The sequence below is a fragment of the Onthophagus taurus genome, chromosome 7, assembly GCF_036711975.1.
Source record: "Onthophagus taurus isolate NC chromosome 7, IU_Otau_3.0, whole genome shotgun sequence".
Lineage (NCBI taxonomy): Eukaryota > Metazoa > Arthropoda > Insecta > Coleoptera > Scarabaeidae > Onthophagus > Onthophagus taurus.
Genome location: NC_091972.1, coordinates 37,062,307 through 37,186,144, shown reverse-complemented (window position 1 = coordinate 37,186,144; position 123,838 = coordinate 37,062,307). Strand labels below are relative to the sequence as shown.

General features: G+C 30.8%; 7 protein-coding genes and 1 long non-coding RNA gene across 10 annotated transcripts; 6 read left to right on the top strand and 2 right to left on the bottom strand.

The window, feature by feature from the left end:
• The first annotated feature begins 4,617 nt into the window (after positions 1–4,617).
• Positions 4,618–25,861, top strand: LOC111424274 (cullin 1). Of its 2 annotated transcripts, none has more exons than XM_023057787.2 (13): positions 4,618–4,710; positions 4,859–4,922; positions 5,236–5,601; positions 5,657–5,875; positions 11,617–11,871; positions 11,922–12,215; positions 12,269–12,532; positions 17,619–17,798; positions 17,857–18,006; positions 18,063–18,181; positions 18,755–18,976; positions 19,033–19,252; positions 25,466–25,861. In XM_023057787.2, exons 3-13 carry the CDS (start codon positions 5,287–5,289, stop codon positions 25,544–25,546), a joined length of 2,319 nt encoding a protein of 772 aa, XP_022913555.1. In that variant the 5' UTR covers positions 4,618–4,710; positions 4,859–4,922; positions 5,236–5,286; the 3' UTR covers positions 25,547–25,861. The 2 variants fall into 2 exon arrangements, with proteins under 2 accessions (XP_022913555.1, XP_022913538.1); XM_023057770.2 differs by having other exon boundaries at positions 4,781–4,922.
• A 736-nt stretch (positions 25,862–26,597) lies between these two features.
• On the top strand, positions 26,598–28,229 carry LOC111424294 (leucine-rich repeat-containing protein 71-like). The gene is made up of 2 exons (XM_023057796.2): positions 26,598–26,882; positions 26,932–28,229. The coding sequence occupies exons 1-2, from the start codon at positions 26,667–26,669 to the stop codon at positions 28,174–28,176; spliced, it is 1,461 nt and encodes a 486-aa protein (XP_022913564.2). The 5' UTR covers positions 26,598–26,666; the 3' UTR covers positions 28,177–28,229.
• A 5,234-nt stretch (positions 28,230–33,463) lies between these two features.
• Positions 33,464–34,577, bottom strand: LOC111424403 (derlin 1). The gene is made up of 2 exons (XM_023057921.2): positions 34,013–34,577; positions 33,464–33,961 (listed from the first exon to the last, which is right to left on the bottom strand). Exons 1-2 carry the CDS (start codon positions 34,364–34,366, stop codon positions 33,563–33,565), a joined length of 753 nt encoding a protein of 250 aa, XP_022913689.1. The 5' UTR covers positions 34,367–34,577; the 3' UTR covers positions 33,464–33,562.
• Positions 34,578–34,939: 362 nt separating this feature from the next.
• Positions 34,940–36,223, top strand: LOC139430516 (uncharacterized). Its single transcript, XR_011640938.1, has 3 exons — positions 34,940–35,050; positions 35,366–35,674; positions 35,734–36,223. It is a non-coding gene; the product is annotated as an uncharacterized lncRNA (long non-coding RNA).
• An 8,713-nt stretch (positions 36,224–44,936) lies between these two features.
• Positions 44,937–82,040, top strand: LOC111424455 (trafficking protein particle complex subunit 12). 2 transcript variants are annotated; one of them, XM_071197351.1, is made up of 9 exons: positions 44,937–45,382; positions 50,397–50,489; positions 54,993–55,169; positions 68,758–68,891; positions 68,945–69,149; positions 69,198–69,341; positions 69,394–69,584; positions 69,644–69,875; positions 81,074–82,040. In XM_071197351.1, the coding sequence occupies exons 1-9, from the start codon at positions 45,101–45,103 to the stop codon at positions 81,317–81,319; spliced, it is 1,704 nt and encodes a 567-aa protein (XP_071053452.1). In that variant the 5' UTR covers positions 44,937–45,100; the 3' UTR covers positions 81,320–82,040. The 2 variants fall into 2 exon arrangements, with proteins under 2 accessions (XP_071053452.1, XP_022913760.2); XM_023057992.2 differs by lacking the exon at positions 50,397–50,489 and having other exon boundaries at positions 44,939–45,382.
• A 5,205-nt stretch (positions 82,041–87,245) lies between these two features.
• Positions 87,246–87,954, bottom strand: LOC111424435 (NADH dehydrogenase (ubiquinone) B22 subunit). The gene is made up of 3 exons (XM_023057967.2): positions 87,769–87,954; positions 87,551–87,693; positions 87,246–87,495 (listed from the first exon to the last, which is right to left on the bottom strand). The coding sequence occupies exons 1-3, from the start codon at positions 87,864–87,866 to the stop codon at positions 87,305–87,307; spliced, it is 432 nt and encodes a 143-aa protein (XP_022913735.1). The 5' UTR covers positions 87,867–87,954; the 3' UTR covers positions 87,246–87,304.
• Positions 87,955–88,301: 347 nt separating this feature from the next.
• On the top strand, positions 88,302–95,033 carry LOC111424497 (acyl-CoA-binding domain-containing protein 5). Its single transcript, XM_023058052.2, has 5 exons — positions 88,302–88,528; positions 88,590–88,782; positions 88,847–88,980; positions 94,180–94,298; positions 94,361–95,033. The coding sequence occupies exons 1-5, from the start codon at positions 88,468–88,470 to the stop codon at positions 94,700–94,702; spliced, it is 849 nt and encodes a 282-aa protein (XP_022913820.1). The 5' UTR covers positions 88,302–88,467; the 3' UTR covers positions 94,703–95,033.
• Positions 95,034–110,437: 15,404 nt separating this feature from the next.
• LOC111424429 (Ornithine decarboxylase antizyme) lies at positions 110,438–122,121 on the top strand. Its single transcript, XM_023057954.2, is given in 3 exon segments — positions 110,438–111,118; positions 120,680–120,785; positions 120,787–122,121. Coding segments are annotated over 3 exon segments (534 nt in total). The 5' UTR covers positions 110,438–111,041; the 3' UTR covers positions 121,138–122,121.
• The last annotated feature ends 1,717 nt before the right edge of the window (positions 122,122–123,838 follow it).

The following is a 123,838-nucleotide window of genomic DNA, read 5'->3' as shown; positions in this document are numbered from 1 at the left end:
GCTTACGGAAAGTTCATTAGTGATCACGTCAATAAGGGCTTCCTCTGTCTATACATTGTGGCAAACACGTGGACCTCTTTAAAACTGCTTAACATCACAATTTTCAATGAGTACTTGGGCAGTATAATATCACAAGATGGAAGGATAGATTTAGACATAAATGCAAGAAGAAGAAAAACAAACAACGTATATCTTACTCTAAACAAAACAATTTGTAGGAAGAATTAGATAAAAAGATAAAATTGAAAGTGGCAGTCCCAATATTAACAAATACCAGTGAATGATGGATACTTCAAGATAAACAAGAAGGAAAGATCACAGCAATGGAATTGAAATTTTTACAGAAAATATAGGGGGGAAGACGAAGTGAGATAAAATAAGGAATGATGAAATAAGACTGGGAGTAGATCAAGAGGAGATAATTAGCAAAATAGAGAGAAAGCAACTAAACTGATACGCCCACATAATTAGAATGGAACATAACACAAATAGTAAAAAAGGTATTTGAAGCAAAGAATAATGATAAGAAAAAAGGAAGAAGACCTAGGAAGAAGTGGGAAGAAAGAATAGCAGAAGTTGGGAAGAAAAGAGGAAAAACTTTATCAGATATAAAGGAATTAGCCAGGAACTGTAGGGAGTGGAAGAAGTGGATGGAGGAATACGATGCCATCAGGTTTAAGGATCAGATTGAGAAGAAGAAGAACCTCACTATTAGGACTTAGTGTTTATGTGTGCTAAAGGTTTTTCATGCAAGATTTGTTTAAAAATAAATCGTGCTGAACGATATTTGATAAAATATATTCTATAAAATAAGTGCTGCTGATTTCGCTGCAAATTATAACGGCCGCGAAAGTTTTATAGTTGTTAATAATGGTTGTTATAGAATATAGCAAAAAGAACAGTCAGGATTGCCGCAATGCTACAGATGCCAAAGATATGGACATACAAAAAAAAATATTTTACATTGTCTAACACGCAAAATAGAAAGTGCCTCATAGACGAAAGACCAGAACCATACGATTGCGATCATATGGTTTTATGGGATATACAGGGTGATTCAAAAAACCGCTGACAGACTTCTAGAGCACATCAAAAATTAAGATGAAAAGTCCATAAATCAACTCTTCGACATTCCAACCAAAATCTTCTACCCACAGGTTCACGGCGAACAAAGATAAAGCTTGCGGTACTTTTTTTCTGACTACATGGCCAATTCATCTCAACGTTCACACTTTGATAAATTGCAAATGTTCTGGTATGTTTCCACCGTTAGCCTTTACTTGGTCTTTGTAAAATTTATCTTAAAGTCAACTTTGTAAAGTTGGCTGTTTTGCCAAGATCCTATTCCAGGGTAGTGTTAACAAGCAGACATGATAGCCCATCTCTTTGTCGTTGACCTTCATGACTTTCAAATGTTCTTGATAGATCTCCTTGTGTTCTGACCTATCATTGACGAAAATTTCTCTCCATTTTTTAATCATATACTATATGCGGATTAAGTGAGTACCACAGGACCAGAACCGCACGAACACACATAGCCGTTGGTTCAGGCCGCTGAGGTACGGCTATCTAATCCGGCTCGGTGCCGAAAGGGTTAAAGATTGCATGATAGGTAGCTCAGCAATGGTTAAACTTTTACCCGATTTCACAATGTGCCGTAACAACAGAAAACACTAAATTGCATCAGGACGTGTGGCAATACTGATTAAAAAAATCGCGTTTGAAACAATAGATAAAGCAATGTTTAAAAGCAAGATAACGTCTAAATAATATGGTTTTAGAAAGTGACATAGAAGAATTGTTCAAAATCAGAGATCCAACAATAATAATTGGCGACATGAACAGTAAACATCAAGCCTATGGTTGCAAGACTTTAAGTACTTCAAACGCTTCAGCTGAAAAACCACTGAATCTTGCTAGCACTCATAATTTCAAATTCCAGCTCCAACCGACTATACATATTACCCATATAGATGTAATATTATATTTTAGAGATTCAATTAAGCAAGCACTATCATAAGCATGCCCAACATATTCTTTTAGCTGAACTTAATACCAAATTAGTGCATTGAACAAATAAAAGCATAACGCTTGAAGGGAATGGTAACGATTCAGAAATTCTGAAACTAAAGCTCTATGCAATAAATTGTCTAATATACTGAAAAGAGAATTAGAAATCTATCGACTAGAATCATTCCTGTATTTATGCAATTTGAAAATAGGTGAACAAGAAATGAGGAGACCCACCAGAATCCTGATATCTCATCTTGAAATCTGAAAACAGCGATCATATAGTCGCCAGAAATTTCGAAATCGTCTTGCTTGATATGGAGCTCTTCCACTTTCTTCACCTTGCTCGTTTCTTTCTTACATCTCAGGTAAGAGTGAAAGATATTTCTTTTCGAAGTGCCAGCAACGTTAGGTTATCCAACAATGGGTACTTGCCGTAAACGCGACGAGTGATACAACGAACAAAAGTACTGAAGACTTACGAAGAAGGCGTTATGAGTTGAAATATTTAATGAAAGAAATCAGGTTGTTGCAGATAATGCAAGACATCAGAACTCAACTCTTAGGACGTACTGGCTCCGGAAACACAGTTGGGAAATTCTTGTCCAACCATGTCATAGTCCAGACTTGCTCCTTCTGATTTTCATTTGTTTGGGCCGCTGAAATTCATTCTTTGGGTAAAATGTTTGAAAACGACGATGAACTTTAAGATGAAGTAAGACTAAGCTTATGCTGCGTATTGGATGCGATTATTTTGAATAATAGCTAACAAACAGTTCACGCTTTTACTTAGTGTATGTTTGATTCAACAAATTACAGTGCCGGGCTTGACTTAAAATTAAAATCCTTACCACCATACAATGCTGCCTTATCATCTTACATTGTACAAAGATTAACCTACCCACCCTTTCCGCTAGAATTAGTCGATCATGATTGGAAAGTCTATATACCTTTGGAAAGATCTTTTTCTTTATACAGTCATTCAATTCTTTATACATATATACTCTTCTTCTTCACTTTTTTTCATGGCAATGGGTTTCACACCGTTTCTAAGATTCTACCTTATTTAGCATGTATTCTCTTTTATATGCAATCATCAAATTTTTTTCTCCAATCACCCACTTTTCTCTTCTCTCTAATGCACCTGTTGTTCTCGATGAATCTTTGAGACGTACCGGTGGAGGTAAATACAAAAGAATACGTTATTGCTCCACTATGGTGCACTTCTGTCAGTGACCTTATAAGAAGTTATACGTCTTGACTTGCACATAATGTACCTATTGCTTATTGCCATAAAAAACCTTTTCCCTTTTCATTAGTTTGTCATAGTTTTGCATCGCCTACCTTTCTGATCATTGTTTGGATAAAATGATTGAGTGTATCAATAAGTCCATTCCACTCCACCAAATCAATTCAATCAAACCGTACTCATTCACCGTCTCAACCATGGTTTCTCAATTATTCGTTCATAATTTCTCCTCTTTCATCCACCTATATCTACCTAATCACTAATCATATACAGCTAGTTCTGGCGACATTCCAACTTGCTAGATATACTGATAGTGGCGAGATATAGCGATATATGATGAAATTATTACAAATCGTGCGATGGTTATTGAAGATAGTAGGGTTAGGATGATTTTGGAGATGAGTTGCTTTGTACTTGAGTTGGTTGCAGGAAACATTACATCTTCTTCGAATAATTTGAACGATTTTTATATTGACATTTTTATAAGAACTGTTTTTCATCACCCAGTTACCAGATAATTATATCCGCCTTTCGTATTTCATAGAGACTCATCGCATTCGTTCATGTTTATGCTGACCCCCGTTGTATTACAACTTTATTGTAATATCTTCCCACTGGTGACAATTACAATGCTCGCTGCAGAAGGAGGAGAATCGTTCAACGTTCCAAGAGAGTACTCTTCTTGTCTATTAGGATGGATCAACTGGATGGACTCTGCTCACAGCAAATCTTGCTTTATAATCCGACCATGGAGCCATCACTATCCATTAACAAAAGGGAGGTAGATGTATGTAATAGCAGATTTGACCATAATCAACAGTCACACAGTAACTTTCCCCTTCGTTAAGTCTCCTGCGTCCTTGTAGAACAAGCGGTTCTTTGTAAACAATTATCATCAATGCAAATCTAGATCTGACATTTTTATCTATAAGATCTCTTGCAATTTCAGTATTAATCGTGGTTCTTATTCTAATACAAAGACACAAAATTAGACTTTTTAATAAAAATTAGTAAAACGTATAAATGTCCTTTAAAACTAGATTGTAATAATAATTTCTTAAAAATTACTTAAAGTTTAATTACTAATTTAAATGTCAACGAAGCCTATCTTCACACTATATAAATTTTTAATATCTGATTACAAAACTTTCTACTTTTCAAATTTAAGTATTTTAATTAAACAATTATTATTAATTTTATTTCGAATAAAAATAAAGTTAATATATTTAAATTAAAATTCTATAATTAAAATTTCTTTTATTAGCTAATTTCACTTGACACATAATTTTTTGACATATCTTCTTATTGAGAAGTGTAGCCAACCGATTTAGATTTTTAGTGACTAAACCATTTTCGTTTAATTTAATCACGCGTTAAAATAAACTTTAAATTCAAGATTTCGTTATAGCGCAAATCATAAAAGGCGATAACAATTAAAGTTTGTTTTAAATGTAAGTTTAATTAGTCGGATTTCGTATAAAATTCGCTTTTTCAATTTCTTTATTCTATTGTTGGCTGTAGCTGTCAATTCTTCTGATATCTCGGAAAATAAAACAACAAATTAGTACCTTATAGTAAATATTAATAACAAATTACAAGTTCCAGGTAGTAAATACGTTTTGCAAAGCTGTTGTTTTAAAATTGCTGTTATGTTTTAACCTTGGTGAGTACCATGCCGTTTTTAACCCAGACGTAACCATATATGCATTACATTTTCCTTAACAAAAGACGAGGAATCCACGCGATTTCGGACGTTATTTTTGGGATTTGTGATGGTAATCTTATCCTGATCATTTATCCCTGTTCATATACACCCAATTTATCGCCTAATTTTTTTTATTAATTACCCCTCATTCAACCTTATTGACAAATCAAATTTTAATTGTTTTTCCTATATTGTGAAATACAAAAGAGAAATTTAAATTTGGCCTTCATACAGATTTTAATACAATTAATTTTTATTAATATGTTTTCAGTATATAAATAAATCAAATCGAATCTGTATACTGTGCACTTAAATTGGAACCATGTCAAATCGAAGTACAGCAATGAGTGGGAGCTATGGAACCGGATTGAAACCCATTGATTTGGATCAGATCTGGGAAGAACTTAATCAAGGGATAGAATATGTGTATAGTTTTCAAAAGATTTCTTGTCCCCAATATATGCAATTATATTCATATGTTCATGACTATTGTACTTCTGTGCATAAAAGTAATGAAAGGAGTGCTTCTATTGCTAAAGGAAAGAAAAATTTAACCGGAGGTGCCCAATTGGTTGGGTGGGAATTATATCAAAGACTTAAACAGTTTCTTAAGAATTATGCCATATTGAAATTACAGGTACATTTTCTTTAATGATCTTGAGTATTAAAAAAATAAGTTTTTGTGTTATTAGGAAGGAGTAAATCTAATGGATGAAGATGTATTAAACTTTTATACTCAACAATGGGACAGATATCGTTTTAGTAGTAAAGCGATAAGTGGAATTTGTGCATACTTGAATAGACATTGGGTGAAAAGGGAGTGTGAGGAAGGTCGTAAAGGCATCTATGAAATTTATCAGTTAGCGTTAGTAACGTGGCGAGATAATCTCTTTAAACAATTACACAAACAAGTTAGTACTAAAATTTTTATTTAAATACTTTAAAATCTCAATATAACGGACGCCCTTAGAACTTACTTCAGATATAATAGACAAAATATTTTTAAATCATACAAAATACATTAATACATTAACACTAAACATACAGAGACTTAATATATACCTATTTGCAGTGCAACCAGTCAAATGACTGATTTTTAAAAAAAGACTATTAATATAAAATTAAATGATCTCTTCCTCAGTTTTCAATTAGATATAGTTAGTACCAGTTTCAATATACAAAAATCATCACCAGCTAAATAGTCAAATAATTAAGAACAGTCACAAAAGATAAAATAATTTAAAAACCTAAAACAGTAGAAGATAAAATTGTAAAGCAACGACATTAAACAACACTACAGGTTAAAAAAAATGGTTAAAATATTTTTTTTCAATGAAAAATGATCTGAAATCTCTTCTCCCCCTGTTAATCTACTGTCCAGATAAACGTCAACCTGAACCAGATACAACCGTTAGATAAGCACAAACTTGATATATCTGACAGAGAATTTGTTTCTTTTTTTCTTCTCCCTCACTTGGCGATAGAAGATGATGATAGATAATATCGTTAATTTGACTGTTTATCCTCACTTCGCCAAGGTTGATTGCTGGCGAGGCGCTGGATATGCTATTTAAATCAACACAAACCTTGTATAAAAATCGGTTCTGTCTTCAACAAGCAGTTTTAGTCTTCTGATCGCAGTATTTCGTCTTCTTCAAGCAATTTCTAGTATATTGAAAGCAGTACCTACCCTTGTACAAGCACTATCTATATTCTGCAAGTAGCTGTTGCTTCCTACCAACCATATCTAGTCTTCTACAAGCAATTTTTTGTATATTAGAAGCAGTAACTAATCTTCAATACATAATATCTGTCTTCAACAAGCAGTTTTAGTCTTCTGACCGCAGTATTTCGTCTTCTTCAAGCAATTTCTAGTATATTGAAAGCCGTACCTAGCCTTCTACAAGTACTATCTGTATTCTGCAAGTAGCTGTTGTTTCCTACCAACCATATCTAGTCTTCTACAAGCAATTTCTTGTATATTAGAAGCAGTAACTAGCCTCAATACATAATATCTGTCTTCAACATGCAGTTTTAGTCTTCTGACCGCAGTATTTCGTCTTCTTCAAGCAATTTCTAGTATATTGAAAGCAGTACCTACCCTTCTACAAGCACTATCTGTATTCTGCAAGTAGCTGTTGCTTCCTACCAACCATATCTATTCTTCTACAAGCAGTATCTGGTATATTAGAAGCAGTAACTAACCTTCAATGCATAATATCTGTCTTCAACATGCAGTTTTAGTCTTCTGACCGCAGTATTTCGTCTTCTTCAAGCAATTTCTAGTATATTGAAAGCAGTACCTACCCTTCTACAAGCACTATCTGTATTCTGCAAGTAGCTCTTGCTTTCTACTAACCATATCTAGTCTTCTACAAGCAATTTCTTGTATATTAGAAGCAGTAACTAGCCTTCAATACAAAATATCTGTCTTCAACATGCAGTTTTAGTCTTTTGCGAGCAATTTCTAGTATATTGAAAGCAGTACCTACCCTTCTATAAGCACTATCTGTATTCTGCAAGTAGCTATTGCTTCCTACTAACCATATCTAGTCTTCTACAAGCAATTTTTTGTACATTAGAAGCAGTAATTAACCTTCAATGCATAATATCTGTCTATAACATGCAGTTCTAGTCTTGTACAAGCAATTTCTAGTATATTGAAAGCAGTACCTACCCTTCTACAAGTACTATCTGTACTCTGCAAGTAGCTGTTACTTCCTACTAACCATATCTAGTCTTCTACAAACAATTTCTTGTATATTAGAAGCAGTAACTAACCTTCAATACATAATATCTGTCTTCAACATGCAGTTTTAGTCAGTTCTGCAAGCAGTTTTCAGTATATCGTAAGCAGTATCTAGCGTTCATCATTCATTTTTTTTTAACCTGTAGTGTCGTTTAATGTCGTCTGCTTTACAATTTTATTTTCCGCTGTTTTAGTTTTTTAAATTATTTTATCTTTCGTCACTTTTCTTAAGTATTTGACTATTTAGCTGATGATGATATAACAATAACTGAGGAAGAGATCATTTAATTTTTACCTTACTTTAACATATACACCTCAGTAATTATGGATTTATTACAAGGAAATATTAAACAAAGTAACTTTAAGGTAATAATTAAACAAAACTGTATTTTTCCCACCATTATAAACAACAAAAACTTTTTAATAGCTAATTCATTGAGCTCTGCAGTTTTTACAGAGGCAAGGAGGTTCCAATGTACATTTTCCACAAACGTATTTCCCACATTTAGAACAGATTTTTGTGGTTTTATTGTCTTTACAATACTTTATTTGGCATGTTTTACGTTTATTAGAATCTGTTGTTGTATTAGTCGATGTTATTTCCGTATTTGTTATTGTTATTTCGTTTTCTCTGGCTTCTCAATAATCAGTGGCAAGTTCTACTGCTAACTGCAGTAAAAAATCTTGTCTAGATATATTTTGTCCCGTCGTTTCCTTATGTAATATCCGAGCATTTATGTCTGCTAAATTAAGGATATTGAAAAATATTTGGAGAGGGCATCTATGAGACTTTGAATTTAGTTCGGTTATAATATGAAATGGTCTCAGGTAAACTTTTATCCTTTTTTTTTTCAATTTTCACAGATCTATGTTTGGAGCTAAGTAAAAGTACTTTTTTCTTTGACTTACTTTTATAAATTGTAAGAGTACAATTATGTAACTTGAAAACTTTCGTTGAAAACCGTTTCATATTATCTTAATAATATGAAATGGTTATCATATTATCTTAATAATATGAAATGTAATATGTCTTTTGTATCCACTGTGCTTCCTTTGATGAGTTCGTTTGTAGTTACCTGTGTTTGTTCTTCCTTTTCTGTTACTTCAGAATTGGTTAATTTCCAGTTATGGACAAGAAAAGTAATTTTACCAGCCCTCTCTGTTTCCAGCCTATTCCTTTTCTTGCTATGTGTCCACAAAAATGTGCTGAATGTCCGTTCTGTGGTCGCTGAAGGTACTGGGGCTGATAAAATCCTAACAGCAACCTTATTCAGATTGGACCTGCTACATAGGATCTTCCACCATGCAACTGGTTCATGGTTCATTCATGTTTAGTACACTGGTCCACAAGAACCTTTTTGCCCACAATCTATGATTTGATTTATAATTTGCCAAATCTGCCATTGCGTCTATTTCCTCCGACGGTGATAAACTGCTTCGTTTAGAACAAGGATTCAGTAGATGATGAATCGGACTTGTAGCAAATTTCTTGCGATTAAATATCTTTTGAGTTATTGCATCTTCCTCTTCCTCAGATGTGCAAAAATTTGAAATGCTACGTATAATTTTTAGTTCTATTTCAGAGAGTGCACTTTGTGGATAATCGGGGTGTTTAATTCTAGGGTAGTTATTAGTAAAACAATAGGGTCCAGAATGTTACGAATTTGTTGTACTTGCCCCCAGAAAGTGTCATCTAGTAAACGAGTTTTTATATCATTATCCAATGACGTTGCCTTTTCGTGAACAACTAAAGTTTGATGACTGATTTTGTTGGATATTAAGCTTTCCATGCAGTAGAGATGGCTTCGCCATCGCGTTTGGCATGGTAGTTTCAAACTAACTTCACGCTCCTTCGTTTTGCTTATTTGCACAAGTAGAAAAAATAAGATTTGGGATCGTTTTATTACATTAATTATGTTGTGTAGCGTTTTTATTAAGTTCTGTATAGGTGGAAAATTTAAGATATTGATGCACAGAAGATGAAGAGTATGAGCTAAGCAACCCAGTGGTACGATATAAGTATAGTCGTCTTGTAGAAGCCTTCAATGCCTTTTTCATGTTAGCAGCAATGTCTCCGATTACCACAAGGAACTTTTCGGCGCTAAATTTATCAATCTTCTTTATTTCACTATTAAGATATTCTGCTGTGTGTTTGCTAGACCCTGTAGAAATAAAATCCGTAAACACTGGTTCGGGTTTTGATATCACAAAATTTACTATTCCCTCATTTCGTAATTTTCTCCATCCATCATATTGCAAATGAAGAATTTCAACCTGTTTCAGTTGCTGATCAATTATACTTTTCATATACGTATATTCTGTATCCAAAAAAGTTGTGGATAATTTCTTTCTGGTTGGCAAGGTATATATGATCTAAGCTTTTTAAAAAATTTCTCCCACAGTGGGTGTACAACAATAAATAAAGGAGAACCAGTTGCATATATGGCAAGAGCCAGCGTTTTATACATTTTATCTTGTTTATAAAATTGATATTACTAAAAAGCGCGTTTTCATTAACCAAGTTACTAAATCACGCTTTGGGATCTCTCTGCCAGCAAAATATTCCATGGTTCTGGATCTAGATGATACAAATGAACTGGCCGGCGGTGGAGAACACAGAGAGAGGTCGTCTGAGTCTGGTATTAATTGAGGTTCATAAAAGCTATCAGCTCTCGGTTCTCAGGCCAGTAACCAGTACAAGTAGCGCTATAAATTATTTTTACTCCAAGTAATAAGTAACAAGTATTTTTAAAAAGTACTTGGAGTAATAAGTAATTTTACTTGAAACTAAAATTTCAAGTACTCAGTACAAAGTAATTACAACCCTTGAAGAGTACATATATCTTGTATTTTAAATCTTACCTTTCAAATAATTCTCCTGTACTGAGTAATTACACGCGGTAGAACAGTGTTATTCACCTACACTAAGCATTATGAGCTGCACTTGAAATAACCGACTCTGGGCCGGCCAGTCGCCAATCCCTTACAAGAGTTAACATGTTTCTCCGACTGCAACTATCAAAACTTATTGAAACATCAAAAATACAAACTGATTTATTTTGCATAATTTAAATTTTAAAATAGTAAAGAGATGGGATGGGAATTAGGAATGAATTGAACACTATGTAGTGAATGGTTAATGATAAAGTATAAACTATCACTGTTAAGTATATAAGTAATATACGTATGATGATAAATGTTAGATATAAGAAAACTTTAAAAAATCGTTATTTTACTTACTATTGAACGTACTAGAAGTAGATAAACTACTTGGAGTAAACAAATAGTTCTTCAAGTACCTCTTATGTCAAACAAGTAACAAGTATCCAGTACATTTTAAGCTAAATACTGAAAGTACAAGTATTAAGTACCTAGAATTTGAAAGTACTGAGAGTAAACTACTTAAAGTAAAAAAGTACTGAATACTTTACTTGCAGTACATTTTTACTGCAAGTAGCTTAACTCTGGATGCAACATTATTTAAAGCGGTCGGTGTAGTGTTTGTTCTAGTTTGGCACTAGAACTAACACAAGACCTAGAACTAGAATCATTCGGGTTTAGCCGTCTTAAGAGACGTGCGGCTAAATCCGAATGTTTCTAGTTCTAGCTCTAGTGTTAGTTCTAATTTTAATTGTTATTTAGCGTTAGATTTTGGTATATTTTTATTGGTTTAAATATAAAGCCAGATAGACTGAACGCAATGATGTGGATAGCAATCCGAATTTGTGTACATTAAAATTATTCATTCAAACACATAAAAGTGCAAATTAAAAGTTTTTTATATAACGGACTTTTCTCTATAACGGTCACCCCAATCTTCGTATTAGTCCGTTATGTCGATATTTTACTGTATTAAATTATTAATTAAATATCTATATGTGTGATTATTTATTCTTTATTTAGGTGACCAACGCAGTATTAAAATTAATTGAAAAAGAACGCAATGGAGAACCAATTAATACCTGTTTAGTTTCTGGAGTTATAAATTGTTACGTTGAGTTGGGTTTAAATGAGGAAGAACCGGGCGCGAAAGGATCTAATTTATGTGTGTACAAAGAAAGTTTTGAAAATGTGTTCTTGGAAGATACCGAAAGGTATTATATTAGAGAGAGTACTAATTTTCTAGCGCAGAATCCGGTTACTGAGTATATGAAGAAGGTAAATAAAATGATTATTTTAAGCATAAATATTTATTTTTTTATCGCCAGGTTGAACAACGATTACTTGAAGAACAAAAGCGCGTTCAAGTTAATTTGCACGAAAGCACCAGCGAACGATTAGCAAAAACTTGCGAGAGAGTCCTCATTCAAAAACATTTGGAGCTATTCCAAGCCGAGTTTCAACAATTATTAGATGCGGAAAAAGATAGTGATTTAGAAAGGATGTTTAAGTTGGTTGCTCGCATTCCAGAAGGTTTGGGAGAGTTACGATCTTTATTAGAACAGCACATCACCAATCAAGGACTTGCTGCTATTGAGAAATGCGGTGAAAGCGCTCATAATGTAAAATAAATTTATTATTTTTGGCGAATACTATTTAAACATAATTATTTTAGGATCCAAAAATCTATGTTAACACAATTTTGGAAGTCCATAAAAAATACAACGCCCTTGTAATTGTATCTTTTGAAAATGATAGTGGTTTTGTAGCCGCTTTAGACAAAGCTTGTGGACGATTTATAAACGCTAACGCGGTTACAAAGTTCGCAAATTCGAGCACTAAATCACCTGAACTTCTCGCGAAATATTGTGATCTTTTATTGAAAAAATCTAGTAAAAATCCGGAAGAAGCTGAACTCGAAGATACTCTTAATCAAGTGGTATGTAAAAATTAATAATCTAATTATATAGGAGTATGTTATTTTTTTTTTAACTAAAACTATCATTAGAATTAACAGTAAACTTAGAGTTAGACTAGATAGAAAGGAATAATAGTCGTTACTTTAGAAAGGTTTTGATAAAATGGACTGCAAAGGGAATTAACTTCTTTTTTTAACCTTTTGGAAATAACTTTATTCGTTCTTTAGGGCAAACAATTCAATTTAAAAAACAAAGTTCAGAATTAAAATTACATAAAAAGAAATAAAATTAGTAAACACTTACACATTGGAGGCATATTAAAACGTGCTTGGTTTTAATAACAAATATTTAGGAAGCCTGGAGAGCAGATTAACATCTTAAAGTTATTTAAATTGAACGAATGAATAAAATTAACACCAAGGTTGCCAATGACCAAACCATTATCTTGGATTGGTACCCTATAGCTTCATATTCAGGTGGATTCATAAACTTTCACTCTAATTATCCTATTAATCAAAAGATTAACCGTATATTGTCGCCATGTGGGATAGAATTAAATTAATTTTCAACCCTGTTTTTTTCGGAAAGAAATAGGAAAATGTTGTTTAGTATTGTTCTCAATAATAGTTTTCCATCTCGTTTTCTGGGTGGTATTCTTAATCATAACAGTAATATGACCAATAATATTGACAGGACAGCTCCACAACATACAGTTAACCAAGGTTAGATCATTAAATATACAGTGTGTCCGTAAAGTAGCGGTTTAAGGCGATAAAATCATTAGCTTTGTTCCAACCAGCGGTTTGACTCGTCGTGGACTCGTCAAATGCAATCGCACAGTTAAATAATGCAATGAAATCCACTGAAATGTGACGACATTACTTAACATGTGCGATTGCATTTGACGAGTAACGGACGAGTCCGACCGCTTGTTGGAATACACCTATTTAAAGCTATTTATTTAAACCTATTTACCGATTTAAATTTTTTGTTGTAAATTTAAAAATTTTCGGCCATTTTTAAACGAATTATGACGTCATCGATGGAAATCTCCCATTTTTATTACGGAATATGAATGAGGATTTTTGCTGAATCTAATATAGTCAATATTATTGGTTACATAAGAAAATGGTCGAGAAAAATTACTTTAAGTTTAACTACTTCATATTTGCTTGACATGATAAAAATAGCAGTAGGCATGAGTAACTATGGCAACCAATTATTTTAAACAATTTCCTAAGTGTCAAAAACTGATTAGTAAGTAGTTGACCTCTTTAATACAATATATTCTGATCGGCAAGTCATTAGCCAAAATATGGTGAGCTTAGCTGTGACTAAATTTAAAAAGTATGGGCATCTTTCGAAGCATTTCTCAAAGTCTGGCCTAGTAAATATTTCAGGGGAGGTTCAACAAACTGGGTAAGAAATCCCTCATGTTATTGTAGGGGGTATTGGATCCAATTTAAACATCAACGGTTCACAAAATTTTAAAACCTGCAAAATATCATTCCTAATAGTAATTCGTAGTTTTTGCAATGACGACGAAAACTTTGTCAAAGGATAATTTTTTCCGACGAGGGAACAGTTACATTGAGTGGACAAGTAAATAGACTAGAATTGTCATTATTGGGCTACCCAAAATCCAAATTAATTGAGGATATCTTAACTGGAAAGAAATGTTTAAATTTTTTCAAAACGATGCCATTCCTTCCATCCATATAATGTTGACCCAACTCAATTCCAACAACATGGGGCGCCACCACTTTCAAGAAGCTTTACTAAATCAGTTTTTGACACTCAAGGGAATTGTTTAAAATAATTGGTTACCATAGTTGTTCATGGCTATTACTATTTTTATCATTTATATCAATTTGAAATAGTTAAACTTTAAAGTAATTTTTCTCGAAAATTGTCTTATGTAACCAATATTAATATTACCTGTACTAGATTCAGAAAAAAATCCTCTTTCGCCGTCATAAAAATGGGGGATTGTTATTTGACAAAAATATCGATCCCTTATCTGAGGTTTCCTAACACCAACAATTTAAATCTTTCCTGTTTATTTTCAAGAATTAAAGATCCTATACCGACGTTATTTAGGTCAAATATCACCTATAAAATTCCATGCAGCAATAGCGATATTTCGTATAACAGAGATATCTTATAATGAAAAATGAATGCTTCAGTTGCGCATCATGTTAAGGAAGGGCAAACATAAGATATTTGATTTTGACAGTACTTCTATCTTGTATTCTAAAAATGGTATATATTAATAAGGAGGTTGGATCTGTGAATTTTAGAATTAAGCTCAATATATGCTTTCTTGATTGCTAATGATTGATCTCACGGTAACAACACTTAAAAAAATGGAGGAATTTGCGATCTGAATTACTTGGCCAAACTTCACCAACATGATGTTAGGAACAAAACTGTAATAAAAGTTGCTATGAACATGTGTCGAAAAATGCTTCCTTAAAAAGTAACGCACAAATTCAAAAATTGTGATTAATTAGTAACAAATTTTACTTCATTTATTTTTGTATGGTTAGACTAATTAGCTTGTTATTCCTACCAAGTTTTATCCCAGTTAATTATTAATTGTCAGACAAAAACAATGTTACATTTTGAAAACTAGATATAAATTTCACTAGCTAATAAATGGCAGATCTACATTTCATGTATGAGCGCCCAAATTTTAACAGCAATTTAGCTCGAAGGTTTTATACCGAAACATTTCCGAATCGAAGATGTCCAGCTAAAGGGACTTGCGGCAATCCAATAACGTCTTCGTGAAACAAAATGTTTTAAACGGAATACTTCAGATTGTGGGGTTTCAAGGAGTTCTTCCAGAACACCTGCGTTTGAAGAAGATGTACTCGATTGAATTGCAGAGAATTTTAAAACCATTACCAGGAAATTATCTTTAAAAGTAAATGTACAGAATGGAGAGTTTTGCATAAACAGCTGCTTTACCCATACAATCTACATATAGTCTTAATGATGCTAATTTTCGACCACAAATGCTATTTTGATTTCTGGTTTCTTCAGCAGTGCATCATTCGGAACCTCCAATCCATTGTGCTTTTTAGAGATGAAACAAAATTTACTAGAGATGCAATTATGAATTTTCATAATGACATCAAATCGCGCTATTAGACAATCAAAACACCAACAAACTTATTCATGAAAAAAAGGGCAAAATTACAGACATTTTTTGAAAATGATCTACCTATCTTACTTGTTGGCGTTCCGTTTGAAACACGCTTAACTTATGGTTTATGCATGACGGTGCTTTCACGTTTTCATTTCAGTTACATATTTAGATATAACATTACAGTAATATGGGCTTAGTAATAAAGGCTTGAACCAAAATTAATGCTAACACAAAAAATACATCTATTCAACCGTATTTATTAAACTCTATGAAACAATAAATATTAATAAGCAACATATTATTTAACTGTTTTACAATGTATGTATGTCTTTTTCTTCAGAATTTCTTGATTACATTCCATCGATTGTAGTATATTCTTTTTAACTGTCATTACGCGCTCTTCATTGTAATCTATTTCCTCTAAAATTTCTATGTCATTCTATATGAAATTAAGTGCTTCTGTCAATTTTGCAATGGTTAGGACTTTTCCCGGTTGTGCTAGTTCAACATTATTTTCTAAATTTTCATTTATTTGCTGGATTTCAATCAGTTCGTAAAGGGTAAGCTCCTCATCATGTGACTCTGAGCGCAATGACATATTCGCTATCAAGCTCCAAATCGACTTGCTTTCTTAAAGTAACAATATTTGCTGCTATTTTGAGTATAGGATCGTTTTCTAGTACTGTTTCAGGTACTAGTACTAGTACTGAACAGTACTAGTACTAGTACTGTTCAATGTCCTTAGAGGAACAGTACTGTTCTACTTCCGGAATAAAATGATTTCCAAATTAATGGCAATTCTGATTTTGTTTTATTCTTTAGGGCTCTAAGGTTTTCAGAGCGATACACCAACAAAGGTTTTAGTTTACAATCGCCAGCAGCATTTCCACGAAGCATAACTATTAATTGATCTTTCGATGCTTTGAATCCTGGAAATATTTTTTCTTGACGTCCAATGAACGTTCATTGAGGCATTTTGTTCCAGATAAGCTCTGTCTCGTCTGCATTAAATATAGTCTGTGTGCTATAACCGCCTTCTTCTATTAACTTCTTTAATGCGATAGGAAAAGCAGATATTATCGGCACTTGCTGCTTCCCCACTCCCTGCAATAAAACCAACCACCTACAAAAATTTAATCTTTTCATTTGCCTGGCTTGATTACGTATTCTGGTTTACTACACATTTTTGACATTCACTTTATAATTTGTGTGCCAATTCACATGTTTTCATGCCTTCTTCAAAATCCTTCACAATACCGTGTTTTACTCCGAGCTAAAGCTCAAGTGTTACTGAGCGAAGTAGGGGAAGAACCGCCTAACTACGCATCTATGGGTTTACGTAAGTCGAGGTATTACTGTACTCTTCTTTTTATCTAATTTCATCTCATTTTCGATTAATACCAATCCATATAATGATATATTCTTCAAAGTCTTTTTCACTTCCAGCTAGAATTGCGATATCATCTGCAAAACCACATTCAGAAACACTAATTGTTTTAAACTCTTGTAGCCTAGAACATTGGTTTACTATTGTTAGGGTCTCTTTGATCAGTTTATCCATAAAGGTTATAAATAATAACCTTTATCTTGCTGCTTCTATAGTAACAAATTCTTTGGATAGTTTATTTTATACTTTTTTTCTTGACACTTTATCAAAGGCCTTTTCCATGTCTAAGAATGCTATATAAACTGCTATAAGAATGCTCTAACATGGAAAATGTTAGTTAACTTGACGAAGTCTTCTCCACCCAGATTTGACAAAAACAACTTAGTTGACAATTAGACACTAATTAGTTATTAATTATCTTTTCATATATATTATGTCAAACTCTTACTGATTTCGTCACTTCGTTTCAAAGTTTCTAGTTCTACTGTTAGTTCTAGTTTTAGATCAATTAATACCGTGAAAACCTACATACTTTTATATCTAATTATTTTTGTGTTTTTTTTAGATGGTTGTATTCAAATATATTGAAGACAAAGACGTTTTCCAAAAGTTTTATAGTAAGATGTTAGCTAAAAGACTCGTGCAACACATGTCGGCTAGTGATGACGCTGAAGCTTCTATGATATCGAAATTGAAACAAGCCTGTGGGTTTGAATATACTTCAAAATTACAACGAATGTTCCAAGTAAAATTAAAATAATTCTTTCTTTTTAATTTTTTATTAAAATTTGATTTTATTCTAGGATATTGGCGTTTCGAAAGATTTGAATGAACAGTTCCGCGCGCATCTTAAAAATTCAAACGAAGCTCTTGATATAGATTTTAGCATACAAGTGCTTTCATCGGGATCTTGGCCTTTTCAACAATCATTTTCATTTGGATTACCCTCAGAAGTAAATAAATACAATTTTATTTCTAATTATTTTATGACCATTCTTTTTTTATTTAGCTCGAACGCAGTGTACATAGATTTACTACATTTTACTCAGCTCAACATTCTGGTAGAAAATTAAATTGGTTATATAATATGTCCAAAGGAGAATTATTAACTAATTGTTTCAAAAATAGGTATTTTTTATTTTTCCATTAATCCTTTATTGTAATACATAATATACAACTTACACACTAAAACCCCCTCCTTTTCCCCCTAACCGACATGATCCCATTTCGTTTACCCACAGCATATGATCAATTGTCTCTCAATCATCCCCACACAATCTACACGTTCTTACCTCATCCTCCACCAAATATTTTGTACCCCTCTTCACATTTCTCCATCAAATACCCTGACATTTCCTCTGTCGTTGAAACCATATACTTATTATTGTATCTCCCCTCTACCACTTGAGCACGACGTTCTTGGAAGGTAGAGTTCCAACTCCTTCCACAACGTTGATCCTTCTCTCCTCTTCTAAATCTACTTTTAACCAACACTCTTTATCTAGTTTCCCTGCTCAACACCAAGACCCAGCTCCAATATCTTTCCTGGATCTCTTCCATCTTGTGTACCATCTAACTCCACATTTTCACTCCATAAATTATCACACTCCTCACCAATCCATCAAACTCATCAACTGGAATAATGTACTATTTAATTTTTCAGTTATAATTGCGAATAGTAAAGTTTGAAATAAATTTTAGGTATACACTTCAAGCTAGTACCTTCCAAATGGCTGTGCTCTTACAATTCAACGTTTCCGAAAGTTGGACGGTATCACAACTTAGCGATAATACCCAAATCAAGCCGGACTTTATGGTTCAGGTGCTTCAAATTTTGCTCAAGGCGAAACTTTTGTCATCGGACGACGATGATATGGATCTGAGACCGGAATCGATTGTGTCTTTATATTTAGGTTATAAAAAGTACGTCCGTATAATTTAAAAATTTTTTTTTATTGCATTATTTTTTGTCGTTTTAGTAAAAAACTTCGCGTAAATATAAATATCCCGATGAAAACGGAACTAAAACTTGAACAGGAAACGACGCATAAGCACATTGAGGAAGATCGAAAGTTGCTTATTCAGGCTGCTATTGTGCGCATTATGAAAATGAGGAAGGTGCTTAAGCACCAACAGCTCGTCGCCGAAGTTTTGAATCAACTTTCAACTAGATTCAAACCAAAGGTGCACATAATTAAGGTAAGTAAAAAGAATTTTGGAAGTTAGAAATCTATAAAATTGTTACTTTGCACAACAAGTATAAGTAACTGATTTAATTAAGTGGTCTAATAGTGGTTAGAAAATTGGAGAAATATAACCTCATACAAACAAAATCGCGTATGTTTGTCGATAATTCCTGTAATGCGTTTTGTTCGCATTTTAAATGAAATAGAGTAATCACATCAAGTAGTGTCAACCCCAAAACATAGGGAGAATGTTAACCTTAGTGTATCTAGCAGTGCTACTTATCACTTCTTCTGAGAATGACCTCTTTACATCACTGAGGTATGCGCTGAATGAACTTATTGAGGACACCTGTGTGGATGTTCTATGAGTTCACATCCTGAATTCGAACATGAATTTTTTATATGGGTTTTCCTACTTATTCAGATTATTACTCTGGGTGAGTAACTCCATGGCCATGATATGTTTCTTCTTTATTCATCAACAAGAGATAGTTAAAACCTTTAAACCAATCTTGGTGCCATCATGTTGGAAAAATATCTTGACCAACTCATGGACAGTGTTTCACAGTGGACCATGATGTTTATGATGCCAACAATGTACTTGCAACCCGTCCATAGCGATACATGGGAATCATTAATCCTCCACCCTTGATGGTTATGAGGTGGTTCTTATTCTTAGACTGTATTTTAATTATGGTCACCAATACAGCTCAACTTGGAACCGTTTATAAGTGGATCAAATAATGTGAATTCTCATTTGAAAAAGTCAAGTTAGGGATCATATCTCAGTTTTCGAATACTAGCCTGTACATTTCAATTATAACTAAAAAAATGCGCCTTAAAAAAATAACAGAACAGCTGAAATCAATATCCAATCTGACCCAAAGGTGTTTTGGGCTTTTACTAAGTCTAAAAAGCATGCGGAATTCCTTCTACGATATCATGGAGTGGAACTGTTGTCGGTGACGGTGTCGAGGTTTGCTCATTGTTAACTGATTTCTTTTCTTCGGTTTCTGTTGATCCTTCTCCAATGCAGCAGAGTGTAGATTGTGTGGAAACGGATACCCTTCCTTTGGGTCAGATGCAATTTGACAGGATTGAGGTTGAGGAGGGAGTAGGAATAATTATAACAGAGGAACTAAATAAAAGAGTAAATAAGTATGCACCATCCTGGAATTGGGAATTGACCTAAACGGAAAGGTGAATGTAATTCAAATCTATGCACCAACAGAAGGGACAGAAGAAGAACAAAAACGAGATTTTTACTCAAGTCTGCAGAAAACCTTCGATAAATCCAGAGAACAAGGAGAGGAAGTGATTATTATGGGAGACTGGAATGCGAGAATAGGTAATGATATATACAAGTGGGAGGTAGTATAGGAGAATATGGAGATCAAGGAGAGGCAGTGATGAATAGAAATGGGCAAAGAATGCTAGAATTTTGTCAAATAAACGACTTATTGATTGGGAACACTATGTGAAGTCAGATGAAGATAAATATACGTTTGTTGCGAAAGAAAAGAATGCTAAGAGTATTATTGATTACATCACATACACCCGGAATCTCCAAAACAGAGTCGCGGAGGTAAAGACTGAAGCAGAAACAGAAATGGGAACCAACCACAGACTAGTTATAGCAACTATTAATAATATAGACATCGAAAAAGAAGAGATGAAAACATACACGAAAATAAACATCCATAAACAAAGGCAGGAGGAAGAAAGACTAAAATACCAAGAAAAACAAACAACGAATTTCAAAAACTGGAACAAACAGAGAATTTAACACTGGATGAGAGGTGGAGAATTTTTAAAGAGATAATGCGAAATAAAGCTATGGAGGTGTAATATAATAATCAGACAAAGAGAACACAAGAGTGGAATGAAGAGGTTGGATAGACAATCAAGAAAAAGAAAAAGTCATGGACGAAATATATAAGAACGAATTCGGAAGAAGATAGAGCATATTATAGAACGAAGAGATGTAGCTAAGAATATGGTAAGGGAGGCGAAAAAGAAAAGTTGGGAAGATTTCGGAACAAACTTAAGTGAAACATACGGATCGAATGACATGAAATTCTGGAATCAAATAAGAAAACTGAAGGGAGACCAAAGGAAACAAATAAAAGCCGTCAAAGACAAATATATCGAGATAAAAACAACTACAAGGGAAATTCTAGACATATGGGCGGATTTTTATGCAGAAAAGTTCAAGGATAGAAAACGGACACAAATAATGCTAGAGCCATAGCAACTGAAGAGATAACAATGGAAGAATGAGGAGAGGCAATGATGAAGTCAAGGGCATAGTACAACTGAAAGGAGAAACATCAAAAACTTTTGAAAGGAACAAGGGAATAAAACATGGCGATCTCCTAACCCCCTTATTATTTATAATATTAATGCACAGAGTGATAAAAATACAAGAACGAGAACAAACAAATATTAAACAGTAACAGGTTATAAAAGTTTGGAATCAGTAAAAATAGATAATTTACTATATGCTGACGACATAGTGCTGATAGCAGATGGCAAGGAAGTTGCTTAAGATATGGACAGAGGAAATTGAAAAGATAGGTCTAGAATTGAACGCAAATAAATCTAAAATCGTGATAATACATAAAAAGGAAATAAAAAATAATCCGAAAGAAATATTTATTAAGGAACAAAAATAGAAGAAGTTTCATCATATGAGTAGTTAAATGCAAGAATAAGGAAAACAAACAACTTATATCAGAACCATTTTTCGGAAGAAGGAGATAGATAAAAAGATAAAATTGAAAGTGTACAACTCCGTGGCTGTTCCAATGTTAATATGCCAGTGAATCATGGACACTCCAAGATAAAAAAGAAGGAAAGATCATAGCAATGGAAATGAAATTTTTACGGAAAATAGTCGGGAAGACGAAGTGGGATAGGATAAGGACTGAGGAAATAAGACGGGAGTAGATCAAGAGGAGATAATCAGCAAAATAAAGAGAAAGCAACTAAACTGGTACGCCCACATAATAGGGCCGATTAAGAAGCCGATTAGAAAGACCGTCTTTCAAAAAATCGATAATCTAAATTAAATTAGACGGATTAATAACGTTTTTACGTTCGAAAATTGTTTAATTTTGCAATAATTAATGTACAAGTTTAAAATTCCCCGACTCCAGATGACGTTTTAAGTAAGAAGAAAGAAATTACAGACGTTGTATGTTTTGTAGTTAGTTACTGTTTTCTTCTAGCGCATAAGATTCGTAGCATTGTCTCTCTCCAGGAATTTTATTGATTTTTATACGATCCAATCGTACACTCAAATCTGAGTGACGTACTTTGGAGTTCGCGCCCTGTAGTTTCAAACTTTACTATTATTTTTTTTTGGAAAAACAGCCTCAGAATCAAAAATTAAAAAATATAGGGTCAATCAATGTTAAAAAAACATTCGAATAAGCCAATAAAAAAATACTTAACGGCCCTATTAAAATGGAATATAACACAATAGAAAAAAAGGTATTTGAAGCAAAGAATAAGGGTAAGAAAAAGAGGAGAAGACCTAGGAAGAGGTGGGAGGAAAGAATAGCAGAAGTTGGGAAGAAGAGAGGGAAGACTCTAGCAGATGTAAAGGAATTAGCCAGGAACTGGAGGGAGTGGAAGAAGTGGATGGTGGAATAAGAAAAGATTTATCCGACGCCATTAGGCATAAGGATCAGGAGAAGAAAATTGTTAATTCCTTATCATTGTGAACTATAATCATAATAATAACCACTTTATTGATGTCAAAAAAAAAAAAACAAATATCATTTTACAAGCGAAAGGCAATTTACACATTGTAACTAACTAGCATTTTGACATCAAAACGAGCAGCACAGACAAGTCTGATTTAAAGCCACCCCATAAGTAAAGAACAAAAACAAAAAAAAATTCATATATCAAAATAAAAAGAGAGAACGAGAGAAAAAAATACAAAACAAAATAAAATAAACTAAGATTAGAACTAAAACTCGAAGTCTCACTTCGAACCAGTTTCTGAAGAAGGTTGCAACATGGCATCCGAAACGTCAAACCTTTTATTAAAAGACGCACGGCAAAACCCGAAAGTTTCTAGTGTTAGTTCTAGTTTTAGTTCTAATCTTAGTTTAATTCGCACCGGCCGTGAAAGCCTTCGTACTTATAAAATAAAATAAGATAATAAACTCCAGAATGGCAATAGATCACCTGTAATTAACAATAAGAGAGCTCATTCAAGAGACAGGCGGGTGAAACTCAGAGATCACTGGTTCGCACAAAATCAAATTACTTTTGCAGAATAGACATATCTCTTTCTAAAACTAAACCGGCTAAGTAGTGTGTAATTAAATGGTATACTATTCAGAATTGTAGCTGCTAAATAAGAGAACGAACGTTTAAATAATTCGTGACGGTGAGTAGGAATAAAAATCACATTTTTGTGTCTTAAATTCAAATTATGCACATCAGTTCTACAGGTAATTTTTTCGTACAAGCAAGGAGGAGTCTTAGTAGTTACTATTTGATGTAGACGACACGCCAGATGAAGGGAACGTCTACGAGTCATATCTGAGGCAAGACTTCTGCACTCTCTGAACTCTTAATGAGTCAACAGCAGTAGGTCAAGACCCATACACCAAGTCACAGTGATGAAATAGAGAAAGAATCAGCGAATCACACAATAACAACTTAGTTTCCCTATTCAACATCTGCCTACTTGGGTATAACATTTTTAATTTGCCATACGACTGTCGTATCAAATTGTTGATATGATTATTAAACCGTAAATCTCTGTCAATTGTTAAACCCAAAACTTTGAGTTTATACACGATTGGTACAGGATTGTGAAGTATCTCAACATCCAAAAACAGCTTTCTGTAACTCTTCGCACCCAAAACAATCATAGAACACTTCAATGGATTCAATCTGAGTTGGTGTGCCTCAGACATAACAGCCACATGATCTAAATCAGAATTTATTAGATTCACTGCTTCCTTAATTTGATTGAGTGGAAAGGAGTAATAAACTACATTGTCATCTGCAAAGAAGTGATATTTGCAATATTTAAGGCAATCAGGAAGAAAAGATGTGTAAATAGAAAATAAATCTGGGGACAATATAGATCCCTGTGGTACGCCTGATTTCACCTCCAATACATCAGACAACTCATCATCCATTCTTACTCTTTGTGTTCTGTGACTCAGGTAATTCCTCAACGTTTCAACCGACCCATCACTCAAGTCAACATGGTAAAGAATAGTAATTAGTAATTAACTTGTATACAACCGGTTGTTTGTGGTACAGTAATATTGGGTTCGACTTGTTTCTGTACCCACTTGAAATAAATAGATAAAATATTTATAGAGCATGTCATATTTGTACCAAACATTAAAACGCTACGAAACTCGTTATTTCTATCCAGCCTTTTTTGCGTACAAAATAATATGCTGATTTTGGTTTTATATTCTCATCTTTTAGGCCATCTATTCACATGTACATACCACAAATTGCATGGTAGCTGTACAAATATGACAAGTAAACGAACCACGAATTATCTTATAGTTGACACCTAATGTTTTAGTAAAGCTTTTTCATATCATTTTGATTCTGGTTGTGTCAATGTTTGTTGTGACTACAACGTGTATAATCTTCTAAATTTACCCTGGTGATTGCCTTTAGCTCGATTGCTTATATATTTTTCAATAGAAACGTTTCTCTTAGATAATTTAATTTCGTTTTTATTTATATGTTAACCTCGATCTTTGTTTTTTGATTGTGATGCATTTTCTCTCAACTCCTTCATCATGTTATCTTATCACCATATCCAGCACTCTTGGCCATGAATTCAAAATATGGATTCACACGCCATGGTGATGAAACTTACATACTTTTTAATATAATTTCTGAAAATGTCGTACTCCAAGTTCATTTTTGAAAAGATTAATGAATTCTTTTAAACCCAAATAACTTATTTTGGGTACTTTTTGAGATACCTGAAGATACGGAATTGTAATACACAATTCTTAATTTAGCAATTTTGACAATTTTTAGTCAATATCAAACAATAGTAAAATCACTTAAAATTTTTTTGTTAAAATTATTGGTTTGAAACTAATCAAATAACGAACAAAGCTTAAATAAACCACTTTAGATAATCACTCTATATATGTAATATTATTAAAATAATTTATGACATTTCTTATAAATTTTAATTATATATATTTTTTCTTTTTAGAAATGCATAGATATATTAATTGAAAAAGAATACCTGGAAAGAACTGAAGGTCAAAAAGACACATACAGCTACCTGGCATGATTCCTCCTCAGAGCGCCTACGTTACTCGTTTAATTAACCTTTTCGAAACGATTAAAAAAAATGAAGCTTTTATTGTGACTGTTTTGTACACGTTACTACGTTTACTTGCCACGCGAAAAAAAAAATAATAACTAAAATAAATAAAATGTAAAAGAAAAACAAAACCACAAATACTATACATATTATACAATTTACATTCGTATACTAATCCCGTAAAAATATAAAAGCGTGCGTAAAATCGGGAGTTTTAAAACGGTTTAATTAATTTAATAAATTTTAACCGAATATATTACGCCAAAAAAAGGCACTGGAAATTAAGAGAAAGTTCCAAATCTCCCCCAAAACATATACACACGGTTGTAAACTAGTAAAGGCTGTATATCAATTGTATATATTGTAGCTTTTTAAAGTTTAGTGATTTCGAAACAAAAAATATAAATTTATTTATCTCTCTTGAGTGTGTTGTTATTTCGTTTTTCTTCTTGTTTTTTTTTTTTTATTAAATTGGATTTTGGGGCGGCTCGTGTGCAATTTGCCAAAAAAATAACATCAAAAGTATTAAAAATATACAATTAAAATTAAGAAACGTGGCGTAATGCGGAACTTAAAGTAACAAAAATTAAAAATGACTCTCTGTGGTGTATTCTCCTTTCTCTCATTGTAAATAGCTTCTAAAATCGATAATGATGTAGGTTTAAGTGAGTATTTTTGTTGTTGAAATGCGATTTAAATGAATTTTAGCACTGAAAATATATGATTTTAAATAAATCGAGATAAAAAAAATCATTTGAAGAAGAAGCTGCGTGAACTGAATGGAAATAACGGTTTTCTTCTTTTAGGAGACGAGTTTTATGTATGAAATAAAATAAACTATTTAAGTGTTCTTAGGTAAATTTCTTAATTATTATTCTTTTTATTTTATTGTTCTTTTTTTCTTCTTAAGTTAATATCAACGGTTTTGTATAATCTATCCTTATTTTTTTCGGTTGATTGTATTATTGTTAAATTGTGCTAATCTTGTTTCTCTTTTACTCCATCGTATGTTTTCATTGTATTATAAAACTTTGACACAATAAATTTTTTAAAAACATCTAGAAACTTATTTTATAATCAGTCAATTATGTCAAAATCAGGAATATCATCAATAACCGGATTATCTTCGTCGAAACTCCGAAGAAACTCGAAAAAACAATCTACGATTTCAACAAACGATGGTTTTAAAGAAATGTTTTATGATATGTGTCAAGAATTAAACATGGAATCTTTTCCAACGATAAAATGTTTATTATCAGAACCAACTCCGTTTATATTTCAAGAAGTCGGATCAGCCGTCGAGGTAAATAAATTAATTATTACAATAAAAATTAATTTGCTATTAATTATAGGTAGCTTCGAGACAAAGTTCAATCGCATCAAAACGCCAATCATCAAAACAACTTGATATGAATCCATCGCGAACTGAATCCGAAATAACCACTACAGATGAAGAAATTAGGCTGATTTATCCATTTCGAGATTCCGCAACAAGTTTAATTTGTAAACAATTTAAAATGAAAGATGCAATTATGGGTGCTCTACAAAAAACATTACCCAAATTCGACACAATACGAGTATTAAAATTAGAATTTTGCCAACTAACATTACCCCAAGTAAAAGCAATAAAATTCCTCCTTGTTGCAAACCCAAACATAATCGACGTCAGTTTAGATGGAAATTACATCCCAAAACATCCCCAATACATTCTTGGAAAAGGCACAAACATTCGACACCTTTCATTAAGATTCTGCAAACTCACAGATAAAGGAGTGTTTCGATTTAAAAGGCCGCTTCAATCTCCGTACGAAAGAACAATATTAACGTTAAATTTATCGAGTAATTTAATAACCGACGTTGGTGCTAAACATTTAGCCGATGAATTAAGAACAAATAGAACTCTAATGTATTTAAATTTATCGGATAATTTAATAACCGACGTGGGGTTAATACATTTAATGAAAACGTTAAGAAAATTTCCATTAAATCACGAAGAAATCGTTTTAAGACGACAAAAAAATTTGCATCGGCTTCAACTAAAAGAAGAAATCCGCTATGATATAACAAAATCAAGAAAAAGTGATAGCAATTTAAGCAGTGTAAGTTTAATTAAAAGTGATACTAGCTCGAAAAGATCTTGCAGCTCAGCAAGAATGAGAGTAGCTACTACTTCGAGTCAAAGACGACGGAGTTCCGCTGATAGTCATAAAAGCTTAGAGAGTCTCATATTATCAAAATTACCAAAAGATCCATATCCGTTCGTTTATGAATGTTCTACGGAGGATAAAAATATTTATTGCAGCGGAAATTCGCGATTACAATGTTTAAACTTGTCGTTTAATAAAATAACTGATGATGGGCTCGATTTTGTTAAGGATACGTTAAGGGAGTTGCAATTGCAAAGAGTTTTTGCTGAAGATGGGGAAAACCGATTATTAAAAATTATTCTATATGGAAATAGTAATATTAAATATCCGGAAATGATTAGTAATAAAAGTAGTAGTATTAGTAGCAAAAGTGCGAGTAGTGGATCGAAAGCATCATCAAGATCCAGTGTAAAAGAACGAAGAATGTTTGCTAGTAAAATAATTATTTAATTTATTATATTATTATTAAATTGTTTGAGCTAAAATTATGCTTATTTCGAGTATTTTGGGCGAAATATACTTTTACTTTTGTAATATTAACAGAACAGAAACAGATTTACTATACAAAAAAAATAGTGAGTCTTAGACACATACTACATAGAAGTGACAAATCAGCATCACTACATACAGTGCACGTTAAATGTAAGACCTCCATCTTTTCTCAACACCTGTATTGGTGCCAATAATAGTTATCCTCTGATACTCCGGCACCGTATTTACGAAAGGTCAGCCAAAAGCAAAATCCTTCTACGATAGCTGAAGAGCAACAACACGACGTTTCACACTTCCAAATATTTCCGCATAAGAGGGACATGTTTTCCTAAATATTTGATTTCTCCATCCTCAAAATCCTACCAGAAAAAATGGATCACATCCTAAACACACGTACGTTTTGGGATCACGTTAAAAACTCCTAATCGAATGTAAGTCAATGTAGTCTAACCCAAGGTAATTGTGTGGGGTCACCACATAATTCTTAGAAATCCAAATTCCTTATAAATTTATTGAATAATCTTGGAAATTATCTGGAGATGTTTTAGAATCCCCTGGAAGACGTTAGAAATTCCAGATATCTTTCAAATTCGTTCAAGTTTTTTTCGATATTCCATATAGTTTCGCAGAAAATAGCGATTTAGTAGGATGCAGTTATTTCGAAAACGACCTGGCGGATTTCAACGCTGTTTTTACCAAAATATGTCAAATAATGTCGGTTATCGGATTGCGTAATCAGTTTTTCAAAATTACGGCTCCCTAATTTTTGAAGAGCAATTTAATGGAATTACAAATTAAACAGAAATAAGATGTGCGGGGAGAGGAGGGTTCCGCCCAATCGGAACAGATGGTGTGTTCCAGACAGTACGGCGCGCCTTTATCTTACCTACATAAAGAAATAAAGCATATCGAAATAAGAATATCGAAAAAATAAAATATGTCACTCATTCTCATTAAGAACACATCAGACTACCACCTGTTCAAAATTCAAAATTTTTCGTACGATAGTTTTCGAGAAAAAAAATCGCAGTCGCCGGTACCGTAAAAATCGGGGCATTGATTTTTTGCACGGATAGTAGGTTTATCTGCAAATACTACGAGAAATTTTTAGAAATTTGCAAAAAAAATCGTATAAACTTTATGTCATTATCTGTAAATTTTTAGAAATACCCTAGCAAATCGTTCGTTACAAATCAAGGATAACTATAAATATCTTGAGAATATCTCGAACCGCATGAGCAATTTTGCCGATGTTTAACATTAACCTGGACATCCTCAGCTTCAATTCAATCAGCATCATTCTGAAAGTTCTCGAAATCATCGAATTCCTTAAGCGACTTAAAATCGCCATCAGCGAAGTAAAACCAATTTTATTCGACAAAATCTCCATTCCAAAGTACATCACATACAGAAAAACCACCTTCCAACGTTGAAGAAGTGCAGCCATAACAATCAAAAACGAGTCCTCGTATATTGAAATTTTGCTAGCCGACTTAAGTCACCTTGTTGATATCATCACCGTAAAACTCTACAACAACCTACGCCGGCGCCGCGCTCTTTAGCAGCTCCAACGAGCTAAAAAATATGTTAACTTGCTATAACAAATCTCGGAAATTGCAATGCGCGCCATTTGTCCTGGAGATGTCATATCTCTAACACAAAAGGCCATTCCATTCTCAATTGCACCCAAATCCACAACGTCTCCCACCCACTTTCCAACAAATGGAATGATCTCCACGACAATCGCCACAATAAAACAACGCGTCATGATCCTTAATTACCAATCAGTAAACTTGTCGCTCTTCCGTCAAACCATCAACAACTTGATCAATATTGTTGTAAACATTATTTCTTTCCATTTTATTTGAAATGAAGTAAAATACTTTTTACAGCAAAGTACAGACAGAAAAAAGTATTTTATTTCAACTTGATCAATATCACTCCCGTTATGGAAGCCATCCCCTACCTTGAAAAAGACTATACATCTTAATCTTACCGCAGCCATCCAATCCAACAAAACGTTCCGTCATCCTTATAATCACAAAATTATCCAATCTGCATGCTCCAACTCCACCCCACATTGCCACCCTAATCTAAACTCCTCAATTCCCACAACCATCTTTCCAATTCTACCTTACCCACAATCCAGACTCCAAATGTGAATTCCATAGCCTAAAAATCCGCGATGAAATCAAAAACACAAGAATGAAACCAATTCCCGAAAAAAAGAAATCCCTTAACTCAAGCCAACTTCATCTGGCATGAAAATTGAAAAATTAAATACAAATTCACCCTTATACACGCTCTGACATTCCAAAACACCTTCAAATTCACAAACCCTGAAAAAGCGAACGTCGAAATATTTAACTTGAGTTATATTATTTTTGAAGTTTTATGTTTTTAGACGTATTAATGTCTATCATATAACCTCTAAAAACACAGACAGTTTGCCACCAGGCGTGGCAAATAGGGTGACGTAGAGTGCGGGCAGCCAACCCGTAGTGGACTACAAAATACAATGGATGTAGCAGTCTTGTTAGATTCTACTGTGCTTGACTTGAGCCAATATTTCCTTAACTAACAACAAGATCATAAGATACCTCAAACCGTTCAAAGCCAACATGTATAGACTGCAACAACATACCAAACATCCTGCTTCAAAATTTCTCCAAAAAACCATAGTACAACTGTGCTATATCAAAACGTCTGGGAAAACGTCATCATCCTCATATCCAACAAAGACCAAACGATCTCATCTCAGCACTTCCTCCCATCTCTAAAATCGTAGAGATTATTCGCGAAGGACTAAACTCCTACTCTTTAACTAACATCATCCCCAATTATAAATTTGGCTTGCAACCCATGCAATTAATTTCACATCAAATGTTACAGATTAAAAACGACGCCACTAAACAACACAATACCCTAACTCAGGTTGCCCTCGTCTCCTTAAATTTGTAAAAAGCCTTCAGTACCGTCTGGATTGATGGCATCATCCATAAATTGAATCTATTCAAATATCTCCTATCAAACTAACCATAACTACCTCAGCAGGATTAAAGTAAATTCAACTCCGCCCTATCCCATCCTAAAATAATTGAATCTGGTGACCACAAGAAGCCGTAATTTCTCCAGACTTATTCCGTTGTAGATTCCTCGAAAAACAATATTGCCTGTGGAATATATCCGTCAATGCCAAAAAATTGTATTCACCAAAAATTATCGCTTCACCAGAATCCCAGTACATCTGATAATCTCCAATTCCATTCAATATAGAAATTAAATATCTAGACGTTTCCCTAAACCAAAGATCAACCTTTTCCTCTCATACCCAAATATCCAAGGCATTTTCCACCATAAAAACCATCTATCCCCTCATTTCACAAAATAGCGATCAAACGCCCCCGTCACTAACCTCAAAAAAACTTCAAATCACCCAAAACAAAACAGAATCACTTCCAATTCCAACAGATACACAAACATCCGTCACAACACTTGTGAAGCACTATGTTGTGCTTCACAATACAACCAAACCTCGTCTAATCAAACAGATTCTCCAGAAACTCTCCAGCAAATTTTACCAAAACACGACAACACATTCAAACCCACTACATAATCCAAAATATATTCAAAAAAACAACATATAACACCTATCACAAGTTCCCACACGAAGTTAACAACCTGCACCTCATGCTCAACAAACTTTAGAACCTTACATTGAACCCTTGCTCGCATATTCCAAACACAAAACAACTAGCTTACCACAATCCCATTCGATAAAATTATTATAACGCGGCTCATTTTACTACGCTCATAACTACTCTGGTGTACTTATATTTATAGTTTGTAGTATTATTATCAGTAGTCGTTGGATATCCCTCATCGTATAGCCGTTCTTCTGCAGTACATTTTCTAGGAATCTTTCTTCTTTCCTGAGGTTCTCTTTATCACATATCCTTTCTGTTCGCTGGAATAAGACTTGAATCACGGACCTCTTCTGTTGTGGGTGGTGGTGGGATGAAGCCTGCAGGCACCTATTTGTATGCGTCTTCTTTCGATATATTCCCAGTTCAATGCCCGCATCAATCTTCCTAGTGACTAACTTATCCAGGAATGAGATATGTTGGTAAATTTTATCATGGGGTACTGTGAATTGAGGTGGTCAAGAAATTCCTGCAGTTGCTCCTTTCCATGTTACCAGATCACGAAAGTGTCATCAACGTAACGGAGCCATAGCTTCGGTTTCTCTTCAAACATCTCCATCTAAAAATTGGTGATCACAGGTGACAGAGGTGATCCCATGGCTGATCCCCCACACTAGACCTAGAAATTTTCGGGTTAATTCGAAGATTTTTTGAAAAAATTGATATTTCAGATGCCATGTTACAACCTTCTTCAGAAATCAAACTTCAATTAAAGTTCGACGTGACGAAATCAATTAAAATTTGATAAATTGAATTTTATATTCCACTTCTTGACACTAATAACATCTTTGCAAAGTTTTTTCTCTCACATAACCTACTACTGTATGTGTATATCACAGTACACGTTTCTGCAATAATTTTTTTTTTCAAATTGATGGATTCTCGATCACAGAATTTGGTTTATTACGCAATGTGCTTATCTGTGATATCGCTGATAATATAGAACTACTTAGTATAAATTCTTAATTCATTTAATAATGTGTCAAAATTCTCCTCTTGAAGTTATTTTCCACTGCTATTTGTATTTTGATACTCATACACACATTTCTGTGTTGTCAGTTTAACTAACTTCACCTATAAACGCTGATATACTCACAAAGCACATTCAATCTACCAACAGATTGGATAACATCAATCAATCATACAACAGCAGTTTGTAGCACTGTCATTTTCTGTATGTTAAGATCCAATTTTATGTCCGATGCCCAGGTTTATTGTCAAAGGTAAATTTTTGTATTCTGGCTCAGCTCAATACATTCTCATTTTTGTTTGGAGAATTAATTTGACGACAGTTTCACAACTAACTGTTGTATTGCTGTCTTTCTGACTACTTTCACACATTCTTCTTGAGTTTAGGCTTGTTTGGGTTAACCCTTGAATACATGGCTTGCAAAACAAGATAGTGACAACAGTTAGGGAGATTGAAAAGATGTACTGATTCTCATTGCATTTATGTTCAACTATCTGTGACAAGACTTAAAACTTTTCATCAATGCTTTATGCTTAAAAACAAACAAAATAGGACTATACCAGTAAAAGAATTAATATAAATTTTCTTTTATTACATTAATATTTATTCATTTATCAATTATTTAAACATTATCAAGAACTAAAGTTTATATAAATATACAAAATTAAAATTAGTTTCCTCCTAAAACATGCCCGGTACCCCAATTATGTCTTCCAAAGACACCTCTTCTCGCCTGTGGTTGTGGGGCTCTTGGTGGAGGAGTTCCAAAACCATGAACTCCTCCAATTGTGTCTGGAAACCATTGTTTGAATATACTAGGAGTGGATAATAACTGACTTCCCCCTAATTCTTGGGGATATTGAAACATTAGGAACACATAAAGGTGTCCAATTAAAATTCCTATTAACTCATATAGACCACCTCCATTTAAAATCATGTTGAAACCCAAAAATACCCATGGGAGGTAAATTGCTTTAAATTGAGTACCAAACCAAAAGTTTACAATAACATCTTTGTTTAATCGACACCAAACGTAAAGTGTTGCTAATATCATAGGTTCCATAATAATCTAAAATAAATCTTTTTATTCATTAATCTTCTTTTTTTGAATAAAACTTACATGTAATCCAACTATTAGCCCAACGATAACCGAACAAACCCAATGAAAAACCAACATTGTGAAATAATCGGCTGGTTTTCCACTAAAAAATCCAGTTTCTAATAACTTTGAGTAATTATACAAAAAATATAAATTCATTAAAAAGTGAAACCCAGTTCCTGGACTTAACGGATAGAAAAATGCCGATGTAAATATTCTCCATATCTCAAATCTTTTAAGGGGTTCATATGCCAACACCAAGGTATAAGGGCTTATTAGCCCCAAACGTCCCACCAACGTAAAACAGGCTATCAAAGTTAGCCAATATCTTGTGAAAAAGGGGATCCTTTTATAAGCATCACTGATATCAGACATTTCTAACCTCAAAATTTTCACTTAACACGAACTTTAAACGTCCAATCGAACTAAATTTCAATTAATGTTGTAATAACTTTATTATTAGAGATATTTCTCTTATAAACACATTTTATAGGATACGTGTACTTTCACGATTAATTCAAATCGTTTAAACTTCCTATTTTTTGAGGGAATGATTTTGACATTTTTTTTTGACAGTTTTGATTTTAAACACGTCATCCAATAAAGAACGTTTACATAAGAAAAAAATATTTTTGTTGAATTTGAATTTAAAATAAATAAAATTAATGTAATTAAGAAAGTTAATTAATCAAAAAAATATGTATTAAATTTATTCAATAAATTGATTTAGTGTACGTTATTTGTGCGAAGAGTTCACACGATACTAAAAAGATTAAAATACTTTTAATTTTTGAATTTGATAAAAATTGTAAATTGTTTATTGTTTTCTGTTGTATTAATTTAGAATAAGGTATAAAAATTATGATTAAAAAATTTAAATATATGGATTTATGAAAGATTGATTGTTATTTATTATTTAAGTTGGCAAAATTTTTTTTGGCATATCTAAACGTCAATTTTAAGTTCATTAACTATGTTTTTTGAATATTTCAAGATTAAAACCGGATTTGGTATTTATGGATTATAAAACATTAAAAAGAATCTCCTCTTTTATTAGCGGTAAATATTTTTATTAAAATTAATTATGTCTTTAAGAATTATAATTAAAAAGAAAAAGTGAGGTTAGATTGGTAACTGTCAAATTAATTTAAATTTAAAAATTTATTCTATAAAATAAATTTACTTCACAAGTAGTTTCAATTAAAAATTAATTATGTTTGTAACTATTTACAAAGAGAAAAAAATAAATTCCCCATTCTCCTATAAAAATCAGATAAGATAAAGACGTTAATCGAAAATAATAATCAAAACTCGTTCTCGATCCCACTTTATGTTTGATATTCTATACTATAAATGAAACGTTCGTTCTTACAGATACACTCATCTCGGAATCGTCTCCAACACAGTTTTATTTCAGTTAGAAATCGTTTGGATTATCAAAAAAAAATCTAATTTTATCTTTGAAGTTCAAGTAGATCAAGTGCGAGCTCCTCTAAAAGTGGTTTAATTTTTTTTTTATGTTGTTTTACATTTTCGAGTTGAATTCGTCGAATTAAATTTACTAAAAAATTTCGTTGATAACCTTATTTTATTCGGGTGTCGTCAACGAAAGATGAAACATGTTCAATTGCGTTTGTAGCTGTTTTAGACCACGACAAAACCCAAATCGGGAACCCCCTCAAGGTAATAAATATATTCTTATCATCAATATTTGTGTATTTATTTAAATATTTGTTTTTTAGAAATGGTTGAAGTAACAACTCAAGAAACTGACTCGAATTCGTCAATATCTCCAGAACCGATTAAAAGACCAGCTTCAAGAACAGTTTCTGAGGCTTCAGTACAAAGCATTAAATCTATGTATAGCATAAAATCTATGTACAGTGCAAAATCTGTACAATCTTTTGCATCAGCTGATTTTAAATCCGTTTACAGTGGTGATTCATTTCAAAGTATACCTTCAATTTAAAAAATTTTTTAATTAAAATTTATTTAATTTGTATCAAATTCGTTAAAATGATTTTATAAGGGTTATTTTTTATTATAAGATTGGTATGAATATAAAATTTTTGAATTCGAATATGTATCTAACGCTACTATTTTATTATTTTCTTAATAAATTTATATTAAAATATAAGTAGAGTTGTATATCACATTTGTAGGTATATTATTGTCGTTTATAATGACCACTTTAACCATATTTTTCTATCGGATTAAATCGATTAAAGATAACTCTATATTTATTACATATTTTTCCTAAAGATCAAAATCCTTTATTGCCCAACGATAAAACGTAAATCCTAATACGTGTATTAGGTCAAGAACGCGTTTTTTTTTAATGAGTCATTGCAGGAAAAATAAAACATTTTGGGATGCATCATAAAAATTATACAAAAAATGACGTCAATTTATAAAATAGTTGTGTGAAAAGTGAAGATCCTGTTCACCTTCAAATAAAAATTAGCATAAATAAATATTTATAAACATATATTGGAGATTAAATAAGTTTTTTATGGAAATTTATATAAATTTAATGGACTAGTTTTCGTTATGGAAAATAAATTTAAAAAAATCTTTTTTTTAGACATCTTTTAAAAATAATTAAATTTATTTTCTCGTTTTGATCAGTACTAAATCTAGCTTAATATCCAAAAATGGGTGTTCTAGGAGTTATAAAAATATATAGCTCTTTGAAAAACCGTCTTAGAATCATTAAAATTTCAGATGTTATAACTAAATGAGTGTAGATTGCAATAGAACGTGTTAAATTATTTCAAAAATTGAAATAAAAATGTTCAGGGTAATAAAATCAAGAAATCTCTAAAAAGTAACGTTTTAAGAAATAAAAAAATTCATGACTCCTTTGAAAAACTGATTGCAATTATCAAACTTTTAGGAATTGTAATTGAACATGTGTAGAATCTGATATCAAATGTTAAATTATTACAAAATATTAAATAAACATGTTCAGAGTGATTAAATCAAAAAATATCCAAAAATGAGCGTTCTAGGAGTTATAAAAATATATAGGTCTTTGAAAACCCGTCTTAGAATTATTAAATTTTCAGATGTTATAATAAAATGAGTGTAGATTGCAATAAAACGTGTTAAATTGTTTTAAAAATTTAAATAACAATATTCAGGCTAATAAAATCGAGAAATATAAAAGATTTAATTTAAGATTAATTTACCAAGATTTAGCGTTTTAAGAGTTAAAAAAATTCATAACGCTTTTGAAAACCTAATTGGAATAATCAAATTTTCAGGAATTGTAATAAAATATGTGTAGAATTTGATACAAAATGTTAAATTATTACAAAACCTTAAATAAAGATGTTCAGAGTGATTAAATCAAAAAATATCCAAAAATGGGCGTTCTAGGAGTTATAAAAATATATAGCTCTTTGAAAACCCGTCTTAGAATTATTAAATTTTTAGATGTTATAATAAAATGAGTGTAGATTGCAATAAAACGTATTAAATTGTTTTAAAAATTTAAATAACAATATTCAGGGTAATAAAATCGAGAAATATCCAAGATTTAGCGTTTTAAGAGTTAAAAAAATTCATAACGCTTTTGAAAACCTAATTGGAATAATCAAATTTTTAGGAATTGTAATAAAATATGTGTAGAATTTGATACAAAATGTTAAATTATTACAAAACCATAATAAAGATGTTTAGAGTGATTAAATCAAAAAATATCCAAAAATGAGCGTTCTAGGAGTTATAAAGATATATAGCTCTTTGAAAAACCGTCTTAGAATCATTAAATTTTCTGATGTTATAATAAAATGAATGTAGATTGCAATAAAACGTGTTAAATTGTTTAAAAAATTTAAATAACAATGTCCAGGGTGATTAAATCAAGAACTATTGAAAAATTAATATTTTAAGAGATATAAAAAGTCATTACTCTTTTGAAAAACTGATTGGAATTATCAAATTTTTAGGAATTGTAACAAAAAATGTGTAGAATCTGATACAAAATATTAAATTATTACAAAAGCTTAAATAAAGATGTTCAAAGTGATTAAATCAAAAAATATCCAAAAATGGGCGTTCTAGGAGTTATAAAAATATATAGCTTTTTGAAAACCCGTCTTAGAATTATTAAATTTTTAGATGTTATAATAAAATGAGTGTAGATTGCAATAAAACGTATTAAATTGTTTTAAAAATTTAAATAACAATATTCAGGGTAATAAAATCGAGAAATATCCAAGATTTAGCGTTTTAAGAGTTAAAAAAATTCATAACGCTTTTGAAAACCTAATTGGAATAATCAAATTTTCAGGAATTGTAATAAAATATGTGTAGAATTTGATACAAAATGTTAAATTATTACAAAACCTTAAATAAAGATGTTCAGAGTGATTAAATCAAAAAATATCCAAAAATGGGCGTTCTAGGAGTTATAAAAATATATAGCTCTTTGAAAACCCGTCTTAGAATTATTAAATTTTTAGATGTTATAATAAAATGAGTGTAGATTGCAATAAAACGTATTAAATTGTTTTAAAAATTTAAATAACAATATTCAGGGTAATAAAATCGAGAAATATCCAAGATTTAGCGTTTTAAGAGTTAAAAAAATTCATAACGCTTTTGAAAACCTAATTGGAATAATCAAATTTTTAGGAATTGTAATAAAATATGTGTAGAATTTGATACAAAATGTTAAATTATTACAAAACCATAATAAAGATGTTTAGAGTGATTAAATCAAAAAATATCCAAAAATGAGCGTTCTAGGAGTTATAAAGATATATAGCTCTTTGAAAAACCGTCTTAGAATCATTAAATTTTCTGATGTTATAATAAAATGAATGTAGATTGCAATAAAACGTGTTAAATTGTTTAAAAAATTTAAATAACAATGTCCAGGGTGATTAAATCAAGAACTATTGAAAAATTAATATTTTAAGAGATATAAAAAGTCATTACTCTTTTGAAAAACTGATTGGAATTATCAAATTTTTAGGAATTGTAACAAAAAATGTGTAGAATCTGATACAAAATATTAAATTATTACAAAAGCTTAAATAAAGATGTTCAAAGTGATTAAATCAAAAAATATCCAAAAATGGGCGTTCTAGGAGTTATAAAAATATATAGCTTTTTGAAAACCCGTCTTAGAATTATTAAATTTTTAGATGTTATAATAAAATGAGTGTAGATTGCAATAAAACGTATTAAATTGTTTTAAAAATTTAAATAACAATATTCAGGGTAATAAAATCGAGAAATATCCAAGATTTAGCGTTTTAAGAGTTAAAAAAATTCATAACGCTTTTGAAAACCTAATTGGAATAATCAAATTTTTAGGAATTGTAATAAAATATGTGTAGAATTTGATACAAAATGTTAAATTATTACAAAACCATAATAAAGATGTTTAGAGTGATTAAATCAAAAAATATCCAAAAATGAGCGTTCTAGGAGTTATAAAGATATATAGCTCTTTGAAAAACCGTCTTAGAATCATTAAATTTTCTGATGTTATAATAAAATGAATGTAGATTGCAATAAAACGTGTTAAATTGTTTAAAAAATTTAAATAACAATGTCCAGGGTGATTAAATAAAGAACTATTGAAAAATTAATATTTTAAGAGATATAAAAAGTCATAACTCTTTTGAAAAACTGATTAGAATTATAAAACTTTTATGAATTGTGATAAAAACTGCGTAGAATCTGATACAAAATGTTAAATTATTACAAAACCTTGAATAAAGATATTCAAAGTGATTAAATTAAAAAATATCCAAAAATGGGCGTTCTAGGAGTTATAAAAATATATAGCTTTTTGAAAAACCGTCTTAGAATTATTAAATTTTTAGATGTTGTAATAAAATGAGTGTAGATTGCAATAAAATGTGTTAAATTGTTTCAAAATTTTAAATAACAATGTTTAAGGTAATAAAAGCGAGAAATATCCAAAAATTAATGTTTTAAGAGATAAAAAAAATCATAACTCTTTTGAAAAACTGATTGGAATTATCAAATTTTTAGGAATTGTAACAAAAAACGTGTAGAATCTGATACAAAATATTAAATTATTACAAAAGCTTAAATAAAGATGTTCAGAGTGATTAAATCAAAAAATATCCAAAAATGGGCGTTGTAGGAGTTATAAAAGCATATAGCTCTTTGAAAAACCGTCTTAGAAACATTAAATTTTCAGATGTTGTAATAAAATGAGTGTAGATTGCAATAAAACGTGTTAAATTGTTTCAAAATTTTAAATAACAATGTTTAAGGTAATAAAAGCGAGAAATATCCAAAAATTAATGTTTTAAGAGATAAAAAAAATCATTACTCTTTTGAAAAACTGATTGGAATTATCAAATTTTTAGGAATTGTAACAAAAAATGTGTAGAATCTGATACAAAATATTAAATTATTACAAAAGCTTAAATAAAGATGTTCAAAGTGATTAAATCAAAAAATATCCAAAAATGGGCGTTCTAGGAGTTATAAAAGCATATAGCTCTTTGAAAAACCGTCTTAGAAACATTAAATTTTCAGATGTTATAATAAAATGAATGTAGATTGCAATAAAATGTGTTAAAGTGTTTCAAAATTTTAAATAACCATGTTCAGGGTAATAAAATCGAGAAATATCCAAAAATTTGTGTTTTAAGAGATAAAAAAATTCATTACTCTCTTGAAAAACTGATTGAAATTATCAAACTTTTAGGAATTGTAACTAAAAATGTGTAGAATCTGATACAAAATGTTAAATTATTACAAAATCTTAAATAAAGATGTTCAGAGTGATTAAATCAAAAAATAACCAAAAATGAGCGTTCTAGGAGTTATAAAAATATATAGCTCTTTGAAAAACCGTCTTAGAATCATTAAATTTTCAGATGTTACAATGAAATAATGTAGATTGCAATAAAACGTGTTAAATTGTTTCAAAAAATTTAAATAACAATGTTCAGGGTGATTTAATCAAGAAATATCGAAAAATTAACATTTTAAGAGATACAATAGTTAATGGCTCTTTTGAAAAACTGATTGGAATTATCAAATTTTTAGGAATTGTAATAAAAACTGTGTAGAATCTGATACAAAATGTTAAATTATTACGAAACCTTGAATAAAGATGTTCAGAGTGATTAAATCAAAAAATATCCAAAAATGAGCGTTCTAGGAGTTATAAAAATGTATAGCTCTTTGAAAAAGCGTCTTAGAATTATTAAATTTTTAGATGTTGTAATAAAATGAGTGTAGATTGCAATAAAACGTGTTAAATTGTTTCAAAAATTTAAATAACAATGTTCAGAGTGATTAAATCAAGAAATATCGAAAAATTAACATTTTAAGAGATATAAAAAGTCATAACTCTTTTGAAAAACTGATTGGAATTATAACATTTTTATGAATTGTAATAAAAACTGTGTACCATCTGATACAAAATGTTAAATTATTACAAAACCTTAAATAAAGATGTTCAAAGTGATTAAATTAAAAAATATCCAAAAATTGGCGTTCCAGGAGTTATAAAATTATATAGGTCATTGAAAAACCGTCTTAGAATCATTAAATTTTCAGATGTTATAATGAAATGAGTGTAGATTGCAATAAAACGTGTTAAATTGTGTCAAATATTTAAATAACATTGTTCAGGGTAATAAAATCGAGAAATATCCAAAAATTAACGTTTTAAGAAATAAAAAAATTTATAACTCTTTTGAAAAACTGATTGGAATGATCAAATTTTTAGGAATCATAATAAAGTATGTGTAGAATCTGATACAAAATGTTAAATTGTTACAAAACCTTAAATAAAGATCAGAGTGATTAAATCAAAAAATATCCAAAAATGGGCGTTCTAGGAGTTATAAAAATGTATAGCTCTTTGAAAAACCGTCTTAGAATTATTAAATTTTTAGATGTTGTAATAAAATGAGTGTAGATTGCAATAAAACGTGTTAAATTGTTTCAAAATTTTAAATAACAATGTTTAAGGTAATAAAAACGAGAAATATCCACAAATTAATGTTTTAAGAGATAAAAAAAATCATAAGTCTTTTGAAAAACTGATTGGAATTATCAAATTTTTAGGAATTGTTACAAAAAATGTATAGAATCAGATACAAAATGTTAAATTAAAATTAATGTTTTAAGATATAAAAAAAATCATAAGTCTTTTGAAAAACTATATGTATAATACATATAAAAATATAAGAAACTTCTTACTTGCTTATGTTTTAAATATTTATTGGAACCGGTTTCGACACATAAAGGTCATCATCAGCGAAAATGTCATAAATGAAGAAAATGCTAACGTTGAATTTTATAAAAATAACACATTGAACATTAAAATATTAAAATTTAAATAAATAAACTATGGTAAAATGTTAAAATTGAATAAAAATGTTACAAATTAAAATGAAACGTACAACAAGACGAACACAGCACACAATAATGATGACAATATTAAATAACAATGTTCAGGGTAATAAAATCGAGAAATATCCAAAAATTAACGTTTTAAGAGATACAAAAATTCATAACTCTTTTGAAAAACTGATTAGAATTATCAAATTCTTAGGAATTGTAATAAAAATTGTGTAAAATATGATACAAAATGTTAAATTATTACAAAACCTTAAATAAATATGTGCAAAGTGATTAAATCAAAAAATATCCAAAAATGGGCTTTCTAGGAATTATAAAAATATATAGCTCTTTGAAAAACCGTCTTAGAATCATTAAATTTTCAGATGTAATAAAATGAGTGTAGATTGCAATAAAAGGTGTTAAACTGTTTAAAAAATTTAAATAACAATATTTAGGGTAATAAAAACGAGAAATATCCAAAAATTAACGTTTTAAGACATAAAAAAAATCATAACTCTTTTGAGAAACTTATTGGAATTATCAAACATTTAGGAATTGTTATTAAAAATGTGTAGAATCTGATACAAAATGTTAAATTATTACAAAATCTTAAATAAAGATGTTCAAAGTGATTAAATCAAAAATATCCAAAAATGAGCGTTCTAGGACTTATAAAGATATATAGCTCTTTGAAGAACCGTCTTAGAATTATTAAATTTTCAGTTGTTATAATAAAATGAATGTAGATTGCAATAAAACGTGTTAAATTGTTTCAAAAATTTAAATAACAATGTTCGGGGTATTAAAATCGAGAAATATCCAAAAATTAACGTTTTAAGGGATAAAAAAATTCATAACTCTTTTGAAAAACTGATTGGAATCATTAAATTTTTAGGAATTGTAATTAAAAATGTGTAGAATCTGATAAAAAATGTTAAATTATTACAAAATCTTAAATAAAGATGTTCAGTGTAATTATATCAAAAAATATTCAAAAATGGGCGTTCTAGGAGTTATAAAAATATATAGCTCTTTGAAAAACCGTCTTAGAATTATTAAATTCTCAGATGTTGTAATAAAATGAATGTAGATTGCAATAAAACGTGTTGAATTGTTTCAAAATTTTAAATAACAATGTTCAGGGTAATAAAATCGAGAAAAATCCAAAAATTAACGTTTTAAGAGATACAAAAACTCATAACTCTTTTGAAAACCTGATTAGAATTATCAAATTCTTAGGAATTGTGATAAAAATTGTGTAAAATCTGATACAAAATGTTAAATTGTTACAAAACCTTAAATAAATGTTCAAAGTGATTAAATTAAAAAATATCCAAAAATGGGCGTTCTAGGAGTTATAAAATTATATAAGTCATTGAAAAACCGTCTTAGAATCATTAAATTTTCAGATGTTATAATAAAATCATTGTGGATTGCAATAAAATGTGTAAAATTGGTTCAAAAATTTAAATAACAATGTTCAGGGTAATAAAATCAAGAAATATTCAAAAATTAACGTTTAAGAGATAAAAAAATTCATAACTCTTTTGAAAAACTGTTTGGAATCATCAAACTTTATGCAATTGTAATAAAAAATGTGTAGAATCTGATACAAACTATTAAATTATTACAAAATCTTAAATAAAGATGTTCAGAGTGATTAAATCAAAAAATATCCAAAAATGGGCGTTCTAGGAGTTATAAAAATATATAGCTCTTAGAAAAACAGTCTTAGAATCATTAAATTTTCAGATGATATAACAAAATGAGTTTTAAGTAATATTAATAAAAATTCTAAAATATGCTAATCTAAAATTAATTTTCAAACTAGTTTTTATTATAAGTTGTAGATGGCGACGCCAAAACATTTTTCAATATAAAATAACCCTTATAAACATTTCCTTTTATTAAATCTTAGAACAGCAAAATTATATCGTAAGATGTAATATTTATTCCTAAGATATCGTTAAATTATTGGTAAAGAAATTTGAAATAATCCAATTTGTTCTTAATCTAGTTTATATTATAGACGATGGATGCCGCCACTTAAACTTTTTAAATTATAAGAAATTATAAAGAATATTTAATGTTCAACACAAAATTTGGTTGAAACAAAACTTTCTATGTTTTTAAAAACATTTAATTCTAAGTAATTCTTAAAAATAGTGAAATTCTCCACAATAAATTTATAATTAGTGTGACCAATACAAAACTAGATGGCGCCATATATATAATTTTCTTAATTTCCATAATTGAGAAAAATCATTATTTCTTTATTTAAAAATAAACGTAGCTGCCGTAATTACTTAAAAATTAATAAGAAATTTTATAACTTATAAATAGAAACTAAATCGTGATTATAAATGGATTGCATGTCGCAAAATTATAATCATAAATCGTAAACTACTAAAAGAAAAATGTTACAAAAATATTACGTAAGCACCTTAATAAACCTTTTTACTCAAATATTTTTGTTTGTAAACCCTTTCACGTTTTAACTCTTTTATGTTTTTATTTTTTTTCAAAAATATTACCAACCTTAAAAAATCAATAACACCTCAACCCACCTTTTACTTTTACAAATTTCTTATCTGTCAATTTTTGACAGTAAGTTATGACGTATATTAACCATCAAAATAATAATAGTCGGTGCGCGCAATAAAATAATGAACCCCTGGTTGAAAAACTCAGTAACCACGCGTACTTTGTGATATTAGGTGTCACGAGAGAAAGAGAGCGCGCGCCCCATACACGATGTCTGGAAATCCGTCGCAGTTGAGTCAGTATTTTAGTAGTGGAAAATCGAGCGAGGCCCAAGTAACTTACACAAATGAATTGAACGAGGCAATAACCAGCATCGGGTCGTTACAGTTAGGTCGAAACGAGCAAAGTTCCAGCGAGCCAGAAGTGTGTAGAATTTTTTCTGAGACTCTGCCACAACCCAAAGATCCTTCGGCTGCGTTTTTTGATTTAATTGGAAATCCCTCCAGAACTACCGAACAAGAAAGTGCTGGAGAAATGAGTTTTGCACCTGATGTAAGAAATTTATTTAAATTATTTTTGTTTACAGATGTTTTTGAGGTTAGAAAGTTAATCAGACATAATCAAATTTTTTCGATAGACATACATAATTTATTTTTTTTTATTAAATTTAGTAAAATAATAAAAACATATCAAGACAATAATTAAATAATTGATTTTCGAATGAGTTCATTTCCACTTCTATGAACATGTACGTTATACCATACATTTTCTTTTTTTCTCCAAATCCTTGTTTCTTGAGTTCGGGTACTAAAAAGATATCCGGTATCACCATCAACGAATTGTGTTAAACGAATGTACGCAATAGAAGCAGCATTATCCCCTAAAAGACGTACATGAGGGTTTAAAATTCGAATTTTAATCGCTTTTTGTTTTGGATACAAATTATCAAAGGTAAATTTGTGATAATCGACCCCTTCGATTAAATTTCCAAGAGTTTCTGGCTCAAATGAAGTCATGTTTGGATCGCATAATTTTCTGTACGTTTCGTAATCTCCTGTGCCAATAGCTTCAATTACCGCTTCAGTCATTTTTATAATTTCCAATCTCCTGGCGTTTCGCCATTCATAACGCATTACGTCTGAAGGATCTGGCATTGTTGCTAAATATTGTGATCTATTCGGTTGTGTTGATCTTCTTAATTGATGGAGACTTTCCGAATCGTGTTGCGGACCTTCTTGGTGCATATACATGTTAGTTGTGTTATTTACGAAATTTTTGGAATATTTGATTTATTTTGCTGAGAATTTTGACCATTTTGATTGAGCAAATATAAAATTATGGTGTCATTAAATGCTGTGTTGTTTCTAGGAAATTAATTGTCAAAATATTAGACATAATTTTTTGAGATTCCTTCGAATTCTTTAACCTGATGGTACAACTGGTGTGAAATTATCCATAAATCCCAGCTATAAACTTAAAACATTCGTAATTTCGTAACCAATACAATTTGGGTTGGGTTGGGTTTCAAAACACACAATTCTTTCAATGTCAATGCAATTGTTGTGTTTTTCAGTACAAAACTGTCGAATATAACGATTGATTTCCTATAAAGGCATGTAGATTATTTATTTATAGCATGACATAGAAATTATAACATCTAACGTTCACAGACTCGGAGTTTTTGCATTGAGGAATTGCGCAAATTTGTATTCTTTTAGGATTTAACCCTTTGTGTCCCAAGAAGTCTTGAAACTTTGTGACAGAATTAAAACGCTATCAAAATACACTCAGTAAAGGCCTTTGGAATTAATTTTAGCAAAATATGCAATCCCCATTCTAAATATATTTAATTAATTAAAATATGTTTTAGTAATGTTGCAGTAAACAAAAACTTATTGCCAATATAAAAATAATACATTTTTTATTACGTTAGAAAATAAGTAACATCTGCTTTAGCTACATTTTGAGTGTGGTCTACCTTTGGCAGAACAATTTTCACAACTTCCTCTTTCTTTTGAACTTGCGCTACGACATTTTCGTGGACGCAGTAAATTTGAATATGTATTTATCAGACCTGTAGCTACAGAACGACGAAAATCTGATAGAATATTGAGAAAAAACATATTGAGCAAAAACTAACATTTTCGTAAGTATCAAAAAAGTTGCTAATTCAAAAATTCCTGGAAGTCGTGTTTATTGAAATTAAAAAATGAAACTTATTTTAAATTGAAGCTTAAAGCTTTCTGTTTAAATTGATGTATAATAATCGTTGGGTTGAATTAGAAAAATATTGAGAAAAAGAGTATTGAATTAAAACTAACATTTTCATATAACCTAAAAGTGTCAAAAAAGATGTTAATTTAAAAGTTCCTGGAAGCCGTATTTAGTGAAATTAAGGAATGAGACTTATTCTAAATTAAAGCTCAAAGCTTTCTCTTTAAAATGATGTATAATAATTGTTGGGTTGGATTGGAAAAATATTGAGAAAATAAAGTTGAAATAAAACTTACATTTTCGTATATCCTAAAAGTGTCGAAAAAGTTGCTAATTTAAAAATACCTGAAAGCCGTATTTATTGAAATTAAGGAATGAGACTTATTCTAAATTAAAGTTCAAAGCTTTCTCGTTAAAATGATATATAATAATTGTTGGATTGGATCGGAAAAATATTGAGAAAAAGAATGTTGAAACAAAACTTACATTTTCGTATAACCTAAAAGTGTCAAAAAAGATGCTAATTTAAAAATTCCTGGAAGCCGTGTTTATTGAAATTAAAGAATGCGACTTATTCTAAATTAAAGCTCAAAGCTTTCTCTTTAAAATGATGTATAATAATCGTTGGGTTGGATCGGAAAAATATTACGAAAAAGAATGTTGAAACAAAACTTACATTTTCGTATAACCTAAAAGTGTCAAAAAAGATATTAATTTAAAAATTCCTGGAACCCGTATTTATTGAAATTAAGGAATGAGACTTATTCTAAATTAAAGCTCAAAGCTTTTTCTTTAAAATGATGTATAATAATTGTTGGGTTGGATTGGAAAAATATTGAGAAAAAAAAGTTGAAATAAAACTTACATTTTCGTATATCCTAAAAGTGTCGAAAAAGTTGCTAATTTAAAAATTCCTGAAAGCCGTATTTATTGAAATTAAGGAATGAGACTTATTCTAAATTAAAGTTCAAAGCTTTCTTGTTAAAATGATGTATAATAATTGTTGGGTTGGATTGGAAAAATATTGAGAAAAAAAATGTTGTAACAAAACTTACATTTTCGTGTAACCTAAAAGAGTCAAAAAAGATGCTAATTTAAAAATTCCTGGAGGCGTTATTTATTGAAATTAAGGAATGAGACTTATTTTAAATTAAAGCTCAAAGCTTTCTCTTTAAAATGATATATAATAATTGTTGGATTGGATCGGAAAAATATTGAGAAAAAAAAAGTTGTAACAAAACTTACATTTTCGTATAACCTAAAAGTGTCAAAAAAGATGCTAATTTAAAAATTCCTTGAAGCCGTATTTATTGAAATTAAGGAATGAGACTGATTCTAAATTAAAGCTCAATGCTTTCTCTTTAAAATGTTGTATAATAATGGTTGAGTTGGATTGGAAAAATATTGAAAAAAAAAAAGTTGAGATAAAACTTACATTTTCGTATATCCTAAAAGTGTCAAAAAAGATGCTAATTTAAAAATTCCTTGAAGCCGTATTTATTGAAATTAAGGAATGAGACTGATTCTAAATTAAAGCTCAATGCTTTCTCTTTAAAATAATGTATAATAATTGTTGGGTTGATTGGAAAAATATTGAGAAAAAAAATGTTGAAATAAAACTTACATTTTCGTATAACCTAAAAGTGTCAAAAAAGATGCTAATTCAAAAATTCCTGGATCTGTATTTATTGAAATTAAGGAATGAGACTTATTTTTAATTAAAGATCAATGCTTTCTTTTTAAAATGATTTAAAATTTAGTGTTTAAAACTACCGGTACTATAAAGTACCGTCGGGTCACAAAGGGTTAAGGAAAGAAGGAAGCGGAAGAGGTGAAAATATTGGGACTTCAATTGGGATAGTGACGTTTTGTGCAGTATATCGTTAGTTCCTACATTATGAAGATATGTCGTTCAACAATATCTCCACAAAACCAAGGGGAACATGTTTTTGGAATACATTTTGCGTGCCGCAAAGTTTTGGCAAAAGTTTGACCGCCTGCTGCTAAGTCGAGAAAATATTTTCCGTTGCTCGTCCGTTTTGGTTATTCACAAAAGATGAGAACAAAATTTTTATTAGCTATCTTGTATTTAGCTCACTTCTATAAAAAGTCCAAAACGTTGTTGCTTATATCTTGAGAATTTTTTTAGCAATCATGCCTTATTTCGTCAATTAAATGCAAGTACGTGCAACAGGTGCTATCAGAGAAAATAGGACTGCAAACTGTCCATTGCGATAAACCAAAGACCTAGACAAATTACCTCTAGGATCCTATGATCATAGATTTGATAACGAAAATAAAATATTGTTGATAAAATGGAATGATAACACATGTGTTTGTATGGACACAAATGTTGATACTATAGAACCAGTAGCATCAGTTGCAAGATGGAGCAGAGAACATAAATCAAAAGTGCAAGTTGCTCATCCAAAGCTTCTAGAAAAACATTCTGTAGCGACACCAGCACCATTTCTTATGGGGTAAGAATCTCCTTCTTGCTATATAGAAGAATTAGTGGAAAGAAGTCAATTTCCATCAAAGATTTTAGGAGGCAGATCGCAGTGACATATTTAAAAATTGGTCACGGAACAAGTGTTTTGAAGGGCAGACCATTCAGTGTTTCATCTTCCTCAAAATCCAAAATTTTGGACAGTGTAAGACTCGTTAAGAAAGGACATTTCATCAAAAGGAGAGCATATCAACGTCAATGTCAAAAAATGCGATATTACCTTATGTGTTATTTGTTTTAGCATGTTTCATAACAAAAACTCATTTAGGAGGAGTAACCATCCTAAAATTCCATCAATTTCAGAGGTGCCCATCGGTATCAAATTCACCCCCAAAGTCCGTGTCGCGCTATACACTTTAGAGAATTTAACAACAAATTTTTTTTCTCGATAATCTATTTGCCTTTAACCTATTTGCATCATAAAGTAAAAGCCATGCGTCTCTTAAGACGGCTAAACCTGAATGTTCTAGGACTAGCGTTAGTTCTACTTTTAGTAAATAAAAATATACAACAGACCTACAACTAGAAAATTTCGGGTTTAGCAATGCGTCTTTAGACGTACTGCGTTTATTTGTCTGTTTCACACCATTTCACAAATATTAATATTTATTAAAATTGTTATTATTGCCTGTCATCAACATCGAATGTCTATATTGATTTAAATATTTTTATTTGAAACTGCTGGCCAACGAAATATGGTGCGAAATTAGCAATTTAATTGCGCGGAGTGATAATCGGCACGTGTAAATTGAAAAGTTAAAAATGGTTGAATTGTTACAATTTTGATGTTTAGTTTTAGAAAATTGATATGTACAGATTTAAAACAAATCTTTTTCCAAGCAGTTTTCGCTTCCAAGACTTCTAAAACGAAATGTACAAAACAATGATATGGTGAATAAGACCAAGAAATTGTTGTACAGCAGAAGATCTAAACAAGTAAGTACTTTATCATACCATTCATCCACATTGTGAGTTTTTCCACTACAATCAAGTTATATGGTTGGAAATAGAGAATATTAGGCAGACTTTGCCTTAAGAAACGATGTTTGCTTGTTGAGCGCTGAAGAAAACCTTTCAGTGCTTTGATAATTTGTGTTGGTCTAAAATGTTCTGGAAATCTACCATCTTCCAAATTATTTGTTATCGTCCAGAAATAGATTAGACGATATTGAAGAGCAGAGGAAATTTTTTATCTTTTTTTTTGGAATCCATTAAACACTTAAATTTATTAAAAAAAATTATCATTGTGATAATGATAGAGTACACGAAGACAGTCCATCTCAGGATCATCCACATCTTTCAACATAAATATATTTATAGCATTTAGTTAATCAAAGTGGTTGAAATTGTTGTAATCAGTCAGTGTCTTTCATTTCCATTTATCTTGCTATCTCATAAACTCTAAGAAATCCATTCGCCTCTTCCATCATTTCTTTATTGTTATCACCTCCTCATCCATCTCATTTCTCCAAAGCTTCCATACAAAACTTACACATCTTGTCTTTATTTTTTATACCATCTGTTCTGCTTCTCCTGGTATTTCATGATTCAACTACTCGTAAAGGTTGACAAAATTAACCGTTTGGATACCAAAGGAAATTGAAAAACCACTGTCGTAAAATCCCGAACGAATGAGTACGAAAAGACAGCACCATCAGTTGTCCACAGCGCTTGAAATGTGCTTGGATTTTTTGACACAAAATCTGTAGAACGGGATTTCAAACGATTAAGTAAGGAAACAGGCACTAAAGAATACAGGTTTTTCATTGGCACAATCTAATTTTTCGGATAGCTTAAAATTATAGAAGCCGAGAATGAACTAAAAATGACTGTCATAGGAGTTACACTCACCGGTATCGAAATTTTATAGAAAGCTATTTAACGAATTTAAAAAAATATAATTCTCAACACAAAATAATACAAAAGCAACGAAACCAAGTGAAAAATAAGAATATTAATCAAAGTAATAATCACGTACTGTTAAGCGGCGTCTGGCTTTCCAAAGCGTGATTAACAATAATAATAAGTAAGCACAGTAAGCGACACACACGAAGCGGATCAGAAGACTATATCTCTCAAATCGATCTCAGCGCGCCTGTCGCATGTACGCAAAAAATATCACAAAAATTTGAAATAATAAAATTAAATTTACGTTTTCGTGCGCGAAAAAATACTTAAAAAAATAAATTGCTAAGCGGAGCGACCAATGACCGATGAAATAAGAGTTCGATACACGCAATCAATACACTCTAGCATCCTACGTGATTCAAATGATTAAAAAGGCGAAAATTCCTGAAAATGTTATCTGCAACATAAAAGTTGACAGAGAGTCATACAGCGAGTTACACTTAAATTAAAATGCATACCGAAAGATCAATGTTCCAGGAAAATTATAGCAAGTTCGCAAAAGTTACTCTCAGGATGGATATGCAAACATTAATGGCAAGCAAAGGTCAGCAAGCAATTAAAAAAGGAGTGTCCAACGAGGATCAAACTGTGTACCAGTAGTTGGACACTTTGATGGAGGATTTGATCACACAAACAAAGTAAAAAAAGCAATCAAAAGTAGTAAAGGCCTTGAATTGAAGCAAGAACAAATAAGGCAATATTCGTCGTGTAAAAGTGGGTGGACAATAAATTGGAAGTGTCTAGCGAAAATGGACGTATACCATTTTGAAAGAGACTCTACAAAAAACCCAGTAATCAAAATGGCAGCTATAACAAATACACAGCCACTTATAGGCTAGATATTAGATAAATTGAATAAATACGTTAGCCAATAAACAATACAAAATCCCTCTCAACCTATGTATTGCACGCAGAAGACAAGAAACTTGTTATTGCAAAATTTTATTAAGTAATCTCTATTTGGAGTTGTAATTTAGATGAATGTGATGTGATCAAGACTTATGGAAATGATGCTCCGAGATCTAAACCAAAATCTATACTGTTTATCATCAACGTGAACATCATAGGGATCGAAAAGAGCCAGAATAGTTTCAAGATATCCAATAAGGATCAGAGAATAAGCAAACGAAAGAAATTGGACAATTTGGATGATCTTACCCGAGAAATTAAGGGGGAAATATTGATAGATCGATGAATGTAAACGTAAAGACTTACGAATGGGGAAAGGAGAGAATTCACTTTAAAAAACTGACTAATCGTATCAAACATCATCGGTAAGTCAATTTGAAAAATTACATAGGAAGCAACTACTTGTTTATTAGCTTCAAAATCACTGTGCTAACCATATATACTAAAACGGGCATTCGTTGAAAACTAAACGAGTATGCTTTCGTTATTAAGATGTTGTTGTAAACGCTTCACTCCCGATGTACTCAGTAAATAATGGACAATTTGAGGAAAACTCCTCTCAGATTCCTCCAATTACTGAAAAAGAACGTTTAGACACTGCCAAATCGTTCATCACAGCTCCTGTCATATGGCACAAAGGGGCGAAATTCCGCTGACACTAAAACTGGATTTTCATTTAGGCGATTATCATACACCAGCAAAGGTTGACGAAGTAGAATGGTGTGTGCGGAGCTTTGGTATACAGGGTGGTTCTCAACTTATACGCATAAACTTGGGGATTTATTCCTTATGACAAATAATGAGTAATAGGTGAAAAAAATTTTGGCGAAAGTTTTTTAGTTTCCTAGTTATCCATGAAATTTACTTTCAAATCAAGAATACATATAAGATTTTAAAATGACATCAAAGCAAGTGTTCCAAGTTGTTTCCAATATTTTGTATACATAATTGGGTTCGCTGAATCCACGATGTCCCACTAGCGCGGCCTATACCAGTATATGATTTTATAATCCTTGCTCAGTATTAACTTCCTCAATATTCACTTTCTCATCTGCAATGTTAAATGCCTGTGTTAACCACTGTATGCCATCCTCAGTATCAGCCAAGAGGACGGCATCATCTGCATAGCACTCAATCTTGATTTTGTACTTTGTTATGTTTGCCCTGTTCTAATTCTTTTATCCTTACTTTGTCGAACTTTTTGGTTAGATCAATCGATGTCGCCGCATATATCGGATATCTAGGAAATCAAAAATCTTTTACTACAATTTTTTTCACCTATTAGCCATTATTTGTCGTGAGGAAGTTTATGCGTATAGGTTGAGAATCACCCTCTATATTATATTTACACCTTTGTCCTAGTCAACGATTTTCCTGCATTAGAAATAAAAATTGACACAGTAATTTTAGGGTCATCTCATCCTCTTAACAAGAATCCAGCTCCTCTGTAGATAACCAATAACGAAATTGTGTTCAAGGCTATGAAATAGTTAGATGTGGTTGTCAAAGACAATTTTGAGAAGCAAATTTGGCAACAAGATAAGAGCACGGGAGTAATACCATATTCGTCACTTTTAATTTTAAACACTGCTGTGCCTATAGCATTTAAAAGGAAAATACACACTATTCTTGTGTGTATGGCAGCGTGGCTTAAGTTGGGGATTTTTTCGATACGATTTCTTTTCTGGAATTGTACATAGTAACTGGTGTACTCCCGATTGTCTTCATTTCGCTGGAACGGAGGCGAAAGTAGATTGTCATAACTAGAAAAGAGAAAACAATAGACATGATATCTACAAAATAGAGCAATACACCATACAACTACAAACGTAGGTAATGATGGATTACCCTACTGATACCTAACATCTAGTATGTAAAGAAAACTGCAATTATACAAAATGGGAAGGTAATCCACAAGGAAATGAAGTATGATGAATTAAAATAATGTTCTATTGATCAAACTGATTTTAGAAACAATACTTTTTTTTAAAGCAGAAAATAAAAAATCGATATTTTATAATGACGTTTCGCGTTTCACTGTTCTCGAGTGGGTGGGCAATCGGCGGTGACAACGCTTTGTTGGTATTGATAAAAGCGAGTATATAGGAATTGAGCTTAATAATAAATAAAGTCCATCACATTCATAGTTTCCATCAAACACTCATTGTTTAAAATAGTACCCTTTATGCTTGAATGACACCTTTTCGCGTTTAGGAATTAAATCAGATAAAGAAAATCTGTTTTTGATGATCTGAGGCATCCGCAATTAGAAGCTCCAAACATGATTTTCATATGAAATCTTTAATAATCTTAAAATTATTACACTCCATTCCCAGGTATATTAATTCTTCTAATTCAAGAAAAATTCCCGAATCTTCTTTATTATTTATAATAGAGTTGTTTAACACTATTTATCATATCGCGACACAAAGATGTTAAAATGGTTTAGTTGTTTTTATTATGATATTTATGATAGTCTATAACTGGTTATTTTTTTAAATATAAAACGATTATAACTGTAGAGATTTTAACAGATTATTTAAGAACTTAGTTTCTTACAAAATGACTTTTGAACCCCTATGTGATTTGTTTAAATATATTTTTCTATTTGTTTTCATATAGGATGGTTATAGTCCAAGAGTTGCGGTTGGTTCGGAAGCCGATAGAAGAAGAGATGCTTGGATTCCGAGCGAGCGTACGAGAAAATGTTTAATATCAGCATCGACAGCAGCTCCAGGAACTTTTTTCCCAGAACGAGAGCTTTTAACTATGCCAGGAGTGTTATTAGAGGAGGAATTGGTGAGTAAGATATATGTTATTTTCTTGTTAAAGTTTGGCTATATCATGTTAGATCGAGAAGTATGATTAAAGGAGAAAAAAATTGTAACAATGTCTGATTGCTCATAAGTGTTATTGATGTTTGAAATCGAAATATTTTCAATGCGGACATCCCATTAAGGTTTCTAAAAAGCTTGCGATGTCGAAACAAAGAATGGCACAATTGCAATCAAAAAACCATTTTCGGCGTTATTTATAGGAGAGAAATGATGTTTCAGTATTGATTTTAAAATGTTTTTTTTTATTCGTTGTTTTTTCTTTTTTACTGTTTATTTTATTACGGATGTTTCCTTAAATAATAAATTAATGGAGTATTACAGATATGTACCAGCTGCAAAACGGTGAAGTAATTAATATTTCAGTAGAAGTAATAAATTATTTAGTAAAGTTTGGCGTTCTCTCGCAAGTTGAGGTAATATGAATATTGATTGAATACAAGTTCTAGCAACGTAGATAGATAGTGCATGATTAATTGTTTATGATTTCTGATTAACAATTTTTTGTATACCATGCCATCGTATTTTTTTATTTAATAAAGTTAAGTTTGATGGGCATAATAAGTTGGAATAGTTCAGTACTAAAGTATTTAAAATACTAAATACTCTAGTATTTTACTATATAAAATGCTAAACATTTTCCAACAACCAAAAGAGATAAGATAAAAGAATAAGAAAACGTTTAATTGATTGATATAATTTAATTTAGAAAATATATGACTTGAACATTTAGCTAAACAACTTTGATAATTATGATAATTATATAGTTATGATATTATGTACTAGTTATATATTATTATTTATTATATAATTATAATATTATACATTATTATATATAGTTATGATAATTTTTAAAAGGAACGAGTTTTTTTAACGATAAAACATGTGTGTCAGATTTCATAAACTTGTAGATTGGTAGATTTTTAGAAAGAGAAATTCTTTGAAGAATCCTTCTTGAAACCTTATACAACTTATTCTATTGATATGTCCTTAATTCATTTAACGAAGCAACTTATATTTTTAACTCCTCAACTTTGACGTCGTGCCCGATGAAGGAATAAGATAATTCCGAAACATGTCGCACCGAATTTAAAATAAAATAAATCATTTTCATCGTTAGTTTTATTAATATTCAAACAACTTTGGTTGACCTATTATTTTATTGATTTGTTTAAATATACCAATAAAAACTTTTATCTCTCATAGCGTTTCTTTCAGGATTTTAAAAAATAATACATTCTTTCAAATGACAATTTCGCCGACGTTCATTTAAAATTTATTAAATAGAATTATTGATGAATTCCACCTATAGTTTACTTTTTTTATAAGAAGAAAACAAATGAGAGGATTGTTATCGCGGCTCGTAATACAACCGAAACATTTACTTACAACAAATTTACTACAAACGATCTTCTTTCGGCGAATCATAAGATTATTTATTTATTACATTTGCACAAATCTCTCAGGAACAGAATTAGGTAAATGTTTTTTCAAGCTGATTAAGTGCGTCTGATGCGAAGATTCTCTTGCGTATTTCTCTCAGAACGAATAGAATAAACGTTTTCACGCACAATAAGAAACGAATTTACAATACTTCATATTATTATTACGTGCTTATTTTACATTATGTTTTCGTCTTTTTATTTTTTGATTTTCGACAAAAATATTTAACATTTTTTATTTTCTCCCTTAATAATTTTATTTTGTAAATATTTCCCAGAATCGATTTACGAACACACTTATTTATTTTATATATATATTTTATATTATATATATTTTTCTATATATGATATATTTCTATTTATGATCTAAGATCGATAACTCTTCCATTTCTTTAATACTAAATTAACACGCAAACGAACACAATAATCATCTAAAGTTGATGAGTTAAATGAATAATATTTATATTTGATCAATTGAATAATAAGGCGGTTCTAGCTAGTTGACTAGAGACGAATAACGTAATATTTAACGATATTAAATAAAGATGTAAATAAATAAAAAAGCTTTTATAAACCTGGCTTTCAAAAACGATGTTGATCAAGTCCAGTTTTTTACTACCCGATCTATTTATAAATTTTTACAGATGAAGCAACCGTGTTATAACGGACAAAGTTGTTTGGTGACATTACTTCCAACAGACGACACAACTTTATTATGATTCTAAATGAATGAGCTTCATGTTCTGATTAAATTAAAACGTCAGGTAATATTCATCTGTTCCAATTCAACAATGAAACGATAAGGAAATTTCCACAAAAAATTTTAGCAACCTAAAGTTTATCGTAAATAGGATATTTTCATTCGTCGTTCTTTTAAATTCGTTCTGGGTTTATCTATCGGATTAATTTATTAAGAGGTGATGGTAAAAGTAGGTCATAATTAAATAAAGTTATGATACAACTATAATTACGTGATCAGTTATCAATGATATCAACTACCAAGGTTCAAGTTCATCTATGAGGACAAGTATAAATTTCTGACGGTGTAAATGATATTACGAGTTAAACTTTATCCATTACGAGGTCATCTCGATCATTGATACTTACAGTGATACCCAAGATCAGTTCGTAGGAGACCATCAGAGTTGGAGAATCTGGAAACACACAGAGAGAGAGATGGAGGGAGATTTGAAGAAGTTACTTATGCATCCGATTTTGGTATTGTTTGCAAAACAAGAAGGAGAATGGTAGATAGAAGGGTAGAGAAGCTGAAATAAACATAAAGATTTGGGAATTGAGAAAATAATTTCAAATCAAGCGTAAGATTGAAAAAAAGTCAACACGAAAAATCAAGGAAGAGAAGAGGATGAAGCCGATAATGGGAAGACTGCGAAAGGAATTTATGTCAAGAATCCTCAAAATTCTCTAAATGATCAAAGATTGTGGCCACTAACAATTATTGATGTAGACCGAACTGAGATATTAAAAGGTTCAAACGAGTTAAAGTTGAGTTTTTTCCTTGTGAGCGATTTATCCACTAATAAAGAATGCCGATTGTTGCTACTAGCCCACACTTAAATTGAACAAAAAATACAGTGTTGGAGAAATAGTTGGGAAAAACTACCTTCACAGGTCAGAGAGCCTATATTATTGCAACATCGGAAGGTGAAGACTAAAATTATTGACAAAATAATAAAGAATAAACATTACTTGATTATTCTTGATGATACTAATGACATTACTCATGTTGAGTAACATATTTATTATCAAACTTTAATATAAAAACATCTAATATTGAAGAACTATTTTATTGGCTTCTCCTACGACGCTGCAATCCGTTGATAAACTCTGACCTCCTTTTTTTCTCTCTTCTAAGTCCTGCATTCTAGTATTTTTTTGCATCAATATCAATATCAATCGTCTCGGTAGCCTTCCTTTCGGTGTCACTCCTTGGATTTTTCTTTTATCAGCACTCTAGCGAGCCTTGCTTTTTTTATCCTCGAAACATAAGTCACTCATTGTAGTCTTTGGATTCTGGTGAAATTGAATAACTCTGGATCCTTGAGGTGGTGGTACAATTAATAATTATATTGACATTTGCACTTGCTGTTTTCTTGAATTGACTCTAAAATTCTCCTCATGAAATTTCTCTCAAATATATCAATAACGTTTGTTTGTTTTTGAGTTAATGTTGCGGTTCTTGACATGAATATGTTTGCAAGAACAAATGCTCTAATATACTATGCTCTGTCTAATATACTATTCCTTCGAATCTCTCCTTCTTCTCCGCCAAGGTTTATTAGTTCTATTCTATATATACAGTTTCAAAGGCTTGACTTGCTCCTCCGTAATCTTTTTAGTCATGGTTTTGGTTCTGCTTTGGAGTATCGTTGAGTTTTGTTTTTTTCTTATTAATTCTTAATCCTACTACTTTAACAGCTTCTTTCATTCATAATTAGAGCTCGGATTCTTCGGTACCTAAGTCCAGTCGACCAGTTCATGAATGTTGCGTTATTAACGAGCGACGCATAGCCAAGGTCCCGAGTTCACTGGTCTGCAGCGTTGTCATGGTAATCCATAGGCGCACATTAGCAAGAATCTGTATTAACGCTAAATAAGCAAGTAATTATGTACTTTATCATAATTTCTCAAACTCTCAGTTCCTGTTTGGAAAACAAGCCCTTCTAATTATGAAAAAGCAAGAAAATATTTGATGATAATTAAATAAAATATTCAATACACTCGGTTTTAAATTATAAAAACTGAAACAATAGTACAATTCTAATTCAGAAAATGAAATGGATTTAACGGTAAATAAAGGATATTAAATAAATTGCCACTGAATTCTCGGAACGCACCACAGATAAATGCAGGCCTAGCATGGTTGTAGATGTGTGAGCGATCGGAACGGTAGATCGGGTGGTGGGAGAGCATTTATATTCGCGCCCCATAGGTTCTGCGCTGGCGACGCTACTGAGATGGTACCGAAATATCCGAGCTTTGTTCATAATGCTCATCAATCAATTTTCTGCTCATAATGTTGGGTTCATCTGCATACGCAACTAATTAATAATAATAATAATAATGACTTTATTTCACCCAAAAATTTACATTTCTAAATAAAGAATTACGGAAACAGTAATGTATACAAAAATATTAATCCAACATTAGAGAAATTAAAACATCTAGGTGAAAAGGCTAAGTTCAGAACGCACGGGTTCTGCTCAAACTTAACTTAAATTAATAGTAATACCACATGAAAAACCAACGCAAGGAAGCGGTAAAACAAAAGAACTACTGTATTGCATAATACTTTAAAAAAATAAAATAAAAACTGATCCTCCATCATCACGATCCAAGTGAAAGCATTCAATGTCGCCCGTGTAGACCAATACCATATAGAGATATAGAATAGAGTCCAACAGAACAATATGAATTTTTTTTTCTTATAAAAACTGAAACATGCTGGAGAGAATTAGTTAAATCACTGTTGGTTCTGCTGCGAGCGTAGAGATAAGAACATCGACCTCTGAAACCGGGACAGCGGAAGCAACTTGATATCGTCAGGGATACCATTATACACGCTGGCTATCTGATAACTGAAACATCTCTTGAAAATTTCCGTTTTATGCGCCGGAGGGGTTGAAATGTCAAACAGTGAATGACAAACAGTGTCGAAAGCCTTACTGAAATCTAAGAGGATCAACACTGTAAGGAACCCATTGTCAGTAGCTCTCAAGATATCATACCCCTGCCGAAACCCCGATTGCACCGTTGGTAGAATATTGTTATCCTGCACATGTAGTTTTAGTTGGGATCATAATATCTTTTCGAATAATTTGGACATGGGCGATAAGATGCTAATTGATCGAAGATCATTAAAGGATTTGGGATCTTTAACTTTAGAAATAGAGTGAACCGCCGCAATTTTATAGCAAGATGGAAAGGTTGATTGCTCAATTGAGGTATTAATCAAATGTGCAATAAATTTTGACAGAAATGGACATGAAATTTTCAGAATTTGTAAGGGTATTCCATCGAAGCCCATTGCACTAGATTTGCAGAATCTAATAATTGAATCTATTCCTATGCGGTCCGGAGGATTTGTTTGACAGTAAAAATCTGATTGTGGATTTTCTATGTTCTTTCTTGTACATGGGGCATATTATAGCCTTTTCCCATTTCGTTGATATTCTTTCTTCTTTCCCTGTCTTTTTAATAAATGCGTGTAAAGTTTCCTTGATAGTCTCATTTTTCTGGTGCTTTCCCATTTTTAATGCAGTTATTGCATTATGAGTTTCATCTATTGTAGGAGTTCTGGTTTAGTTTTTCTTTTCTGCCACTCCCAAAGCTTCTTTGGTAGTAGAGATCGTAGTTGTGTTAGTTCGATTCCGTTCTTCATCAATGGTCCTGTTTCTGTTTTAGATAGTGATATCTCTTCTTATCCTCATATCCAGAATACTGGTCTCAGTTTTTCTATCGATTAACACAACAACAAGGTGGTCTATTTGGTTATTCGTATTGTTCTTCTGTAGTAATGATGTTCCACTGGCAAGTATATCGCTGCTTGTATCAAAAACTGCTCCTAAACATTCATTTTTATATTCATGTCTCCAACGATTATTTTGATGTTATTTTTAAGTGTTCTAATTCCAGTTGTTAGTAGAATGTTTACAACCCTCCTCCTTTATCCGAACTTAGAACTAGTAATGATAAGCTTCTCAATCAACCCTTGAATAGATTTTCATGAATTATTGTATAGATTCTTGCTGCGTTTTAATTTTTGAGATATCTTTTTGAATTTCGATTAAGTTAAAATTAATAATCAAATTTTGAATTATTTTTGATTTGAAATAATAACCAAGATTAAATTATAACTTTATTTGAATTTATCCTGTCATAAATGTTTTGTCAGGAATATCGTAATATTTATTATTGAAAAGCGCTCGTTTCATCTTCAAAAAGAAACGTCCTACGTTATTTCCATCACTCTCTATTATCTCAGCAAGTTTAAACGCCTTTCTGCATATTTACAATTGCGGCACTCGGCTATTTTAGTAAATGGTGGTGGGCGGTAACGACGAATCGTGGTAGTGCGCTTTTCCTGGAGTAATGAATGGGTTCTCGTCGTTCCTCGGGCGGTTTTGTTTATTTTTAAGGTCAAACTATCGATTCCCACAAAGCTTTCTTCGTCCACGTATTTCCATATAAGAATTTTCATTAAAATCGCTTTCACATTTAGACAACATTAACTTCAATTTGGGGCCTATAATGGTATTAGAATTTAAGTTGAATACCGGGAAGGAATTCTTCATTAATTAACCTTTTAGTAGCATTTTTTTATTTAGGACAAAGATAAATTAATCGTTTTTTTTCGAAGAATTTACTCATGTTGTTTCAGTGATATTTATATAAAGTGAACTCAATAAAACTGGAGCACGACCTAGTTTTTTCCTTTTAAACCCGATCATAAAGATTAATATTTATCACACAATCAAAACATACAAATGCAAAACTTTTTATTTATTAATGTTTTTGTAATTACTTAATAACTACTATCCCACAAATATACAATACAAGAAAAAATATCCAAGGAAAATCAACATAAAATATTTACAAGTAATTGTCGTCTAAAAGGTCGTTATTGAAATATTAATGTGGAAGGTTAATCGATATATGAGAAAAGGCGATATTGGACGCTTACATCAAATTCATAGAATAGCATAAAGGGTAAAGTGAATGAAAAAAGAACTTTAGTCACGCACTGTTAACATTAACGGCGTTACAAAAATCGCAATCAATCTTCTATTACGTTGTTTTACAGACAGGGCGGTTTTCTTGGAAAAACCACCCACGCTTGTTTTATGAACGACAAGAAAATTGGCGCGATCGATGTAATCGTTATATAAAGTGAATTTATATTGTTTCTCGGTAAAGTCTTAGCATACAAATAATAATACATTTCAAGAGAAATTAATGAATTGTAAAGTGTGATAGCTCATTACTTTAATTTATAAATTAATTCTTCAATAAACTCTAAAGTGTTTTAAACGTTATATTAATGAGCTTTAAATTAAAAAGTGTTTTCAACGCAATTTTTGTCTTACAATTAGATGATATAACTAGAAATCGGTAGAGTGAATAAGATAGAATGAAATAAATCGATATAACGATGTTATTATTGTTATATAATTGTGTTGCTAGTCACTGCCTCTTCTATTAATTACTATATGTAATCGGTTTATCGAGTCAGGGGTTCGTCCACGTGTTCAAATGGAGAGCTATGTAACAGTCCCTATCTTTATACCTGCGAATGTGGGACAATTGTCTAATTATAAGTATAGGCTTATATTGGTATAATTATTATAACACAGTAAAACCGCTTATAACAGATTAATAAAAGATTGTTCGATATAGCCAAAAGACAAACAACTAAAACTAGAGCTAACACTAGCACTAGAGGTAACACTAGACCTAAAACTATAATAGTAGTATAATATAATATACTAGAAATATTTGGGTTTAGCCTGTTAGGTCGGTTTAGGTTCTTAAAACAGCTACGAAGCCAATTATATCGAGGTTTTACTGTACTTCAAAAATCAAATTATATTCTGTAAACTGTAATCCAAAGTCGCGTCGTTGTTTAATTTTTGCCTAAATCATTGGATGTTCTTTTTTCAAAATGTAAGAATCCTTATACTCTTTTTGAGGTATGAAGTATTTATACGAAAAATTTATTTTCGTGAGAAACATTTTTGATACAATCTGTTAGTCTCGTTTTTGGTGCGCCACTTTTTAGTTTATGACCAATCGACCCATTTTGATGAAATTTGTCAATACAAACACGAATTTGCATGTTGTCGGTAAGTCGTTGTAAAGTTTGAATACTCGCCAAATTCTTGTGTACATTGATTAATTTTCGTCACAAGTCCATCTTTAAATATTGTTGCTGATTTATTCATTCGTAAGGATATCATACTGGCCCTTAGAAATTAGTTCAACTTCTTTGTTGTTGGCTATAAAGAGAGTTATTGTAGAAATTTATGAAATAATAATATTATTCTTTAGATGTTAGGGCTGCCCAGGACATTACCAATGATTTCAATTTGAGTTCAATTATTGTGAGAACATAACGAATTGTAATGGTCAGATATCTCTTGTTATAGAAACCCTACATTGATAGAAAGAGCGAATTAAACCAGAAAAACTAACTACTATTAAAGCGACCAATAACCAGATGACGCCAATTCGACGACGAATGAAGTTCAGTAAGAAAATATAGAAATCGATCTAGCATTCTCTATCTAGCATTCTCCATCTAGCATTCCCCATCTAACATTGGGGAATCACAGGAAACGTTGCCCAAAATTATGATATTAACGAAATATTACAGTTTGATTAGAGTTTTTGAAATAAACTATGGCACTGAAATACTCCATCAAATTCATTGGATCTTCAAAAGCCTTTTCCAGGTTGACTATTTTGAGCTTCTTTTCGTGGGCACATAACGCACAATCAAGTAAAATGTGTTGAATCGTCAAATCCACCTCACATTGCCATCATATAAGTTAAGGTTCCTTCTTTAACAAGTAACCAGAACTTAACTGTATATGCTTGCTTGGGTCTACTGAAAGTAACCTGCTGGTCCCAAGGCTTGATGTGATCCCAACAACATGTCTCAATATGCTGGAAGTTTGCAAAGGTAATTACGAAACGGATCTTATTGCTCCCAAGCATATCTAAACAACACTTTTTGATGTACAAAAAGTATTTGCTAAAGTCTAACACCAATGTTAGAAACCAAACTAAAAGTTATAATATCAAAACAGTACTGTCTGATCTGATGGGTAATTATATTGAAAATAGATATTTCAGAGTTAACCTTGAAAATTAATATTCCAAATTAATGAAATTAACGCCGGTGATTTGTCACTATTTGCTATGGGTAGAAACATTGAAAAAGCTATCAATAAACTTCAGGTCGCGTTAGGTAAAGTTAATTCATGGACTAAAATCTGTAATATAAAATTAAACGAAAATAAATCGACACACGTACTCTTTTTGTCGAAAGAGAAGAAGGCACAACTAAAATAAAGGACAATTAATACATAATGTTTTTAGATGTGACAACGAATTCCATGACACATCACGTATCTAAACAACTTTAATCCTCTTTAATCATACTTAATAAATATCATCTATATAGTTTAACAATAGAAATAAACAAGGAATTACCAAATGAATCAAGCTAAAGTATATTTTTGTAACAAATTGACGTAACTCTCCTGAAGATGCTATGTAAATATAGCGAAACCGGTTGAGAAAAAACAATAAATAAAATCCATTAAAGTGCAAAAAACGAAGTTTTAATTTAATACATAATAAATTGATGATATATTAGCAAGTCAGAACAAGGTATTAATCAACATTGCAAATGCGCCTTGGTACATAATGAATAACAACCTCCACAGAGATCTTGGCGTTGCTATGGTGAAAAAAAAAATTCAGAAGTACGCTTAACAGCATGAACAAAGACTTTTTCATCATATTAATGAGAAAGCTTCCTATCTCTTAGATAACAGTCAGTTAATACGCAGATTTCAAAGAAGCAAACTGTTTGAGTTGGTGTAATGCGGTACAGTAAAAGTGGGTATGTGAGGCATCAGGAAACTAGAGACTAACTGCTTCGTTAGTCAACAGATTAGTTGTATCATGCGTTTTGCACTATAAAGAAATCATCATCAAAAACATACTTTATACTATCCATTTGCAGCAGTAAAGTAAAAGACGCAGATAATAGTATATTAAAAAACTAGTTTCGTAAGACACGCTTGAAATGCACGAATTCGAGTTGAAGTTTTTAATGAATGAGTGCTTTAAGGCTTACGAAACGTGCTTTTTATGCTATTTTTTGTAATTCACGTTTTTATCCTTTTTTTAGCAAAAGTAAAATAAATTTTGACAATGTAGGGAAATAAGTATGTAGCAGTTAGTAACACCGTAACACTTGAAAATAGAAATTTGAATTGACAATTAGAAATTGTCAATACACAAAATGTATTCACCTGAAAAAAATGTACACCTAAAATAAGAGAAATTGTTTAGAGTGCACATTTAGAGTAAATACATGCTAAGAATGTGTTTAAACATCCATAGACAAAAATTGTCACACCGACAACTAGAAAAATTAATAACCCAATGTCGCCAACTCGAACTGGTTCCATGAAATGTTACTAAAATCTCATTACAGCATCCGTTTGAGTACTGTAATAGCTTTCATTACCGTCGCGAATTACAAAAACAACTTTACCTGCCGCTAAATGCACAGTTTATACGAGACAGTAGCACAAAGTGTATAAAGTATGTTTTTGCTGCCGGTTGGCGATAAAGAAATAAATTACTAGAGTTGGTGTAACCTCTACCGTAAAGCTCCACTTGCGAGAAATGAACTAACTATCAGAGACTATCTCTGAAACTATCAGAGAGTCCCCACCAACTTTCGGAGAGTGAACAGGTTGAGATTTGTATTCAAGTAGACCCGCACAATTTACCTATCGTGAGAGTAACTGTCAAAAAACGAACACGGTTCGAATTTTGCGGCGTGTAGCTGCGAGTTTTCTCAATGTAACACGTTTAAAGATAAGAAAAGATATATTTATAAGAATATAAATATATAAGATAAGAAATATTTGAATTAATTGAAGTGTATGAAGAAAATTCAATTCTTTGGAATACCAAATCTAAAGAACATAGAAATCGGGAAGCGAGGGATCAATTTTAACAAGTATTGGACAGAAATTTAAACGGGATTTGTACCATTGGTAATATCTAGTCTTCTGACAACATAATTTGGCCTTCTAATAATAAAATTAAGTCTTCTGCTAACAGTATTTGGTTTTTTAGTACTAGTGTGTAGTCTTCTGTAAGAAGGATGTGCTTCATTTGCAATATCTAGTCTTTCACTAGCAATACTTAGTCTTCTGCCAACAATATCTAGTCTTCTACCAACAGTATTTCGTCTTCTGGTAGTAGTGTGAAGTCTTCAGTAAGAAGAATCTGCTTCATTTGTAACATATAATCTTTCATTAGTAATACTTAGTCTTCTGCCAGCAATATCTAGTCTCTTTCAGCAGTTGAGGCGTTTAAGTTTATTTTTTCTAATAATTTCCAAAATACTGCCAAGTCACTGTTAAGCTATCACGTGTACTACAATAAATTTATAGTTTGCATTTATAAGTGCCACTAAAGCAATCGAGTTCACTTTTTTGTGAATCTAGTATGCCAAATAACTAACAATTTGACAACGAATGTTGATATTTGTTGACACCCAGCTCTAATCTACGCCAAATCCATGGTTTCACCCAACAGCTTCTTTTTATTTTTTGTTTGTTTTTTTTAAATTTTGCACAACACTGTTGCACTTGCAATTTTGTTTACATCCATGTTTACACACACCTAACACTGAACGAAAATAACTTTTACTAAATTTTACACGGTCCTGAGAGAACTGGCTGAGAGAAAGCTCTCAGAAGTTTTATAGAAGCTTTCGGAGAGCTAAAACAGTCTCAAGTGGATACACAGTTGAGAGTAGATATCGAGAGTTACTCTCAGAAGTTTCTCTCAAGTGGACACCTAGCTTAATTTTAACTTTAAGAAAGTTAGGTCATAGAAAAATTGTTCCATATTCAATAGACTAGTTGTAATATCATGCGTTCTGCGCTATAAAGAAATCTGCCTTTGGTTTTGATACGTTGATGTATGCCATGCTCTCTGTGTTAACAGACCGAGACTAAATTATGTTCTGGGTTCCTGAATATTCCGCATCAATACATATTTGCTATATTTTATGGACCCGCTTCCCATTCTCTGCGTCTTTGATAAAGCGCAGATATCTATTCGGTACCAATTCAATTCTATTATAATTTGTTGGTTCTTCTTATACCATGATTTAACATTCCATGATCCAAGTCTTATCAGATTTATCTTCCAGTATCTCTCGCCTAATCCTTACAGTAAGACTAGCATGTATCCTGACTGAGTTGTTGATTCTCTGAGTAATTTACGTTTTTACCGCTAGCAAGTTACTAGTCTCGTCAGTTAACCCTCTTCCTTTATCTGGGCTTGAGACCAATCAACATGGCTACTCGATCCACTCAGCGTCCATACAGATTCTTTGAAAAGGTGATTCAAGTTGAGTTGAAAGGACGAGAATATAGACAAAGTTTACATCGATCGTAGCACTGGGGCTTTCGTATTTCGCTAGGCAACGAATATTGACAAAGGATTTACACGCATACAAGATCCAAATCACTCAAGAATTGAACCCCGGAGACCACCAACAGCGTCGTGTGTTTGTCGAATGAATGCTTAAACAAGAAGTCGGTTTTTCGAAAAAAAATGTATTCGATGTTGAGGCAGATTTTCACCTCAACGGATTTGTAAACAAACAAAATTGCCGCATTTAGGTAATGCAACATTGTATCAGACTTGGTTTGATGCATCTTGATACAAATTCTTTGAACAGCTATTAATTTGCAACTGGAGAAACGTTATCTTGCTAGTGATTTGAAGTTTAGCTTTGTCTGTAGGAGAAAATATAAAACTTGTTTTAATTGGGCTATTCTTAACGTTTTGAAAAACTACTCAAGTTGTAGCGATAAAGAAGCCATTTGCATCTTATTTTAATAATTTAAATCTCTTTTAAAAATCTACAAACCAAAAACCTACAGTAATTGTAAAAAATTGGAGCTTAAAATAAAGGCATAAATTATAAACATAAATTTCCATGCAAAATAAAACTTAATTTATCAGTAATAGTACACGTCAAGTGGAATTAATTCTATGGCGTGATGGTGTTGCGTTGGTTGATTGTAGAGACGGTTTTGCGTCTTTTCTAAATATAAACGAAGTGGTTGCGTGGTTATTTATGCAAAATACAGGGCTTAAAGAACAAAGGAAATTTGTAAATTCAAATTTTAATTTGTTTTTACAATTAAAGATATGTCTTTCATTATATGAATTATACTTTACTACAAAATTAAAATATATGTTTTGATCCAAATCTCGATTAAATCTAAGAAACTAGAATTATGTTGAAACATTTATTTACAGGGTGATAATATAACGGACGCTGTAACAACTTATATAAGCGAAGCAGAAGCTGCTCAACGTCGAGTTTTAGCTGCTGCAGATGTTACACAAGATGAAAGGGGTTTAAGAGAATTAGTACAAGCCGGAGCTTATAGGTAAAAAACCAATTATCATAATGACAATTTTTAATTAATATAATAAATTTAAGATCGGCTATAAATTTAACGGCACGTTTATTAACGATATACGGCCAAGGAATTGGAAGATCCGGACATCCGAGTAAACACTCTCCGCATTCATTACAATTATGGTTCACTAGAATAGCACTTTTGATCAAAACTAAAGAATACCAAGTTGCTCAAGCCGAAGCCGAACCATTTGGTCAATTAGATAAACCAGATCTTTTTTATCAAGTAATAAATTAAATTAGTTAGAAGAAAAATATTAATTTATTATTTTAGTTTTATCCTGAAATGTATGGTGGTCGTCCAGGATCGATAGCGTCATTTTCATTTAGATTATTACTCGCTGAATTACCAATGCACTGTGGGAAAGCAAAGGATTCGTTAACGAAGTTATTTAATATGTTAGCAACTGTTAAACAGGTTACTAAAATAAACTTTTTTATGATTGTAATTAATTAATGAATTAATTTAGATGTTAAGAAATTTAAAAGAAGGTTTATGCGAAGATGGAAACCCCATGGAAATCTCCGAATCAGATCGAAACGATTCCGTGAGATTATGGACCGGAAGGGAAACAAGAATTTTACATTCTATAGTCAATTGTGCCTTAGCATTAAAAGATTATGTACTTGCAATGGATATTTTGGGACAATTATGCGAACGGTAAATATTTCTATTAATATATTTATTTTTCAATATAATATTTTTTGATTTAAATTTAGAGATGGAGCACCACGTCACACGTTATTATCAGCCTTAGGCCGTTTACATTTACAATTAGGTGATGTATCTGGAGCGGAAGTTTGTTTTAACGAAGCAAGCGAAATACGTGGAGGAGCACCTGATTTACGAGAGTTAGTGGATCGCGGACTTTTAGCAATGGCTCAAAACTCGTTTGGTGATGCGTACAAATTTTTCCATCAAGCCAGTGTGTTAGAACCATCAAACGTTATGGTATAAACATAATTTTAAGCTTTCAATACACGCGCTTACAGTTTAACCCTTTGTGTCCCAAGATTAAAACGCTATCAAAATACACTCAATAAAGGCCTTTGGAATCAATTTTCCAGGGGGATAATGGTACTTGAGAGTACCATCAGGCATTAAAATATATTTTAGTGATGTTGCAGTAAACAAAAACTTTTATTGCCAATATAAAAATAATACATTTTTTATTACGTTAGAAAATAAGTAACACTTGCTTTAGCTAAATCACATTATGATATTCAGAAAAACAGATCTTTCTTTCATTATAGCATAAATAAACATTGCACGCAGTACATTTTGAGTAGGGTCTAGCTTTGGCAGAACAATTTTCACAACTTCCTCTTTCTTTTGAACTTGCGCTTCGACATTTTCGTGGACGCAGTAAATGTGAATATTTATTTATCAGACCTGTAGCTACAGAACGACGAAAATCTGATAGAATATTGAGAAAAAACATATTGAGCAAAAACTAACATTTTCGCATAATCTAAGTGTCAAAAAAGATGCTAATTTAAAAATTCCTGGAAGCCGTGTTTATTGAAATTTAGGAATGAGACTTATTCTAAATTAAAGCTCAAAGCTTTCTCTTTAAAATGATGTATAATAATTGTTGGATTGGATTGGAAAAATATTGAGAAAAAAAATGTTGAAACAAAACTTACATTATCGTATAACCTAAGTGTCAAAAAAGATGCTAATTTAAAAATTCCTGGAAGCCGTGTTTATTGAAATTTAGGAATGAGACTTATTCTAAATTAAAGCTCAAAGCTTTCTCTTTACAATGATGTATAATAATTGTTGGGTTGGATTGGAAAAATATTGAGAAAAAAAATGTTGAAATAAAACTTACATTTTCGTATAACCTAAAAGTGTTAAAAAAGATGCTAATTTAGAAATTCCTGGAAGCCGTATTTATTGAAATTAAGGAATGAGACTTATTCTAAATTAAAGTTCAAAGCTTTTTCTTTAAAATGATGTATAATAATTGTTGGGTTGGGTTGGCAAATTATTGAGAAAAAAAATGTTGAAACAAAACTTACATTTTCGTATAACCTAAAAGTGTCAAAAAAGATGTTAATTTAAAAATTCCTGGAAGCTGTATTTATTGAAATTATGGAATGAGACTTATTCTAAATTAAATCTCAAAGCTTTCTCTTCAAAATGATGTATAATAATTGTTGGGTTGGATTGGAAAAATATTGAGAAAAAAAATGTAGAAATAAAACTTACATTTTCGTATAACCTAAAAGTGTCAAAAAAGATGCTAATTTAAAAATTCCTGGAAGCTGTATTTATTGAAATTAAGGAATGGGAGTTATCCTAAATTAAAGCTCAAAGCTGTCTCTTTAAAATGATGTATAATAATTATTGGGTTGGATTGGAAAAATATTGACAAAAAGAAAGTTGATATAAAACTTACATTTTCGTATATCCTAAAAGTGTCAAAAAAGATGCTAATTTAAAAATTCCTGGAAGCTGTATTTATTAAAATTAAGGAATGAGACTTATTCTAAATTAAAGCTCAAAGCTTTCTCTTTACAATGATGTATAATAATTGTTGGGTTGGATTGGAAAAATATTGAGAAAAAAAATGTTGAAATAAAACTTACATTTTCGTATAACCTAAAAGTGTTAAAAAAGATGCTAATTTAGAAATTCCTGGAAGCCGTATTTATTGAAATTAAGGAATGAGACTTATTCTAAATTAAAGCTCAAAGCTTTCTCTTTAAAATGATGTATAATAATTGTTGGGTTGGATTGGAAAAATATTGAGAAAAAAAATGTTGAAACAAAACTTACATTTTCGTATAACCTAAGTGTCAAAAAAGATGCTAATTTAAAAATTCCTGGAAGCCGTGTTTATTGATATTAAGGAATCAGACTTATTCTAAATTAAAGCTCAAAGCTTTCTCTTTAAAATGATGTCTAATAATTGTTGGGTTGGATTGGAAAAATATTGAGAAAAAAAATGTTGAAACAAAACTTACATTTTCGTATAACCTAAGTGTCAAAAAAGATGCTAATTTAAAAATTCCTGGAAGCCGTATTTATTCAAATTAAGGAATGAGACTTATTCTAAATTAAAGCTCAAAGCTTTCTCTTTACAATGATGTATAATAATTGTTGGGTTGGATTGGAAAAATATTGAGAAAAAAAATGTTGAAATAAAACTTACATTTTCATATATCTTAAAAGTGTCAAAAGAGATGCTAATTTAAAAATTCCTGGAAGCTGTATTTATTGAAATTAAGGAATGAGACTTATTCTAAATTAAAGCACAAAGCTTTCTCTTTAAAATGATGTATAATAATTGTTGGGTTGGATTGGAAAAATATTGAGAAAAAGAATGTTGAAATAAAACTTACATTTTCGTATAACCTAAAAATGTCAAAAAAGATGCTAATTTAAAAATTCCTGGAAGCCGTATTTATTGAAATTAAGGAATGACACTTATTCTAAATTAAAGCTCAAAGCTTTCTCTTTACAATGATGTATAATAATTGTTGGGTTGGATTGGAGAAATATTGAGAAAAAAAATGTTGAAACAAAACTTACATTTTCGTATAACCTAAAAGTGTCAAAAAAGATGCAAATTTAAAAATTTCTGGAATCCGCATTTATTGAAATTAAGGAATGTGACTTATTCTAAATTAAAGCTCAAAGCTTTCTCTTTAAAATGATGTATAATAATTGTTGGGTTGGATTGGAAAAATATTGAGAAAAAAAATTTTGAAACAAAACTTACATTTTCGTCTAACCTAAAAGTGTCGAAAAAGATGCTAATTTAAAAATTCCTGGAAGCCGTGTTTATTGAAATTAAGGAATGAGACTTATTCTAAATTAAAGCTCAAAGCTTTCTCTTTACAATGATGTATAATAATTGTTGGGTTGGATTGGAAAAATATTGAGAAAAAAAAAGTTGAAATAAAACTTACATTTTCGTATATCCTAAAAGTCTCAAAAAAGATGCTAATTTAAAAATTCCTGGAAGCCGTGTTTATTGAAATTAAGGAATGAAACTTATTTTAAATTAAAGCTCAATGCTTTCTTTTTAAAATGATTTAAAATGAGTGTTTAAAACTACCGGTACTTTAAAGTACCGTCAAGACACGAAGGGTTAATAAAAGTATACCACAATCTAGCGTTGAATAACAACTAAAACTAGAACTAATGCTAAACCTAGGACTAGAAATATTCGGGTTTTGTCGTCTTAAGAGATGTATGGCAAAAAACTAAAACTAAAACTAAACATTCGGGTTTAGCCATACATCTCTTAAGACGACAAAACCCGAATATTTCTAGTCCTAGGTTTAGTTTTAGTTCAATCAAAATATTCAACAATCTAACGCTGAGTAACAACTAAAGAGCTAACACTATTTATGTATTTCTTCAGCGCGCTAACAGGATGAACCCAATAGTATCGCCCACTAAAACATTGTTTAGTTTACACAAAAAAAAATTAAAAATACTACCCAAAATGCGAATAAATACATTTTTTAGACATAAATGGAGTGGAATAAAAAATATCAACGTTACTACAATATTTATTAAAGGAACCCTGATTTCTAAAATCAAGGGACCCGGTGTATGCGTTAGGTGCTGATGAACCTAAACACCAAACACTCACGAGTTTGATACTGCGGACTATTAAAGCCTATATGCGATAAGATTTCCCATATCAGTGGCAAAACGTCTGCGTTGCAAGGGAACCAAGTGCAGTAAATTAAATTTATGAGTCAGAAATCTTACAAATAAATAGACCTAATACACTCTAGGTTGGAAAATTACAATAATAGAATAACATGTACAGTGGCTCCAAGAAAAGGAGGACAGTAGAGTTATATTTCATAACTAAAAAATATTCAAACTAAAATAGCTAGGAAAAAAAGGAAATTGATTTTCAATAATTTATTAATTGCATATTCAAAAAACAAACACAAAATACAAAAATTTATTCGCTATAATAAAAATAAACGAAAACAGTACAAAAACTCGGACAATAACCAATTTAGTGCTAAATTAAGGCAGCCATAAGTAAAAATTACAAACAATTTCATGTAGAACCTTTGACAGCTGACAGGGGGAATTCCCAAATTGACTTTTTTGTATTATTCACGCGAAAATGTAGCTTTTTATTCGAAATGTCTAGACAAAGATGCCAAACAACTATTGAAATTAGAAAATTTGTGCTTAAACATTCCCATGAATCAAAATCGGTACGAGAAATTGTAGACAGAAGCCATTCTATGATGCACGATATAATAAAGCGCTTCAGTATCCACAATCGGGTGGCAAACAAGCCAAAGAGCGATCATAATAAAATTTTTACTGAATCGGATGAACGGTATTTAATAAGAAAAATTATTATTGTTGAGAATCAACTAGGGAAAAAAGCTACATGGTAGAATCTCGCCTTTCTACCATATAGCTTTTTTCCCTACAAAACCGTTGATCAGTAAAAAGAATCAAAACATCTGATGTTTTGAATATTTGCAAAAGAGCACGAAAATAAAGATATTTCTTTTTGGAAAGTTGTTCTATTTACTGATGAAAGTAAATATAACATTTTTGGGTCAGATGTATGGAAAAGAAAAAATGGGCAGTTGCATTTAAAAAATTTAAGACCAACTATGAAACATGGTGGAGGATCTGTGATGGTGTGACGGTCATTTTCAGCTGCTGGACCAGGATGTTTGCATTTCATCGAGGGAATAATGAACCAAAATGCATATCTCAATATTTTAAAAACCAATTTACCTCGTAGCGTGGGCAAACTATCTCTTGGAAGCGACTGGCGATTCTACCAAGACAACGATCCAAAACAGAAGGCGTACAAAATACGTTCTTGGCTCTTATATAGTTGCCCTCATTTAATGGATATGCCACCCCAAAGCCCAGACATAAATCCCATTGAAAATTTATGGAATTATTTAAATACCAAAATTCGGGAACATGAAGTTTCTAGTAAATCTGAGTTGAAGAACGCCTTGTTGGAAGAATGGCAGAAAATTCCACTCACTTTTTGCTAAAAATTGACAGTCATAATATGCAATTAATAAATTACTGAAAATCAATTTACTCTATTGTTCGAGTTTGGTTTGGTGCCACTGTACGAATAATAAACCCTAATGACTTGATGGCCTTTGAAAAAACTTAATCAATATGGGAGGAGAAAAGCAATTTAGTGTCCAAGAACACACCAGGGGTTACTTCCTTAATTGAAGTAACTATATATAAGAGTAATGATCCAAGGGAATACTAGTACTGAACATTATATCTTCTTCTACTGAAAGTAATTGATTTCAATTATCATAATTAAAAAACAATTTATTGTGTTAACAGAAACCATGGAAACGATGGAGGTCATTTTGTAACAAACAGCAATCGACAGTAGTACAGATTTTAGAGTATATCGTCCAGTCGTCCGCATAAAGTAAAAAGTTTTAATGTAGGAAACATCATCCAATGTTATTAATATAAATCAAAAATAAAAGGGGTCCAAGGCCAAGGTGACTACCCTGTGGAACTCTTGAAGTGATATCTGTAAATTCAGATAAGTAATTATTCACACGAATAGTCTGACATCGTTTTTATTGAAGTTTATTGGTTGTTCTTAATGTTTCGACTATAATTTAAGGTTCTGATAAAGTTTCATGAAATAACTTTAAATTTTTATTCAAAACATGATGATTCGGTGAAGTTTCTTGAAGTAGGTTTCGTTTTTATTGAAGTTTATTGGTTGTTGTTAATGTTTCGACTATAATTTAAGGTTCTGATGAAGTTATAATATAACTTTAAATTTTTAGTCAAAACTTGATGATTCGATAAAGTTTCTTGGATTTGGTGACGTTTCTATGAAGTTCTTTTTGTTACTATTTAATTTTCTTGTTCAAAATTAACGCTGCTGTGAAATTTCTTGAAGTAGATTTGGTTTTTATTGAAGTTTATTGGTTGCTCTTAATGTGTCAACTATAATTCAAGGTTCTAATCAAGTTTCATAAAATAACTTTAAATTTTTAGTCAAAACTTGATGATTCGGTGAAGTTTCTTGGATTTGGTGACATTTCTATGAAGTTTTTTTGTTACTATTTGTTTATTTTTGTTAAAAATTATCGCTGTAGTGAAGTTTCTTGTAGTAGATTTGGTTTTTATTGAAGTTTATAGGTAGTTATTAATGTTTCGACTGTAATTTAAGGTTCTGATGAAGTTTCATGAAATAACTTTCAATTTTTATACAAAACATGATGATTCGGTGAAGTTTCTTGAAGTAGGTTTCGTTTTTATTGCAGTTTATTGGTAGTTATTAATGTTTCGACTATAATTTAAAGTTCCGATGAAGTTATATAATATAACTTTAAATTTTTAGTCAAAACTTGATGATTCGATGAAGTGTCTTGGATTTGTTGACGTTTTTATAAAGTTTTTTGTTACTACATATTTATTTATTGTTATTAAAAATTATCGCTGTAGTGAAGTTTCTTGTTGTAGGTTTGGTTTTTATTGAAGTTTACAGGTTGTTATTAATGTTTCGACTATAATTTAAGGTTCTGATGAAGTTTCACGAAATAACTTTAAATTTTTATCCAAAACATGATGATTCGGTGAAGTTTCTTGGATTTGGTGACGTTTCTATGAAGTTTTTTTGTTACTATTTAATTTTCTTGTTCAAAATTAACGCTGCAGTGAAATTTCTTGAAGTATATTTGGTTTTTATTGAAGTTTATTGGTTGTTATTAATATTTCGACTATAATTTTTAAGGTTCTGATGCAGTTTCATAAAATAACTTTAAATTTTTAGCCAAAACTTGATGATTTCGTGAAGTTTCTTGGATTTGGTGACGTTTCTATGAAGTTTTTGTTGTTACTATTTAATTTTCTTGTCCAAAATTAACGTTGCAGTAAAATTTCTTGAAGTAGATTTTGTTTTTATTGAAGTTTATTAGTGATTATTAATATTTCAACTATAATTTAAGGTTCTGATGAAGTTTCATAAAATAACTTTAAATTTTTAGCCAAAACTTGATGATTCGATGAAGTTTCTTGGATTTGGTGACGTTTCTATGAAGTTTTTTGTTACTATTTATATATTGTTATTAAAAATTATCGCTGTAGTGAAGTTTCTTGTTGTAGACTTGGTTTTTATTGAAGTTTATAGGTTGTTATTAATGTTTCGAGTATAATTTAAGTTTTCTGATGAAGTTTCATGAAATAACTTTAAATTTTTATCCAAAACATGATGATTCGGTGAAGTTTCTTGCAGTAGATTTCGTTTTTATTAAAATTTATTGGTTGTTGTTAATGTTTCGACTATAATTTAAGGTTCTGATGAAGTTATATAATATAACTTTAAATTTTTAGTCAAAACTTGATTCGATGAAGTTTCTTGGATTTAGTGACGTTTCTATGAAGGTCTTTTTGTTACTATTTAATTTTCTTGTTCAAAATTAACGCTGCAGTAAGATTTCTTGAAGTAGATTTGGTTTTTATTGAAGTTTATTGGTTGCTCTTAATGTATCAACTATAATTTAAGGTTCTGATGAAGTTTCATAAAATAACTTTAAATTTTTAGCCAAAACTTGATGATTCAATGAAGTTTCTTGGATTTGGTGACGTTTCTATGAAGTTTTTTGTTACTATTTATATATTGTTATTAAAAATTATCGCTGTAGTGAAGTTTCTTGTTGTAGACTTGGTTTTTATTAAAATTTATTGGTTGTTGTTAATGTTTCGACTATAATTTAAGGTTCTGATGAAGTTATATAATATAACTTTAAATTTTTAGTCAAAACTTGATTCGATGAAGTTTCTTGGATTTAGTGACGTTTCTATGAAGGTCTTTTTGTTACTATTTAATTTTCTTGTTCAAAATTAACGCTGCAGTAAGATTTCTTGAAGTAGATTTGGTTTTTATTGAAGTTTATTGGTTGCTCTTAATGTATCAACTATAATTTAAGGTTCTGATGAAGTTTCATAAAATAACTTTAAATTTTTAGCCAAAACTTGATGATTCAATGAAGTTTCTTGGATTTGGTGACGTTTCTATGAAGTTTTTTGTTACTATTTATATATTGTTATTAAAAATTATCGCTGTAGTGAAGTTTCTTGTTGTAGACTTGGTTTTTAATTGAAGTTTATAGGTTGTTGTTAATGTTTCGACTATAATTTAAGGTTCTGATGAAGTTATAATATAACTTTAAATTTTTAGTCAAAACTTGATGATTCGATAAAGTTTCTTGGATTTGGTGACGTTTCTATGAAGTTCTTTTTGTTACTATTTAATTTTCTTGTTCAAAATTAACGCTGCTGTGAAATTTCTTGAAGTAGATTTGGTTTTTATTGAAGTTTATTGGTTGCTCTTAATGTGTCAACTATAATTCAAGGTTCTAATCAAGTTTCATAAAATAACTTTAAATTTTTAGCCAAAACTTGATGATTTCGTGAAGTTTCTTGGATTTGGTGACGTTTCTATGAAGTTTTTGTTGTTACTATTTAATTTTCTTGTCCAAAATTAACGTTGCAGTAAAATTTCTTGAAGTAGATTTTGTTTTTATTGAAGTTTATTAGTGATTATTAATATTTCAACTATAATTTAAGGTTCTGATGAAGTTTCATAAAATAACTTTAAATTTTTAGCCAAAACTTGATGATTCGATGAAGTTTCTTGGATTTGGTGACATTTCTATGAAGTTTTTTTTGTTACTATTTATTTATTTTTATTAAAAATTATCGCTGTAGTGAAGTTTCTTGTAGTAGATTTGGTTTTTATTGAAGTTTATAGGTTGTTATTAATGTTTTGACTATAATTTACGGTTCTGATGAAGTTTCATAAAATAACTTTAAATTTTTATACAAAACATGATGATTCGATGAAGTTTCTTGAAGTAGCTTTCGTTTTTATTGAAATTTATTGGTTGTTATTAATGTTTAGACTATAATTTAAGGTTCTGATGAAGTTTCATGAAATAACTTTAAATTTTTATCCAAAACATGATGATTCGGTGAAGTTTCTTGAAGTATATTTCGTTTTTATTGAAATTTATTGGTTGTTATTGATGTTTCGACTATAATTTAAGGTTTTGATGAAGTTATATAATATAACTTTAAATTTTTAGTCAAAACTTGATGATTCGATGAAGTTTCTTGGATTTGGTGACGTTTCTATGACGTTCTTTTTGTTACTATTTAATTTTCTTGTTCAAAATTAACGCTGCAGTGAAATTTCTTGAAGTAGATTTGGTTTTTGTTGAAGTTTATTGGTTATTAATATTTCGACAATAATTTAAGGTTTTAATGAAGTTTCATAAAATATCTTTATCGAATCCATTTGAATGTAACCATCTAAAGAAGATTGAATACAATCAATGTATGCAATTAAGTTGATTCTCCATAGACCTACCGTGTATAAATCCATGTAGGCTTAACTGTGAAATAATAGTGTATTATTATATGAGCATATAATGAGGGCTCATTATAGGCGAGTAGAATACTATACTTTGTCCACGACTATTGAAATTGATTCCATAAATTTATTTTTTAAATAAATTTTTGAATAAAGGTTAAACGTCAATGTGACACAAATTCAATGTTACTAACTGTAACCAACTTCACAACAATTTGTCAAAATTAAATGTCAGTTTTATAAAACGTCGTTTTCTTTAGGAAAATTAATTAATTTATGCTTAAATCATACGAAAAAAGGAATTTGTTTAGGTTTTTTTAATGTCAAACATTTAGAAACTCCTAAAAAATTAAATTAAATTGACGTTTTTTGAACTTTTAACGTTTCAAATAATTATTATTAGTCTGGTCAAGATGGCTACCCGTGGATAATGATTATTATTCACCGCTATTATTCACTCCGTGAAAAATGACTACCATTTTGTTTTAGAAAACTCATTCATAAGGTATATATTATAAGGTAGTCGTGGACAAACATATTTATAAATGAGTTTTTCAAAAATTTTTGAAAAAAATAAATAAAATCGATATCGGACGATAATTGTTAACGAAATGCCTATTTCCAGATTTCAAAATGGGTACAATAATGGCTTTCTTTCAAACTGTAGGAAAAATCGTCTTTGCAATAGAACGCAAATATAACAAGAAAAGAGGAGAAGCTAATTCTTCTGCACAAGCCTTAATAGAACCACATATCAGCCCCAGAAAAACCAGGGCGGTAAATTACCACCAATAAAGGAATGATCTTTATGGTCTAGACAGCCATCAATAAAAACTTTACTAAAGAAAATAGAGAAGTCTGCCACTACAGGGCCATTCATTGCCGTCGATTGGCCAAGTCGTAACTGGAATTTCACAATTATTAACCTTTTTTCTATCAGTGAATGACCATAGCAGTTTAGGATTGTCAATAACATTACTTTGTATTCGGTTCAGGTACTTGTGGTAATCAGACGCAATACGATTTTTAGATCTTTTGCGCAATAAAGAAAATCATAAGTAGTCGGCCTGGTTACCATGTTTCTTCTATTTTCTATGATAATTAAGCTTTTCCTTAACAGGTTGACTGCCACAAGTATTTTTATTGCTTTGCCAAAATTATTTTGTGGTACACGTTTCAATTTCTTTTTTGAATTAATGCGTCCCATTGTAAGTACTTAACCGAAAACACTTAAAATATGTCACGCTCCTAGAAAGGTATACATACAATAATTTTTATATGGTGAAATGAATTCTGTGGTCTCTCACTAACTATTCTGGTGAGTTCAGCAACTGGCACAAACAGATTATTAAGAAATATGTTTCTCCCACTGTATAGGGTGGGCAAATTTGGGTGTTATAGGCTATCTCAGAAACTATAAGAGATACGAAAAAAGTAGGCGCGTAAAGCGGTTAAGCCTTACGTCTCTAAAGACAGCTAAACCCGAATATTTCTAGTTCTAGGTCTAGTGTTAGTTCTACTTTTAGTTCAATGAAAATACCACAATCTAACGCTGAGTACCAAATTAAAACTAGAACTAACTCTTTAGACGCACGACTAAACCAAAAGCTTTCTAGTTCTAGGTCTAGTGTTAGTTCTAGTTTTAGATCAATAAAAATATACAACAATCTAGCGCTGAATAGAGTAGAACTAAATAGTCCGCGCGCGTTTATTGAAAAGTTAATACAATAACAAATAATTTTATTAAAATAATTTTTTTTTTTAGATTTTAAACAACATGGGTGTCTGTTTATTATATGGTGGTGATTTAAAAGAAGCGATAGCTGTTCTTGAATCAGCAATCCAACAAAATCCGATTCAAGGTCTTCAAGAATCACTATTATTAAATCTTTGTACCTTGTACGACATGGAATCGTCGAAAGGGAGACGTAAAAAATTCGCGTTGCTTCGTCAGTTATCTAGATATCAAGCGGATGCACCTACTGCCATTTTAGAAAAGTTATACGGTTGATTGAAACTGCCGAAACACTTTGTTGGGATTTGATCGATAAGTAAACGTTAATTGAAACGTAATTGAAATAAAAAAAAATTGGAAAAATGATTCACGAGTAAAAACGAATCTAATGGAATTGATTCCTTTTTAAAAACTCTGTCTTATCTTTAAGACCAGCACTACAAACAATTTATATGAAGCAATAAATAAATACTTTCGTGATTTTGATCACTATCACATGAGCAACTTCAAAAGATTGTTTTTTTTTAATGGTAGATCTAGTCTTATTGTTATTGATCAAAAAAAAAATTTTAAATTGTAGTTTATTGTTGTCTTTTTTATTAAATAGCCTTTAAAAACAATCTTAAAGTTTTTCGGTTATTAGTTTTATTAACACAGACCAAAACTGTTTATTTTTGCAAAAAAAGTTAGAATAGAACATTATTGGTTAGATTAGAATAATGAAAAAATCACTTAAAAATATTTTTGTTATTTGTAAAGTTAAAACTCAATCTTCCAGGATTATTATATTTTTCCAGGATTATATTTTTTTTTGTTAGAGTTAAAAAACGTTTAAATGTGGGCACTAAAAAAAGTCGCAAATAATAACAGTATTAAAGAATACAAAAGAAAACGCACCCTAAAATAAGAAAAAAATATTTTGTAACCTTAATGATTACATTTTTTATGGTTATTCTTAATTATTTATTATTTAAATAAAATATTATTATTGTAAGAATTGTTTCTTTTTATTATGAATTAAAATGATTAAAAACCACTGGAGTGGACTGAACTCAACTCTGGATTTCGAAGCCCAACCCAAGATCAATCTCACTTTCTACAATCAACTAGACCGACTCTCCCAATTGATCCAGGACTGACCGCTTCCAACCTCTTAAAAACTTAAGTCAACTCCAAGACTCTAACTTATGAACGGCTCACTCTTCTTCTAGATCTGGAAGTTTCTCCCATCACTGGAACTCTGAACTCCGTCTCGGACTGCAAGACTAACTGACTCTTTTCAAAACTCAACTCGCTGAACTCTGTTTCGGACTCCAAGACTCAACTCACTTTCTTTTCACGTTTGAGATTTTTAAACCCTTTCGTTCTGAGCGCTCTTAACCTAAACGATCGTTTCTAGTGATGGAACGGATAGTGATTTTGCGAAAAACCGGATACCGGATATTCGGCATCCCCTTCGGCCGGATATCCGGCATATCTATCCGGCCATTATGGTTATAATTTCTGAAATGATATCCTATATTGTCACATTATTGCAATATTTGAATTAAAATGAAATTAATAAGAAAACTGATAAGATATGTTAACTTATATGGATCCAAGATACAAAATAAACTTTATTGATGGTGATTTAATTAACGAAGCAACTCTAAAAAGAGGATACTTTAATTAATAATTGGCGATATTTCGACAAGGATCCTTCAAGAAATGAATTTTATAGCGAATTTTGAAAGTTATCAATGAAAATTGGAACATTGAAAATTCTATCAAAACTTCAAATATTGTTTTCTCAAAAACTAAAACTTATTCTTCAAAACGGGTTGGTTCATTGGAAAGAGGACACTTTTATTAATACTTTGGGAAATTTTCATACTCATATTCCAAGAACTCGATTTTATACAAATTTTTAAAACTTAATCGGCGAAAATTGCAAAATTCGAAAAAATTGTCGATTATTTCAAAAATGTGTTTCTCAAGAACTAAAAGTGATTTTTCAAAACGGCTGTTTGCATTAAGAAGAGGATACTTTAATTAATAATTGGTGATATTTTCACAAGGATCCTTCAGGAAATTAATTTTATAGCGAATTTTGAAAGTTATCGATGAAAATTGCAACATCGGAAATTTTATAAAAACTTCAAATATTGTTTTCTCAAAAACTAAAAGTAATTTTTCAAAACGTGTTGGTTCATTGGAAAGAGGACACTTTTATTAACATTTTGGGATATTTTCAAACTCCTATTCCAAGAAATCGATTTTATACGAATTTTTAAAACATAATCGACGAAAATTGCAAAATTCGAAAAAAGTGTCGATCATTTCAAAAATTTATTTCTCAAGAACTAAAAGTGTTTTTTCAAAACGGCTGTTTACATCAAAAAGCGGATATTCTAATTAATAATTGCTGATATTTCCACAAGGATCCTTCAACAAATGAATTTTATAGCGAATTTTGAAAATTATCGATGAAAATCACAATATCGAAAATTTTATCAAAACTTCAAATATTGTTTTCTCAAAAACTAAAAGTAATTTTTCAAAACGTGTTGGTTCATTGGAAAGAGGACACTTTTATTAACACTTTGGAAAATTTTCATACTCATATTCCAAGAAATGGATTTTATACGAATTTTGAAAGCTTCATCGACGAAAATTGCAAAATTCGAAAAAATTGTCAATTATTTCAAAAATTTATTTCTCAAGAACTAAAAGTGATTTTTCAAAACGGCTTGTTGCATTAAAAAGAGGATACTTTAATTAATAGTCGGCGATATTTCCACAAGGATCCTTCAAGAAATTAATTTTATAGCGAATTTTGAAAATTATCGATGAAAATTGCAACATCAAAAATTTTATCAAAACTTTAAATATTGTTTTCTCAAAAACTAAAAGTAATTTTTCAAAACGTGTTGGTTCATTGGAAAGAGGACACTTTTAATAACACGTTGGGAAATTTTCATACTCCTATTCCAAGAAATCGATTTTATAGGAATTTTTAAAACTTAATCGGCGAAGATTGCAAAATTCGTAAAAATTGTCGATCATTTCAAAAATTTATTTCTCAAAAACTAAAAGTGATTTTTTAAAACAGTGTTTGCATTAAAAAGAGGATACTTTAATTAATAATTGCTGATATTTCCACAAGGATCCTTCAAGGAATTAATTTTTTACCGAATTTTGAAAGTTATCGATGAAAATTGCAACTTCGAAAATTTTATCAAAACTTCAAATATTATTTACTCAAAAACTAAAAGTAATTTTTCAAAACGTGTTGGTTCATTGGAAAGAGGACACTTTTATTAACATTTTGGGAAATTTTCATACTCCTATTCCAAGAAATCGATTTTATACGAATTTTTAAAACATAATCGGCGAAAATTGCAAAATTCGTAAAAATTGTCGATAATTTCAAAAATTTATTTCTCAAAAACTAAAAGTGATTTATTAAAACGGCTTCTTGCATTAAAAAGAGGATACTTTAATTAACAATTGGTGATATTTCCACAAGGATCCTTCAAGAAATTAATTTTATAGCGAATTTTGAAAATTATCGATGAAAAGTGCAACATCGAAAATTATATCAAAACTTCAAATATTGTTTTCTCAAAAACTAAAAGTAATTTTTCAAAACGTGTTGGTTCATTGGAAAGAGGACACTTTTATTAACACTTTGGAAAATTTTCATACTCATATTCCAAGAAATGGATTTTATACGAATTTTGAAAGCTTCATAGACGAAAATTGCAAAATTCGAAAAAATTGTCAATTATTTCAAAAATTTATTTCTCAAGAACTAAAAGTGATTTTTCAAAACGGCTTGTTGCATTAAAAAGAGGATACTTTAATTAATAGTCGGCGATATTTCCACAAGGATCCTTCAAGAAATTAATTTTATAGCGAATTTTGAAAATTATCGATGAAAATTGCAACATCAAAAATTTTATCAAAACTTCAAATATTGTTTTCTCAAAAACTAAAAGTAATTTTTCAAAACGTGTTGGTTCATTGGAAAGAGGACACTTTTATTAACACTTTGGGAAATTTTCATACTCATATTCCAAGAAATGGATTTTATACGAATTTTGAAAGCTTCATCAACGAAAATTGCAAAATTCGAAAAAATGGTCGATTATTTCAAAAATTTATTTCTCAAAAACCGAAAGCGATTTTTCAAAACGGCTTGTTGCATTAAAAAGAGGATACTTTAATTAATAATTGGTGATATTTCCACAGGGATCCTTCAAGAAATTAATTTTATAGCGAATTTTGAAAATTATCGATGAAAATTGCAACATCGAAAATTTTATCAAAACCTCAAATATTGTTTTCTCAAAAACTAAAAGTAATTTTTCAAAACGTGTTGGTTCATTGGAAAGAGGACACTTTTAATAACACTTTGGGAAATTTTCATACTCCTATTCCAAGAAATCGATTTTATAGGAATTTTTAAAACTTAATCGGCGAAGATTGTAAAATTCGTAAAAATTGTCGATCATTTCAAAAATTTATTTCTCAAAAACTAATAGTGATTTTTCAAAACGGCTGTTTGCATTAAAAAGAGTATACTTTAATTAATAATTGGTGATATTTCTACAAGGATCCTTCAACAAATGAATTTTATAGCGAATTTTGAAAATTATCGATGAAAATTGCAACATCAAGAATTTTATCAAAACTTCAAATATTGTTTTCTCAAAAACTTAAAGTAATTTTTCAAAACGTGTTGGTTCATTGGAAAGAGGACACTTTTAATAACAGTTTGGGAAATTTTCATACTCCTATTCCAAGAAATCGATTTTATAGGAATTTTTAAAACTTAATCGGCGAAGATTGCAAAATTCGTAAAAATTGTCGATCATTTCAAAAATTTATTTCTCAAGAACTAAAAGTGATTTTTCAAAACGGCTTGTTGCATGAAAAAGAGGATACTTTAATTAATAGTCGGCGATATTTCCACAAGGATCCTTCAAGAAATTAATTTTATAGCGAATTTTGAAAATTATCGATGAAAATTGCAACATCAAAAATTTTATCAAAACTTCAAATATTGTTTTCTCAAAAACTAAAAGTAATTTTTCAAAACGTGTTGGTTCATTAGAAAGAGGACACTTTTAATAACACTTTGGAAAATTTTCATACTCCTATTCCAAGAAATCGATTTTATACGAATTTTTAAAACATAATCGGCGAAAATTGCAAATTTCGAAAAAATTGTCGATCACTTCAAAAATTTATTTCTCAAAAACCGAAAGCGATTTTTCAAAACGGCTTGTTGCATTAAAAAGAAGATACTTTAATTAATAATTGGTGATATTTCTACAAGGATCCTTCAAGAAATGAATTTTATAGCGAATTTTGAAAACAGTCAAAGTATGGCTTTGTTTATGATCGATCGACATAAATCTGCTTTACTTCTGCTAGTTGTTACGGAAAATTCCGTGGAATGTGGTTTCGGGATAAGGTGGAAGAATTAAATGTTAAAATTCCAAAGGAAAACTGGTTTATTAACCAAACTCTGAATAAAATGTAAAAATTAACAATTAATTGAAAATACAAACTTAATTATGACAAACCTGAGCACAAGGACAAACAGTTTACAAAAAATATCTTGTAAGTTCCCAAGAGGTCACTCGAATCAGGTGTCACAAACCAATGTGGAAAACGAAATCAAAACCAGACTCGAAGGACCCTCACACATTCCCATCCCCACCTCGCACGTGTTAAACACAAACTACCTTAAATTCAAATAAATGATAAATATTATGTTTCATAGTCAAAGAAAACATTTTCACTCAATCTTTTTTTGATAACAACAAACTTAACTTAGCTTAAATTCATAGCTTAGTAGACACCTTTGTTTTATATCTCCACGCCATTGAGAAGACATCTATCTTTATATTCATTCCCCACAAACTTTGAGTTGTCTCTCAATTAATGTCATAAATTTGTTGCCACAATGGGGCATTCTCTCATTTATCTGCCAACATGGCACATCTATCCCTAATTTCCCTCAATTCATTTTGTGTTACAACTTCTATTATAATACTTGTAGAGATTATGGCACAACTAAACATCTACACAATAATTGTTTAGACATTCATTTTTAAGTAAATTCCCTTGGATATCATTGTATTTAATTCTGAAGGTGTTAATAGAGTTCAATTCAATATCATTAAATCATTTAATAAACTAAGAATAAAACTTTATGTATTACTTGATTATTTATTTAAATAAAGCAAATCTACAATATTAACTTCTTTTTTAATGGTGTGGAACTACCGAAGCTTTTCCATATTTCTTTTCATATTCCCTGATAAATTCTTTCTTCCTCAACTCTCGTTTTGCAAAGTATTCAGGATACTGAGCTTTTTCTAATGGATGCCAATGATCTATTATCCAATCAGGAGGGATAACTTCTCTTTGATAAGCAACACCACCAGGAGATAATGGAACTAAAACGTTAAACATCACATAAAAGAAATATTACTAAATATATATATCGTTTACATTTCTTTGGTAACCAATGCGCTTTTTGGAACAATTCCTCCTCACCCAACTCTACAATGCTATTAGCAACTCGCATATCTTTCACATTGCGGTTCTCCTCAAATCTTTGTCGCATTAATACTGCTTGATACCGGAAAACTTCTCTAAAAATTATTATTAACAAGTTAATTATGGTGTAAAGGTTATGTAATGCAATATTGAAATTTTAAGCTATTTACCGCCGATCATACCAATCTTCTAAAGACCTCAAAGCTTTTTTATATAGACTTTGAACGCGTCTTGTATGCGAAACGATTCCAGTAGGCAAATTTGCCATTTTATAAGAAAAAATCGAGTTATCAGGTTGTTTTTCTTATAAGACACACATCGACTGATTAATCGATATAGGCAACCTATTTTACAGTATATAATAACATCAAAATATGAATTTTATTGAAATTTATTCATAACATATTAAAATTATTTTATTAAATACATTTAAACCATGTTAAATAGAAAAATTATAAAATATTTTAATAAATAAAAAATTTTGAAGAAATCTGTATTACCAACATCTCTTCCCGCTACATTTCAATTTATTAATAATTAATAATGTTTTATTTTAAAAATTATTTTAATCTTATTTTCTTTTTCTAATACATTAACACATCGATAATTATGGATTATAACGAACCCCGGTCAGTAAATGTTATCGAAAGGTCAAAAAAACATGTCGTTTTCGTTTTGTTTATTAAGATCGTTGGTATCACTGTTTTATTTCTGATGTCTATCTGTCATCTTGACAATTCGCAGAGTAATCTGGTTTTATGCCAGTAATGGACTGAAATTAACCGACGTTAATGTTAAATAACATGTGATTTGTGCATTTTTTCTACTAATATAAACCGCGGGGAACAAATTTAACTGGTTTTTATACCATGACGACTGAAGAAAAATTTAACGCAGCCGTAAACGTTATTAAAAGTTTACCAAAAAACGGTGATTACCTAATTATTTAAGTGTTATTCATTTAAAATGATTTATAATTTTTTTATTTTAGGTTCATATCAACCAAGTCATGATTTAATGTTGAGATTCTACTCGTATTATAAACAGGCAACATTGGGGCCATGTACGGGTGGAAGACCTGCATTTTGGGACGTTGTAGGCCGAGCTAAATATGATGCTTGGAAAGCTTTAGGAGATTTGCCAAAAACCGATGCCATGAAACGTTATGTGGATGAATTACATTCGTATGTTATTATCTTTATAAATTATCATAAACATTTTTATCTAATTTTTTATTTTTATGTATAGCATTGTAGAGACCATGAGTTATTCTGATAAGGTTGCTAGCTTTTTAAATGCCCCTAGCAGTAATATCGCTGACCTAGAATTGATAGCTGGAGATGTTATACAAAGAGTTCGATCAAGATCAAATTCACCACAAGGTGAGGTTAAAAAATGTTTATGTTTGTTTATTTAGAAGTTTAAAATTGCTAAGTCATTGAATTTAATACATAAAATGAGTTTAATATTTGCATACAAACAAGGTTTTTATCTTGCAATATTTAATTATTGATGTGGAATAAAAAACTTTTTTTTTACTAATAGGAAGGTAAGTAATTTCTTATGTAATTGGATAACATGGTTATTAAAGCACTTAAAATGCTGCTTTTTAGCATTAGTTAAATTTGTTTAAATTTACATTCCAAGGTATCTTTAAAGATGTTTATAAAGGTTTTAAAAAAGTTGTTATATTGTTTTTATAGAAGACAAAAAATAATTTACATTTTAAAATTCAATTTATTTGCGAATTTATAATTATAACATTTACTACTATATCTTATTGTTAGTGAAATTGTGAACATTGAAGACACCAAGGTTAAAGAATGTTATAGATTTTTTTGTAAAACATTTACTCCCTCTGCCCCAAATTATGGTATACATTTCTCTAAAATTTATGGATTAAGGAAAGTTTGGAGAATTAACGAGTTTCTATCTATTTAATATAATGTAATCTTAATTTAATTAATAAAAGAAACTAAAGTTCTGTTTGTCGAAAGTTAAATCAAATCAATCTTTTGAGGATATGTACGACTCAACGCAAGTTAAAAGGTCATACTACATGACGCTGGACGAAGCAGAACCAGAAAAGCGCTGTAAAAGCAAACGGTTCATAACTAAAGTTATGTTTATTTCTGCAGTGGCTAGACCATGCTATGACAGTGCTAAAAAACAGTATTTCAACGGCAAAATAGGACTCTAGCCTTTTGTTTATAAAGAACCTGCAAAAAGAAACAGCAAGAACCGGGTAGGAGGAACAATGGTGACCAAAAACATCGAGTCTATTAATGCAGCAGAATGCAAAAAGATGATTATTAATAACATTGTACCAGCCATTAGATCCAAGTTGATTGGTTCCAAATTGATGATGATTATAATGGATCAAGATAACATAATTCATAAGCAATACCACCATAGTTATCTCAATTTCTTATGCACAAGCCAGGAAATCCCTCAATATCAAAATTGACAATCATCTACATTAAATTCTGTTATGACTAAAAAAAACTAAAGGTGATAGAGAAAAACGTTTCCTATAAAAATTGATGTTAAGGATTAAGCTAACATAATTCATAACCAATGTTGCCATAGTTATCACCACTTCTTAGGCTCAAGCCAGAAATTCTCAAAATATCAAAATTGACACTCATCTGCATTAAATTCTTTTATAAGTAGAAAATTAAAGGTGATAGAGAAGAACATTTTCCATAAAGATTGATGATAATGAATCAAGATAACATAATTCATAACCAATGCCACCATAGATATCACCATTTCTTAGGTTTAAGCCAGGAATTCTCAAAATATCGAAATTGACAATCATCTGCGTTAAATTCTGTTATAAGTAGAAAATTAAAGGTGATAGAGAAAAACGTTTTCCATAAAAATTAATGATAATGAATCAAGATAACATAATTCATAATCAATGCTACCATAGATATCACGATTTCTTAGGATCAAGGCAGGAATTCTCAAAATATCAAAATTAAGAATCATCTGCATTAAATTCTGTTATAAGTAAAAAATTAAAGGTGATAGAGAAAAACGTTTCCCATAAAAATAAATGATAATGAATTAAGATAACATAATTCATAATCAATGCTACTATAGATATCACTATTTCTTAGGATCAAGCCAGGAATTCTCAAAATATCAAAATTGACAATCATCTGCATTAAATTCTGTTATAAGTAGAAAATTAAAGGTGATAGAGAAAAACGTTTCCCATAAAAATTAATGATAATGAATCAAGATAACATAATTCATAATCAATGCTACTATAGATATCACTATTTCTTAGGATCAAGCCAGGAATTCTCAAAATATCAAAATTGACAATCATCTGCATTAAATTCTGTTATAAGTAGAAAATTAAAGGTGATAGAGAAAAACGTTTTCTATAAAAATGAATGGTAATGAATCAAGATAACATAATTCATAATCAATGCTACCATAGATATCACCATTTCTTAGGTTCAAGCCAGGAATTCTTAAAATATCGAAATTGACAATCCATCTGCATTAAATTCTGTTATAAGTAGAAAATTAAAGGTGATAGAGAAAAACATTTCCCATAAAAATTGATGATAATGAATCAAGATAACATAATCCATAGTCAATGCGACTATAGATATCACCATTTCTTAGGTTCAAGCCAGGAATTCTTAAAATATCGAAATTGACAATCATCTGCGTTAAATTCTTTTATAAGTATAAAATTAAACGTGATAGAGAAAAACGTTTCCCATAAAAATTTATGATAATGAATCAAGATAACATAATCCATAGTCAATGCCACCATAGATATCACCATTTCTTAGGTTCAAGCCAGGAATTCTCAAAATATCAAAATTGAGAATCATCTGCGTTAAATTCTGTTATAAGTAGAAAATTAAAGGTGATAGAGGAAAACATTTCCCATACAAATTAATGATAATGAATCAAGATAACATAATTCATAACCAATGTTGCCATAGATAGCACCACTTCTTACACTTAAGCCAGAAATTCTCAAAATATCGCAATCGCGAAAAAAGCAAACATCGCCAAAAACTATGAATGAATTAGTAGATTGTGTTAAAAGTGCCTATAGTTCATTTTTTTTCTATAATACCTGCTGACGTTTAAGCTTTCGTTATTCAAAAAGAAAACGTGCATAAAAAAATGTTGTGGGGTGTGTATTTGGCATTTATTTACCTACAAAACGTGTTTTGTTCTATTTAATTACTATGTAGCACGTTTTTACAATAAATATGTACTTGGTTAAAATCGTATTTATCTAAAAATGTATTAATATTTTAACCCCAATTATTTAGTTACTGAAAATGTTACTAAAAATCAGGAAAACAACATAAATTTTATAAGAGTCCTAGATAATACCAACAGAAACCCTAAAATATTTACATTGACAAGTATTATAGAAAAAAAACGAACTATACGACGCATTAACTAAAGAAAAGTTAGATAACGTATTCTCGACACTACAAAAGTGCATGGAGTCAACCATGATGGCCTCAGCAGGCAACAGCTATAAAATTGAATAAATTTGAATCTGAGCATGCTACAGAAAAACTTTTCGAACGAAAGTTGTAGCAAATTGTATTCTTAACCAAATTGCTCTCTTGTGCTTTTGCTCTCACAATCAGACGCATAGATGTCGAGAAAAATATGAAAATTCATGAATAAAGAAAAGCTTCGCCATAAAGGGCGTTAACATTGAACCAGCTGAACTGTGTTTAAATGTGTAAAATTTTCACTAATGTATGTTTAAATTAAGTTACAAATTAAATTACTAATTTTACAAATACAATAAAGCAAGTTTTGTATACCATAATTTGAGACAAATTGTAAAGGGAAATATATACCATAATTTGGAACAGAGGGAGTACTTATTATGTGAATACTGAATGGAACAATGCAACATTATATTCAGAATGACCTAGGACCCAGATCAGTGAAACTCTGTCTGAAACTCACTGTCTGAAAAAAATCGTACTGTCATGTTCTTCACCCTTCTCCCAAGTAGGATTTTAGCACCCATGTCAATAGCAAATACTTCCGCCTGGAATACAGTACATTACGTACCCAGGCTATAAGCTTGCTTAATCCAAAGTGTCAGGCAGTATACTCCTGCCCCAACCCCTTCCGGCGTTTTTGAGCCATCTGTGAGCATGTAAATGTCTGCATGAATCAGAGAATTTTCGTTTTCGATCCAGAACTGCCGTTCAGGCAGTACAATCTGGTATCGAGCATTAATTACTGTAGTGATCCCGTCAAATGTGACAGCACAATATCAGTGCTTATAGTGACTTCTGCAGCCCATTGGCAAGACATGTCGGAGCAGTTTTGAGTATATTGCTTAAACCTGTAAATGGTAGTTCTAGCTACTTTCTCTATATGCAAATGCAAAGGAGATACGCCAAACAGAACATCCATTGCTAGAGAATCCAGGTACTTGTTGAATTCGTGAAAGTTTACTGATAACCTAAGTCTGTCGGGCTTTGCTATACCATTAATCTTGCGATCTTTGATTCGAGGTTCATCGTAATAGTCGAAAGAAAAAATTTGAAAAAACGATGAAAAGATATTTATTAAAAAATATTTAAAATCAGTGCTACTAGTTTCGGGAGTAACTTCTCCCTTCTTCTGGCACGACTGAAATTTACAAATTATTTGTTATTATTAAAATTAACTAGATAATAGGAAGTTAATAGTTACCGTCAAATTCAATTAACATCTTAAATGATCCACGAGAAAAAGTATAGAAAATACGACACATTGAACAACCTCTAAAGTTTAAATTCCAAAAATTCCAAATTATTAACAAAGTTAAAAGCCTGATGGGCAAGATATAATAAAAGAATTTAAGAATTAAATTTTAAAACATGATTTTCATCGTTAAAGAAAAGTCAAAAAAGTGTGAACGTTCTAAAATTAAAGCTGAAAAGATAAGATTATAAGAATTTATGAGGGAAGCTTAGAAAAAGTTAACTTACTAATATAAAATTCTGTTTTAAATTAAAAAACTAAAAAATTATTGAGAGTCCATCCGTCTGCCGTTCGGTATGTGATCATTCATCTAACCACAAGTACATAGAGCCAGTACAGTATTTGAGAGGTCCACAAAGATAATCTAGCTTTGTGTAAAACTCCCTACAAATGTCAATTCAATGAGAGGGTTTTGTCTAAGATTACTCCTAGATATTTGGCTTCCTTTGAGAAAGAAATTTCTTCACCATGGATAGTTGGGCGGATTAGTCCACCCAACTTGTAGATAGTGGCAGAAGTGAATTAGTCAATAGCTATTTAATATCCGTTCACATATACACTTGATAGTTAAAGCAATTTATGTATTTTTTGACAATTTCCGAGTTCTATTACAAAATATAAAACAGGATTTACAGTTTATTTTCAAAATAAGAAATTCACATTGTGCTAGGTGTTAATATTAAGGTTGATTATAAAATTTGAAATCCTTAACAATAATGCAACTTATAATATTGTAGAGAATTGTTTAATTGCATACGAAATATATTATATAAATTCAATATATTTTCAATAATTACATTCTATTTTATTTTTAGATTCTCCAAATCCATCCCCAGTAGAAATGAACGGACACAATGATAGTTGGAGTGAATCTCCATTTCCTTCAGAATCCGATACAGATCATAGTGATGGAGATTACCTGGATACTATAGAGGTAAAATTTTCAATAAATCATAATCAAATTTTTAAAGATATAATTTATTGTACCCATTTTAGGCTCCAGAACCAAGAAAACTCATTCCAAATGGTCACCACATTCCATTAACTAACGGTTACCCACAAAATAAAGATCACTCAAAACCAAAAAAGCAACGCAAGCCATCTGTGGACATATCTCAGGAAATAGCGAAAGCTGTACAAAGTTTGAAATCTGATATTGAAGCTTTAAAAGGAAAAGTGATGGCTGTTGAAACGGCTCAAACGGCCGCTATGGTTTCTGCAACTAAAAGAAAAAATTGGTGGCAAGAAGTTAGTCCGCAGCTACTAACTTTTATTATAATCTGGCCGTTTGTGGCCAGTTTAATGTTAAGTAGATTTTTAGTTAAGAGGAGTACCTAAGATTGATAACTAAAAAAGATTTTATCTCGTAAAAAAAGGTCATGTGTTCACAATTTGTTATAATTATTTTTTGATTTACATCTAAATAAGAAATAATTATTAATGAATTGTAGGTGTGTTTGTCGTGAGTTAATTGCTGGTCAAAAATCTATTTTAATTCCTTATTTTAACCTTTAATGATGTCACAAAAAATATTCTTAGTAATCTTTATGTGAAAATGGTGAATGTACAATTTTATTTTTACTGTGTTAATTTTTATTTTATAATTGTTATGTATATATGTAGAGTTTTATATTTTATGTGGTTTGGATAATAAAATCTTTTTATCGATTTTAATTAATTTAAATCCTCTAACCTAACTTTTTATTAAATTGACATTAATCATATAACGTCAATAAAGCTTTTGTTGCTAACTTCATTAAATTTAATTAAAAAAACATTTTTATTTAAATAATTAATAAAATTTGTTCTCAGTAAAATATTAAAAATAAACATCAATTGACGTCTTCTTCGATTCTCTTTTTACGTCAAAATATTTAAAAATAAATCAATTTTTAAAGCAAATTTATATTTAAAATTTAGATGATTAAATGTTCTAATGGTTCTTTTGTACTAACTAGATTTTTTGTGACTTTTTGATTACAAAGCAAAATTAATTTAATAGAAAAAATGAATTAAATTTACGAAAGTAGACAATTATAAACATATGTGGAAAATTGGTTATATAAACATCATTCTTAATGAATTAATTATGTTAATATAGTTGCCTATTTTTTCTTTTTTTATGAAAAATAAGAAAAGAACATTAAATAAATGTAAAAATTTATTAAAAATACAATAAAAACATAAATTTTATATACTTTAAAACATTTGTGCTAAAAATTTATTAGGTTATTTGGTTGGTATGCGGAAAATTAGGAAAAACTAACTGTCATACGTCACACGTCAAGTTGTTATCTTAAAACGGCTCCGTGTTGGGAGATATGTTACAGAAAATCGCCATTAATAAGATTGTCAGCAACCGAGAAAGTAGTGCGAGTTTTAATTCGTTTCGTTTATTTTAATTATGTTTATTAGTGCCAGTGAGGCATTGATTTCATTTAATAATACGGATAAAACTATATCGAGTTCTAATAATATCGAAGCCATGCCTGCGTTAATTAAAAGTTGTAATACGTAAGTACATTTTATTATTTCTTTTCTTCTTCTTCGCTTTCCCGAGAAACGTTACATTCCGCGAACGAATGACACGACGGAAATATACCCGTTTTTATAGCAAAGGTCAGTTCCCAATGGCATAATTGTTAATTTTAGAATCATTTTTGCACGTTTACAAAAGATAACCTACAAAAAAATATTTCCGCTTTGTGACGTAGAATTCAGTTTTTTTTAGTTCTTGGAAACGTTTTAAGGATTGATGTAACAACCGTAATCGTAAATCGTATTGGTTACTTTCTAAAAACTAAGGTATTTGTCCCCATTTAAAATCTTTATTTTTGACGTTTAAAACGTCATTTTAAATTGACATTTTTAATATTAGAAATGTCAAAAAAAAATTTTATCTAAAAATTGCAACATTATTTAAAATTTTTATTGTTGATAAAATCGCGGGGAATGCGAAAATGAGTTTGGACAAAGTTTTGTCTAAATCTGACAAATTTTTAATAAATTAAAAAGAAATGTATACATTCTTGGTAAGTTCTTGATGTTTTTGGAGACATTTTGACAATGTTTCTACAATTTTGTAACGAACCTCTTTGTGAAATTGTGAGAATTTTCAACAAATTGTTGATGATTTTTGCATGTGTCCATAAAATTCAGGAATTAATATCATAAAAGGGTTAACCTCAATGCAACCTTAATACAAGTTAACTTGAACCTAAAGGAACTTAATCAAACCTTAAATTGAGTTACTCAAACTTCAAACTAAGTGAAACAAAAGTAACGTAAGCTTAACGCAACTCAACTCATCCAATTCTAAAGCAAGTTAACCACAACGTAATCAAAAAGAACATAATCCCAAATGAATGGAACCCTAAAACTACCAGATCAAATTCCAAAATAACTCAAGCACAAAGTGAGATAACTCAGAGGAACTTAACTATAAATACAATTTGAATGCAACTCAATCTCAAAGCAAGCTTATTATAGCTAAAAGGAACTTAACTACTAATAATTCCATATCTAAGTCAAGCTAATTAAACTCCAAAGCAACTCAACCACAAAGTAAAAAAGAAAAGTAGCCTATCCCAATGGGGGTGTGTTCACTAAACGTCACTGAGTAGAATTGAAGACTAAACTGTTAAACTAACTTTAAGCTGCCTTATTATCAAAAAATTTCCTTTGGCAAACGATTAAATTCTTTTTCTTAAGAAATAGGTTGTCGACCAAAGCGTAATCGTAAACAGTTTGCATTTGCCAACATAAACAGAATTACTTGGCGAACAAATCTCAAAGCAATTCAAACACAAGATAACTTCATCTTAAAGCAAGTAAACTCATCCAACCCTAAACAACTCAAGTATGTCTACAGCGCATGTGTCGGATTAATACCAATTTTGGCCTTTTCTGTTTAAGTAAAATTAATCGTTATATTGTTATACCTTTTTTGATTAATATCATCAAAAAAAAGTTCATCTTTTTTACTTCATGATCTCTTGACTCTACTGATGCGCTTCAAAAATTCATCAATTAACCCTGTCAGAACCGAGCCAGATTTGGCAGTTGTACCTCAGGGATCAACACCGACGACGATGCGTGTTCGTGTTCTGGTCCTGTGGTATTCACAACATTCCATGTGGTATATGATCAGAAAATAGACCTCTTTTTAATAAAATTTATTAAAAGAAAATTGTCACAGTTCAGTTACCTCCTCATTTGATAGCAAAGACTGGGGTGGAAACTTACCCAAAACATTTAGAATTTGGAAATGACAAGATATTTAGGAGTTTCGTATATTTAGGATCTCTGATGAATAATAAAAATTATTACAAGGATAATCCCACAAATACTTCCATGGGCTTGTTTAGTGCTGTACAAGATTCCATTGGTTATAAAAGCAACTTTACGTCTAAGCTAAGAAAAATCAAATTAGTTCCATATAAGACCTTAATACGCGCTGTACTACTTTTGGGTCGGAAACATGGACTTTAGTGCAGAAAGACTAAAAGGCAGTAAGAAGGTTCCAGAAGAAACTGCTTAGAAGAATATATGACGCTGTCTTTTATGATCTTTTATATTACGAACAGGAGATTGTTAAATTTATAAAAGCGCAAAAGTTGATATGTTTACACATGGCCAATCCATGTAGCTAGAATAAACATAAAAAGTACCACAAGAATTATCTTCGATCGCTGTGGACCAGTGGAGAAGATCGTTTGAGAGATCAAACTGTTAAGGCAGGCCAACGTTCATAACGAGCTGTAGAGCCAAGCATGATGATGTAGATAAACCTTGATTAAGCAGTGATTGTGATAAACTACTCAAAGACTTGTAAAGGATCTCCTTGCGATAAATTGAACTTGCATTCAGAATTTGCGCCATCAAAATTATAAACAATGCTAGCGTAACATGTCGAAAATAATCGAGTTTGTTATGCAAACAGCTTAGTAAATAGGCTTTAGTCTATGAGGCACTTTTTATATTGCATATACCGAGAATTTCATATAACTCACATATGAATGCAGTTACGAAACTACTATGAATATGCACTGTCCCATATAAAATCCAACATACCTTAATTAATATAGGCATTGAATAGTTTTGCTGAGAAAAAGGAAATGTTTTGCTCGGAATAATATGACATCCTTATGATAACCCTCAGTTGTCGGCCTCGAGAGATACCGCCGCTATCTTGGAACGATGGCGCCTCAAATCATAAAGGGAATATATCCGTTCTTAGTGGTTCTACGAAAAAAAAGTTAAATAATAAACTGAAGAAAATGAAATTCTACATAATATAATTTTTCATCGGATTAACCGTTGTATTAATTAAATTATTGTATAATTGAAATTTCTAATAAATATCTTTATTTATACAATAAATTTTAAAATATTTGATGTACAGGGTGTGAGATAAAAAACGCCCCAAACTGTAACTCTGTCATTTACATTCCGATTTTCATAAGCGAGGTATCAAATGAAATGGTTTAATGAATACTATGATTCATGCTATAAATAAATTTTACCAACGCCATTTCAATTTTAAGCGATTATTAGCTTTTGTTTTTCAAATTGCTCCATATATTTTTCTTCACGTTATTGGATAGAGATTTTTTTGTGAACCCATTGCTGTACAATACATTAACATTAATTGTAATTGTAGCAGAGAAAAACAATTAAAACATTTTCCGAATTTTGTCTTAATCACTTCTGTAATACTGTAGTGTGTCATGGAAAAAAATAACGCGCAAAACTGATAATAGTCATTAAATGATATTTCAATGCCTGAAGCAGTTGTAAATGATTATTTTTTCCCATGGTACACTACAGTATAATACAAGTGATTTTAAGAGAATGTTCGGAAACTATTTTAATGTTTTTCTCTACTACAATTACAATTAATGTTGATGTATTGTACGGGTGGGCAAATTTGGGTGTTATTATAGGCTATCTCAGAAACTATGAGAGATACGAAAAAAGTAGGTGCCATGTCCCGGTCTCTTTTTTCGAGACTAATCCAATCCCGCAAACACCAAACCTCTATCTTCTTTTGTTTTTAAGTTATAGCCAAAAAGTCAAATTTTCGTGATTTCAAAAAATGCTCATATTTCGTTTATTTTTGAAATTAAATAAATGGGGTTGATACGTTCTTAAGGCACTTTTTTAAGTAGAATATACTGCCGTTGAAAAATTTTAAAAATATTTAATGATTTTTGAAATACAATACAAGTTGTATTTTTTTAAATACAAACTATAGTAGATTATGGTGTTACTGAAAAGAGCACATTTTTAGCTTTCCAATAATGTATTGCACGCATGGTGTATTTGGGGAAAATAAGCGTTAATTTTCAATTTCAAAATAGTAAGAGCCAAATTATTCAAAATTTTGATTATAGTCGGCGGGTCCGGACAATAAATACTATCTACTTAGTAGCACTTATTTAAATGAATAAATCATCGTTTTGGGCCATTTAAGCCTTTTATTCCGATTACAATTTTTAAACGATGTACCTGGAGCAAACCCTAGCGAAACTTATCTACTTAGTGGCTATAATATGACAGAATAAAGGTGATTTTGTACTATTATTCAGGATAAAGTTGGTTTTGTACCAACGAAAAAAGAGACAAAAAAGAGACCGGGACATGGCACCTACTTTTTTCGTATCTCTTATAGTTTCTGAGATAGCCTATAATAACACCCAAATTTGCCCACCCTGTACATTAATGGATTCAGAAAAAAAAAGTTGATAATCGCTTGAAATTGAAGATGGCCTTGGAGAAAGTTTATTTGTAGCATCAATCATAGTATTCATCAAACCTTTTCATTTGATACCTCACTCATGAAAATCGGAATGTAAATGACACAGTTACAGCTTGGGGCGTTTTTTTTTCTGACACCCTGTATGTAGTTGATGAATTTGGTACTGGCCTTTCTATGTAGGTATCTAGTCAGGTAGATTAGCACTAGCTGACTTTTTTCTTCCTTTGTGTGCATACGTTAATGTTTATATTAAACTTAAGTATGATATGTACATATGTTAAAATACTATGCCAAATTTTACTAATGTCAAATTATATTGACAGGTTACATTTTATGTGGGACAAAGTAAGTAGGTATCTGAGATAATATAAGTATAGAGATGGGCAACTTTTCCATTAGAAAACTCACCTTAATAACGCCATCTATTGAATTAGTCTCCAATTAAAAGCAGAGTTTTAAACCAGAGTTCGAGATAATTTACATTAAGTGCGCATCCTCGGCGGGTAGGTACTAGGGCTCGGAATTTTACAAATTTAAATAGGTATTCGAATAGTCGTATAATTTTCAATTCGAATAGTCGAATAATTCGAATATTTATTAATATTCGACAAGTGGAATAGTTGTTGACTAGTCGAACAGTCATCGACTAGTCGAGTCGCCGAATTTTTCAAATATTCAGATAATTTGATTAACAAAACGTATAGTACTAATTTTTCAGAATTTCAGGAGAAACAAATAAACAATTAAGAATATATTTTTTCCTCCTTAACTTAGAAATTAATACAACATTAAAGAGAAAAAGAAAAATATATTAATATATTAAACGTGGACGATAACATTAACGTACTACAAAACAAAAAGCTGATTTAAACAAGTTTTATAAGTAAATATTGGTAAATATTGTAAGAAATCCATATGAGACTGTTATAGTATTAGAATATAAACAATTATAAAAACCAAATAGGCTTCAAAGTCTCAATTTATTTAAAAAAATTTTCTTTTTAAAATATATTTAAATTTACATGGTACATGTTTCGACTTTCGTCATCATCAGCCAAATAGTCAAAGGTGTAAAAAGGTAAAATACATCAAAGAATAAACACGTTCAACACATAATCACAATCGAAAATACTTATAAAGTATAGCGAAGCGAAATTTTCTTTTATTTTAAAAATAAACCACTTCTAAACAAAATAAAATTATAGAACGAACGACCAAAACAAGAAAGGAAAAATGTCTGAAAAATGTTAAAAGAAAAGTCGAAACATGTACCATGTAAATTTAAATATATTTTAAAAAGAAAAAATTTTAAAATAAATTGAGACTTTGAGGCCCATTTGGTTTTTATAATTGTTTATATTCTAATTGGTAAATATCTTCTGTATAAACTATACAAGATGACATTAAAAAAAGAAAGGATCAAGAAATTGTATCAAATAAACTAAATTATCATTTTCTTTTAACGAATGTTCAAATAGTCGAATATCATTAGAATAATCGACTATTTAAATACAGAGTGTTTTAAAACAACGTTTAAATATTTATAGGGGTAGTACTACAGTCGAAAACAAGTCGAAAATTGTTAATAAACATGGGTCCGCAAATCAACCGTTTTCGAGATACAGGATGTTTAAATTTTTTGGGACTCTACCTTTTTTCTTTTAAACTATAACTACTACTGTCTCTTTTTGAGAGTGGTATGATGTTTCCATTACTTGCAGTTAGACCGGAAGTGAAAATCAATACCACTATTTTTCAGAAAATTCAAAAATTTTATTTATCAATTAGATAGATAGTTTAATTCTAACCAACATTAATTCGAAAAAAAATTTGTATCCTTAAGGTTTCTGAAAATAATAACATTTTTTAAAATAAATTATTAGAAAAGTTGAATTTACACAATGTAATACTAATACTTTCGCTTTTTATAAGTTTCACAAAACTTACAAGTTTATAAGCATCATCAAAACGAAGCTTTTTACTGAAGATGTTCAAAATGTCGACATGCAACACTAATACAGTTTCTAATTCTACGTTCAAAGGAAGCCCGAACATAAACACCATATCGCTCATTTCAGCATTTGAATACAAGACTATTGCAAACGATTTCATTTCAGGTTTCGCAAAGTCAAATTACTGGAGTTTGGTTATTTCGTAATTTGAACAAAACTTCAAATTCTCCTAAACTCCAAAAACTCCTTGTAATGGCAACATTTTGGTAACTAATGGCCGTACACTCGGCATAACGTTTTGTAATGGAATAACTTATACCAACTGGAAGCAATGGAAATATCATACTACTCTCAAAAAGAGAGAGTTTTATACTGCATCGATTTGTAAAACTTGTAAAAACCAAAAGTATTAGTATTACATTGTGTCAATTCAATTTTTCTAATTACTAAAACTTTAACTTTAACTTTTTTTTCAAAATTGCATCTTAAGTGAAATTCACGGTATATGCGATCTTGGTCCTTAAAAAGTTAATGCGATTATTTTGTCTTCATTAGCTTAAATGGTCTTTCAGAACATGGTGCATCTACAACATTAAAATTGCTGCTGTGTCAATACATCTTCTCCATATACATCGGATAATTTTTTCTTACTTCAACAGCATTTTTAACCTTAAACCTAAAAATACTACTACGTAGAACCAGTCGAACTTTTTCATTAAAAATTCTCTGAAATATTTTTATTTTAGAACTCGAATTCTCCTAAAAATTAATATTTATGATTTCAAATTTCGCAACAATGGCGCATTATCAATCTCATGTAATTGGAATTTTTGTTTGCTTTCTAGAATTTTTCAAATATGACTTTCATTTAAGTAAAGCTATTAGATATTGAGTTTCAGTAGAATTTTCAAATTACCTCACCTAGCTTATTAAGTGCCATATAATTATAAAAAGTATAAAATGTAAAACATTTTAACAGTTATTTAGTGATAATCGTTTCCTTGTTTTATGTCTGTTATGTGCTTAATATGATACGACAGCTGAAGATGGACTAACAAAAGTTCGAAACTAGTCCTGTCTCCTTATGTTATGCATTTGAAAGGATTTAACGCTAAAGTATTCATGTAACTATGTATTTTGAACATGATTAAAAAGAAATGTAAAAGAAAATATATTGACGTTGTCTTTATGACAAAAAAAGTTATAAAATACAAAAAATTTACACATTAATTGCAGATTTATAAAGCCGTATTTATATTATGGGATGTATTAAGGGATATAAATGTATTATGAACAAATTTTGAGTCATATATGAAGGTTTCGGATCGCTTGCACATTTTTGAAAAATATAGGTCCGTAATGACAATTTTATCAGAATTGAAATTTTTTCATCTTTTCAATATTTCAATTTTTTCGGTTTTTCGTGAGTTTATGGAATTATTCAATATATTCAAAGGCTTAGGACAGCTAAACCTGAATGTTTTTAGTTCTAATGTTAGTTCTAGTGACAGTGGTAGGTAGCGCTAGTTAACATAAGATATCACTATGTTGCATATTCTAATCGAATTAAAATGGTTCTAGTGGCGATAGTTCTAGTTTTAGACTAGCACTATCACTAGAGCTAACACAACACCTAGAACTAGAATCATACGGGTTTAGCCGTCTTGAAGACGTGCGGCTAAATCCGAATGTTTGTAGTTCTCGGTTTAGTGTTAGTTCTAGTATTGCACTAGCACTATCACTTGAACTAACACAAGACCTAGAACTAAAATCATTCGGGTTTAGCCGTCTTGAGAGACGATCGGCTAACTCCGAATGTTTCTAGTTCTAAGTCTAGTAACAATGACAGGTAGCGCTAGTTAGCATAAGAAATCACTATGTTGCATATTTTTATTGAACTAAAACTAGAACTAACACAAGACCTAGAACTAGAATCATTCGAGTTTAGCCGTCTTGAGAGACGTGCGGCTAAATCCGAATGTTTCTAGTTCTCGGTCTAGTGTGAGTTCTTGAAAGGCTATTGTTATTCATCGTTTGATTGGGGGATATTTTTATTGAACAAAAAGGAGACCTAACACTAGACCCAGAATTAGAAACATTCGAGTTTAGCCGTATCTTAAGACGATATCTTAGATATTTTTACTGTGTCCAAATCTGTTTTATTATAAATAACGTAATTCTTATTAATACATATCTGATGTGATAAAATTTATGACACGCGCCCGCTCGTGTTATAAAAAAAAAGGTTAATCAATAGTACTTTAGTGCTCAAATATAAAAAGTGGTCTACACTCACCCAATAAATTAAATTAAAAACTAAATTAAATAAATTTATTTGAAATAAGTTATTTAATTTGTTATAAGAATTTTCTAAAAAGAAATTGGAAATGTTTAAAATCCAACGATAAAATAAAAAAGGTTTAGCATTCATTAAATTATTTAATACATTTATTTATTTGTTCTATTTAAGGAATAATCGTAGGATTGTTTACATAAACCTTTCGACTTACGTCTTTTTATCTAATTTTAAATCTGACATCACAAAAATCGCCGTTAAACGCTACATACACCATTTATGTTGTTATATTACGACTTTTATTATAAACTTAATTGCATGTAATTCAACATTTTTAGTTGGCAAGGATTTTGAGTTTAATAGCTTAGTTTAAAAGTAATGCGCAATTTTTTTATCATAAATTAATTTCTTAAATAATTTTCTATACCAAGACAAGAATATTTTTATATCTTACATTATTAAGTTATTAAATCAATTTATAGCGATAAGACAAAGCGATTTTTAACTAACTACGCATAAAAGATAAGACGTTCTAATTACATAGTACATTTCCTATTGAGTCAATTACATTATATGAACATTAAAAACCATGACGATAACGAAACGAGAAAAAAGAATCATTAACGATAGCCTTTATAATTTATCTTTAAAATGATGAGAGCACAAATCTGAAATAAACGAGTGAAAACTATTTCTTAATACAACTAGAATTGTTCAGTTTTAACTGGAAAGTTGATAGAGTTGCAGTAAAATGTGTGAAATAATGTTGTAAATGTCAAAAAAATAGAAAAAGCTTTCCCTAGAAATTAATTTATTTATAGTAAGTAAATAAATAAATAAGCAAGGTCGATTTTCTTTCGAATTTATAAACATTTTAACGCTGACGTGGTAAAATTATAACGATAAATCGAAAGTTTATTAAAAGATAAAAGTGTGTTACTATGTTTGATTTTTTGTTGATCTAAATATATATTTTGTAATTAAAATATTTATGGCTCGTCACGTGTACAAGCGTTGTTAAATAAAAATCGAACTCCTCAGGAACGTCTTTTGGCGACACGTGCAACACGTGCTTCACCGCTTAGCACCAGCTTTTGCCACCATGACCTATATCGGTTACAATTTATTTGTTATGACAAAGAAATGTTTTACGTAATTCTGAAAAAACAAAATATATCTTATAGTTCATTTTAAAATAACATTTCACTTTTATTTATGAACAATTTTATTATATAGATCGATCTAGAATTAACGTCTAAAATATAATAATACAATAATTGATTTCCTTTTAATTGGATTTATGAGAATCAATAATCTCGAGATAGAAAATAACACTTTAAATAAAAAAAACGCGGTACTTCAATGCAAACAATGACGTTTAACCTTTAAAGTACACGTCACGGACCCCTCCTATATTGAATAAATTGTTTGGTTGCGTGTATTCTAAAGGATAAAAATAGTAATGTCTATAAATTGGATAGATATCTCGGATTTTAAATTAAGTTCGATTTTAAATTTTGTAGTCAGAAAATGGAAATTGGTAGTTTATTTTGCACTAAAGTAAGGGACAATTTTTCTTTTATCATCTCAAAATCTTTCATTTCCTAATAGAACAAAATTTTCAAACAATTTTCTTAATGGATCCAATATTTTTTTCTAATCATCATGCTTTACTATAAAATAGTACGATTTCTCACATTATGTTATCTTTAGATTTGTCTACCGGTTTCATCCAGAAATTTAGGACATCTTCAGAAAATAAACTTAAATCTGACCAACGTAATAAATTAAAATTCACACAACAACATTTAAAATGCAAAGTATGATATGGATGAATCAAAGTTTCATATTCCATGAAGTCCTTTTTAGAGTAATTTAGCATAGTATAATTTTTATAGTCCAAACATCTGAATGAAAAGATAATTGTAAGTGAGATCAATAAGTTTAAATTGGTCTCACAACATCTTTTTATGTTTAAATGATTTTTGCCATGACATAAAGGGCATTGTGTTATCAGAAATTTGGCAACTATAGGCAATATTGATATCTAGAACAAGCAGTGTTGTTAAATACCCGTGCGGGTATTTATTTTCAAGGGACAATTAATGATAAAGATAGGTATTTATAAAATTTGAAAACAGTACAAAGACCACTAAAAATAAACAAGTTTACTTCAAAAATAAAAGTTAATAAAAAATAAAAAGCAATAACAATGGTTATTTACAAAAACTCATACAAATAAAACAATAAACGCAAAATAATATATTAACTTTTAATCATAAACTTGATCTAATCTAAATTACTATAGATTCGTCTGATCTCATCTACAATGTCCATTTCATCATCTTCTTCTTCATTTTTTTCCGACTCTGTTATATTTTACTTCTATCACTTTTATACGTACTGTTTTATAAATACCTACCCAGCTCCCATCACTGACTGAACAAGGCAGAATATACTTTAATTTATAATGATGGCGATGTAAATAACACTAAGTCAATTCACTTTGCGACACGAAAATTGTTGTAATTGCCTTTACGAAAGTCGTAATGTTCTAAACCTTCCCTTCTTCTTCTCTCTGTATTTAAACATAATTGCCTGTTTTTCTTCACATCTTTGTCCCTATTTAGTTGTTTGAAAGGTCGCTCACCTTTCTAAGTTATTCTATGCTCTTTTCTCCTGATGGGTGATCTGTTCTTCGTTATTCTCACAAATCGTTTCTCTACCATGCGATCGACTAATCATTATATTTTGTATGTTTATTTGATGTTTTCACAACTTTCTCTCTCCATCAGTGTTTTCTCCGCTATTCTACGTACAATTTTCATTTCTGCAATCTCCAGTATTCTTTTTATTTTGGAAGTCTCTGGTTTCTCATGCATAAGTTAGTATATCATGCAGACTTGTAGATGAGAGTTTTGACTTCAATACGAATATGTTCATTTGCTCATATATGCTGATATATGATGTTAAATTTTTTTGCTATGTCTAACCTGGTATAGTAACCTTTGGAGAACATCCTCGTTCTCCGCCACCAGCACCGCATTATTTGCATAGCATAGGATTTTGACTTTTCTATTTCTCATTTTGTATCCTCTTAGTTTGTGTACTTGTTTTATGATTTCATTATTACTATATTAAACAGATACTTAATTCGCCATTTATTTTCATGATGTTTCGATGATGTTGTGTGATGTTGCCAAAAAGAGTATTCTCCCCTAGATCTACAGAGTAATGTTACTGAAAGTTAAATAAAGTTTGTGGCTACAGCTAGATTTAAGAGTCTAACAAATAAACCAACAACTAAAAAATAAAAAAAAAAAGCAATAATAGACAAACCAATCTAAGTAATTATATAATTGGTCTTATGATAGAAGAGAGATCACTCAATTGCAGCAAAAATCAAGTTTCTTAATAAGTAGACCACAATCCGGAAGTTATAAACCAATAAGAGAACTAAAGTACTACGTAGTACTCTCGATGTTAATATGATGAATATGATGATTATTGCATATTTCCAGATATAATGTTAGACATGGGTAACAAACACTGGTAAAAGATATAAACATGAAGAACCAAAACAAATGTACGTCGATACACTGCTATATACTGAAAAATAAATTCTCTATCAGCAATACAAAGGTTTGCAAAATGACACCCCAAAATCAGAAATAAGGTCAGAGAAAATTTGAATCATTTACTGGTAACTAAAAAAAAATATGAAAAATTGTTATTGTATATTGTAATCGATTTACTGATTAACAGTATCAAAATTACTGGTAGTAACCAAGTAGCAACTTCGTCAATTTTACTATCAGACACATTCAGATTTACACAGTGTACAAGGTGGGCCAAATTTGACACTTTTAAAGGAAAACTCCTCTTTCTATAAGAGATAGAGGAAAAATGATATCAGTGTATGAGGCTCGATTTTTATAAGAAACTTAAAAACTCATAAGTTTTAAAGGTCATCCATTTTAGTGTTATTTTTATATATCATTTGTGTAGAAACTTGTGTAGTTTTTGTCTTTTTACAGTTTAATTATTTATATATATTGTATTTTAAAGTGTAATTTCATATTTTTAAAATGTTTTTTATATGTCTGCTCTTTGTGATGTTAATTTTATTTTATTGACCATTCGGCTGAAGATGACTAAGTAAAACCAGTCGAAACCGGTTCCGTTAAAATAAATTGAATTTTGCAAGATAAGCAGTTATATTTATTCGTTTATTATTTTAATATCGATGGAATAAGTTAGGTTTCCCTCAAAGCAATATTTTAGTAGTTATTGACATAAAAATCATTTTTTAAATGGAACACCCTATATATTTTTGCAAATTCGACGAGAGCATAAAATTTCCTTTCCAGAAGTATAGCACATTTGATATCTCGTTCAAGACTTCTTTGAAATATACAACTTGGAAACTTTTAAGATTTTCTATTGCGTACTAGTAGGCTTTGACGGCGTTTCGATAAAACAAATGCATTGTTTATGAGTATCTATCTGTCAAATTTTAATTCAAGTTGTAAGTCCTTCAACCTCAGACCAGGAGATCTTGAACGGCGATGAATTTTTGCCAATGGCTCTTGGGAAAATGTAATGATGCACGCAATTTTTGTTTAAATTATATTTGGACTGATGAAGCGCATGTGAGTGGTAAAGCATATTTAGGCAACAAATCGAACCTGTTGTTGACGATTTATCTCTAGCGCACCTGCGAAATGTATTTTTTCAACATGATGGTGCAGCACCTCACAATGCTGCTATTATCACCAATTTTTTGACCGCAGCTTTTGGTGATTGTTGGTTCGGTAATCTATTCGTTTGGCGGCTTGGTCACCGGACCTAACACCTATGGATTTTTTCCTTTGGGGAAGATTGAAAGATATTATTTATAAACAGCCAATAAATTCCCGACAGCAATTAGAAGCCGCAGTTGTGAACGCTTTTACAACACTTAGGCCCATTGAGCTTATCAACTCGGCAAAAAGGGCTAAAAAGAGATGTCGACTAAGTATAACACAAACCATTTTGGGGACATTTTGAACATTTTCTATATACAGGGGTTTACTTTTGTTGTTACTTATTCTTGTTTTATAATAAGATAAGTTTTATTAATTAAATCTGCTTTTTGTTTATGAGTTTATGTTTTAATTCATTGTAACCAACTATCTTGATACTACTTAAATATAATCTCGTTTTTCTTTTATTTCCAAAGCCTACTTTTTCAAAATCTGCACATATAAGTTTTAAAGTTGTATATTTCAAGAAGACTTAAACGAAATATCAAGTGTGCTATATTTTTTGGAAAGGAAATTTTATGCTCTCGTCGAATTAGCATAAATATTCCATTTAAAAAAATCATTTTCATGTCAATAACTACTAAAATATTGCTTTGAGAGAAAGCTAACTTATTCCATCGAATTCTACCTAAAAAGTTGCTTTGGAAATGTTTTCACAGAAAGGAAGATTTATCAATAAGAAAAAAGTTATGACGACTTCCAACACCGTTTTCGCCATTAAGTTTCTTATAAAAATCGAACCTCAGATACTGATATCATTTTTCCTGTATGTCTTACAGAAATAGGAGTTTTCTTTTAAAAGTGCCCAATTTAGCCCACCCTGTACAGAAATAAGGGACATTTCTATGTTACGAGTATGTTTCTCTGATACGCGATCTCTTATACATAAATGATATACACGTTGTGGATTTCCTAAGTAATAGTCTTAAAAAAGATTTCTCATTGGTCAGCGTTTAAGTAACTTAGGCGTCATCTTGGATTCTCCTATGACTTATCGTCCACATATTGCTGCTGTTGGCAGGATCCATTTTGTGCTGCAAATTAGATTTCTCACTCCCAGTCTATGTCACACCCAGATTATGTTGTACTTTTATGTTTCCACATCGGCATTACATCCAGTGTTATTTAGCCCAATCTTTCGAGTTATCACAACACCAACGAGGTTATAGAATTTCTACATCTATTATGTTATTAGTCTTGGAGGGCACGATTCATAGTCTTCTTGAATACTTATGTGCTAATGTTTGCATGGGTTAATGAGTAAACAGCTCAAGTATCAAAATAAATAAGAAATAAACAAATAATTAACTCGACTACTCTGTCTTTAATGTCATTAAATCCCATTTATTCCATGTTGGATGATTTGGACAACCTTCTAAGCTAATATAAACCCAACCCTACAGACTAACAACAAGATGGTTGAATCACGGTTGTTGGTAAAGTACGCAAACAAATGGATTAGATTCCTTTTAACCACGTGTTTTAAAATTGGAATTTAAAATTTGGCATTCAATTGAAAACGAGAATTCCACAGTTAACGAACTTTCTCCGCTCCGTTAGTTTCAAAACATGGCGTCTAAATAATCGCAAGTACATCTCAAAATATACACGTTTTATTTTTCATTCGTTTTAATTAAAAATAGATTGACGTCTGTAACAGCGCATTTACGTTTTTTGGCACAAACCGCAGCCAAGATGCTGCCACGCAAACAATTGTCCTTATATTATTATATTATTTAACGCATGTTTTGAAAAGAAGGGCATAAGCAAAAATTTCTAATCGAATTATGCCAGTTATCTGTCGAACGGTCCCGAGAAAAGACCACAACAAACAAGAACCGTCCTTCTTCTCACTGACGACGACATGAAACTTAACGCCGTTGTTTTCGATGAACAAAACGTTCCTTCATCGATCAACAATAGTTATAATTATAATGAAACGTGAGTTTTATTTCTTAATTAATTTTTATGTTTTTGTTTGATCATTTTAATTATTTGAATGAATAGTATGCGTGTTTGTGTAAACAAAGCGGAGGTCACGTGGCTTGAACCGAAACGAAGACGATAACAGAACGAACCGAGTTCACAGTGGAAATTTCCACCGACACTTGGTGGCGTTTCTGAATAAATAAACACAGCGGGAATTATATTTTTAGATGAAGCGGGCGAATGCGTATCTGGTCAACAACAATTTTGACGTAACATCGTTATTTAAATAAACGAGCTAAAAATTAAGATTTAATTAACTAATATTACTATGTTTTTATCAAATTGAAATATCTTGACACTGAATACCAAAAGATTACCTTAAATCAGATTACGTTACAAAACTGAAATAAGTTAATTAGATTTAAGTAAGTTAATATGATTACCACCTTTTTTTTCTAAATCACGTTTTAGATTACCAAGGAATTCTTTTTATTTTTCCTTTTGTTGTGATGTTTAAAAAGGACAAACATATCTCACTCGACCTTTATTTTACATAAACGTTTACTGTTACGGCTTGCTCATTATCGCTTCAAGCATGCAAAATTTAAAAAAATAAATGAAAAGAAACAAAACAGAAAAAAAGTTAAGCCAAGGAATATTATTTACGACGTTTTCGAGTTATAAATAGTTACAGATACTTGATGGATGATTATGAAGCATTTTTAGTTTGTTTTGATGTGGAGTATAAACAGTAATATCGCAATGTGCAAAATAGAATTGAAGAATGTTTCGAATCGACATTGAAATGCGATAGCAGTGTGACATTGAACGAGGGTTTTGATTGATGAAAGTCATCGTGTCGATGGAGAAAATAGGAATTCTATAGATTGTTTAAGATTTTTACTTTTTTTTTTGATGTGGTTTATTATCAGGATAGAGATAAGTTTGTTGATAATCAATAGATAAAAACGTAACAAATTAATTTTTTAACAGAAATAATTTACAAGGACGTTCATGATATTTCAAAATATTTTATTTTGCTTTGGTTTATTGTAAAAAGTGCTTTCGAGATTGTACAGGATTCTTCTTTTAAACATAAATTGTGATTGCAGGAAACAAATAAATAAATAATAATTATTTACAGTCAGTCCCAAAAGTCATCGTACACCAATGGTTTTTGCATGATATTTAAAAAATGATCGTAAATAATAATAATAAACTGCCTTTATTTCCAGAGTAAAGAGAACAAAACATACTCCTAAAACTAAAACTATTATATATGAGCAATAAAAATATGAAAAATAATATAATGAAATAAAACAAATTATTCTACTTGTATTAAAATTAGATTGATCCACTAAACAAGCAAATAAGAAGTCACTGTCGCTCAAATAAATGCCTAAACAATAACGCTCCCCAAAAGACCCTCCCTTTTGGCTCTAATGGTGACGGGGATAGAATTATACAGCTTATAAGTACAGTAGCTAAACGCACGAGAAAACAGAGCTGTACCATGGAATCCAAACATAAAGGCATTATCAACAATTAGCCCAAGATTCCTTGCCTGATCAACAATAGGTATATTGCAACCGTTCAACTTAAGAATCTGATTATCTTTCAATTCCTCGACTTCCACATTTTTGCCAAACAGAATAACTACACTTTTATCAGAGTTCAATATCATCCTTATTAATTTTCCATGCAGCCCCTGCATGAAAAATTTCCATGTCAGCATACATATGAATTTTACAATAATTGACAGCTTTTCTCTTAAACTCAAGAAAATAGCAAAATAAATTAATAATTCTTCAAAATTGTTCAATTGCAACCTCCCAAAAGTAACTGTACAGTTCTAAATGTTGCAATGAACGACGAAATCAGCGTAGTGCTACGCTGATTTCGTACTTCGTAGGTCCTCAATTGCACAAGCTTTTTTTTTAGTATAAAAAATCGGAATTTTTCCCCATTCTGCTTGCAATACAACTTTTAACGTTTCCTACTACTAATCTTGTGTTTTCTAATTGCTTTTTCTAAAGAATCCCAGAGAATGTAGCTACTTAGGAACATTATATAAAAGACATTCGTGAACTACATGAGCTGTATATACTCTTGAAGCAGCCATAGATCCCCACATCATAACAGATCCACCCCCATGTTTAGTTGTTAGTAGAAGATTTTTTAAATTTAGCGCTGTACAGGTTTTCCTCCAAATTTTACCTCTACCATCATATCTAAAAATGATGTATTTTGACTCGTCTGTAAACATCACCCTTTTCCAAAAATCCATATCCTTTGTGCATTTTGGCAAATCCGTTATAGCCGGCATATCGCAAAACTCTTCTCACAGTTTCTGCACTTACAGTTTTATTAACTTGATTCTAAAGGTTTCCTGCTATATTTGGGCCGCATGTCCGAAGATTTGCGATTACTTCTTTTCTAATGCTTCGTTCATCTCGGGGAGGTAGCAATTTTGGACGTGGTGCATTTTCAATATTTCCGGTATCTACAAACTTTTTAATTATGTACTGAATAGTAGACGCACTTTCATAAAAACATGGAGAAATTCCCGTCAGTTTTCAGCTATACGATTACTTTTCGTGAGATTTCAATGGATTGCAATGCAACAATTTTGAAGAATTATTAATTTATTTTTTTATTTTATTGAATTTAAGTGTTTTTTATTTACACATGTGTCCAAATAAGATAATTGTAACTATGATAAATAAAATAACTCTTATATACGATTCTATTTTAGAAATCTTGCAAAAACCGTTGGTACGATGACTTTTGGGACTGACTGTATATTACAAGTGGGTTAGAAACATAATTACAGTACGAGTGTGGAGAATTGCACGACGAGGTCGTAGACCGAGTCGTGTAATCACACGAGTACTGTAATTATGCTCTAGCCCACGTGTGATATACAGCATTTATTTTATCTACGACTACTAAAAATTACGAAAAAATCAATTTCTTTAAAAAAGTTATTTGACATTTATAAAAATGTTTTGAAATGATTGTTGACAATTGTGAATTGTCAGTTTCAAAAACATGTTTACTCATTTGGAATAAGTGTTTTAAAACGTAAAAACATAACAATTAATGTTTATAATAATTAATATTGTTTCTCCCTAAGTAGTTTTTCTTTTGTATTGTTGCTCGTTTCAATAAATTAAGTCTGTTCTGATTAGACTAAAAATGCGTTACGTAATGAAACCAGTGCGGTAATGAACTTTATTACGTAACTCAAATCACCTCAAATGACTTATCTTATTATTATATAAACTTACTTATCTTATTATTATATAAATTACTTATGACGGTAATGATGACTTATCCAAGCAGTCGTAGATAATAGTATATTATTCAACAAGCGTATAATGGCGGCTGTTACCCACGAAGATAAAGTTGTAATCTGAGTGGGTAACATCCATTATACGCAAGTTGAATACTATACTTTATCTACAACTATTTAATTTTGAAAAAAAAATTCAAAAAAAGGAAAAAAAAAAACTTGATAGACATTTCAGACATAACCTCAATATCAGAAAGCTGTCATTTCTATTAAAATTTGATTTTTTGATTAGTAGGCCGTGTCAGAACTGTGGAATAATGGCTTCATTATTCAACACTTTGTCAGTCATGAGTAATGCGTGTCATTACCCATCAAAAATCAATTGTATAACGAATAGATAATTCAATAGTTGTAGATAAATTATTTTTATTTAGGTTTCGATGAAAAAAAACTTTTGTAACTTCGTCGACTTTCACTGCTCCAAATACCTTTCGCTTTTATGAGCTAATACCTGATCTCTATGCCTTATGCTTTGAAGAGGTCTTAACGGCTCTCGGTACACCTCAAAAACTCTGAGGCACTGACCATGAATTGCTCCCTACATCTTCCACTTTTTTCTTTTTACATTGCTCTTTATATTTTATGATTTTAAAGACTTCCAATTGCCACAAATACCGTATTCGTTCGAATCTAAGACGCACTCGATTCTAAGACGCACCATATTTCTTTGAATGATTAACTATATCGAAGAAAAAAAAATTCGTTTTAAAATAATAATGGTAAATAAGTAAATTACTACATTTTGTGTATGCATCATATATACAGTATGTCTCCGGATCGAGTTACAAAGAGGAAAAAAATTTTTGTTAGTGATTTTTCAAACTTATCTCAGTATAATAATGCGTCGGATATGTTCAAATTACTAAATCGCGTGAATTTTATACTCTAACTATAAAAGTTAACTAATTATTCCAATTTTTATGTAAAAATTTTACTTTTTTCTAAATTGAAAATTTTTCAAGTTCAATTAAGGCTAGGCGCAAATTGAGACACATATGACGCGTGCGACATGACGTGAAACGACCAACATGACGCGAACACATGGCACGTGTAGCGTTAGCTTTTCAAATTGCCACACAGTTTCTTATGGCTCTCGACCACTAGCAACGCGGTTTTAGTTTAGTCTTAAAATGAACGAGGGATGAAGAAAACTGGAGTTGTTATTAAGTTCTGAATCTGATTCAGACTGGACTGCTGAAGGTTGACGAAAAAGAAAACTAAAATCCCCTAATAACTTTTGCCTATCGAAAAGAAAAACTCATGGGCAATTTAAAATGACTTCCGAGTTTTCTGGTGATGTCTTCAGCAATTACTTCCGTTTGAACCGAAACCAGTTTGCCGAAGTACATTGAATGATTCAACAATTTATTGATGCAGATGGATGTAATGCTCAAAAGCCGATAAGGACTGAAGAAAAACTTGAAGTATTACAAATTACTTATCGCACTCAAACTCTTGGGTTCAGTAGAGGTCACTGGAAGAACTTCAGGCTCCTGCTCTATCTGAGGTGTATGGAGAATGGAAAGTAGTGTTAGTTGCACTAGAGTCATAAAAAGAAGAGCACGTAGAAGGTGGCCGGCTGGAAGAGTGTATAATTTCTGCTTCTGTTCTAGACACTGCCTGAAAAACTTTTGATCTGACCCTAAGCTGATAAAGGGGAGACGTTCCTTTTGTTACTTGGGGCTTGGAAAGGAAACAGTTATATAGAGGGCAGTTATATCCTCGGCTCGTTGTCGTGCTCTTTCTTCTCGCTGTTGAATCGATCGAGTCATAAGATCAAAGATGTCGATGTACCGTGTTTTTTCTTTTTCCGCGGGGTCTGTGCTGTTAAATTTGGAGTCGGAGGTGGCACATACAGTTGCACGCTTCCTTTTTCTATCACCTAGTCTCAAACTCTCACATTGACTTATAGTTCGCATAGTTCGTTGATACTTAATGAGTTACAAAAAAAATCGTATTCTTCATCAAGTTCAGTAAAATCTTGTAGATTCGGCTACCATCCTCTATACTGATGTTCTTCTTATGCCGATAAGTTTCTATGATCTCTCTGATCTGGTCATTCTCTGGTGGTAGTGGCAATGTTATGCGACTCTGTTTTTACTTTTTGTGTTCCTTTATACGACATTCGAAGTTCCATCCAGTTTGCCTTACACTTGTACGACTGTGATAGAGTCCTGACCCCTTTAACTGAGAAAGTTTGCCCTTTGTTATCGACCACCCGTCTTACCACGATGTCGTCCATTCTTTTTTAATCGCTTAGTTATCCGGTCCATTACATTTGAAACAAAAAGGAGACAGATGAAATCCACAGTTCGCTCCTTGTTGGCCCGTTGGATGCCCGTTGTTGATCTTCATTTTTCAAATTCTCTTTCGCATAATCACCTGTTTCTTTGGAGAAAGGTGTAAATTACGGACATATTCTGTTGTGAATGGTGATGTCATAAAGCTTATAGGTACCTGTTCGTGTGCATTTCTTCCGGTATACTCTACGTTTGAGTTGTCCATTGTTAGTCCTGGTAACTGATACATCGAGGAATAGCTGATTGTATTTTTCTTCCTACATTGTAAACTTTTTCATTGGATACTGGCTGTTTAAAAAAGCCTTTGTTTGCCATGTTTCCAGGTGACAAAAATATTATCCATGTATCGTAGCCATAACATTAGTTTCCAAAAACTGATTTTTAAAACCACTTCTTCATACAATTTCATATAGATCCCTTGACTCCTTAGTTTTATGATGTCGCTCTCATAAAACCATCCTTTCCAGCTTAAGTAAGTCTATGACTAATATGTCCTGTGGATTTCGGGAAATACATATTTTTACTTTTATATGTACTGTTTCTATACTTTTATATGATATTTGTACTGACTGATTTATTCGATGCGCTTGTCTTCTACCACAAATTTACATCATCGACGATGGTCATGATTGTTTGTTTTATCAGTGGATATGGTCAGTTGGGTTACTTGATAAAATTTCGTCTTTGCAGACCATTTTCTATTTCTGCCATGATTGTTGCATCGTCAGCTTAGCATACTGACTTTATTCTTGCTCATTCTATAGTTCAAGCTCAACAACGACACCTTCTGTATAACTTTGTCCATTATTAGGTTAAACAAATGAGCTTAACCTGTTAAACATTGTCTGATTCTGCTTAGTGTGGGGATATTAGCGGTTGTGTGCTCACCTATTTTAATCTTCGTCGTGTTATCTATGACTAGGATTTGGATTACTTTTACAATGTTGGATCTGAATATTTATAAGAAGGTCTTCGTCGTATCTTTTTCCTGTTTCTAAACATTTACCATATTTTTATCTATGCTCAGCATAAGTCGTGGACCATGTCACTGGTAAATTTGTTCTGGTAATCTCATTTACAGGCATTGATTCTTGAGTTAACACTGTTTGTAGTCTCTACATATATATTGCGTTGATCTTCTATTCACAAGCAGCTTGTTGTATACCAGTGTTGATCGCAAAGCAGTTTTGAGTCGATCGCCAAGAAAATCATGAATCTGAAATATCTAAGACATTTATATAAAAGGTTGATTTTGATCAAAAATTAGTGGACACTGCTGTAAATCGATTAAACGTCAAAATAGTTGTTTTTGAAAATTAACTCAATCATAACTCAAAAACTGAAGGAGAAATACTTTTTATACATAAAACCTCACTAAGGGTCCATAAAGACTAGATCTATAAAAAGATTGAACCGAATTATTACCATTTTTTATTTATAAGCTCTAAACCGATTAAACATCAACATTGTTGATTTTCGAAAATTAACTCAATCATAACTCAAAAACTAAAAGCGATGGAGAAAAACTTTTTATACATAAAACCTTAGTAATGGTCCATAAAGACTAGATCCATAAAATAGATTGAACCCAATTATTACCATTTTTTATTTATAAGCTCTAAATCGATTAAACATTAAAATTGTTGATTTTCGAAAATTAACTCAATTATAACTTAAAAACTAAAGGCGATGGGGAAAAACTTTTTATACATAAAACCTTAGTAATGGGCGATAAAGACTAGATCCATAACAAGATTGAACCCAATTATTACCATTTTTTATTTATAAGCTCTAAACCGATTAAACATCAAAATTGTTGATTTTCGAAAATTAACTCAATCATAACTCAAAAACTAAAAGCGATGGGGAAATATTTTTTATACATAAAACCGTAGTAATGGGCCATAAAGATTAGATCCATAACAAGATTGAACACAATTATTAGTATTTTTTATTTATAAGCTCTAAATCGATTAAACATCAAAATTGTTGATTTTCGAAAATTAACTCAATCATAACTCATAAACTAAAAGCGATGGAGAAATACTTTTTATACATAAAACCTTAGTAATGGACCATAAAGACTAGATCTATAAAAAGATTGAACCCAATTATAACCGTTCTTTATTTAGTAGCTTTAAATCGACTAAACATCAACATTGTTGATTTTCGAAAATTAACTCAATCCATAACTCATAAACTAAAAGCGATGGGGAAATATTTTGTATACATAAAACCTTAGTAATGGACCATAAAGACTAGATCCATAAAAAGATTGAACCCAATTATTACCATTTTTTATTTATAAGCTCTAAACCGATTAAACATCAAAATTGTTGATTTTCGAAAATTAAATCAATTATAACTCAAAAACTAAAGGCGATGGGGAAATACTTTTTATACATAAAACCTTATTAATGGGCCATAAAGACTAAATCCATAACAAGATTGAAACCAATTATTACCATTTTTTATTTATAAGCTCTAAATCGATTAAACATCAAAATTGTTGATTTTCGAAAATTAACTCAATCCATAACTCATAAACTAAAAGCGATGGGGAAATATTTTTTATACATAAAACCTTAGTAATGGACCATAAAGACTGGATCCATAAAAAGATTGAACCCAATTATTACCATTTTTTATTTATAAGCTCTAAATCGATTAAACATTAAAATTGTTGATTTTCGAAAATTAACTCAATCATAACTCATAAACTAAAAGCGATGGGGAAATATTTTTTATACATAAAACCTTAGTAATGGGCCATAAAGACTAGATCCATAAAAAGATTGAACCCAATTATTACCATTTTTTATTTATAAGCTCTAAACCGATTAAATATCAAAATTGTTGATTTTCGAAAATTAACTCAATCATAACTCAAAAACTAAAAGCGATGGAGAAAAACTTTTTATACATAAAACCTTAGTAATGGACCATAAAGACTAGATCCATAAAAAGATTGAACCCAATTATTACTATTTTTTATTTATAAGCTGTAAATCGATTAAACATTAAAATTGTTGATTTTCGTAAATTAACTCAATCATAAACTAAAAGTGATGGGGAAATATTTTTTATACATAAAACCTTAGTAATGGACTATAAAGACTAGATCCATAACAAGATTGAACTGAATTATTACCATTTTTTATTTGTAAGCTCTAAATCAGTGGTGACCATAACGTCGATTGCCAAAAAAATCATGAATCTGAAATATTTATATCTGGCCTCAGAGCAAAGGAATCAGATCAGGAAGGTTACTTTAAACCCTTCGGTCGATCTTGGCAAGACATTTATATAAAGTCCTTTATACCAGGCGGAGTTCAACACAAAAGATTCCCATCGTTTTTTACGTAGAGACGATGATTCTTTTTTTTTCTGTTCTTGAAATCTAATCCGCTATTTCCCAGGTTATTGTTTTAAGATCGGCTACTCTTTGCTGTTTTTGTAAATGGTGTTGACGATACCATATTGTGCAGTTTAGTTTTCTGATTCTTAGAATCTTTTGAAGCGATGATCAAGTTAATTAGAAGCCTAAATATATCTCTTACATTCCATTTATTTCCATACTTTTTTTAAATATTTATAAATATAACTCTAAATATGTTTAAAACATTTAATGTGGTATAAATGAATATCAAAGATAAGGCCATAAATAACGCGCACACGTTTTTTTTTTCTTGTATCAGCCGATTATGTTTGACACATCGATAACAAAATTATCTATTTTATATTTTAATATAAATACCTTTCCAAAAATACTCCGTTTGAAACCATGAAATGCGCGTTGTACTTTGGAACAAACGTGACGTAAAATTAATTTATCTCTGCAGATTCAAATGTCGCAATGATTTCATTTCTGCGTCAGAATTTTTGATAATGTTTTTAATTTTAATTTTTTTTTTTCAGAGAGAGCTTTTCATTGAGTAGTAGTAAACAGCAATCCACGGAAACATTGAGCCCAGCCTCGCTGGGCACCTCTATGTCTCCGGGAGCAGGGCCTCTGTGGTGGTCCTGATGCCCCTGGGCAACCCAGGGGCGCTCCGCCGCCGCTGCGGCTCACCTTCCGCACCCCACGACAACCATGGGAGGGTGTCCTCGTAGGAAGGACACTCTACGTCGCGCTGCCACCGTGCATGCTGCCTGAGGGATCGCGTGAAGCATTCGTAGCCTTGCTAGAAGCAGCCGAGGAACAACTTCATTGTCAACATGTCGTCGTCGTCTTCAACGGTGATAGACAAGATCGGCCCGTTTTGGTCCGTACATTCATGTTTCTCGGTTTTGCCGTTTTGGCACCAACTTCACCGTTGGTTCCTGCGGCTCTAGCTAACGGTAACAACGTTTGCATGCTCTATAACATCGAGTAGTTCACCCCCAGACCAGCCTCGGAGCTTTCTGCACCTTCCACCTTTTTTTGTTAAAAAAAATAATAATAAACTTAGACGGAAAAAAAAAAAATGTAGATTTTTTAGATTTTAAGACTCACACTCAATTTTCACCGAATTTTTAATGACGATAAATGTTTTGTATCTTAAAAAAAATAATTATTTTCTTTCTTTTTTATGTAAATAAAAATAAAATGTCACATTTCTGCTTGAAATACAAATAAATAAAATATACTACTTGCTTAAGAAAATTAAAATGATGTTGAGAGAAAATTTTGTATGTAAAAGTCAACGGAGAATGTTAATTGAGAATGATGTCTATGAAACATTGTATATCGTTAGTACCTAGCTTAAGTTATGATTGCTTATTGTACCTACACGTAATTTTTAAGATAGGAAGGTGCGGAAAGTAAAACAAAATTAACAATCGGATTTGTCGTAGCGTCGTGCGGATAGATGCCCCTTTAAAATGAAAAAAAATGTAAAAAAAAATTATAAAAAGTATTTGTAAAAATGACAAAAAATAAAAAGCATTTTTTAATTATTATTATTATCGTTAAAGTACGAATTTACTTGGTAAAGATTAAACAAAAAATAACGATTGCGTTTTTATTCAAACATATACTTTGATTTTACAACACTTTTTTATTATCAATTAATACAAATAATTATTAAGTTCGTTTATTTCTTGTTTTATCTTTGTTTGTAAACAATTTATGTTAATGTAAGTAAAAAGAAACAGTAAATTAAGATTTAACTAACAATTTCCGTCGTCTCTTACGTTCGTAGTGTGTATTTTTGTTTGTTAAAATGAATTATTGTGTATGTGCAGTATTTTATTTTTCTTTTTCCTTGTTTCACACGTTCAAAAATATTGTTTTACATTCACTATTTCATTCCAAGTTCTTTTATTGTAGCTTCTTTATCATAGACGTTCCGTATTGAAATAAAGTTATCACTAAGAAATTTTTAATTTCATTGATAACCCAAACTCTCTCTCTCTTTATCTCCCTTTGTGGCACTACAGCCATTGAGACCTTGCTCTCCACTCGTACTTCTCCGTCTCCATCCTTTTTCAGCTTTTCACTTGTATTAGCTGTTTAGCCACTTCGTCTTCTGTCTCGTCCCACCTTCTCTGTGATAAATGATTTTCATCCATCTTTATTACATACCTTGCCCACAGCAGTCTCTGTATTTTCACGAACTCTCATTATATCTAATTCTATACAGGGTGTTTCACTTAAGACTCTTAGGTTAAGTATCTTTGGAATGGGTTGAGATATTTTAGTTTTGTAAGAAGTTGTTAGGCTAAAATGTCTTATTATTATTTTTCATTGAACAAAAAAGTGGCGCTGCTATCAAAACAACATTCCTTTCAACACAAACTTTAACACGCATGTCATCTAAGAAATGATGTAGACGGTCTGCCTGGACTAACCAGTTAATATTTGCATGCAAATGAATAGGCATCTTAGAGATGACATGCCAACTTATAGTTTTGTACACACATATCTTTATGTTCCTGTATACTTTCAGTGATTTGAAGACATGCAGCAAGGCAAAATAGATTCAGAATCTCGATTTTTTAGGTATCTTCATTAATTTTTTATGCAAAACTGTTTAAAGTTATAAGACGATATAAGAAAAAGATATTTGCAATGAGCTGGACAAAGCAAATATTCTTACGTTATTATTTAAATACTCGTAGATGAAACCAATTTTAGTCTATTTATATCAAGAAGAAAGAGACGATCAAAGGAGACTGTTGGTCATATATTTGTGCCAGCTGTAGAGGAGCAAACACTCGTGTTATTGGATGTATAGTGTATATGGGTTTGATTTATCATGGAATTAGAAGAGCCTTCAAGAGACCAAAAGCAAATGAATTTATGCGACATTGGTTTGGAAATGCAGAAAATATGTATCAATCAACAATTACATTGGTAACTGATAATGCCCCTTGCCATAATTAATTTCAAGAAGTGTTATAAGAAGGTGAATTTAATGGTCATCGAATATTCAGAACTGATCCATACAATCAAATGTATAATGCTATCAAACATGCATGGTTATCTTATAAGCTGATGTTAAAAGAGGTTTTGCCGTTCAAAAGTCAAATATTCTAGCTGGAGAGTACAAAGCAAGTATTACTCAAATGGAGTATCTTGTCTACAACCGTTAAAAACAAACTTGTTTTCTAAAATTTGCTTTTATTAGCTCTAAAAATGCCGCAAAAACTGACCGAAAAAGTAAGAATCACTCTTTTAATGATTCGTGACTTTGGGGATAGAACAAGATCTTACGATGAAGTGCAGCACGTCTTCAATGTTTTTTTTATCAACCGATTTCTAAATCAACACTCGAAAGAACTGTTCGAAGATTTCAAGAAGAGGGAACTGTAAAAGATCTTCCGAGAACTGGTAGAGCGAAATCTGCAATAACTCCAGAAAAAACCGGAGAAGTGTTACTGCTTTTATTGAAGAACCTTCAAGTTTCTTATTAAAAGCGTCTCAGGTACAAGAAATTGGTAAAAGTTCTGTCCACAGAATTTTGAAAAGAAATAACTATTTCCTCTATAAATTTTACCCAGTTCAGGAATTGAATGAAGGTGACTTGGAAAACTTTCTACTTTCTACTTAAATGGTAAGGTTAATAGGCACAATTGTGGTTATTGGAGTGACGA

Excerpts from the sequence above, each read along its gene's own strand:
- LOC111424274 (XM_023057787.2), top strand. The coding sequence starts at position 5,287 with ATGTCAAATCGAAGTACAGCAATGAGTGGGAGCTATGGAACCGGATTG. Across the intron at positions 5,602-5,656 it reads ATGCCATATTGAAATTACAG|GAAGGAGTAAATCTAATGGA; the intron begins GTACATTTTCTT and ends TTGTGTTATTAG. Across the intron at positions 18,182-18,754 it reads ACTAATTGTTTCAAAAATAG|GTATACACTTCAAGCTAGTA; the intron begins GTATTTTTTATT and ends AATAAATTTTAG.
- LOC111424294 (XM_023057796.2), top strand. The coding sequence starts at position 26,667 with ATGTCAAAATCAGGAATATCATCAATAACCGGATTATCTTCGTCGAAA. Across the intron at positions 26,883-26,931 it reads AAGTCGGATCAGCCGTCGAG|GTAGCTTCGAGACAAAGTTC; the intron begins GTAAATAAATTA and ends TATTAATTATAG.
- LOC111424403 (XM_023057921.2), bottom strand. The coding sequence starts at position 34,366 with ATGTCTGATATCAGTGATGCTTATAAAAGGATCCCCTTTTTCACAAGA. Across the intron at positions 33,962-34,012 it reads GGCTAATAGTTGGATTACAT|ATTATTATGGAACCTATGAT; the intron begins GTAAGTTTTATT and ends GATTTATTTTAG.
- LOC111424455 (XM_071197351.1), top strand. The coding sequence starts at position 45,101 with ATGTCTGGAAATCCGTCGCAGTTGAGTCAGTATTTTAGTAGTGGAAAA. Across the intron at positions 50,490-54,992 it reads ACAGCAGAAGATCTAAACAA|GATGGTTATAGTCCAAGAGT; the intron begins GTAAGTACTTTA and ends GTTTTCATATAG. Across the intron at positions 55,170-68,757 it reads TGTTATTAGAGGAGGAATTG|GGTGATAATATAACGGACGC; the intron begins GTGAGTAAGATA and ends ATTTATTTACAG.
- LOC111424435 (XM_023057967.2), bottom strand. The coding sequence starts at position 87,866 with ATGGCAAATTTGCCTACTGGAATCGTTTCGCATACAAGACGCGTTCAA. Across the intron at positions 87,694-87,768 it reads GAAGATTGGTATGATCGGCG|AGAAGTTTTCCGGTATCAAG; the intron begins GTAAATAGCTTA and ends AATAATTTTTAG. Across the intron at positions 87,496-87,550 it reads GCATTGGTTACCAAAGAAAT|TTCCATTATCTCCTGGTGGT; the intron begins GTAAACGATATA and ends TTAACGTTTTAG.
- LOC111424497 (XM_023058052.2), top strand. The coding sequence starts at position 88,468 with ATGACGACTGAAGAAAAATTTAACGCAGCCGTAAACGTTATTAAAAGT. Across the intron at positions 88,981-94,179 it reads AAGATCAAATTCACCACAAG|ATTCTCCAAATCCATCCCCA; the intron begins GTGAGGTTAAAA and ends TTTTATTTTTAG. Across the intron at positions 94,299-94,360 it reads ATTACCTGGATACTATAGAG|GCTCCAGAACCAAGAAAACT; the intron begins GTAAAATTTTCA and ends TACCCATTTTAG.